This window comes from Pelecanus crispus, chromosome 11, assembly GCF_030463565.1.
Source record: "Pelecanus crispus isolate bPelCri1 chromosome 11, bPelCri1.pri, whole genome shotgun sequence".
Lineage (NCBI taxonomy): Eukaryota > Metazoa > Chordata > Aves > Pelecaniformes > Pelecanidae > Pelecanus > Pelecanus crispus.
In genome coordinates, this window is record NC_134653.1 from 5,691,602 (window position 1) to 5,832,788 (window position 141,187).

General features: G+C 45.1%; 4 protein-coding genes across 8 annotated transcripts in view; 2 read left to right on the forward strand and 2 right to left on the reverse strand.

The window, feature by feature from the left end:
* Positions 1 to 920: 920 nt before the first annotated feature.
* BRAT1 (BRCA1 associated ATM activator 1) lies at positions 921 to 10,193 on the reverse strand. Its single transcript, XM_075718640.1, has 13 exons — positions 10,049 to 10,193; positions 9,568 to 9,722; positions 8,639 to 8,786; positions 7,337 to 7,709; positions 7,124 to 7,243; positions 5,888 to 5,979; positions 5,512 to 5,630; positions 4,822 to 5,008; positions 4,366 to 4,439; positions 3,674 to 3,776; positions 3,293 to 3,391; positions 2,083 to 2,261; positions 921 to 1,864 (listed from the first exon to the last, which is right to left on the reverse strand). The coding sequence occupies exons 1-13, from the start codon at positions 10,173 to 10,175 to the stop codon at positions 1,133 to 1,135; spliced, it is 2,508 nt and encodes an 835-aa protein (XP_075574755.1). The 5' UTR covers positions 10,176 to 10,193; the 3' UTR covers positions 921 to 1,132.
* A 1,652-nt stretch (positions 10,194 to 11,845) lies between these two features.
* Positions 11,846 to 38,937, forward strand: IQCE (IQ motif containing E). Of its 5 annotated transcripts, none has more exons than XM_075718758.1 (22): positions 11,846 to 11,887; positions 13,253 to 13,300; positions 13,955 to 13,997; positions 15,401 to 15,541; positions 15,837 to 15,968; positions 16,957 to 17,027; positions 17,766 to 17,879; positions 18,550 to 18,600; positions 19,141 to 19,211; positions 19,435 to 19,507; positions 19,918 to 19,967; positions 22,639 to 22,796; positions 23,303 to 23,358; positions 23,636 to 23,844; positions 24,644 to 24,748; positions 25,527 to 25,629; positions 27,950 to 28,045; positions 28,770 to 28,793; positions 29,873 to 29,968; positions 31,016 to 31,146; positions 31,860 to 31,993; positions 36,354 to 38,937. In XM_075718758.1, the coding sequence occupies exons 1-22, from the start codon at positions 11,846 to 11,848 to the stop codon at positions 36,482 to 36,484; spliced, it is 2,079 nt and encodes a 692-aa protein (XP_075574873.1). In that variant the 3' UTR covers positions 36,485 to 38,937. The 5 variants fall into 5 exon arrangements, with proteins under 5 accessions (XP_075574873.1, XP_075574874.1, XP_075574869.1 ...); XM_075718759.1 differs by having other exon boundaries at positions 31,875 to 31,993; XM_075718754.1 differs by lacking the exon at positions 11,846 to 11,887 and having other exon boundaries at positions 13,188 to 13,300; positions 23,285 to 23,358.
* Positions 38,938 to 48,132: 9,195 nt separating this feature from the next.
* Positions 48,133 to 121,563, forward strand: TTYH3 (tweety family member 3). The gene is made up of 14 exons (XM_075718782.1): positions 48,133 to 48,255; positions 87,989 to 88,158; positions 95,611 to 95,722; positions 96,339 to 96,559; positions 97,314 to 97,409; positions 99,965 to 100,037; positions 100,378 to 100,453; positions 107,961 to 108,016; positions 109,298 to 109,390; positions 109,511 to 109,603; positions 110,375 to 110,511; positions 112,558 to 112,734; positions 113,663 to 113,738; positions 121,474 to 121,563. Exons 1-14 carry the CDS (start codon positions 48,133 to 48,135, stop codon positions 121,543 to 121,545), a joined length of 1,575 nt encoding a protein of 524 aa, XP_075574897.1. The 3' UTR covers positions 121,546 to 121,563.
* A 14,760-nt stretch (positions 121,564 to 136,323) lies between these two features.
* LFNG (LFNG O-fucosylpeptide 3-beta-N-acetylglucosaminyltransferase) overlaps positions 136,324 to 141,187 on the reverse strand; it is a 10,211-nt gene continuing 5,347 nt past the window's right edge. The window contains exons 2-8 of the mRNA XM_075718734.1: positions 138,784 to 138,832; positions 137,806 to 137,905; positions 137,501 to 137,654; positions 137,313 to 137,398; positions 136,852 to 137,017; positions 136,479 to 136,564; positions 136,324 to 136,390 (exon numbers count right to left, since the gene is read on the reverse strand). Of these exons, the coding sequence (XP_075574849.1) occupies positions 136,324 to 136,390; positions 136,479 to 136,564; positions 136,852 to 137,017; positions 137,313 to 137,398; positions 137,501 to 137,654; positions 137,806 to 137,905; positions 138,784 to 138,832 (708 nt within the window). The remainder of the gene's footprint in view (positions 136,391 to 136,478; positions 136,565 to 136,851; positions 137,018 to 137,312; positions 137,399 to 137,500; positions 137,655 to 137,805; positions 137,906 to 138,783; positions 138,833 to 141,187) is intronic.

A 141,187-nucleotide genomic window follows, 5' to 3' on the forward strand; every position in this document is an offset into this window, starting at 1 on the left:
AGCAAGAAATTCAAACTGCATCTCACCCCATTGTACTGCTGCAGGGATAATATTGTAGAGGTTCTTCCGCTGTGTTAGATGCTATAGCCTCCATTAGCCTAAAACAAGTGTTGTGTTCCTGCCTCTACACAGGCTGCAGGAGGATAAAGGATGCCAAGTTAACACCTCAGTGCCAAAAAGGAATACAGTGTGGTTTGACCTACTAGTAAAGGTGGTACACTTTTTTTTTTCCCTAGGTTTCAGAAAGCTCCTTAGCACATGGCAAGACATTGGAGTAGGTTGCAAACTACAGTCTTCCCTGAGTTTTTAAAAAAATTGGCAATTTTTTCTCAGAAAACAGTGTTGCCATTCACACCAGAGCTGCCGCTTTCTAATTGTTTACCAAAGCTAAGCACAGATCTATTTTATCATGAAAAAGCTGCAGGTGTCAGTGTCTCCTACTAGTTAGAAGCTATCCTAGTTCTTTAGGAATGGAGAATAGGAACGCTTGAAAAATTCAGAAAAACGGACTTGCTTCTGGTTTTAATTAAAACCACCAGCTTTTTAGTCTCACTGCTGAGATCAAACAAGCATATTAGCTATGGAAGAAAGTTTGTAACATTAAGGATTATCAGCTTTTGACTCCTTAAATGCCACCTTCTGCTCTAGACCTCAAAATGCAACGGGGAACTTGAGAACTCTGGTTTTAGGATGGAGATATGGACAAGGTCAAAACAAGCGTCCCTTAAAACCAGTCTTCATCAGTTTTAGCTACTCTGACTCTAAAAGGAGCATGAAACAACTTGTTTTCAGTCACTGTTCTGTTCTTTAAAAACGTTTCCTTATGTAGGCATGGTCTGGTGCTTTCTTAAAAGACATGGGACTTCAAAAAAGAACAAATGCATTTCTTAATGTGTTTATTTTGAAAAACAGATCACAGTTTATTGGAGACTACCCTTGTTAACAAAAAATTCATCAGTATTAAAGCAAAGATTTTCTAACCCATTTAACAGCTAACAAAACCACCCTTTTCTCTGTTCAGTGTAACACTTCTTTTTATCGTGTTTCAAGAAAGACTTCATGACTGGTAGCAAAAAATTCTCCTCCAGAAGAAAACTGCTTTAGCACTGCTCCCTCAGAGCAAAAGATGTCTTCAGTAACAGTCAGCTTCATTCTCCTCTAAGGTCCCCACAGTAGCGAGGATGTCCTGTAAGAGGGACTGAGGGCTTTTCTCCACATGGTCACTACTTTTATTTAGCTCATCACGTAGTTCTTCTAAGTCTATTGTACCCAAAGCTAGCATCATGCTCTCTGGATCTTGAAAATCCACCCCATTACCACCATCTGCAGGGAAGTTCTGGGCCAGAGAACCCTGCCTTAGTGTCCTTTGTAACCAGGCAACGCCTTGTGCTGCAGGTGAATCTCCAGTCCCTTGTGAATCCTTCAGGGTACTACCTGGATAGAAATTACCTCTTAAGTCAAGCAGTATATCGCAGGCTCTCTGACCTACTGGTTTGTCACAGTCACACAAAGACTGAAACAAAAAGCTGAATACTTTTGCTCGGCAAAATATCTGCAGCAACTCATTCTGATGAATGGAACTAGTGACTGCAGATGAGATGGGAGCATATGGGCATTTAGGAAGGCCAAGTTGGCAAATTGTCTGACTACAGAAAACTTCAGCCAGTTCCAAACCACCAAGTCTGACTTCCCAGTCTAAGTCATGCTCCACAGTTTGGATCACTCTAGAGACAAAACGCTCCGTGTCTTCCAGCTGACCTGTGCAGCCTTGTCTCAGCCACTTGGTGAAGATGCTGATCACAGCCCTCCTAGGAAAGCCTTCGGCATCTGTCGACAAGATTTCTTGAAGCTTTGCTACAGTGTTCTAAATGTAAAAAGACAAAGAGAAAGCACAATGAGGGGAAGAACATGCAAAGAAACAAGAACGGTGGAAGTAAAAAAATCTAGTCTCTTCATTACTGGTTGTGAAATCTGCCTGCGTGAGACTGCAGATAACTTGTGAAGAAAGTTTCAAGTAGTACAGCAGTACACTGACGTGTAGTTCTGCTTAATTCTGCAGTGGGCTACACAAAGTCATCATACCTCTTTATTGTACTGATTGCCTATGACAGGTGACTCGGGAGCAAAGTAAGTAATGAAGGCCAAGTGTCCCACAGCAGTCACGGCACTCGCTCGCACATAGCTTTCTGGATCCTCAAGAAGATTTTCTGTAAGCCTCGGCACCTCCGAAGACAGGAGACACTGCCTGAACTCATCCTGGTCTGTAAACAAAACAGCAATCCAAAGAAGCGAGGCTTTATTCTCTCGGAGCATGAAGCTGTTTCCAATGCAAACAGTTCTTTGCGTCATACAAGGATGCCCACTGACTGCAGGAACAGCTGCCAGAGAGCTGAGCCACTGCAGAGACCAGGCAGCTGCTCACAAGAGCACAGACGCTCTGTGTCAGGCTCCCCATTTTCCAGCAGCTTGGTGACTTTCAGTCAAGCCCTGCTAGACACTGGAACTTGGAAAAAATCTATTCAGAGTTGTTCTAGCAACAAGAAAACTTTCTTCGGGCAAGCAGGGACATAGTTTCAGCCTCATCAAACTTATGCCTTTCCTTAAAGGAGGAAAAAATAGTCTTCCTTTCTCATTGTCAAGGCATATGGCAAAGAAAAAGAATGCAACTGCAGCACTGAGAGGGGCTGCAGGGTAAACTGCTAACACAGCTGAGCATGCTGAATACTTCCTTTGTGACCTGGGGACAACAGTAGTCGACAACATCCCCCATTCTCCCAACATCGCAGGGCTACTGTAGGAGAATCAACATTGCCTTAGTGCTACCTACCGGAAAGCCTGACCTACCAGTAAAGTGCAAAATCAGTAATTAATCCAAAGCATGCAAAGCAGGTCTAGGCTTTTAGCCTCCTAAATCCCAGCCCCCAGCCTGCTGAGTGAAACCAAACAGACTCCACTGCAAACTGAAAAAAGGGAAAGTATTATCTGCCGTTAAGCATTGTCACCCACCTTGACATACATGTCTCAACGTATATGACTGTCTCAACACCCCTCAGTTTAACTCAACAAAAATGCCATTAAGGGGGGCACAGAAATCTGAGTTCAACAGAAAAGTAGGATAAGTTTATTAATCTTTTTTTGTCAGATTTTGATCATGATCTAAAAGTAAAAATCTTGCCAATTCTTTCTTTTCTTCTCCAGTTACAGGTCAGAGGATGCTTCACAAGCCTGACTGACTTTCATAACATTAAAAGAAATACTACTCCAATCTGAACTGTTAAGTCTCTGTACCTACCTCTCAAGCATTTAATCAGGACCGTGAGGAACTCCAGAGAAGAATCTCTCACTTCCCAGCAAGGACTGCACAAACGCTTCTGCAGCACCAGAAACACATCTGCAAAAGCCAAGTGACAAGCTTGACTGGACATGAAAGGCAACAAGCCTTACTGAAGCAATCACTGTACAACCTCTGTATCATTTTAACTGATGCAATCCCTTTTGCTGCTGCTGTGTGCTTCTCCAGAGTTCTTCAAAGCACTATTTGGGCAGCTAAACCTAAATTCAACATAACTGTGAACAAATGAATCCTGAATGCTTTGAGCAGGAAAGGTAGGCAAGAGCAGATTTCATATATGCCACTAGCTGCTGTTTGTCTCAACCTGAATAGCTTCATTACCTTCCAAAATCTTCTCAGTTTGCTGCCACTGACCGTTGGAGCAGGACAGTTCCTGCAAGCGCACCAACCACTTGGATGTAGCTTGAAATGTTTTCTTTAGAACCTGAAGCAACATAAAGCAGATTTCAGGTTTACTTTACTACAGGAGGAGGCACTGTTGCCTTTATGCTGGATAAAGTTCATTTTACCGTCAAACTTACAGAGAAATTCTCAGAGTAAACAAGTACGTATGCTTCCTTACTAAGAAGTAAGCTACAAATAAATGGTGCGTATATAACATTTCTAACAAACACCTAGAAAATGCCTGTTCTCAGCTTAGTATTACAAGGTTCTAGTACATCCAGCTTTTGATTTGCAGTTGTCGTCAGAGTCATTCGAATAAAACAAAGCAAGAAAACAAAACCCCTTAGTGAAAAGAATTCGATACTTAAGGGCCATGTCAAGTTGAGCATGTTGGAGCTACTCTTAGGTGTGATGGCTGCTGTCTTTTCAAGAACACTCAATGTATTGGTCAGTTACTTGCTCATTAGTATTTTAGCTATTTCCTGCAAGCCACCCAGAACCAAGACAAGTCTCCTACATGTTCTAATACAAACTCTGCTAAGAAACAACTACTGTCAGACAATTTCTCACAACTACATCCCACTGGGGCAAGCTAATAGACTTGGATCTCTCCTTAGTTCTGTACTCACAGTAGGGCTGGTGTTTGGACTCTCCAGGTATGCCAGAAGGACATCAAATAGACTTCCTATGAGCATGTCACAGCCTGAAACATAGAAAACAAAACTAAAGGACCAATACTGAGAGAAGGAGCAGTTGAATCGCAGTTCAACTGCTGAAATACAGAAAGACACAGGACTGTAAAACTGTTTTGGAGAAGAAAGCAAGTACATTCCTCGGAGTAAAGGAGAAACATCCAATTTCTCACAAACACTGAAAGTTTTTTTAATTACAGCGTTACCTGCCCTAGCTCAACAGAAAGTAAGGTTAGGCAAGACAGTAGGAAGAATTGGAAAAAATTCACAAGTTTCAGAAATGGAAGCAGTAGTCTTCATTCAGAAAGATCAGTGAAGGGGAATGGACTAGTTACAGAACTTTTAAGTATTTCCAAAATTAAAAAAAAAAATTAAGTGCAAAGATTAACTCACCTTTTCGCTCTGAGAGTGCTGCTAGGACATCAAGAGCTGACATCTGTACTCTGAAGCAATTGATCAAGATTCGGCTTATTGTGCTTCCCAGAGGAGAAGCTGGACTCAGGAAGCCATTACAGAATTGTAATATTGTCATGAGAGAGCGTAGCAAAGATGTATAAGGTAAATCCACTGGCAAATGAATCTAATGGGAGGGGAGAAAAAAAAAAAGTTTCCAGCAAAAGCTGCAAACATGCACAAAGAGCAGGAGTTTTTGGTCAGGGGGCAGCAAAAATTGCAATTTCTATTGTGTTCTTAAGGCACCACAATGCTAATAACTACAAACAAATTATCTTCCTCTCTCCCAAGAACTATTGCACAGATGGAAGGAGATTCTTCTCACTGCTTGGGAAAGCAGTTCAATTTATGTTTTTTTCACTGGATCGATAATTGCAGTAGAAGGTATGGTAACAAGGCTCGTGCAGATGGAGTTAAAACTAAGCGTAGTACCTCTTTACAAGCCTCAGTATTCCTCTGTTTTTCTATTTAGAGTCTACTGTGCTAGATTGCTTTAACATATGGAAGCCCTCACTGTCAACTCCTCTCCACATTCTGTTAAGCTCTACTGCAAAAGTTTGCAACCAATCTTAACGCTGTCTTTCAAGGACCAATTTGATCCCCAGGCTTTTTTCCTTCTCTGAATGTTACCAGAGAGAGCAGCTCCTCCAGATGAGCGAGGGTCTGACACAGGAGACTAGCACAAGATGACTTGGAGGACAGAAGACTTTCAACAGTGATGGGATCACTAACAGACTCATCCAGCAAACCTAGAGGACCAAAGGAGGGAAGAGCTCGGGTTGTTAATGAATACAAAGGACTGTGATTTTTAAAGTTAATCAAGATATTCAGGTGATGTAGTATGAATATCCCTTCAAATGCAACTGTCAGTAGGATGCTGCACTTCACCAGAAACACTGCTACTGTCCTCGAGTTCTTCTACTCTTCCTCTTCCAGTTTTGTCTGCACCAGACACTTAAAACACTGGCAAGCAGACTAGCCTCTAACTTTTCTATTCCAACTGTACCTGCGTATTCCAGAGGCTGGGAGGCTGCTCTCAAAATACAGTCCATTGGCTGAAGTAGAACAGTCAGTGCCTGAATCCTCACATCTTGTGGGCTTCAAGGAGGAAACAGCAGTTACAAAAACAAGAACACGTCAATTCCCTCCCAAACATCTGCCCCCAAATACTGAGCAGAATAATGTTTTTCATGCAGGCTTTTCAACAAGCCAGCAATGACAGTATTGTCATAATTCAAGCCTTCTTCCAAGCTTCCCTGGCTAACTGAGAGCAGAGGACAAATGGCTCTGGAATTTAGAAGCAGCCTTATCAAGCTACGCAAATAGAGACTAGGATTATGTGTAAGAAGAGGGTTTAGAGAGAGGCATTTCTTGTCAACAAAATGGTGTCCTTAAATATATTAAGTCTTAGCCTGTAAACCAGTATCCACATGTGCTGTATTCATCTGATGATTTCTTGATGCTTCTTCACTACCTAAATGGGATTTATGAAGAAGATGCAGGCAGACTTCTCAGAGGTACACAAGAAGACAAGAATCTTAAATTGCAACAGGGTAGATTCCAACTGGATATACAGAAAATACTTTTCATAGTGAACTGAAAGTGGTTAAGCACTGGAACAGGTTGCCCAGAGAAGCTCTGGAATCCTCATCCTTGTGGATATTTGAAACTTGAATGGTGAAGGCCCTGAACAACCTGATCTACCTTTAGTTAGATAAGTTAGCTCTGCAGTGAGTAAGAGGTTGAATTAGATCACTTCTACAGGTCCATTCTAGCCTAAGTTATTCGACAACTGTCAACAGAGTCTCCAGATGCACACTTCTGCTGGACAGCAGTGAAAGCTCTTATGCTAGTCAGTGTTTTTGTGAAAGACAAAACTGAACAGACACTACTGGGTTTGACAGGCAGTCAAATTGCGTCCATCTTAATCAACCTTGGCAGTATAAAGTTAAAGGAGTTTCCTATTTCTTCCTGAAACTGGCTGGCTGTAGGTAAGATGCAAGGGTATACACATAAACATGATGTGGGCTCCTTTCATTTCTCTCTTTGAAACTGTATTATTCTTACTATCAGTGTCTGAAGTTTGTTAGCTACTGGCTTGGCTCTTGCCAACTGGTCTTACGTATTAAGGAATGTAGTGGAAAAGGCAGTGAGGAAAAAAAAACAGGTTTTGGAAAGACACCAGAGATATTAGTACAGAAACATTTACGGAGTGCAAAAAAATCATTGCAGTAAGTCCTACCATTTGTAGAGCCTCAGAATTCCCACTGTCAAAGGACCCGCTTGTACTGGGGTTAAGTGTTCCAGAGCAGAAGTCACTATTGCCCAAAACCTGCCTTCAGTGTCACAAAACACAGGGGACCTGAGAAGAAAGAAGTGTAAGTAATATGTCCGATTAGACAGTGGAAAACACATGTATTTCATCACTGGACCCAAGGTCCCAGAAGGTCTTTACCATGCCATGTTAAGCAAAAGATTCGCCAGCAAGTGCTGTGCTTGAACAGTCTCTTCCGTCAAAAAGGATTCTATTTGCTTTGCTATGCCTAACCAAAGTACTTCAGTCCACGTAGCACGACAACTGCCAAACAAACTAGTTAACAGTTTTAATGACTGCTCGATGTGAGAGGCAGAGTTGGACTGAAGGGAATCTTCTATGTGCTTTATAATCATTTGGGCACACACTGGCCACTCACAGTCCTTTGTACTGAGAGGTTTAGTCGTTTCAGACTCTACAGAGAGGGTGAGCATGTGCACCAGAAGCTGACTGGCAGCTGACGCCACAAACAGGCTGGGATCCCCTTGAAGAGTGAAGATCACATCTATGCCTCCTGTGTGAAAACAAAACAAGTCACTGGAGGAAAAAACAACAGCCTTCCTATTGTGATGTGGAGCCTTGTTGCACTCCAACCATATATTATTCTAATTCAAGTACCACACAGCTTTAAATGGTGTTGGTGGGGGTTTTTTTATACTTTATTTTGTAGTCTCTATGGCATTTCAAAGTCAGCCAGTCCTTAATGACAAAGAAACAAAAAGCAAACAAAAGAAGAAAGTAAAATTGTTTTCGGATCATCAGGTATTTTAATAACTTAGGAACAGAAGAGGACTTCAATATAACATTAGTAGTATTAGGAGAATTGACTCCACACTCACTGTGTATTTACAGAAGGAGCCTGTACCATCTCTGGACACTACCAGTAGAAACAACATGAACAGCAGCAACAGCACCACTTTTCCATCACATGGACAGCAGCGCATGCCACACATTAATAACAATCCAGTTTTTTAGGCCCCTCTGTACATGGGATCTAAAGTTGGTGTTAACAGCAGAATTTACATATCTATGTAACAACAATGGGACTGCAAGTGTGTGCAAGTATTAACAGATAAATGAGCCCCTGGTTAGTTTTTCTGCACTAAAATCATACTGAAATGTACCTTTTAGTAAGAGTTACAAATAAGAATACAGAAGGCTTTTAATAAGCTATTTTTATCAAGTGTTTCATAAGACATGTCTCTTTCCCCTCTAAAAAGGGCACCATCTTCAGTGCTTGGGGGGGAAAAGAAAATTAAATGCATAACTAATTTAACAAAAACCCCACCATCTTTCAATGAATTCAGTGTTTTTGACAAATGGCTTATTTTTATCTTAAATAAATGAAAACTTCTGTCTCTCATTTGACGTCTGAGCAAGAGACTGGAGTGGAAGAGACACACAGGATTTGGGGAGTTACCTACCAGTCCTGCAAGTACTCACCACCATTGCAGAGGAAGTGGAGGGCAGGCCAGTGATGCATCATGCTGTGCACACCCTCCACCCAGCCACTCCGCACAGATGCATCTTCCCACACTGCGCTGTTCAGAGGCCCATCCCCGCCAAAGAGCCTGACCAACAGCTTCTCCTGCTGAGGCCAGAGAACACACAGAGTAAACGGTAAGCAAAGGGGCTCAAGGGGAGCGGAGAGGCTGCTCTGTCATCCAAGTCAAGAGTATCAATACTATAGTGAGACCTTCTCTGGCCAGAAGTATCACTAAAATAGAAAATTTTCAGAATCCCACACTTAAACTCAACATCTGTCTCTTTCATGGACTAAGCAACAGAGGTGTTCAAAACCAAAATCACTTGTTTTTAAGATGCTAGGAACAACTGATGTATATATCAGTTCCATTAGACTGCTTTATGCAGTTGTATGCATCTCTTCCCTGAAGAAGGCCTTTTGATTTTTGAGTTTTGTGCTGTAAATACATTCTACTGTAGAAAGCAGCACTTTAAAAAGCTCCCTTATTTTTGCAAGGAAACAGATTTCCTGTCAACCTACTATGGAAGGAAAACTACATTGGTTAGTGCAGTTTAAGTTTACAGGATCTGTCCAGGGATACAATATTTTGCAATGACTGCTGTGAGATAATGTTATCCCATGTACTGTTTTGAACTGCAAATGAGAAGCGCTACGTATTAACATTCATAGTACTACTGTGGCAAGACAGAAGTAAGAAGACAGTAGCTTTACATGAGAACTGAAAAGGAACGGTATGATTGTAGGTCTTCATTGTCATATCGCTGTTTGCCGAGTTGTTTGATGTGTGCCAGAAATTTTATAAGCAGAATACATACGTTTTCAGGTGTCCTCCATATAGAAGGAGTAAGCAGACATGTGGCAGCAGGTACCTGGGTAGCCCACTCACCTGCAAGCACTGGAAGCGGTTTTCAGAAGCAGCAAGTATCCCAGCCAAGCGCAGAGTGAAGGAGAGGATGCTCGGACTGGGCTCTGGCAGCGCCAGCACGGAGGCGATGAACTCTGTCAGACAGGGGTTGTCCTGCAGCAGCTTCACGGTGGGATCTAGCGACCGGGTGTTGCCCGACAAGAGCCCAGAAAACAGAGGGTCACTGCCAGGACTTCTGTCCTCTCTCGTACCTCTGAGGTGCTTGCCTGAGCGGAGCGTAACCCCTCACAAGGGTTCGAGACGAACCGGGGTTCATCTGAAGCCCAGGTACAGGCCTCAAGTACTAAACCGCTTCCAGGCGTCACCCAGGGAACAGCACCTCTGAGGGAGGCTTGCCCCAGGCTCCCGGCCTGCCGGCCTCCCTCCCCCTCGGACAAGCCGCCGCCGCTCCCCGGCGGCCGGGGCTGAGGCAGGGGGGCCCGTGCAAGCGGCGGGCACTCACCGAGCTCCGCCAGCTCCCGGAACCAGTCGAGCAGCTTCTCCAGGCAGGTGTCGTCGGAGCCGGGCTGCCGCGGGTCAGCCAGGGCGGCGCAGACGCGCGGCAGCAGGAGGGAGCACTCGCGGGTCATGGCGCGGCGGCGGCGGCTGCGGGCCGGACATGGAGGGGACCCCCGCCCCGAGCCGGCAGCGCCCCGCCCCACCGGCCGCGGCCGCAAAGCGACTGTCGCAAAGGTGGGGGCGTGGCCGCGGGGCTGCCGTGCGGGTGCGGGAGGGGGTCCCGCCGGTGCTGCGTTGGGTTTGCGTGGCAAGGTTTTGGGAGCAGGGCGGCTGCAGGGGTGGCTTCTGTGAGAAGGTGCTGGAAGCTTCCCCCATGTCCGACAGAGCCAGTGCCAGCCGGCTCCAGGATGGACCCGCCGCTGGCCAGGGCCGAGCCCATCAGCGATGGTGGGAGCTCCTCTGGGATAACGTAGTTAAGAAGGGGGTAAAATGAAAACCAAACTGCACAACTGCAGCTGGAGTGAGGAGTGGGAACACGTGAGAGGAACGACTCTGCAGACACCAAGGTCGTGCAGAAGGAGGGCAGGAGGTGCTCCGGGCGCCGGAGCAGATTCCCCTGCAGCCCTGGTGCAGCCCCTGGCGAGGCAGCTGTGCCCCTGCACCCATGGAGGCCCACGGGGAGCAGAGATCCACCCGCACCCGGGGAGAGCCCACGCCGGAGCAGGGGGATGTCCCCGGAGGAGGCTGTGACCCCGTGGGAAGCCCACGCTGGAGCAGGCTCCGGGCAGGAGCTGTGCACCCGTGGGGAGAGGAGCCCAGGCTGGAGCAGGTTTGCTGGCAGGGCTGGGGACCCCGCGGGGGACCCAGGCTGGAGCAGGCTGCTCCTGAGGGGCTGCACCCCGGGGGAGGGACCCACGCTGGAGCAGGGGAAGAGTGTGAGGAGTCCTTCTCCTCCTGAGGAGGAAGCAGCGGCAGAGACGACATGCGATGGACTGACCGCAAACTCCATTCCCCTTCCCCCCGCGCCGCTCGGGGGGGAGGAGGGAGAATTCGGGAGTGAAGTTCAGTCCGGGAAGAAGGAAGGAGTGGGGGGAAGGCGTTTTAAGATTTGGTTTTATTTCTCATTACCCTACACATGTTCTCAGTCCTCTCTCCTCCTCAGTTTTGATGGGTAATAAATTAAACGGATTCTCCCCAAGTCACGCCTGTTTTGCCCGTGACGGTAATTGCTGGGTGATCTCCCTGTCCCCATCTCGACCCACGAGCTTTTCGCTGTTGCCTCTCCCCGGCCCAGCGGCGGAGGGCAGTGACAGAGCGGCTGTGGCGGGCCCCTGGCACCCAGCCGGGGCCAACCCACCACCCGTGCCCGTGAGGGGCCGCTCTCAGGGCCGCGCTCCGCCTGGGGCTGTCCGTGCGCCGCCGGGCAGAAGCCGCTGGCGGGGTGGCGGAGCGCAGCCGGCCCTCGCACAGGCTGCTCCCCAGCCCGCCGGGCTTTCCCGCCTTTCGGGGCCGCGTGGTGGCACCGGCGCTCCGCAGCAAGGCCCTGCCCCCCCCGGCTGTGCCCGGCGGCCATGGCGGAGCCGCAGCCAGCGCCCGCTCTGCGCAGGCGTCGCCGCTCCCGCCCCGCCCTCCGCCGCGCGGCTGGTTGCCATGGCTACCGCAACCCGGAAGTGCCGTGAGGGGGAGGTCGGCGCTCAGCTCAGGCCGCCGCGGCCGCCCCCTGCCCCGAGCCGGGCGCCGAGGCCTGAGGCGGCCCCCGCCGCCCTGTCGCCCCCTAAGGCCTCCCCGCCTCTCTCCCGCCATGGCCCGGGGGGCCGGCGAGGCGGCCGCGGAGGGGGAGCTGGTAAGGAGCGGGCGGCGGGGAGGTGGCAGAGGAGGAGGCCCCGGGCCTGCCTCAGCCCGGGCCCGGCCCGGGAAACGCTCCCGCCTGCCCGCGGGGCCGGGGCAAAGCCTGCAGCTCCCTCAGGCTCCGCCAGGCTCGTGAGGCGGTGGCTAGGAGGGGGAGGAGGACGGCTTCGCTCCGTCCCCAGCCCGCGGGGTTCTGGTTGTGCCTGTGTCTCCTTGGCCGGCCGGGAGCACGGCGGGGGGCTGTTAGCGTTCGTTTCCCTCGCCCTCGGCAACCAGATGGAGGTTTTGAGGCCCTTTGCTGGGAGCCACCATGTTCTCTTGTTGTCTGTCGTAGGTGGCTTTTCTTGGGCCTGTTTTGCAAGAGCAAAGGGACTGTGAAGATTTCCAAGGACCGGGGTGTTTTTGCTATTGCGTGTTTATATCTTGGTGAATGTTTTGTTGTTTACTGTCTCCTATCAAGGCTGGGCGCCTTCCACATTCTCCGATTCATAATGTGATAGCTGCAGTTGTGTAGAGAGATCTCCCAGAGTGATAAAAAGGCCTTAACAAAAATAATCAGTGTGCTGCAAGGAACATTGCCTCAGGAAATTAAAAACTATATGGCATGGTGTGCGAGATGTATGCCTGCTTGCTCTTGGCCAGCACAAAAAGCTGTTTTGCCTGCTCTGTCATTGTCAATCCCAGCTCCTGTTCTGTCAACCAGGGTTCTCAAAAATACTTCACCCTGCCTCTTACAGAGATTGATCAGCATCTGTCCAAAGAATGGTGCTGCAGCTGTGAGCACCATGGAATCAGCAGCAAGTGAAAATGTTCTTTCTGTGAGGGCAGCGTACATTCAGATAATTTGAAAGCAAAGTGGAAATTTTCCTTCTGCTGTGGATATGCTTACATTTGAGAAGCAGGGGAGCTTGTCAGCTCAGTCTGAGGAAAAATTAACCACTTTTTTGATTCCCTGGTTTGGGTTTTTTTCTGATCACTTCTCCATTTGAGTTTACTGAACATTCCGATAGCAAGGGTAGGGGCAAGTGAGTGAGGCAGGGGACAGGCGGATGAGTTGCTGCTGAACTCTTGCTGGTGGAGAAATTAATGCAGAACTGGCACCTGAAGGTTCAGCTGTTGTGATACACTGAAGTGTGTAAGTCTCAGTGGGTCGAATCTGAAGTGACTTGCACTATATCCAACAGAACGTTTGTGTTAGAGCAAGGGATGCTGGGTTTTGCAACAGTGGTGACACATTTACCATTTGAATGCATTGCCCTCAAACTTTATGATGATAGTAACAGGATATGAAGTTTTCTGGATGTATGTTATAACCAATTACTCAGTAGGAAATGTCACAGTTAATGTCTCTATTTCCCAGGGGGATGACGGCCTGTCTGTGATAACCTGTGAATCAGATACAGAAACGGTGAGATTTATTAATGGCGCGCTGTGAATGAATGCCTTAAAAGGCCTCTCAGCATGTTCTTGCATACCTTTCATCCGCATGATTCTCCTGGTTGATAAGACCCTTCAGAGAGGAGAGCTAACAATGTTATTGCAGCATAGTTTGATTCAAAAACCTCCTCTAATTCCAGATGTAATTCTGGCTTCTAAATTCTCGGCATTGGGGGCTGCAAATGGTGTTTGGCTTCATTTCGCTGTTCTATCAAGTTACGGGCCTAAGTAATCCTTTTACAGAGTTTTAATGGAATTGAACAAGCCTTTCCTTTAGCTAAATGGTTCTACAGATAAGTCTCTACTCTGTGATCATCTTGCGTTTGCTGCTACTTGTATTTAATACTGATGGGGAAGGTCTCAGTGTTCTCAGCATGAATAGACTACTTTTTATCTGTAGCATAAAACTCCAGTAGGTACCACCTTAATTCTGGTGTCTGTTGCTGTGGCCAAATCTGTATGTACTTAATGTTACTCTTTTTCTTTTCTACACAGAAGATTTTGTGTTATTAGAACAAATGATCTTCATACAAAATGGAGATTGAAGCCAATTTTGAGATTATATGCTGAAATCTTTGAAGAGTGGAATATTTTAAATACGTAAAAGATTCTTTTTCTCTTCCAGGAGTTAAAGAAGAAAATATTTCACAAGCCTCCAAAGTCACCAAGTAAGTGTTCCAAAATTTTTTCTTCTGCTTCTGTTATTGCAGAACAAGATAGATTTGTGGGACACAGGAACTGAAAGATTAACTTGAAACAGCATCTTATTATTCTCTTTAGAATTATTCACTGGTGTGTGCAGAGCGCACCTATCTGAGATTTGTTCTGTAACTTGTGAAGTTAGACTTTTACAGGCTAAATATTGAAGTTTATGGGTTAGTTGTAATTCTTGATTCTCCAGCATAAACTACTTTCTTCTCATGTTATCCCTTCTAATGGCAAGCATTCTGAATTTCTTTTTCTCTTTGTCTTTTTGGACAAATGCTGATACTTGCTGTGTAGAAGGAATCTAGAATTACTGGAGCTACCTACCATCCACTAGATATCTATGTTTGTACGTTACACAGTTCTCCGTTTCTTTGTTGGGTTTTTTCCTACATGACCTTAGAAGTACAATGTTATTATTAGATCTGCAGTTTTAATGTGCATTTTTTGTCCTTTTTTTCTGTGGTTTATGTTTTTTACTATACTTTTCCATTTTCCTTCCTTCAGTGAATGTTTCAAAGACGACTTTACCTCAAAGTGTTGCTGATTGTTGTTACTTTGGTTTGTTTCTAATAAATTAAATAATGTTGTACTTATAAATTTTGCTTTAGGTTGAGGAAGAGGCATGCTCTTCTGGTAGATGTACATCTATCTACTTTCTTTTCCTGAAATCTCTTTGCTTGCCTAAATGATGGAATTTGAAGTAGCTGTTTAATTTCAGCTGACATTGCTTCCTATTGTATGTACTTCTCTTGGTAATTTGAAGACTGCTAGTTAGCCCATATAGTGCACATCTATACTAATAATTTGAAGTGGAATTAGTGTCAGTGTTTGAACCTGACTGCCATACCTGAAGTAGCAATGTGAGGGGCTCCTCAGCAGTTGCATCAGACCAGTTCTGTTCTTTGATTACTGCAAGAAAATTGCTAGTGGGTTAGTAGCTGTAGAGTTGCTTTTGTCTGTTTAGCCATACATATTTTTCTCATTGATAGGACATTTGTGTGTACATTCACTGAAAGGTCCATTTAATGTATTAATTTAGACATGCAGGTATCTTAAGGATGCCTATCCAAACTGTACATGTAAATATTTCAACATGCATTGGGTCATATTACTGTCGCTATGCCTCTTTCTAAGCCTCTTCGTTTTTTGGAATTGGATTTTTTCTGTATCGTGGTGGTTTGTTTTTTTTTTTTTTTAGGTGAACATCCCATTGCTCTGTATAAGCCAGCACGTAGTATGCTGTTAAATGCTATTGTTATGAGTAATAAGACTTGTGTCCAGGAACTTTGAAGCACAAGACAGAAAGAATTTTTGTGACCTTGAGCTTTTTAAGGCAATGCTGAGATATTTTCTTTTGTTATAGAGTCTCCATACAGCTCTAGCACACAACTGTATCCTAAAAAAGCTGCAGTTCGGCAGTCACTGCAGGGAACATGCAGTGCATGTTCTGAGAGTGCATCTGCAAAAAACCCGAGGCAGATGTGGCTGGGATCACTGAAACAAGGTATTAGTATAGAAACTTTATCTGCATGTATGGATAAAATTCAGTGTTGTGGACAGCTTAATATATAAACTCTTTAAAAACAGATTTGTATTTGATTATAGACTACATAGGAAGTAATTTCACTATTATTTAGTGGTGCGTGGTTGGAATTACCTGATCTTGAGCATTGGAATTTATAGAGGGAATAATTAGCAGCATCTGGAGCTTTCTATGTTGCATTTGGTCAGAATAAATCCACAAACTTAATTCCCAATTATCTCTGATTTTTGCATTTTTATTCCATTTTTGTTGGCAGGAACGAGCCATCGTCTGAGATCAGATGTTGACATGGGGCATATGCGAACTAACATTTCTAGTAGCACTCCAGAATATTTGAAGGAAGCTCTAGGAATGAAGAAGCCAAAACATTCTCGTTCTTCTAGTAATGGTAAACTATGTAATGGTGTGGTAGATAAAAGTTAATGATCTTTTTTCCATGTAAGAACACACATTGCTTAAGATCTTAGCTTTAGTAAATCAAGAGCCATTTCCGTTTAGCCTGTATTAAAATACGTGTCAAAATATGGTCCATGAGATACTTTTTGAGATTTCAAAATTGGATAAGACAGGGGTTTCCAAATTTTTTTTGAGCAATGAATCACTATTAGCTTTCAGAACTTTTTGCAAATTGCCATGCATTTGCAGCTGAAAACATTGCAAATATAATAAGGTTCAATGGGCCAGCTGTAGACAATTTGTTGTGACTTTGCAAAACATAGTTTAGGAACCATTGATAGAAACCATCTGCTTGCCTGAAATTCTATGTAATTGACTCCTTTTACTTCTTCTCTAGAAAGTGTTTTATCATGTGGTTGTGGTATTAAAACCAATTGAGTTTTATGAGAAGAGCAAAATTTAAAACTTCCATCCCACTTTTCTTAAAGGAGAACCGTAAACTTAAAAATCCTACCTCCATTTAAAATGACACCTATACTATTACTGGTAATACACAGTTTCTGGCAACTATAAAAGTTGATAGACTTTTACATATTAGGCATAAACAGAAAAATGTATTCTGGACATCTTTTACAAATCTTTTGTAAATAATTGATTTGTTGGGATGAGAAGATTACAGTCTTCTCTGAAGTGTATATCTTTCTTCAGATGGATATTTTAATCTAGCACCAGAGAGAAGAGGAGTAATTAGGAGAAATTTGCTGCAAAACTTGGCAGAAGTTTAATACAGTAACATCTCCATCTCACTTCCATTTCTAAAATTAATTTCATTGCAGATTTTTCTTCTTCTTAAAAAAAAAAAAAAAAAGTCTCATTTCCAGTTTGGTGCTGTTCTAGATATTTTCCTTTATCTGTAAGGTTTCTGGTTAGTTAAAAATACCTCTTTCAGATCTGCTTATTTTACGTACCTTTTTCTGTAGGCTATATTCCTGGAACTCCTGACTACAAAGAAAAAGAAGATATGTATGATGAAATTATACAACTGAAAAAGGTACGGTCTCTCTGATACTTACACAGAAATCATAGGGTTGCTCCATACACCTGTAGATGTCCAGGCCTTGTTGGTTCAGAATACTTTGGTTTCTACAACTGGGACATCCACCAGATTTTTTTGCATTTGTAATGTAAGGCTAAACTAAACTTGTGTCTGTTTAAGGCAATTTCATTGTTCTTATGGTGTGATAGATACTTCTGAGTACTGGATGTGGAAGCCTTGAAGTATACCCAGTCCTGAACCCCAGCCATGGCCCTAGCTGGACGCTGAAAAGGTTCATTGTATTTGGTTTCTTTGTCCCTCCACCTCGGTTTTTTTTTTTTTTGGGTTTTTTTTTTTTTTCCTTGGTGTGTTGGGGTTTTTTTTCCCCCTCCCCTCCTGGCTGTTACCCATCACATTTTAACAATTTGTCAGTTGAGTTTAGTGCAGTGTATAAAAGATGAGGACTGGGCATGTTGAACACTAGGGATACCTATAGACAAATATCTTGATTGTTGTAGGTCATTTGTGTGAGGTTGCCTTTCTGTTAAACTTTTTCCTTTTATCTTTGTCCTCTCACCTCCCTTTGTCAGCCCTGGTCCAGTGTGATGGTTTCTTCCCCCCGTCCTCCCTCCTTTTTGCTTCATCCTGACCATCGTAATTGGATTGTTACTGCCATCAAAACGTGTTTCCATGTGAAAACTTGGTGTGTTTCTATTTCTGAAATGTGCTTACAATTTTTCTCCCTTCTTCTAGACAATACAGGCTCAGAAAAATGAGGGAGATCAAGTGAAAACTAAGCTCCGTCGACTAGAAGAAGAGAACAGCAGAAAGGATAGACAGATTGAGCAACTGTTGGATCCTTATAGGGTGAGTATTTCTTTGCGGCATAGAAGTGGGGCAAGAGAGTGCTGAGCAGTGTGATCCTCTTCGCCTTGTCTCTCTAGATTTCAGGACTCTGTAGTGTGTTGGCTCCTAGGAATGATGAGCTTCAATGAGAGGTGGTTGGTTAGTGTGAAGGGGTTTCTGTTTTGAGTATCTCAGCTCACCGTTCCAGCTCAGTTCAAAGGAAGATCATGCCGTGCTGTGCAGATGAGTTTATTTAGCAAAGGTACTTTTAATTTCTAAAGGTAAAATTAAAATGCTGTCTCTTTAGAGGCCCACTTCCTGAATATTTTGCCTGAGAGTAGAAGGGAGTTAACCTCTTGCATGGTGACTGATGCATGCAGCCCTGAGACCTGAACCAGCAAGGAAAAGCTGAGCCTTATTGTCAGACCCAGGAGGCTGAGAAGCATTTAGGGTCATAGTTAGAAGATCTGAATTTCACCGGATTCCTTGTGGCTGTCATTTTCTGTGTGCAGATCTACATCTTGGGAGAAGTGTGCTAATACAAAGCAATGATCATAGGGACTTCAGAATTTAAGCTGTTGGACTGTGAAATGCCTGTGGAGATGAGTAGGTTAGAAAATTCTGTGGAAAGAGCTGGCAGTAGAATAAAGTAGCAAGGTTGGTCACTTGCTTTATCTGTCTTCTCTTGCAGGGCTCGAAGCTGGCACGAGCTTTGTCAGAAAAGAAGACTGATAATGGATGGGTAATGGTGTCTTCATTACCTTTTGCTTTCATTTTTCATTTTTTTCCCTCTCGCCAAGCTGAAACACTACTGATTAAAAAAAATAAAATGAAGTAAGAAAGAGCAAGCAATTAGGGAATCATGTAACCATTACTTCTATAGTCAGATAAGAAACCAGTAACAAAGATCTGGAATTAACGTTATTTTAGGGAGCCTTCTTTGTCACTGTCTTGAGTCTGTTTAGGGAGTAGTCTCCCTATTATTTGCTGCTTTGAATTTAGCAGGGTAATGGGCAGAGTTGTTTTTATTTAATGATTGTGTACAAATATTATTAAGCTGGTTATGTTACAACAGATATAAGTTAGGGATCCGATTTCATTAGTATTCTCTTTGTCACAGGGTAGCGGACATGCGTATGATTTACTGAGTAGTGAAGTATGTAGGAATAAGCATATCTGCTTAGGTACAATTTATAAAGACAGGGCAAGATTATGGAGAAATGGAACTTCTGTGAAGAGACGGATTATTCTAGGACTCATGAGCTCTTTGTTCTTTCTGTAGGTGGTTAGTGGATTAAAGCAGAAGATTCTCAAGCTAGAACAACAGTGCAAGGAGAAAGACAACACTATTAAGTATGACTTGTGGGGATAGAGGCTTGTATTCAATGAGATAATAAAGGGAATTTGAAATCCATATTATTTTTCATCTGTATTCTTCTGTTCCTTAAGATGCTTTAATGAACTCTGACAACATATTAGCAATTATAAACCACCCACCCAGAAACTGTAAACCAACAGGTATCACAGCATCTTTGCTGGTCTGACTGAATTATTTTTTGTATTATTCCTTTTTCAGCAAACTCCAGGCAGACATGAAGACCACTAATTTGGAAGAAATGAGGATAGCTATGGAAACCTACTATGAAGAGGTACGTCTGGCAGGTCCTTCAATGTGCAAACAGGAGAGGAAGTTATTCAGTTGTTGAGTCGAAGTATAAATGGAATGTTTTAGATAGGTTTCTTACAGCTTAGCTGCACCTGCCGTTGGAATCAGATTTTCATAGATATTCTCATAGCTCCAAATATATGTACTGAAAAACCTTTTTTCTTCAATAAGTTGAGTGTGTTAACCAAAAAGCAGAAATAAAGAAACTAAGGTACATCCATAAGTGTCTAGATGAAAGCCAGTATAACAGTAGCCAGATTTTCAGTGATGACATCATTGCCTCTGTTACTACCAGAACAAGAGTCTTGTTCTGATTTTCACCTAACGGACAAATGTGTAATGTTAGCTTTCACAGCTAGCTCCTTAATGGAATCTGTATTTCGTATTTCACAGGTTCATCGTCTCCAGCTCCTCCTGGCAAAATCTGAGGCTATGAGGAAAAAGTATGTTTAATTCTTTTGAAGCAAATGTTTGCGTATATGTGCTTGATAATATCACTCATATACTATAACTGATGGAAAACAGCTACATGGGAACACTTTATTTTGTCATTTAGATTGCTAGATTTGCTTTTTGGTACTGCTTTGGTTGGCTTCACAGCCTTGGCATATGTCTAGTCAAGTTTTTTTTTTTCTTGTAGATAGATCATTTTGTGGATGTGGAAAAAATATTAGAGCTATTTAAGAAGTACATGAAAGCTCTGAAAACTTATCCTTGTTAACTAAAATCCATCTTCGCCCATAATCGCACCTATTCTGACATCACTGGTGATTGAATCAAACTCACTAGATGTTTGGCATTTTACTCTTGAGTCAGTTCTGCATCTTGTTCTAGGGCGTATGCTGCAAAGAAGGTATTTTGAAGTAAACATTATTTTTCTGTGGTACAGAGACACAGATCCGCAGGTCAGGGTAGCTTTTGTGAGATATCCATCAGTGGCACTAGTAAGACGCTGTCAGAGAAGCTTGTACTAGTGCCTGTCACTAGTGGGCCAGTGCATACGTGGTGATGAGGGTAAATGGAAATAAAAATCAAAGGCAAAAGACAAAACTCCAGTAAGAGAGAAAAGTAAAAGCCTCTTTGCAAGTGAGTGTTAATTGAGCTGAGAAGAGGGTAATAGTCTTGTGGGACAGGAAAATTTGTTACCACACCAAAATATGCTTGCTCTCCTAGTGTTAAGTACAGGCAACTATCTTAATTTAGGATGTAATTATTTAGATTGATAGAAACATATGAGAACTCTTTATGGGTCATTATGTGTACTACTTGTGTTTCCCTAATTCACTGTCTCTTGTGGATTGAAAACTGCAATTTTTTTTGTCACCATTTAAAAAAAAATTCCATCTCTTTTGGCTCAGGCATGCAGTGACTAGCCTCTTGAGGCTGTAAGCCATCACACCCAATTTATTTACAGGTGAAAATGAGTGATCAGGTCTCTTCCTTGTCCTCATTTATTCATAGTTTCAAAAAACAGTGGTCAGGGCAATCTCTCTCCATTACGTGACTGTCAGTCTCTATTTGAGAGGCTGAGCACTGGAATAATAAATGATGTTGAAGGTCATGACTCTGGCACATAGAAAGGCTTGTAGGAGAGTCTTTCCTTGATACTTGTCTACATTATTTCTGGCTGAAGTGAATGGCATTTAGCTCCTCTTTTTCAGTGTTAATGCTGAAATATGATTATTTATGTGAATCTGTAGTATCCAATTGTAGCTAGAAACTAGGCAACATTTCAAGTCCTCAAAATGGTCTGCAATTCTTTCATTTACATTTTGATGAGCTTCAAATAATGGCACTCAGTGATATGGTTATGATTTCTATAATTTCTGTCGCTTCCCATTTTTGGTGTTGTGTTGTGTTTTGTTTTTTACTTCACCCCCTGCCCCCCCCACCCTTGTCTGGGACAGCTGTATGAATAGTCATCCATGACATCTGGGCAGCCTTATTTGTTTGTTTTTATGGCTTCACTTCTTTTTAATTTCCAAAAGGGAGATGACATTCAGCTTTTCACTCCGATATGCTAATTGTAGACTGTCTCCCCCTTTACCTTGTAATTATTCCAGTGGATGGGATGTAAGATTCCTCCACAAACTGTTCTGTGATTGTCATTGGCTGTGGCATTTGTCCAAAAGTAGATCTATCGGTTACTTCAGACCTTTGTTTCCAGAAGTAAGTTTTTAAGAATTTTCTCATAGCAATAAAGAACAAGTATTTCATATCACTAGAAATCTGTTTCCCAAACAAACTTTACAACTTTGTGCATCTAGAAGCTGAGATTTCTCTCCCCTTTTATCAGAAAAATTAAAAAGGCAAAGTCACTGTAATATATTTAAAACAGTTTTAACACGTAGCATGCTTTCCCTTTTCCAATGCCTTTTATTCCCATCACATCTATGTTAGCTGTGTTCTTCAAATCTGTTTCAAATCTCTTATTGATTGAAATGTATCTTAAATGAAGAAAGAAATTTCTCTGGGGTGTACTTTCACAGGAATAGTTTCTTTTATATTAGAGCAGCATTCACAGTTATCTGAAAATACACTTGTGTGTTGGATTTGTTTGAGAGTTATACCATCTATGTATAGCCCTCCCTCTCCCTCAATCAAAAGAAGGCAATTCAGAGCACACACGTTAGCTTTCTGTGCTGAACAGTTTTTTGGAGGAGTCTCCTAATTGGCTGAAGATAAGCATTTTTAAATCAGTGGTCCATAGCGCGCTGGCAAAGCATTATAAGGTTAGTTAACAAAACAAATAGAAAACCAAGTAAGTAAAACACAAAAGCACCCTTGTTTATGTGTTAATGAAACGGAGGTGATGGGAGGAATCAGGATGGGAGGAATGAACTTTCAAAGTTTCAAAGTATCTTCTTTCTTTGGTGCAACTCAGAACAACTGTGAAAGTGTTGAGCAAGGTGGTCTTTGCATGTTTGGCATGTTTTTTCCTAAAAGAATAGGTAACTCCTCAAGTAAAAAATGTTGAGAAATGCTATTGGAGGGGAGCTGAGACAGTTAACTTAGCCAGCTGACTTGAATAGTGAGGCTATTCCATTGTTTTTAATGCTGCTTCTTTGTTCTCTGCTTTTAAGTTAACTTTCTGGTTTTGACCCCGTTTCCAAGTACAGAGGGCAGAGATACCCAAAAACGACTAAAGGCCCTGAATGCTGCTGTCCTGAGATTATCCAGGAACGTGAAGGAGTTGCAGAATGAGAATCAGAGGCTGAAAGAAGATCTAGATCATGTACTGAGCAGTTCTCCTCCTTCCAATGAAACAAAAAGTACGTGCTGAAAAGTTGGTGAATATGGGGCAAGGGATTTGGGTACATCTGAAAGATGTGTTTGAGAGCAGGACCCTACAATGGCAGAAATAAAGGAGTTATTACAAAGGTGAAGATTCAGGAGCGGCAAAGGTTGGAAGGAGAAGTTTCTTACAGGAGTCTCTCTCTGACTTCTGGATATGCTGCTTCAGTCAGACCTGGATTTCCTTTATTGTTATCCCTGAGAATTCTGGATTGGAATCACTTGAAGATTTAACATTTCACTGGAAAACTGTTTTTCAGTTGTTGAAAACTGATGAATGTGAATGGTTTATATTGATTTCTGAGCTAATTAGTGTAGAAGTCAGATACTTTAAGACCGTTCTCACTTTTTCATTGCTGCATATTTAAAGTTGGGCTTCAGAGGTCTTTAGGTAGTCTTCTATATGGACAGAAGTTTCAAAAAGTGAGAACAATGTTGACTCACTGATAAAATTTCATGTTTAAAGCTTTGTTATTGTATTTAGATTATAGTGAGTGGAGCAGACAGAGGCTGGTGAGGAGGATTTCGGAACTAGAAAAAGTAAGTGATCATAATCATCTGGCCATCTTACCTGTCTTTGAGCAGAAAATGCAGAACCACTGGCATGTAGTCCTTCAATGTACCAGCCTTGTGCATTCTGGCTCATACATGTAGACTGGTGTCTGTACCATGTGCTCTTGCTCCCTTTTTTCTTTTCTCATACTTGTTACATATAGATGCACATTTTAAGTAAAGTGCCTAAGTAAAATTATTTTATGCTAAATTTAATTTTCTTCTTTTTTCTTTTGTATTTTTTGTGTCAATTTATCCTGTTTAGAAACTATGTGCCACGGAGAACACCAGCGTGTCATCAGCAGATAGTGAGTCACCGCGGTTAGTTGCTGTGTCATCTTCACCTTCTGTAGACCTGGATCATCCAGCCTCTCAACCGGTAGACCATGCTGAGGAATGTCGTCGCCTCCAAGGGCTAGTGAAGAAACTGAAGAGTGATAGGAAGGCACTTCAAAATCTTCTACTCAATAAAGAGTAAGCGGACTCTTGTCTGAGATGTTCTTTTGTAGGTGTGAATTATTTAATTATATCCTATCACGTTATGAAATGATGTAATAAGTCCTTCACATTTTCAGCAAGAAAATGAATTTTGAGGGTCCCTTCAGCTTTTATTTCAAAAGCTTCTTCTAGTCCTCCTAGTGTCGTAAAATTACATTGCAGAAAAAAGAGTCAGTAAGAGGATGGAAAATGAGAATTTCTGCTTGTTTCTAACACGTTTTTCGAGGCACATTTTTGTGCCAACCACACTGAAAAGCCTTTGAAGGGTTATACATCACTTTACGCAACACTTCTTGCAAGTATTTTGCTGTAAAAAATTTGTTTTGTTTTTTCAACACATTTTGTCCTGATCTACCACTTTCTCTGTTTAAGCCTGCCTTCTGCCATATGATGCACTGTGACCTCTTTTCTCCCCAGTAAGCAATTGATTTGCAACTTGTATTGCTTGGACTCGTTTGGTGTGTCAGTGCACAAGGGCCCGCAGGTTAATCTGATCACGAGCAGAGATGTGCACACAACTATGTACTGTTGATAAGACACTCTGCCTCCTGCGTCAGCTCGCCTCTGAGCAAAAATGCATAGTGAGAGCACATAAAGAGGCCTTTTGCTTCTGAACAATGTACGCTTGCTTTTTTTGTTGTTTAAAAGGAGAAAGTAAACATTTAGTTACAAGTTTGAGAACCTATTTTATTTAGAAGTTTAAACAAAAAAAATAACTACTTTGTTGAAGTATGAATGTCTTAAGTATTGCTTAGATTTCCTTATACCTTTGTAGATTGGATATCAAGCAGTTACTGCAGGCTAAGGCTGAAGTGGAGCTGGAGCTGCAGAAGTGGCAGAATAAGATGGAAGAAAAGAATACAGAAGAGCAGACTTTAAGGTATCACATTTTGTATTCGTAGATCCTTTCAGAAACAAAAAAATATCTGTTAAATTGTCTTTTGAAGTGGCTCAGAATCCATAGGAGTTCATCTGAACTGCAAGAAGCTGGCAATTCGTTTAAGCAGAACTGTTTTAGAGAAATGGAGTAAGTTATTAGGGGAAGAATTCTACAGAGTGGTTTTAAAGGAAGTGGAAGACTAAATAGTATAGTAAAAATAAGAATTAAATTGCAATAAAAATTAATAAGATAAATGGAAAAAGAAGGTTGGCATGTTGGGCTCAGAGACGTGTTTTCCTTTCTAAGAAAAAACGGTAGTATCTTTACCTTACCTTAGCCTATGCTTCTAGACCATTGCCATTATGTCAGTCCATTTATTTCATGTATTCTGTGTAACTGTTGATAATAATCCCAGGCAAGGGTGGCATAAAAAAGTGATTTCATTATTGCTTTGTAAGAAAGGACTTTGCTACAGTTTCCTATTTGTCAGTCATCAGATCTAGATGCATTATTAATAGTATCAAGGGTATCATTGTAACCTTGGGAGCGTTTTGTGGGCTTTTTTTAATTGTAATGCAAGACTGTGCTATCACAACTTGAGAATTGATGTTACATGTCTGTTACTATAAGAATATATATCACGTTATCCTGAGCAGTTTCCCGCTTTGGCCTTTAGGAAAACCAAAGCAACCAAATCTTATGAAATAGGCTTAGTATTTTCAAAGCAGGAACAACAGAAAATTTCTAGCTATAAATATCTCTACTTCTCCAACCATAGTGAGGAAATCCAGAACCTGGCACAGAAAGTAGGGAAATTGGAGTCAAAATTGGAGGAAGAGAAGAAACAAACGGCAGAAGATACAATGGAAAAGCTTAACAAGGTACGGACACGTTTGTTTTTGTGGTTTGGTTTGGTTCCACCACCCCACCCCCCACACCCCCCCTGCATCTAACTATTATATTGCAAATTGAGCTGATAGTCTAAATAGCTGCTAGTTGTGGCTTTTCAGAGAGGCATTAAATCTTGTCATAGAGATTCTGAATGATGGTTAATTCCCAGCATTTGTTGATAAGTCGTTTCAATAATTACCACTGCAACTGGTGGGTTTTTTGGAGCCGTTCTCTCAGTGATTATCTGCCCCACCACTGCTTTTTCCTTATTCAGTGGAATGTTGCAAAAAGCTTATACTTTTAAGTGTTTGGGGTTTTTGCCATGCTTTCTAAGAAAAAAAAGACATTTGTGGTTTTGCTTATATCTTCTTATAACATCTGAACCCGTTAGTTAATTTCAGTCCAATTTTGTAGACAGAGGGAGGTCTTGTAGGAGTTGACAGTGAGATAAAGAATACAGATGTAGGCAAGTATGCTCACTGGCAGACTGGCAAAAGACAAAAAAATCCTTTTCAGTGATTTTTTTTATGCTGGTCAGGGGATCAGTTAGGGCACATGTGCTGTCCAGTCAGAAAATATTCATTAGCCTTTCTGTTTGGATGGAAGCGGGGTACTTTTTCTTGAGTAGTTTTACAGGATGCAGAGCACTAATCATCATGAAAATTGAGTTTTTTAATTCCACTGCTGATGGGACACCATATTTGAGTAAAGAATTAGGGAAGATGTCGATACAATAAAATAAACCCTTATCCCCTTTGAATTGAAGTTTGTCTAGAGTTGAGGTATTCATAACCTCTTATTTCTGGATTTTCCAGTATCTAATAAATATAATTGTGCATCTGTTAACTCTGGACAGTCTTAAATGGGGCTCTGTAGGCAGTTGGGTTGGGGTTTTTTTTTCATGAAATATGACTGAACTTGATATCTTTGCAATCTTCTGTCCCTCTGTCAAACGTTGTTGTAACTGGCCAGTAGAGATGAATGGGCACTGACAGACATGCTTTCAGATGCAGCGTGGTCATGTTAATCTCATTTCACTAACAACTAGTTGAAAATTATTACTGGGGATTTTGATCGTTTGTGCTTAAAATAAATAGACCCTGAAGTACGGGTAGTAAAAATATGAATAAAAATGTCCACTAGCTTAAGAGGGTGCTGGTTTTTGATACACTGTGCAATTCTTGAGATTCTTTTTTTGTGTGTTATAGGCTGATGGATGTTAGGTGATGTTTTGAATACCAAATAACTTGAGTCTTTAAAAACAGCCAGTAAACAGCTCCTTTTTTCCTCTGCAGACTATATATATTCTTGGCTGGTAACCATCCACTTATTGAAATGTTCCCATTATTTGTAATTATCACTAAGTTCCTACCAATTTTTCATTTTAATAGTAGGCTGTCATTTTTAATATAACATGATCCATTTGCTAAACTTAAGCCTGTAACTCAGCATTTTTAAGTTATAAATAAATCCTTTTCACATAGTCAAGAGGGTTTTTTCAGAGTCTATAAAACCTCTTGTTCTTCTACTTAGAATTTTACACCAACAAATTAAATTAGTCTTTTAAAATTGCAGTTAACTTTTGTTTGGCAAGTGAGGTATGACAATTAGTATGGGATAATTAGGGATCAAAAGGATCAGATGGTGAGAGGTGGAATATGCAACCACACCTCAGAAGAAGTAACTGGAACAAAATCTTGCTTTGTTCTTGGTTTCTTTTTCCTCTAATTAATTTGTTCAAGATAGAAGAGTAGAGTTATGCCAATTTACATAAGCTGTCCGTCTTGTCGGTGTCATATGATGGCAAACTCATCAGTAAGCTTAAACAGATGATTATGGGGCCACAGTTTCCAGGATGAGACATTAGAGAGCTCCCTCGTTAATTAATACTAGTCTTTCCTGGAGAAGAATTGCAAAATTAGGTATCCTGATATTTGTTCTCAGTCTGTCGATAACATACAAACCATTTCTGATCAACCAAGCAGTGGGTTCCACTGTTGGAGCTTTTACTGCTTTAGCAATGCGTAGAAAAATAGGAGTATGTGTAAATGAAAACCTTTCCATCCCCATTGAGCTAACAGCTCAAATGTTGACAGGAATGTGTTTCACTGTAACAGGCATCTAGATGATGAGTTTGAACATGAGCAGTATTCAGAACTAAGAGTTTCCGCCTTAATTTCCTTCCACCCTGCAGGCAGGATGAATGTTTAACAACTCTGGTGTTGGTTTTTCTGCGTCATTTCTAACCTGTTTCCCTCAGAATTCCAACTTGTGTCTTTAGTCTACTAAGTTAAAGGTTTTCCTTTGCAGTCTTCACCAGTCTGCATGGTTAAAGTCAAAGAAGATCACAGGAAGGAAGAAGCAGCCAAAATCATACAGAGGCAGTGGAAGAGGTACAGAAATAAGGTGAGATTCTCCTATCAGGGAGCAGTGAGGACATCCTCCTCTGAATCTTACTCTTGTTTTAGCATCTACAGTAACCTGCTGCTGGGCTCCAGGAACTGCAGCAGTGCTTCCCAGTATGTATCTTCTCTTCCACTGCTTTTTTCAAGTCCTCCCTGCTGCTTCTTTTGCCTTTGCTCCCTAGTACCCTGTTATTTCTGCTGCAAGATAGCCAGTTTCTGAACGGGGGATTCTGGGTGAGCAGAGAAACTAAGGAAGCAGAGTAGTGCTTGAAGCAATACTGCTGCTGTTGCCTCCCTGGAGTATGACTGAGAAGTTAAAGTTCCCCTTGCAGAAATCCTCCAAACAATACAGGAAGTTTGGTGTATTGAGTTACACTCAACTAGGACAAAATGATGTAGAAAAAAAGCATTAACCTTAAATTTTGTTCTATGGGCAACAACAAAATGCTGCTTTTTCCATGTATAGGACATGTGGTGTGAGGTGGGTCTTGTACTTGCTTCTTAGGAAACTAAGACAAAAGAACTATCCACACATCTTTCAAAGATGAAAAGCGCTGCTTTTTTTTTTTTTGTTTCCCCCCCGTTAAGTTTGTTGCTTGAGTTTTGAGGGGAAGGTGGGTCAGATATTTTCTGTCTGTTTTAACTGTTGGAGAAAACATGGAAAATCTTTATTAGATAAAACTTGTATATATTTGTGGCATTAACTTAAGCATTTTTCATTTCAGAAAGAAGAAATTGCTCTGGATGAGGTGAGTGTGTTTTATGACACCCAATGAAGTAGTAAAACAGACTTAATTTGTATCAAAGCACAAGCAAATAACTTTTTTTTTATTTTTAAAGAGGTTTTATTGTAATATGAACTGTTATACCAAGATCATGTTTGTTCTTCAGGCTGGCTCATGATCTTCCTTCTGACATCCTGGTTTTGTTTGATATATCTTGTCAAAGTGTTCCCCTTTTGGTTTCAAACTTTCTGTACTTGGTACCTTTTGCAAGATGAACACTTCTGTAAATTTTGAACAAAATTTAATACAAACTAATAATGTTTTCATTTTCACTATGATAAGTCTTCAGAAATATTTGGAGTAGGAATTTGAAGCCTTTGCTAAGAAGAAACATCTCTGAGTATTATGAAGAAATTTACTTTGACAAACTTGTCACTTTTTGATAAATGTTTTGCACAAAGATTTTGATTAAACTGTTTTTCAAATAGCGCAACATAGCATCTTACATTTGTTTCTTCCAGAACATTAAAAATCCTACTTTCAGAAATTAGAACAAATTCTAACCATGTGATGCAAACATGCTGTTTTACATCTAGATGCTTTTTGTTGATTAGAATCCAGTAAAATCTCTGAGTAAAGAGGAAAGAATTCAGCGTAATCACCACAATGGTCTGCCAGACTTGGCTTGATTTCTGATTGTACCAGAGCATCACAGAGCGTGCTGGGTAGCCAGAATCTAATATGGGAATGGGAGCGTGTTACTCTATTTGTGAAATATAAGTTAGTGTTGGCAGCTGGAACTTAACTGCATTTGATAGGATCAATTGTGAACACCTCCCAGACTGAATTTAAACCATGGAGGTGTATGTGTATGGGTTATAACAGGCTGGGGATTCTCTGGATTGCAGCAGAGTACCTGTGAAGTAATGGTGGGGCGGGGGGGGTATCCCTTAAGCGTAAGAAAACGTCAAGACATCAAAGAGTTTCCGTTGCACAGGGAAAAGTTATTTTCTCCCTGTGCCTCTTCCTTCTGGAATCTTGTTTTAACTTATAACTGCCATGTTTCAAAGGAGCTAACATCTACTTATTTCTTTCCATGCTAGGCAGTTGTTATGCTGCAGGCAGCTTTCAGAGGACATTTAGCTCGAGAGAAACTGTTACTGAATAACAGGATGCATGATGCGAAATCTCACAACAAGGTAATTGTTGGGGCAAATGGGTATCCAGGCTTCCCATTATGTTTAGTTTACTGTGTAAAGTACTGTGCCTCCAGACTTAATTCTCTGAATCACCTGGTGATGTTGTTTCAATGCACTGGTTGGCAGCACGACTGTAATTCCAGAAAGATATCGAGCTCATTCCCTAGCCTCCCTTTCCATCTTCTTTAGTTCACAGTTTTTCTTAGAAGTAAAGCTATAACTTCTCTGCATTATGGACTGTAACTAGGTCTCCTCTTTTTTTTTTTTTCTTTTGTTCTCCCATCTGCTAATAATGTACCCTTTAACTCTTTAATTAGGAGTGCTATTGAAAGCTGTGCTTGCTCTCAAGTGTTCACTGGGTCATTGTAGTAATAGACAAACATGTCACTGAAGTTCAGAAATAAGAATTTGTAAAGCATCTTTGATTGGATTGGAAAGTAAAGGAGTCTTGCATGTGGCATGCTCAACCAAAGACTTGTAGTGTCCTCTGTCACGTCAAATTTGCTCCAAATTGCTTGGTTCTGAATATGAAAAAATTTCCTTACCAATTAAACATTTAGTTTCTGTAAATCATTTGCCAACTTATGTGAACATCCTTTGGACCTTTAGCAGGCTAAAGTTAATTTGTAAATCTCCATCCAGATTGTCCATCTGGTTGCACTTTACATGCACTTTTATTTCAGTAAACTGGCCAAATGTAGTAGGACTGAATACTTTTGCTTGATACAAGCAGGAGGTACATCCATCATAAAGGCTGCCTTACCTCCTTTGACTTTGAAAGGTTTCCTTCCTGCAAAATAAATTAACTTTCCTTGCAGGTGTCTGCTCTTTCATTAATTGAATACAGATGCTTCAAAGCTTGTGTGATGATCAGATTTGCATTTCCTACTGATTTAGTCTTATAGAACCTTAAAGATGGCAGACCAAAAGATGGGAATATTTGCTCTACTACCACTTTCACAATCAGGAGTAAAATTTTGAAAGCTTCTGTCAAGCTTCTGTGCAATCTATAAAAGGTCAGTTTTCTTTAATCTGATTGCTTTGCAGATCTCCTGCATGTCTCCTGTGTCAAACTCCTTGAGCTTGTCTTCTGATTGTGAGGAGAAAGATGAGATTGTGACATTCATCCAGTCCATTTTCAGGGCTCACTTAGCGCGTACAGTACTGCTTGAGGAGAGGTAAGTGAAAAATAGGTATTTCTTTAACATGCAGTAGCAAAATTGTTTTTATTACAGGAGAGGGGTCATATTTTGTAGAATTTTAGTGTGTGTTCCTTGTCAAAGAAGGAGAACTAGGCCATTGTTCCAACAAAGAGAAGGGAGAGCTTGCTCGTGAGAAAACGCAAAGGATGTGCAACCAAAAGGGTTTCTTGTTGCAGCAGTAGTCTTCGTATATCCTGTTGCATGTTCTCTTCTGTAGCAATGAGGAAAAGTAAAGTAATTTAAAAAAATATTACAGTTGCTATCAAACTGATTGCTAGTACGCTCACTTAATATAAATGAATCTGAAGCCCTGACATGTAAAAGTTAGGGGTTATGTGGAAGAATTACAGGGAAGAGCTAGAATACCATCTTGCATACAGTGTAGTGACTTAGCTTGGGAAGAACACAGTGATTTGTTTACTGCTTATGTTTATGGTGACTCGGTCTTGAAAAAATACTTCCTTTCTCTCTTCCTTCTCTCCTCTTCTTGGTTTACTGCTCCAAAAGTCTTTAATATTGGCTGCCATGGTTACAAGGAGAGTTACATAGTTGTCACCTCACTTTAGTGTCTGAGTTCACTGCTGCAGGTGACAAGCTTTTACCTCTTGGAGGCTAGCAACACAAGAACCTTTCCTGCATACCCTCTGAAGACAGACTGCAATTCCTGTTCTGTGCCTCATGCTGTGCAGTATGTCTTTTTGCAGGCCCTCTGTGTCCAGTGCAGCAAGTGAGAAAGCAGATTCTGCAGTTTACATTACAGAGAAGAAACGGGTCTCAGCAGCACTCCAGAGACCTCCTTCAATCTTCATGTCACCTCTTCCTGGTAATCTCATTTCCCTCTGTGTTCAAAAGTATTCAGTTTTGTGTGGGTGCACACACAGTTTTATAAGAGAACATCTACACATGCACACACAAGTACAAATGCATACTTGTACTCTGTGTGTGTGTGTGTCTTTTAATTTGATGGCGTCTTGCTTATACTGGCAAGTGCAGTCCCTTAAATAAAAAATAAAAGCTTTGACACTACCAGTACCAGCTTCCCCACAGTACTTTGCCTATCTGCCACAACTGTAGTTTGGAATGTCTCTCGCTGGTGTGAGTGGTAATTATTCAAGGAACATAGTGTTCCCCTGTGTTGCCTCTGCTTCCTTTTCAGTCCCCCCAGCCCTGTAGCTGTGTAGTATGGTACTTCCCACTATGGTTTGGGCCCAAAGCCATAGACAAGCTGAGAGCATTTTCACTGTCCTGACGTAGTTTCTGAAGGGGACAGACATCTGGTAAAAACAACCATCCTAGTCAGCCATGTGTATTCAGTCACGTTTTTTCAGCAGCCTTTGGTTGTTGCAGTAAGGGGAAAAATGAAGTCCTGGATAGCCTTGCCAATTAGTACTACTATAATACAAACTGGAAAGATGTCTGTCTTTTTTTTTATGGCTCTTATGACATTTGGTTTCCTTCTTGAATTCTTCGTTCCTGCTTGTGGGGAGTTAAAACCAAAGAGGCTTTTAAGAGGGTGCTACAAGTACTGAGTAGGAAGGGCAAAACAATGATGCAGAGAAGACAGCCTTATATATGCAGCTTCAAAGGAGTAAAAAAAAAAAAAAAAAAAAAAAAAAACCCAAACTGAAAAAGGTTGGTTCTGTCCAGAGTGGGATATTTTAGGCTTTTATGGACCAGCTGGAGAAAAAAGAGCAACTTTGAGGGTGACCTGAGAAACATTGACTTGTTTTTTGTCAGTGAAGAGCTGACAGTCTCTGCAGACTTGCTCAGAAACAGAGCATGCTGTAAGCTGCTGTGGCTGTTTCTCTAAGATATGAGATGGGGAATAAGCCAGATTTGCAAGGGTTGTGAATACAGAAGTTACCCTTCGGTGAAGGAAAATGTGTTTAACAAACTTTACTGTATTCCATATTCAGGAGTGTATTCTATTTTGTGAAGGAGTAGGTAGTCCTTGCTTCTGAAGATGTTACAGTTTTGAGTGATTTTAGTTATGTCTAGCGACAGTATCCAGAAAAAAAATGCCACAGCATCCTGTTTTGCCTGGGCTCTACTGCAGTAGTCATTATTGGCATGCTCAGTCTAAACCCAGAGTAAATCAGTTGTGAAATTCTACCCAAAGTGAAAGAATTACTTAAAAACCCCATGCTTTGTGCTTCTGAAGAAGTGCTTTAAGACCCAAAGAAGGATCTAAGATGAAGCTAGTCTGGTAAATGCAATAGTATGAATACTAATAGAGCACAGTCACTGTCTATGAAGTCTCCAAAGCTAACTTTTATTGCGTATTATGATGACAAAGTGATGCGTGAAGAAGTTCTGGAAGAATTTATATCAGAAGGGATAGAGAGGAGACCATAAGCATTCAAGCTTTCTTTCTTGCAGTCCTTTTCTGGTGAATATCAAAAAGGAGAGATTGGGAGCAAAGCAGGTTATATTTGCTGCTGATCTTACGAATATGGGAGGTGTTTTCAAAATCTGGGGTGAGGATAAGATGTATCTAGGTAGCTTGTGAAGAGGCATACTGGGTATGTGATTCTGTAACTGCACAACTGCTAGAAAAAGACTGCCCTGCACGAAGTAGCTCTGTGAAGTATTAGCTCTTGGTGCATTGGAGGGTTTAACCAAACTCTCCCAAATGACAAGTCAGGAAAAACCTACTAAAAGAAGCAGAGCATTCTGGTGTAAATGCCACCTCTATGAAGAAATGTGACCCCTTGGCAATCTGTTTGGTTATAGCAGGGTTTTTTGCCATTTGAATTCATGTAGCTTAAACAGGTTAAAGGTAACGAAAAGTCCAACATCTGTCATTCCTAGCTCATGACTGATGTAAAAATCCACTAGCAAAATTGGGTTTTGATGTAATGTATTTCATTGGTCATCCTGCAGCTTGGAAAGCACATGAGACAAGGAGATTGTTTAACAGCTGAGTGATTTAAAGCAATGAAATTCCTTTAGCTTTAAATCATGCAGCTGTTGAACAAGCTCTTGCTTCATTTGTCCCAAGTCCAAACTTGCATTTCATGACCTCTAGATCTTGCAATGATCTTAAACTTTCAGTGAAAGAATATATTGCAATAAGACGTTTAATTTCACTAGCCTTTCAGCATTATTTTGAGAGGAATGGGAAAGATGAAAATGTGTGTTAAAGAACCTTATATATCTGCTAGAATAAACTTATATAATCCTGGTCTAGCATTGTGGACTTTTAATTCATTGTTTGCATCAGGTTGGATGTCTCCATTTTCTTTTAAAAAAAAAAAAAAAGTAGCAAAAGTGGTGTAGCATTCAATGCTGCTTTGCTTGTCTTCAGAATGTGGACAGTACTTGGGAGATTTGTAAAGCCATTTCTGCTGCTTCCCATGAAATGGAACAGATCATAACAGTTCAGTCTGTGAAACTTAGCATTTTGTTTCTTTCTGTCAGGGGAGTGGCAGGAAGGAAGAATATGTTCTGTACATGCACAGCAACCTTGAATAAGGGGAGCATTTCACTCTGCATATCACTAGCCTCTCTGGATACAACTGTTAACTTAATTTGAAGCTTTTTTGAAATCATAATGAATTTACATACAACCCTTAATTAATCAGCGCTTACCCCTTCACAAGCACAAAGATAAAGTTGTCAGTCTGAAGTATATTAAACTGAAGATGAGGATAAGAAAAATCTCAGACATCAAGAGCAGGATATAATCTAGAGTGATTTGGACGATATTAAGCTATTTCATATATAATATCTGTTTATTGCTGGAGTTGCATCTTTTAGTTATCATGCCTGCTTCTGGAAGTTCTCTTTGCTCATCCTTATCACCAGTATTACTGGCTCATAAATCTTCCTGAAAAACTCTTACATTATTTGTTGACCAATACAGAGAAGAATTTCACTTAATGAGAAAGTTGTATGTTTCTTTGCTTCTGTAGGTTGAGGTCAATGTAGTGGCCTCCTGCATTCCTCCTTCCCATTCACAGGCTCTCTATCTGTCACTCTTTTTCTATTTTTGGGCTGGTGTGGTCCCCTTTCTTTATTCCACATTCCAGTTGCTGTGTATGCCAACTCCTCCATAGCAGGAGGTCTTTTTCTGTGTCAGGAACCCCTTATTTCACTATGAGACCCATGGCATGTCTGTTCTTCTCCCCAAGTAATGTTCTCTGTGTGCCCTCCATTTTCCCTTCCATTTCAGTGTCAAAATCTCAGCGTATGGCTTCTTACTTGTCCATTTCTTCTTTCTACCACAGGTCTTCTTGATTTGTTTTCTTCTCTGGGAGATAGTCTTTTCAGAGAATTGATATTTGAAACTGAAAAATAAGTGGAGCTGAGGGGAGAATATTGTTCTAGGAGGTATTAATAGCTGAGGGGAGGATATTGTGCTAGAAGGTATTAATAGCTGTCATCCTCTAGTTCATAGATCTCTTGCAGAGGGGATACAAGCTGCTGGTTCTGCTCATCAGATCTTAGGGGTCTTGTATGTATCCATTTTATCCCTCTGATTTTCCCATATTTACTGGAATCATTAGGGTTCTATCTGTTCATGCCCTGAACATTTCTTCAAATGTTGGAATCAATGAGATGGTAGAACCATGCAGCCAGAAAAACAGCAAAGAAACAAAAGAAAAAAAAAAAAAAACCACCAACAGAACAAAACCATGGTGTGTGTGGTCACCATTTTTATTGTCATTAAGGTAGTACAGCGTGTGAATAATATTTTTGGTATTTTACAGATATAAGGATGAAAGACAGTCACTGAGAGCTTCCATTTCCCCCCCCCCCCCCCCCCCCCCTCACTGTTTTCCCTTTATCTATATCTGACTGAAGTTCTCATTATGACCTTTCTGCTTAGCTTAAGCTTGCTTGGGTCAATTTTTCCTTTTCTGGCCATCTAATAAATATTTATCTTTATGACCTGAGATGGCTTCAGTATCGAATTGCTTTACTTTGTGGTGTGTAACCACTTGCAAAGATTTAAAGACAGTAAGACAAATCATGCGTGGTCAGTATGTCAACGCTTGCCATGCATGCTCTTTCATTAAAGAGGAACGGGAATAGTTATATGCAGAAAAAGATAGATCAGAGTTATTCATAACTGTAGGTAATTCTGGAAACTTAATGGCTCAGAGAATATTACACTTCCCACAAGGGCTTGTTTTTGTCAATGTTTATTGATGACCTTGTTTCCTTTGTAATTATTTCAGCCAGGACCTCTGAGAAGCAATCACAGCCTACTGTCCCTCTGTCTGTGGATGAAGCTCACTCAGACGATTCAGATGATATCGTCGTTGTCTCTCCATTGTTGCAGATGAAGAAAAACTACACCCGCTTTTAAGTTTTGGTAACAGGCTCTGGTGATATTGAATTATTCAATTCACAAAACTATTTCTACCAAGATAAAGCATATCAAAGATGAAAAAAGGGGGAATATCCGCCCCTGTTTAATGACAGTTGTCATTATTTCAGCCATAAATGAGTAATTGTTTGATAATGTCATCTCTGTGGACTTTATGTCTAAAAGCCACTGACTGACTGTTAACCTTATCCTCCTGGTATGCAAAGAGAGTTTGGATTTAAAAACTGAAGCAAAACGCTTCAATATTTTGTCTCACAACGAGGATTATAAGTTCAATTGCCAAATTTAAATGCAAGGAATAGCCTTAAGTTTTGTTTCAGGTCGACTAAAATGATTTGTTTAATTGGAAAGTGGTTAATGACATGGGTCCAATTTTCAGCCTGTGTACGTGAAGGGGAGCAGCTTGTATTTGTTACCAGCCCCTCTCTATTTAAAAATTTTAGTGTCATATTTTAATATATTTTTTTTATTTTTATACTGAACATTTACAGTCTGTGCAGACCTTGTAAAGGCTTTTAGAAAGCCATTTCTTTGTCATAGGGCTATTCTAGGCCTACTGTATCAGCAGGGTTTTCTTATTTATTGCTTTTTCCAGGTGTGCTTGTTATGATATGTATAGTACCATTTTGTATTTGAAATATCCAATCACATAATCAATTTTTTGTAAATATTAAGAGGAGTGTAATAGCAGGAGTGTTCTATGAAGGATGCCCTTGTGACTGCTTTTTCTGCTTACTTATCACAACTATGAGTGGATTATGCAAGGTCATCTCAAATATGTGAAAATATTTGACGTAGGAGATATGTTGCTTTATGTCCTGTTTTAGCTTATGTCACTTGACTATCTGAAACTTTCACCTAACTAGATTGCTCGTACACTGAGCATTAAGGGGTTTTAAGTCTGATGTTGCTTTGCTGTTGTCGATCTCTCTTCTCAGTATTACTTTGCATGTGCACACACACATATATATAATGTATATATGTGTGTGTGTCTGTGCACAGTGCGAGTGCACAGTAAATTCTGTCACAGGCTGGGAGAGGGATCGCAATATACAGCCATCTTCTGTCACCAGGTGAAGCTACGAGGCTGACTGCTGGAAAGCATGGGCACTCCCGGCTCTGTTCTGAGGGATATGGATTGGGAGGAGCATAATACACAAAACCTAACCCATGCAGTTTGGTTTAGGAACCGAAGTGCTAGGTTGGATCATAATAGAAATTAAGACTACATCCAGAAATAATACTGTTTGACAATACTGTTGTCCATGGAAGGACCAAAGACGTAATGGGCTGTGGAGAGTATGGTCAGTGGGGTCTTCCCAGATCTTTTACGCAGACTGTACCCCTCCTTGACTGGAAGGAGGACCTTATAGTTCCTACTGTCGTGCCAACATCCTTCATAGGCATTACAATGCATGTGGTGGGGTTTTGGTTTTGTTTTTTAAGGTGAACTGGATAAATTATGTGATATTTACTGGAAGGAGAATTTAATTTTACAAACGCACAATGAAGCTTTTGTGGGGACCTTAATGGTTTCTTTGTCATCAAGGAGTAATAAAGACTCCGGTAAACAGAAAGCACACTTTTAAATATAAGATTTTTATCACCTTTTCCCTCTTCTTTTTTAAATTAAAAATCAGTTGCCACTGTTTCACAGAATACTAATAAGTCAGAGCTGTCTCGGTTCTTTGATTTCAATGAAGCGCTATCTGAGGCTTATCACAGTTCATGCCAGTACTTGCAGCCAAAGAGGAAACTGGATGGCTGCAGCACAATGCAGCTGATTTCATTTAATCCCATCAGTGGAAATGCTGCCTGTGCTATTTCCAAAGGCAGTTTTGGGAGCTCTCCATACCCAAAGCAGTCTGAAGAATGTCATTTACACTCCCGTTGGGTAAATTTTTCCTGCTGGTACTTTGGTCACATGACTGTCATCTGCAGAAAGGATAAAAAAAAAAAATACGTAAAATAAGAGAATAAAAGGGATAGAATACTCTTGGCAGAAGCTGAGACCTGTTTCCCTCTTTTTCTGGAAGTCCTGTTATGAAAAAGAGTCATTTTGCTAAATAGAAGCAGAGCTATCTTGAGTTGCTTATGTCTAGTATTTCAGGTCTGTGACTGTGACTGTCATGGATACCTCCAGAGAGTAACTGGAGCTGAGGAGTCTGGCACATTAAGGGGAGAGTATGTAGTGTGTCAGGACCACGAATGATATAAAATACCTACCTAGCTGTTATCCTACAGGGAAATACTTGGACAGCAAATATAATGAAGATGAAATTCTTTTACTTTACTGTGCTGTAATAACCGATATGAAACTGTTGGGAAGTAGGAACAGAGCAGAAAGACTCACGTTTTAACTGAGCCTATGACTAGCCATAGTGCTGTCAATAGACAAGTTCTGGGATAAAGGGCGGATAGTATCTTGGTATGACCCATACTTCTTCCCAGATTCACGGGTGCTGGCATTCGGATAGATAACCACAGAATGAAACCTAGTATCAGTTACTACTCCTTTCAACACATTCCCTTACAGTATATAATGAAACAACATTAAAGGCTACTTATACTGTGGAGGTTTCTCTTTCTAGTGAGCCGCACCAAACCTTTGATGTGCAGTGAGCATACAGTTGTCTTCCAAACTAAGATGTGAGTTTGAAGTCCAGCTCAAGTTAAGAATCAGATTTTTGATGGCTATGAGATAGCAGACTCAAATTTCCTAAGCTCTAGACACATTTTCATTCATCCTAGAAAATGTTTGCTCCTTTTCACCCCGATTTCTGTCTGTGCCTTCGGAACAACGAAGGAAGAAAAAGTTAATTTTTGAATAAATGGTGGTTTTCCTGAACAGGTAGCTGAGGACAGTAAAAATCAGTGTGGCCCAATACAAGCATACTCAGTTTCTGAAAAATAATGTCTTCTGTAGAAAGCACTGTCAACCTTGTGGGGGCGTCAAGGTCTTGAATTAAAATTAAACTCCGCTGTAACCTACGTGATCTAACAGCACACTTTCCGTTCTGCTGATACTGGATAACGTTGCCTACTTAAAACCTTTTGCAATTTACAGTAGTGTTTAGTTAGAGATTGTACGTGAATGTAGAGATCTGACTTCCATGGGGTGTTATCTCTCTTTTTGCCCTGAAGTGCCTATGCCTGTAAATCATTACTGAGGCATCAAGACCTGAAAACTGTGTTGTTTTCTGCATAGCTGTAACAGTAATCCCTGCACAGGCAACTTTTAATATAGTCAAAATGGAAAAGAATTAATCTTGGCATATGAGGGTGCCATAAATTTTTATAATCTTTTTAATATTTAGAACTGTGCAAGTCTTATGTAATTTATTTTGGGATCTTTTAAAAGCTAAAACAACTGCAATGTATTTTCTCCTAATTGTTGAACTTTCTAATAAAGTTAATGTTTGTGTATTAATTGTTCGTGCGTTTCTGCTGTAGTTTCTGTATTTGCATTGCTCCTCCGGCCTCTGCCGCATGGTCGTGTTGTTTTCACTTTGCACCTAGGTTGACCTTTTGCCTCTGACTGTTTTCCTGAGCCCATAGTAACAAGGTAACTCTTAAACACCGAGGGTGTGAAACTTCTCCTTTAGTAGGCATTCAGGATTGTCCCATCGGGAGGGAATGGTGTTCTTGACCAAAGCCTAGTGGAACTGAAAGAGGTGATGGGCTTTCACTTGCAGTCTTGGCTTGTGGTGTTTTATTCAAAAAAGAAATCCTGTCCAGTGGTTCTATAACTGAAAGCCGTGCCATTGCCTCAAAGGTATCTGGCTTTGTGCGGAGTACAGCAAGTTTCATTTATGCCTTTGCATCTGTTGTTGTGCTGTGCTTGTTGGTTACGACAGTCATGCTGACCAGTTACCAAACCAGTGAAATTCAGATAAAAGATTCAAAAGAAGTCACTGTAGTGACTGTTCATGCCTAAATACGTTATTGATGGATACTTCTCAGAAACCTTTTGTAGGAGGGATGCAGAATGGAAAACCAGGATTTGAACTCGCTAGGGCCACAGAGCAGTGTCTGTGCTGGGGTTTGATGGTGCTGCAGACGTGCAGAGGACTGGGTGAAACTGGTCTGCTGTCAGCTGGGGGGAGAACTGGAGTCTACTGAGTCCCAGAGACTGCCCAGTTTACTTACACTTACCTCGGTTATTGTTGCTGTTTATGAAGTTCTGGTGGAAGGAACTAGGATGTCTGCATTCCTTTCCAGATCCACTGAAAAAGCCTTTAGGGACTCCCAGGAAAAACAAGCCTTATGCTGCTTTATGAAGATAGAAGTCCCTGCTAACTGCTGTGAAGACGTGGGAATCCTGTAGTCATCCTTCTATCAAGCAGAGTCCTTGTCGTAGGACTAAAACAGCTATAACAGTATGAGACTCAAACAAACAATCTGTGTTTGATGAATATATTACCGAAATTTCACTTTTTTGTTCTTTCCTCTCTGCTCCACTGACATATGCTCTGGATTTCTTAGCAGAAACTTCAGTTTTAAATTTTAAACGCCGGAGGTAAGCCATGTGGCGTGAATGGAAAAGTTTTGATACGATTTCTTGGAGCAGACGAGTCTTGCATTCAGTCAAAAGCAATTAAGCGTTCACACTAGTTATATTAAATGATACTTTGGCTTCATCTGAAGTCAAAGTGCCCTTGACTCTTGCAAGCTTTTCAGCATCTGTTTATGGTAGGTTTGTCAGCTAACTAATTGCTTTCCCCACATGAACTTCTAAGGGGGGGGGGGGAAATTCTGTGGATATCATCAAGACCTGCAAAAGAGCGAAATATCCATGTTAGACTCTAGGTTGTTAGGGGAGGATTTTCAGGCACGGTTGGTGGTTTTGGTGTCATCAGTTCCTCTGACGTTTCCTTCTAACTTTTGCTGATGTGGTTCTTTGCCTGGCAGAGACAGCACTGGCACCATTTTCTGAACGTTTGCCCTATTTTCAGATGTGTGTAAGGCACATTGGCTCTTGCTTATAAGTGGCCTTTAACACTCACTCTCGCATCCTCCTAGCACTCTCAGTCCTCGCTGTGCTCAAAGGAACAGCCTTGAACAGCGAGTGTTGCTATGTTCTTATTAACCATACTCTGTTGAAGTCCACTGATTAAGTTGTACCCTGCCCCTCTTGCCCCTTCCCCTGTCTGGCTGTCCCAGTTACGCTCTCAGGTGTGACAAAAGGTATGTATTCATACATCTTTTCTGGTCTCCGGGAAAGTGTTCATGTTGTTCCCCTCACCAGAGCTGTGTATAAACAAAACTTCCCCTCTCAAGATCTTGCTCAGACTGTAACAGCTCCCTTCTATTTGGTAGGATTTTGCCAGCATGCCTCAAAGACACTTTGCACTGCGTACCGCACAAGCCCCTTTAGGGCTTCTATTTTTGATAGTGTGAACAGATGTGTCATAAAATCTTGATGCTCAAAATGGCCTGGGAAGAACCAGGAGGGACATCGTGGCTGTTGTGAAGGGCTGCCTTGCCTCCCTCGCTGTCAGCCAGATAGTATCACACCTGGAGCTCGCTCCTCTGCCCCTCCGCAGTCCGTCAGCTCTGCGGAGATGAGGGTCTGCTTCAGGAATGTAACGGAGCTTGAAAGTCTTTCCTCTAACACGAATTTAGAACTGAAATACTGTAAAAATCTGTCATTTGATTACAGTGCTGCTGTAAAAAAAAGGCTATGTTTAAATGGCCTCTAGTTATATGCATGGAAAATTAGAATAGCTTTTAATAAACAGGGGATTGGCCAGGAATGCCTGTAGTACAAGTTACAACGTTCTGCGCAAACATTACTTAGCATTGTCATTATCTAGCAATAATCCTTATTTGTATCTTACACAAATTGTGGCAGAACCTTCTATTTATCTAACCTGGAATTTTTTCCTGAACAGGCTCCCTATAATTTACACACAGAATCGGCAGTTTTCTTCCCTCTCTCAGCAGATATTTAATAGCCACGTATTGCATTTCTATGCTAGTAAACCTTCATTATTTTACAAAAGGCGCTAGAATGTTATGAAGAACTATCTTAAATAATTAAACAGAAACTATGAGTGACAAAACAAACGAACAAAGTGCAATTTGAGCTGTGTTGTTCTTTCCTTTTTATATTCACTTATTTGCTAATTTGCTGCTCTTACTGAACTGCAATGGGTCTTGCTGTGATTAGAGAGAATTTGCCGAGTTCCTTTGTAATTGTTTCTTTGCAATTAACTAAATAATAGAATGTTCTGTGTGTTGCTCTCTGGGGAAAGGAAAGGAGCGGGCAGGTGCTTTTGCAATAGGATTTCCACATCTTCCACCCATTTCCCTGTAACTTACCGAGTATAAAAAGACCAGTAGAATACAAGGGAGAGAGACAGAGAGTATTGCCTCAGGACTGGAAATGACAGCATTAACCTTTTCATATGATTTCTTTGAGTTTGCTTAAAGCTTTTTATGCTGGCCCTGGTTGTGGCTATTCTTTGTTTAAACCCAAAAAGTTCCTAGGAGGACTTCAGAGGAAAGCAATGAAGACCCACATGTGTGTTCCCTTCGGCAGCCACCTCCACTCAGGGGAAATCCTTTAAGCTGGGAGGAGAAGTCAACTGGGAAGATCCCTGGCAACGCGGCTTTGCTGGGAAGAGCAGAGGCAGGGGACTGAGCTGCCGTGGAGGGGGCAGCGAAATCTGGGGGAGGCTGGAGAGCAGCCCTGGCTTTGTTATTTCCTTTGACCTTCAGGAGAAAAGTACAGAGGAAGCCCTGGGAGGAGAGGAAGGGTAATCTTAATAGAGGCCCAGCCCAGCTCAGTGGGAAGGAGGCACGGCTCGATGTAAGGGCAGAGTTTATGGAGCAGCAGAGGCGAGCGGAGCGGAGGTGTTGCCTAACAGTAGCAGCTGAGTGCTCAGACACAGGTGTCTCGCTGACCTCCCTCTGACTGTCCATAATGTGGTCCCTAGTCTCAAGAGGGTAACTCATCCATCTGCTGGCATTTGGAGTTCAATCTTGCCTTTTTATTACATTTTTTTTTAAATGTGTATTGTTGGCTAAAACCTTTCAGAATGCATATTAGGTCTGACAGTCAGGGGCAGACTCCTCGCTTCACAGTATATTAAAAGTTGAATTATTTCATTTCATAGTGAATAAAAAGAGCCAGGGGTATGGGATTGCTGGTCTAAAAGGTGCTCTCATTGCAAGTATCACATCAGCAGTAGGGATGTCGAGCCAGAGAGAAGCTCGTGAAGAGTGAGAAATGGTACACTTCCTAGGAGTGCTTTTGCAGACTATCTGATGGTCTCAGAGGGACAGGGGACAGCCCTGGTTGCCTTATTTTGGAGGTTCAAACTAGTCTTTTTATCTCAGTTGTCTTTAATTCGGTACATTTCTCATTTGCCTATTTTGTCCAGTGATTTTTTAGCAAAGCCACTGTCAAAGCAAGTTAGCGAACACTAATACACCTCTTAGAGTTACTTTTCAGCAGGATTACCAGCAAACAAGCTGACATTTGCAGTTTGCTTTGGTTGATTGTAGAACTGCTTTCCGTGCAAGGGTGATTTACTGTTAGTTTTTATTCCTGGGATGTCACAGCAGTGGCTTGTTTGTTCATTTTGCTTTGGCAAAACAGAGAGTACCTACTTGTGTGTGAAGGAAAAAAGGCTGCTATAATCTAAACATGAGAGCCTTGATAACTGTCTTGGTGTCACGTAATCAACAATTACCTGAATAGGATCAAATGAGATATGGTAGACATCTAAGAAATGCAAACACTGCTTCCTGACATGGTACAACAGGCTGAAGTGCCCTACCACGGAAATTATGGCCAGTGCTCGATCCTGCGGTTTGCCTCTTATTCCTAGTTTGCTGAATTCATTTTACTCTTCATTTTCATATTTCCCCATATCATTATAAGTAATTGTGGGGGAGAAATTAAAACTGTTGATGCCTCTGTTTCCCTGTAATCCCACATCCTCATTCTACTGTAATTTAATCCAGTTGTCTCCGCAGCAAATGGCTGAGAGGCATGCACACCAGCGCTGCCGAGCCTGCTCCCTTTCCCGCTTACCCCCCGCACCCCGCACGGTGCCTCAAACTGCCGCGCTGGTGCTCCGGTGCTTACACCCCCATTTAATAGCATCCAGCTTTTTCTGTCATTTGTTCCAAAACGTTTTGTTGGGTTTGATTTACATCAGCGCTGTCAAACAAGATCTCAGTGCGGAGTGCTCGCTGCATCTGCTTCTACTCCATGTCCATCATTTTGCTGACAAAGGTACTTGGACTTGCAGCCTGGTGGGGTTTTTCTGTCTACCCAGAGGCTCGTGGCAGCAGTAACATCTGCAGGGCAGATTCCAGCCTTGAGTGTTTTAGTGCTGAATTGCATAAATTCTGTGGCGTAAGTGGCTTACACGGAGAGATCTCTTGCCCCCAGCGAGGTCTCTCCACTCCTTGTCTTCGGGTTGTTTGAACTGGAGGTGAAATACATTAGATCACTGGGCTTTAAAATAATTCCTTCCTCATCCTTGCTGGCACTGTGAAAAAAAAGAAAAGAGAAAAGAAGAAAAAAACCCTAGCTGTAGTTCAGCTGTCCTCCTGCAGAAAAATAAACTTTTCTTGGAGAAGGCTGGAGTTGAGGTCTTATATCTTGAACCCCTGTATATCTTGTGTTTGTGCACATGCTGCGCGGCTGTGAACTCTCTGACGTGTGTCTTAATGCTATTTGTGAATGATAAGATTTCTTTTTAGCTATGTTTATAATACTCATATGGCAAGCCTGTCCTAGTCAAAAGCTATTATAGCTGATGTTATATTTCAGAATATCAGTACAAATATGTTTATTTGGTCCTAGTGTGTTAAATAGCCCATTTTAGCATTTTTGCTCTCCTTATTTATAAAATGCATCAGTGAGGACAGCGTAAAATATAACGTCCTGGCTGCATTTGGGAAAAGCCATAAAATCATACTTGCATAAGAGATGTCTCTATAATATCTACTGACCTGCCACCATTTAGAAGAAAAAAGCAGTTGGTGTTACCCCCTTTTTTTTTTTTTCCAATGGGATACACAGCACTCCAATACTTCTGAGCTTTCATGGGCTGTAACAGTTTCTAATTCTAAACAGCGCTAATTAGATGAGGGTTTCTCAAGCCTGTAAGACCTGTGCGACATTTGTTTGAAAGCTGTTGGAAGCCTGGATGGTCCTTTTTCCCCTTCCAACTCCACGTTGCGTTGAGTGATATTTAAAACACATTGCTCCCAGCTTGTCGACTCAGCAGTGGGTGAGGTGTGCTGCTGCAGAGCGGGGATGGGGAGGCTTTGGTTCGCGTGATGGTGTGGGGAGAGCGAAGGCCCAGGAGATGGTCTGAACAGACCGGCCAAGTTTAGGAACTCCTGCATTAATGCTGGACCACGCTACCTAGAGCAAGAATGAAATGATTTGATTTATTCATTTTAAAAGAAAACAGCAAATATTTGCGTACATTTCAGTTGTAATAGGAGCAGCGCAATCTCTGTAATGAAGTGAATGAGTTTGGGATTGCTGCTGCTTACTGTTATCTCTTCTATTTTACCATGCTATCCTAACATTTTCCAGAGTATTCATGTACTTACTTGTTTCTGACACGTCCCCTGAGAGGGTATGCTCTTATTTTTTACCTTTAAGACTAAAAATAGTTTGGTTATGTTCTGTTTAGCAAGAAATGAAAAGCCTTTCCCATCAGCTCACAGTATAATCCTTGGGAAAGTTGTGTCTGAGTGGTTCTGTGGGGAGCGCAACGCAGGATCTGTTACGTTCTGCACAGCTCTTGTGTCACGCAGCGGTGCCGTCACTGCTTAAATACTTCGGTGTTTAATTCGCGGCTCTGATTTACGTAGCCATCAGAACAAGCTGACAATTCCAAGTCCGTTGAAGTTAATGAAGCGATGTCGTTGGCTTTGGGTCAGGGTCTGGAAGAAGCCAAACCTTTACAGGCCGAGAGAATGGTGGAAGCTAAACCAAAGCACTTGATGTCTCCACGAAACAGGCGAAGGTTGGGCACGCTTGAAAATCACACGAGGGGCCCGTCTGCATCGTTAGACACCGCGGTACTTCTAGAAATTTCCCCCTGGCTTTTGGAAAAGCCAAGGCAGGCCGGGGAAGCGAAGAGGGAGCCAGCGCCATGGGACGAAGCGTGTCGCACGGAGCGCCTCAGCTCGAGCCAACGCGTTGGCGCCCGCGGCCGGGGAACGGCGCTTTGCGCGGCGGCACCGAGGGCAGCGAGGCGCCAAGCGGTTGGGCCGGTTTTGGGGTTACTCCGGAGGGAAAGGTGCTGGTGTGAGGGAAGGGGACGTCGTTTGACGCCGGGTGCGGGGCGCCCACCCTCCGCAGCATGCGGCCCGGCGCCATGTTACAGCACGAGTCGCGCCGGCGGCGCAGCACGGCGGGGGACCCCGGGGGGCTGGGGCGGCACGAAGGGACCCCGGGGGGCTGGGGCGGCACGATGGGACCCCGGGGCGGCACGAAGGGACCCCGGGGGGCTGGGGCGGCACGAAGGGACCCCGGGGGGCTGGGGCGGCACGAAGGGGCCCCGGGGCGGCACGAAGGGACCCTGGGGGGCTGGGGCGGCACGAAGGGACCCCGGGGGGCTGGGGCCGCACGAAGGGGCCCCGGGGCGGCACGAAGGGACCCCGGGGGGCTGGGGCGGCACGAAGGGGCCCCGGGGGGCTGGGGCGGCACGAAGGGGCCCCGGGGCGGCACGATGGGACCCCGGGGGGCTGGGGTGGCACGAAGGGGCCCTGGGGCGGCACGAAGGGACCCTGGGGGGCTGGGGCGGCAGGAAGGGGCCCCGGGGGGCTGGGGCGGCACGAAGGGACCCCGGGGGGCTGGGGCCGCACGAAGGGGCCCCGGGGGGCTGGGGCGGCACGAAGGGGCCCCGGGGGGCTGGGGCGGCACGATGGGACCCCGGGGGGCTGGGGCGGCACGAAGGGACCCTGGGGGGCTGGGGCGGCACGAAGGGGCCCCGGGGCGGCACGAAGGGACCCTGGGGGGCTGGGGCGGCACGAAGGGACCCCGGGGGGCTGGGGCGGCACGAAGGGGCCCCGGGGCGGCACGAAGGGACCCCGGGGGGCTGGGGCGGCACGAAGGGGCCCCGGGGGGCTGGGGCGGCACGATGGGACCCCGGGGCGGCACGAAGGGACCCCGGGGGGCTGGGGCGGCAGGAAGGGGCCCCGGGGGGCTGGGGTGGCACGAAGGGGCCCCGGGGGGCTGGGGTGGCACGAAGGGGCCCCGGGGCGGCACGAAGGGGCCCCGGGGGGCTGGGGCGGCACGAAGGGGCCCCGGGGAGACCCGGCAGCAGCCGCCGTCCCGCTGCGGGGGCAGCCCTGAGGGGCCGGGGCAGCCCTGAGGGGCCGGGGCGGGCGGGGCGGGGCGGGGCGCCCGGCGCCAATGGGAGCGGGCGGGCGGCGCCGGGCGCGGAGGCGGTGGAGCCTCTCGGCGAACAAAGAGGGAGCGAGCGGCGCGGCGGGAGGGAGGAGCGGGGGGTGCCGGCCATGCGGGGCGGCCTGCCGCGGCGCGGCTGAAGAGCGAGGGGAGGCGGGAGGGAGGCGCAGGAGCAGCGCTCCATGGCCGGCGGGTCGGGGTGAGGCGAGGCGAGGCGCGGCGCGGCGCGGCGGGCATGGCGGGCGTCAGCTACTCGCCGCCCTGGTGGGTGAGCCTGCTGCACCGCCTGCCGCACCTCAGCCTGCGCTGGGAGCTCACCGCCGCCGACTTCCGACCGCACGACGCCGAGTACCAGCAGGTGGGTGCCCGCGCGGGGCCGGTGTGCGTGCCTGGGGGGGCTGCGTCCCGCGTGGGGGTGGCTGTACCCCCGGGGGCTGTGCGGGGCGCCTGGGGGGGCGTGGAGGAGGGGGGGCCCGGTCCCGACTGCGGCTCCGCGGGTGGGTGTCTGCGGGTGCCCTGTCTCCCCTGCTCCGGGTGGCGTCCGCCCGGCGGGGGGGCGGGGGGAGCTGCCGCCCCGCGGGGTCGCGGCGGGCCGGGATGCGGTGGTCTCGGCGGGCTGGGCCGGGGGCGGGAGGCCGTCACCCCGCGGTGCGGGGGGAGCAGGAGCCCCGAGCCGCTTCCAGCTTGCGGGAAGCCCAAGTTCTTCCCGGGAGAAGGCGACGCGATCCCCTGGAAGAGGAGGCGGCCCTGGCCGAGTGCCCTCGCCGGGTGCCCGGCCGCCGCAAGCCGCGCTCTGCGGGCGCAGGCACCGGCCCGGCGCCCGTGGCCGGATCACGACGCTCGCCGGCGGGACCCGCGCTGCCCGGTGCCGGCCGCTCCGCATCCATCCCGCCGGGACCTGCGGGCAGGCCGGCAGCGCCTCTCCAGCACCGACCGCCTGCCTGCTGGAAAACAGATGACTTAATGCTTGTGAGAGCGGGGAGAGCATCAAGTGCACGGGAAGATGCTCGCCGAATACTTGGGTGCCGCTTCTTTTTTTTTTAATGCTGCTTAGCCTGTATCCCGTGCTTGGTTGGCTAGGCATGTAATTAAAATGATTGTGGGGTGAATCTGTGTGCTCTAACATCTGTGTTCTCTGCTGTCATCTTGGAACAGAGCTGCAGTGACTCTGCTGCCTCGTTTTGCCACGGTCTCTGGTTTTGAAAACACCATTTTGCTTTTCTGAACATACTTGCGGCGTCCTATATACGCAGCCTCCTAGCATGCACACAGGCAGAAAGGCGAGGGCATCTAAAAGGTTCTCGTTTATCTTAGAAGTAAAAGGTATTAGAAATGCTCTAGGAAGTAGTATGTTTGGGCTTTTTGTTTTAAACAGATGGACGGATCTGTGGGCTTCAGCTAGAGCAAAATGTGAGAGATGTATTTAAAAAGCAATGAGTAGATACAAAGAAATATCTTTAAACCAGTAAACAAAACAGACTTTTCACCTAACTTTTGTATTTGGGGGCTTCAGTTTGTTAATTTGTTCTAGTTCCCTTGGCTTAGCAGAGTTCAAGATGGCCACACGCAGATGTTATGCTGCACAGCAGCTTAACTGTATTTCCATGACCTCAGAGGGTAGCTGCCTTTGAAACAAGGGATATGAGATGCTGAAGATCGGAAGTTAAGAGTTCATGGAAAGATGTTCTTGGGAGTGTGTTATCATGAAACAAGCACTCGTTGACCTTTGAATAGGCAGCAGATGTACTGTTTTTCACTTAAATTGTTTAAGAGCATTTCTTACAACAATCTGGGGTTGTGTTCATTTGTCAGATAATTTTTCTACAGTAATCATATTCTGACTTAAAGCCTTCTGCTGTTCTCCCATGTAGCTGCCTCCCCTCTCTTGATGATATTAAGGACTTCTTGCACAGCAGTAGATGGCCTTTTAAGTCTTAACTTCAGCTCGCAAGAAAACATCTTATCAAATCCAAACCCGAATGTCTGGATTACTGAAGCATCTGTCGTTGAGAGAATGATTTGAGTAGCAGCAGCTCTGCTGGTTTCGGCGCCGGTGCGGGGTAGCAAGCGGGCTCCTGTAACGCAGCCCGTGCTGTCGGTCTCGCCGGTTATGTAACGGAGCTGCTGTGGCTCTGCAAGTTGACTCTGGAGTTCGTAGCCACGTCGATTAATTCTAATGCAGTGAAACAGGGAAACTTAATCCAGGAGCGGGGATGGTAATGCTAAGTGCTCTCTCATGCTTTAAATTGCTCTGAAGGCCTTTTGGTTTGAATTCCAGCTCTTTTTATTAGCTTTGTTATGAATTTGCATCTCTTGCTCCGTTTGCAGCCTGTGCTGGCATAGTCTCCCCTTTTCTTTAGCAACCTTTCGTATTTAGTGGGCAAGATCGTATATGTCCTGAAAATAAGAAAGTCTGGGTTTTCATTTAAATTTTGCATATTTTTCTTTTCTTTGTAGGTCTCATTGGCATAAATTGTGTGTATTTTTGTTTTCTGTTCAATCAGTGGTTGATACCCTGATTCTTAAGTATAAACTGTTAAACTGCATGCTGCATTTGAGTTCTCCAGGGGCTGAAGAGAGGTCAGTGAGGTATGCTAGTTGGGAGTTTATGGGGATGGGAAAGGGCAGAGTGTCCCTAGCTGTAGTAAGGAAGGATTACCTTTACTAAACTGAAAATACCTTTAAGTTTCCATGACTTCATGTCATCGGGTAGCTAGACTGTTGTCATAAATAGGCATACAGCAGGGCTCAGTGTCCATTCTCATTCTGACTTGTTATGAGGAATGAAGCAACGTATCCTTTCTGATTCTTCAAAGATTTCCCAACCCATGACCAAGGGAAAACATTGCTTTCCTTATAAAACTGTTTTCTTTAGTAACCTCTTAGTAAAGGCCTGCCTTTTTTTGTACTCATGTTTTGATGATAGGCTTTGAAGATGTGCATCAACTGAACATCCCACTTCAACCAGAAGTGAAATGCAGTGGCTTGATTTGAATGTTGCTGTCATGTCACTTGTTGCAGTGCCACGTGCTCCTGCAGGTGAGGAGGCTGCTGATTTAACAGGCTTTCCACCTCTGCCTAGCAAGGATTACTGTAATGCACAAGCCACTATTCCACTGAAGCAGCAGGCAAGCTATTGTCCCCTGCAACCTCTCTGAAGCGCGTGTAGCTCGTAGATAAGCACATACTGACAGTCTTTGAAGTCTAGGTCTTTGTTGTGTATTCTGGGACCCTGGATGATGGGGAATATCTAGAAGGGCGTAGATCTAATGGCTAGTTAGGCTGTTCTGTCCCCCATCCATCAGAGCAGGAGGGACACCCACTGTGCACCGGCCTGTCTCAAAGGCGGCTGCGTCCATTGTGTACCAACCTACAGGGGCTTCCTCCTTTTGTCTGAAACCATGAGAAATGCTTCTGGCAATGTTGTTGCCAAGGGCTGAGATCAATGCAGCTGCAGGTTTTGGCTGCCTACCTTCTTCACCTGAGTTGGTCTCTAAAACTCTCTCCTGGTATTACTTCTTATCTTCTCCCACAGTGTATCTTGCTGCATCAGGTTAGAACAGTGTGTGTGAGTGTGGAGGAGCAGAACAGATCCTTCCCCTCTGGACTAAATTGTTTAAAAATGTATGCGTATACATATGTCCTTCAGATGCTTCACTTCCGTCATGACAAGCTGTGGACAGCAGTACAACTAGTTGTTTCCTTTTTCTGGGGGAATGGAGGTGAGCTTCAATGTAGAATGAGCTGGGGTTGTGATCCTTCTTCTCCAGGGGGTTTGGCATGCTGGTGAGTCCTGTCAGAGCTGCCTTCATGTGCGGCTTGCAGGTCATCCCTATAGAGGATCTTACCAGACCAGTTCTGATCCTCCCATGAATCATTGGGGTTGAAGATATCTTGATATGAACAGTTTTGTTCTGGCTGTATTCTCATCTGAGTCATACTGCAGTGCTCTGCAAAGCCTTTTCATTGTGTAGTGAGTCACAAACTCTGGAGTGAAGCGAATGTAAAAATGGAGCAAAGCTCGTGTTCCTTCTGACAGCATCATGCTAATAGCAGTGCTGGTCTCCATGCCTTTTGCTGCTGAACAAATGATGATGATCTGACCAGTGCTGTCCACTTACTTTCCAATTCAGTTAATCAGACCAGTAACATGATCCTGAGACTGCTGCTGTCACTAGTTTAATCTATTTAGTAATGTAAGTAATTCTACTTGTGACTTGCTTAGTTACATGGCATTGAACTCACTTTATTTCTCAGGGTAGAGTTGGTTAAGAGCCTTGAGGTAGTGTGGAGGTTACGTGCTGGAAGGAAGTAGAAAAGCTCAATGGCTTTTTAATACAGCACAACAGGTAATGGGATATCTGCTTGAGACAGGGTGTCTTTGGTACCAACAGAGAAGGAGCCTACAACTCTTTATTGGAGCTCTTAAGTCTCACTGTGTGCCGAGAAGCATACTATAAACAGTGAAGAAGAAAAGAGGCTGTAAAAGCTAAGCTACAGAGCACCTTGACTTGAATTTCTGCTTTTTCTTAATTGCTGGAAAATGGCAATGTTGACCTGAATCTGTGTAAACACACTGGTTATGCGTGAATCAGGCTAGAATAAAGAAAAATTCTCCAGCATCTTTGAAACTCTTTCCTTGCACCACTCTTGTGTTTTTTCTGCCAGAGTCAGAACTGCACATACACGGATAGTAGGTGTAATGGCAACTGTATGTGCTTTGGAAAAAGACTGGATGATTGATTCACACCAATTAAGATGCAGAACCATGCTAAAGGAATCATTGATAAGAACAGGGGTATGCTCTAGTCCTTGGTTTTGACATTGCCTCTTTAGTGTTCTCACCCAGGAGCTTCCTATCATACATTTCAGTGCTTTTGTGTTGTAACATTCTTTTTCTACTACTGTACATGTATTGAGAGGGTATCCAGCAATGAAAGGTGCTGTGTAAGCCCAATGATGCTTCCCTTTTTTTGCCTCGCAGACCATAATCCAAGGCCTGTGTGTTTGAACCTGTAGGCAAAGGTTCAGCAAGGAATTAATTCTGTCAGGTACGTTCTGGCTCTGTGAGGCTGTTTCCCTACACATAACAGCTAATGTCGTCTTTGGAAGTATTTCTTGGCTGGAGAAACATGATGGAGCCTAAACTGCCAAAAAACTTGGATTAGAGAGATTGTTTTAGAACTTCCTCTACTGTACTGGCGTCTTATTTCAATTCTGAAACCCAGAGTCTTTCTGTAAATTGGAAACATGTGTATTAGTCAAGTTGGATGACGTGTTTTTGTCTAGTTGGCTCAAAGTCAGAGGGTAACGTGACTTTCTTAAAGGGGTTAGACTGAAGGTTTCTTTCAAGAATAGATGGACCACTTCCAAGGTCTGATCAGCTATCCTGCTGTAGCACTAGTTTGCTACAGAAAGGTTAGGTGACCCTGGTTAGTAGAATCCAATGTTTTCTAATTAAATTGAAGTTGCTTTTAGGTTTTTAAGAACTGATGGTAAATCCCCTCTTCCCTTTACTCATCAGTCTCAGTTGCATGAGTAACCATGCAGTAATACCTATTATCAGCAAATTGGTGCTGTAGTCTGACTCCTCTGTTCTGTGTTTGATCTGGGAGAGCCTTTACTAGGGTACTGCAGAATAATGAATAACTGAAAATGTAGAATCAACACTATTTTGGTGACTGATTTTTACCAAAGGTAGATACACAATGCTTTCTGTTGACCATACATCCAGTCATGCAGCAGCATATGGTATACAGACAGGAAACAAAGTCAACCTTTGCCAGCTTTCTGTCTGCAGCCTTACTTTTTTGCTGACCCATGCTGTGCTGCTGCATTTTCAGATGATCTCCTGAGAACTGATGGTTTCTGGAAACCCTGACTGTAGGTTACCTTACTCGAGTCAAAAAAAGTAACTGTTCTGAATGTATGGTTTTAGCAGACCAAAGTACACACAGAGGGGTAAAAGGTGACTCTGAGAAATGTGAAACATGTTGTGGGGGGAGGAGGGAAGGAGATGCAAGTGAGTGTGCAAAGATGTAAACCATGCTTGCTTTAGCTGGGTAGAATCTTAAAAGTATTAATCCTGCACAGAGAAGATGCTTTTGCCAGGCCTGGTGAGCTTCCCAGTCTTAGGAGACCTCTGTGCAGTGTGTGGTGCTCTGAAGGTATCACGCTGGTCTTAGCTGGAAGAGTAGAACCAGAGTTAAAAGCATTAGTCTGGTCAGGTGGTGGCCAGCCACTGGCACCTAGGCACTTCTGCACCAAGACATTTGTCCTCTTGAAAATCCTCTATTTTTTTTCTACGTGAGTGTAACGGCTTATGTCTCCTGGTCAGGATTTAAGTACTTACAAAGTAAATCTTGTGTAATGCATCCACTTCCTCTGAGCACTGCCTATATATTGCACTTACCTGTATGCACACAAGAGTTTATCGGTTTGGAGGAGCTGACATTCAAGAATCTTTATTTTGCATTTGCTTTGGAAAAAGGGAGTCTAAACAGGAACTGAAAATGCAGATGAGGGTCTCTAACCTTCAGTTTGCCACCAAAATGATACAGCTACTTAGGAGGCTTATCTTGGTGTCCAGCTGCAAAGCCTGATCACTAGCATTCTGGAGAAAGGACTAATCAAAATCAGTGCAGTCTTACCATCTCTTTCCTTTTTTCCTTTTTTTTGTTTTGTTTTCTTCCCCTCGATTCTTAATGCCTTTTTGAGCAGAAGAAAATCCATGCTCTTCAGGTTAACAAAAAGCCTTTGTTTAAATGTTGATCCAATAAAATAAGCAGTGATTCAAGCAGATGTTGGTGTGGATTTTTAGTGCTGCTTATTTTTCATTATTAGGGAAAGTGAGAAATTCTCACCCAGAAGATCATACCCCATTAGGCATGACTCCAGAGATTAAGGGTGGGAAGTCAGGTGCTTTCCTCTGACTTAATCCCAAGGTTTTGAATGTGGATTAAGGATCTGTGTCACAAGTCGTCTTGATCTCTTACTTGTATTTTGGGATTAGATTTATTTTTTGAACCTGTAAACAAAAATCTGTCTATTGAGAATGAAATAGACAAAAGTTATGGGCCTTTGTCGCATCAGGTTTCTTGACATATGTGTCTTCAGAACAGACTGTTGGAGGGACAAGCACCCTCCAATCCATCAGCATCTTCCCCCCCCTTTTTTCTTTTCTTTTTCTTCTTTTCTCCTCTTCTTCCAGGACAAGGCGAATTTTACACCTCTCTTCTCCCCCACCTCTTCCCCACACCAGCATACTTAACTGATGGAAAGGGTGAAGTCCAGAATCAATGGTTCATGCTATTTGTGTTGGTGTGGTAAGACTGTGTGACTCCTTTCTGGGGATGCTTCTGTACCTGTAAGGATCAGTATGCTGAAGACTAAGCAGCGGTAGTTAATGCTTCCCCTGAAGTCATTCTTTTATGTTCTTTGATGTCAAGTGAATACGCTTGGGTGGCTGCAAGCAAGCACTGAGTAAGATGGTGCTCACTCTTAATTTTCTTGAGATGGAGGGAAGTCAGCATCTCATTTGCCACTAACTTCTTGATGACTGTCAATTCTTCTCTTGTTCCTGTTTTATCTTTTAGTAGTAAACTTTCCACCAGTTATGTTGAGATTTCCCATTCCACTTGAGTGGGTAGGAGAACTTGGCTTGTTTTCAGCTGAATGTAATTCCTATAGCTGGGGGAAGGGATGTGATGTCTGGGAATTTATTTGCTCTAAGATTCAGACGAGACTCAAGTAACTTTTGGAATATATCAGGATTACCTTCTGTACTGAACTTTAATTCTCACCTTTAAGAAAAGGATAAGATTCAATACTCAGGGACATACTAATATATGTTGGAGACTTGTCTCTAATAATAATAATAAAAACAAACTGCAGTAACCCGGTTCCCCTCTCAACATGGCTGTCTGGGTATGTCATCCTACCAGTTCTTTGTTTTAGCTGACGATGATGATTAACAAGGCAGGTGAGCTAAAATCAAGGAGGATCAAGTTCATGCAAGATTTTTAGTCCTGGGGATGCACTTGGATGACAGTCTAAGAAAAGAAAAAAGCCATCACTGTTAGAAATCTTCCCCTTTCCTCCACTTCAAGGAGTGGCTGAGACTCTTAGTTGTAGTGCAGTGTTGAAAAACTAGGAATTGGTTATGTTTATCCCCAAACCAGAAATAACTTTTGCTGCATGGTGAAAGGGTCCACAGGTTTCTAGTGGATATAGTCACTGTAGGGCAGTGCCATGCTGATGCTAGGGGTTTTTTTTTTTTTTTTGTGTTATGTTAGATGAACTAGGAAAGAGCGAAACACAGCACACTTTCATGCTGCAAAGGCTTTAATTTCAATCTTTTTTTTTAAGGTTTCTGGGTAATGAACCAGTTGTAATTTTTGAGTCTGATCGTAGAATTGTGAGCTTTAGGGTTTGGTAAGCCACAAATGTGCATGTTCTTGCAAAGTAGTCATTTGTGTGCTTAAGCCTGTAAGGCTATTTTTCAAAGAAAAAAAAAGTAGGTTAGTGTGCAATACATGGACACAGCAGTTGGTGTAACTCGGTCATGATACTTGCACCGATTCCCTTCTCTAAGCACTTGGATATGAGGGTAACATTTATAATAATGTGTGCTTTCGCATGGCTATCAGGTTGCTTGCTTCAGCAGATGTAATGTGTGCCAGATTTCTTTGAAGTTATTATTTTAACAAATGAGCATTTTTTGGTCAATAGTAAGAGCAGCATTGAAACCAGCCAGAGGAAAGAGCTGACGCTCCCATTCGCCCTCACTTAAACTGGAGCTGCACCCTCAGATTGTGATTTCCTCGGTCAGTGCTAAATGCTTTTTCTGGCTGATACATCTCAGAATGATGCCACACGTGCATATGCATGAAAGTCCTTTGTAGTGTGAAATTAGGGATGAACGATACTGCTAAGCAGTCCTAACAATGCCGGACTTATTCCTGGACAAGGGGAAACGGGAATGCGGGGAATGGATGTTTCACAAATGTATAACACATTCAGCCGCGTTGTTATGCCAGTGTTGGTGTCTGTGCACGGACACTCTTTTCAGTCTGTAAAATGCCGCTGTTCACGCAGAGAATTTAAACAAGCCTTCTATTCAACACTGAAATTCAAAATAACGCCAAAACCCAACTGGAGGCACTTCAGTTGCATAATAGCGACTGTTACAAGGAGGACTCGCAGTAGATGATGTAATGCTCCTTAAGATAAGGCCCAGCCTGGGGGGGAGAGAGGGAAGAGGGTGTCAGTGAAGGAACCATCAAGAGTATTGGTAATGGTATAAAGCTATCCATAGGGTGTTAATTAGCAAACCTGAATAATCCCAAAGTTGACTGGGTTACAACTGTACACGTGGAAAAAATGACCCATTGCTTGGTGCTGCTGTTTTTTTTTCTGATGATTCTAATTGCTTTAGTATTGAATAGTAGATTTCTGAATAACATGGTGGGCAGAGTATGACCTCGCCGTACCTTGCGCTCTTTTCTTGGGGTAAGCTTTCTTGCAGCTTAAGTGTGCTGAAGTTCCTGTAGCTGATATCAGCTTGTAATGTTGATACTTGCTATAGTAGCTAAGACTTCTTCAGTCTACCAGAGATGTTTTCTGTTGCATTGCTGAAATTGTAATGCTTTGCATCTGGGCTGTGCCTGTAGCCTTGCTATTTAAGTGCTAGTAGTAATGGATGATGTTACTGTTCTGAGCCCTCTGGCAGTTTGTTACTTTCCTTCCTTCCTAAACTTACATTTAGCATATACTTATTTTCTTCAGCTTGGGCATAGTCCTTCTTTATGTCGCTTCCTCGCTGCAGGTGCCTCTGTAGTCTCTTCTCGGACTGGCATGGTCAGAGGGGTGGCGTACGATTGCTGCCTCGCATACGGCCCCCTGCCCCCTTCCTCCCTTGTTTTACAGTATTCACTCCAGGAAATGCTGAGAAAGTCGAGAGTAATGGAATTCATGAAATTCAAGCTGTGCTTCAATGAAAACGTGTTTTCAATTTCTGCCTCCTTGGGAGCCTGAGACTGAACTGTAATTGTTGGCGCTGGGTGGGGGCTGGGGCTGTGGATGAATGAAAGCGGTGGAGTCAGCGCTCTGTGGAGCCTCTCGCCCGGCTTTCGGCATTCAAAGGCTGGTGTGTGCTTTGTGGCAGCTTCAGGAAGCGTTTTTGTATTTGGCTGTCCAAAAGGCCCAGGCATTTTCCTGCTGGGTTTGATCTGGCTGTCGGGGTCTGAATGACAGCGATATGTTGGAGAAGAACGTGGTGGGGAAAGCATCAGCTGGGGGTGGTTTATTCCCCGACTCTGCTCTTGGTCCTGCTCATGCTGTCCTTTGAGTGTCCTGCTGCCGATTAAGGGTGAGAATTATAATGGTGACTCAAAAGCCTTTGGTGAAACTCATTAATTCATTCTTCCTTTAATTAGACACCCAGCCATGGGCTTATAATTATCAGAGCCTAGGAACGTTTGCAGCTGTAATAAGCTGTGCTGCATTAATTGCAGAAATCATGGATTCTTGGCAAATGCAGATGTGGTGAGCTCTTAGTTGGTTTGGTTTTTGGTGAGGAACATGGAAGGTCATAGAAATGAAGGAAGTAGCTGAGAGTGTGTAGTGGCTGACCTCTGGCTCAATCTTGCCTTGTGGTGTTGAGCTAAGAGGAAAGGGTGGAGTTGTCCTGCTTATAAATATTTTTTTTCCTTGGGAGGTGTAATAATGTAACTTTCAAGGAGAGAAAAGAAGGGGAATCTAATGAAAAGTTACGCAAACATCTTTTCTTAAAACTTTAGCACGTGAGGGAATTTTACTTTTGGAAGAAGAGTGTAATAGGAGCAGTTGCAGGCTTTGCAAACAGTGCCTGTTTTGCTGTTTGAAAGTTAGGGAATGGCTGAGTGTCTTAAAACAAAAAGTACCAGGTACTTTTTTTTTTTTTGAGTCTTCTGGGGTGGAAAAAATCAATAGAGAACTTCCAAACAATCTCTTCTTGTTTCTGAAATATGAAGGAAGGTAATTTTCAGAACTAATCTGTGTGGGTGACCCTCAGCAATAGATGACTAGGGTCTTCTGAGAGAAGTTTGTGCTACTTCTGGTATCTTTGAAATACTTGCGGGGTTTTTTTGGTTTTGTGTTGTGGTGGGTTTTTTTTTTCTTTCTGCAGAAGGAGAACTAGAGGGGAGTCTGAAAGGACTTCAGGGAAGGACTTGTTATTGCTACCCTCTTGCAACTCTACTTGTAGTTAGGATCACTGTGAATGCAATGGTGGACCCTGAAAGCATGATCTCCATTTTGCATTGGACTGACAGGCTGTCAAGTGCAAGCAATACCAAAAGGCACAGACCGATGAAAAGGCTAGGGACAGAGATAGTGGCTGTCACTGGGCTTGGACAGATATAATTAAAAAGATAGGTTTGCTTTCCTTTTTTTCTTAGGATTTGAACTTCAGTAAAGTTAGACTGAATGCCTTGGACTTGAGTAAATGGGAGCTATTGTACAAGACTAGATTAGAGGTACTTCTAGTCAATGGCAAGTATTAATGTTCATGCTCCCTTAAGAGGGAAACCGCTTCAGTTGTAGTAGGTGGCAGGAAAAAATGGATCAGCTGTGTTTTGGGTCTTTTTCTGTCTGGATTTAGTGGAAAGCACAGATAGCACATCCAGTGAGGATGGAATGATATGCTTGACACTTCTCCTGTAGCTAAACAGAAGTCTTTACTTTGGATGAGAGTGCTATTTTAAAAGCACTGTACAGTGCTTCCTGTGTGCCTTTTAGTATTTCAAAATGTGACCGATGTCTTCTGTTTGTCCTTCTCATCCTCTCCCCATGCAGTCTGAGTTATTGTTGGCTTCCAGAACTGAGTAGTGTATAGAGCTTGGGCAGGACATGGTTTCATCCCTGGTCTCTGAGGTCAAATATGCTGGACCACTGGCTGTTCCTTATACATGTATATATCCAAAATTCTTGTAGGTTAAACAACAGGTGTTGAAATGACCCAAGTAGACAAATTAGTGGGAGCAACAAATTTACAAGGTTAAAATAGCCTTTCATTCTCATAAGTACAACCAGGTAAAGATCCTGGTAAAGTTCTTGGCTGGTCTCGGAGACCATGTTCTGGGGCAGGTTGAGTGCTCTAACAGTAAACCTCTTGATCACCGCAGGGGTTGTTTTTCAAGCATTTTTCAGCTTGACCTGCTGCAAGTTAAAATCTCTTCAAACACAAGCTCTTCAAAAGCATTTAAAATGCTTTAATATTAAAGGGTAGAGTAGAGGTGATGAATATAAAATATGTCCAAGTGCTGTTGACAAAATTCTCTGTGTGGACAAGCAGTACTCTGGGACGTGTGTCCAATGCCTGTGTGTTAGTAGGCGGCTCTTGGAGAAGCCGTGTGAATGATAGTAGATGCTGGGAGTGTTCTGCTGAGGTGTAAATAACAAGGTTGGACAGTTTATGCTAGCTCTGCTGTTTTTATTAGTGCAGCTTAGCTTTCGCCTCGGGCAATGTGGAGGTTATGGGAGAAGGAGGAAGGGACAAGCTGTGAACTTGCCTCCTCCCCCAGCAGAAGATGATGAGGAAGTATGGGGATCTTGTTACCCTAATCCCCCCTTGGCGTGTTAATTCTTCTTGTTCGTGTACTTGTATCTTAAGTCTGAAATTCTTACTGAGGCAACTGCTTGCTGGGTAACATGTGAGTCTCACTCCAGTGCCCTTTCAACCTTTTTGGTGTTTATGTGGATTTTGTTGCAGCTATTAAAATTCAGTTGGCTGCTATAGTATTTCATTGCTGTTGATTTTATTCTCAAGAAAATGTTGCGCTGAGAGACTGCTGCTTGTCTTATTACTGCTCCTAAATATATTTAATAGCTATTTGCTAGCTATTACGTCTTCTGCCTGTGTTCCCAGTGCTGAAGAGGACCGCAGATCCAGGTGTGTTTGGTGGGCAGATCTGAATCATCTTCTGCTGATGTCAGCTATACTTTGGTCTGGGAGCAGATACGCTTCCTGTACCACAGCAGTGGCATATCCAACAGGTGAAATGTAGTTCTGCAGGTATAACCTATGGGCAGGACTTTCAGCACTAACTTAATTATTAGGTTTGGTTTACTTGTGCTAGCTTCAGTAACAGTGATCTTGATTATTTGATGCAATAAATGAAATATAAGGTTCCTAAGAAAGAACCAGTTTCAAGGATAGGCCTTGAATGTTCATCAAGGTTTGAGTTCAAACCAGGCATGTCTGTATTTCTTTTCCCTTCGAAAGTGAAATTTGCCGCTTGATGTCTGATGTAGTGAATGCTGAGCTTGCTTTCTAACACCTGTGCCTTCAGATGGGATCCACCGGCAATTTAGTTCTTTACTTCCTACTCACAAACACATACACCACCACTTCTTTGATACTAAAACTAGTCCTACAAGACTTTCATCCTTGGGGATGTACTCAACTAGCCTTTGACATGCTGTTGCCTTCTGACAAGTCACTGGTCACTTCTCCTGGGAAAAGAGAGATCCTGAGTATTTTCTGTGTAGCTGCGCTCACACCTTGGTCAGTGCACAGTCTCTCCCCTGTGCTATGAACATAGGCTAACTGTAAACAGGGCTGAGAGCTTCTGGAAACTCAGAAGCTCAGTAGTGTAGTCCTCAGCTTTATTCTCAGTGAGGGATATTTTTTCTGTTAGAACAGGGCACACGTGAAACGGAACTGCAGCGTTGTTCTAATGCTGCAGTAAGGAGGTATTGCACAGTGCAAAGTTTGATGTCAACTGCAAGCTATATAGTCGTCTTGTAGTCAAAACATTAACTATACTGGGATAAGAATCTTGTTCTTGGTGTGGCTGTAGTTTGGATTGTGCAATGGCTCTTTGGGTTCTCCTACAGTATTTCTGTATCGCCTGATCTAGATAAGTGTTGTGATGGCTGAAAATGTGCTGTAGGCCAGGAAGAGTTCAGTGATGCATGCATACATACCATCAGTTGGGGGAGTGGTGCTAGCCACTGCATGTGAGCATCAATGCTGTACTTAGGGTGCTGTCTCCTTGTACAATCCCGGCTTTAAAGATCTAAAGCTCCTCCAGTGCTGCTGAGTGTGGTCTCAGTAGGTAAGAAAGTGTCTTGTTTGATTCCCAGCTGCTTGCAAGGAATGGGGTCTTTAGACTACTTACGCTGCACTCTTAGCTGTCATGTATTTAACTTCCCGGCAGCACCCAGATAACCCCCTACGTTGTGCCCCTGGTAAACAGGCTGCCAAGTGGGGTTACGCATTCCAGGCACGTATGCTGTCCTGCCCTGCTAGCTCAAGCTGGGTTAGTCATGCGTCTCACCGAGCGTGTCAGATCTGAGACGGTCTGTCTCTCTTGCTTCTGCTCTCTGAATCCTTGCTCTATAAAAGACGGTAATCAACAAAAGGGCAGTTAGAGTTGTGGAGCTTGGTTGTATGATCTTGTCACTTGTTTCACCCTGATCTTTGGACTAAGGAGATAGTGTTTTGAGCACAGAAAAATTTTCAGTGTTCTGGGAAAGTGGCTGGGACTGTACTGTTCAGCTGTAGGGCACTGTCTAAAATTAAATACTGGGAGCCAGTGACAGGAAAATGAAACATCTGATTTTTTGGAGAAAACCAAATGAAAACTTGATGCTATGCTGTTCCTTGTGGTCAGATTCTGCCTCCAGAAGCTGCTGTTAAAGCTCCTAGTCATTACGTGGGGATTGCACTATCGTGTCTTTAAATGCATGCAAAAACCTGCTCATGTTCCTTCACTCACACGTTTTCCACCTGAAGGTATAATCCAGTGACCATATAATCACTTCCATAGCAACCAGTATGTCGTAAACAGGATTATGGTGCCTAGTAAGGATGGAGGGCACAAAGAATTTAGGAAGGAAGTATCCCTTCATGTAAATGCCCTTATTAACATGGAGCAAAGAAGGGTAAATGCAGTGACATTTGTGCAGAGAGCAGCATCTTGCTTCGCATGCTGCGTGGCACCTAGGGGTGTGTCACCGGGAGAACAAGGGAGGAGAAAGGGCACCCATGCACGTGTGTAGCATGAGGTGTGTCCTTAAACTAATGCAACAAGGCCTTAAGAAGGTGAATCTATGTTGTTAGCAAACCAAGGTAAACCCTACAGAGACCCTGTTACTGATCTCAAGGCGCGAGTGCGGCAGGTTGCCTTGTCTCAGCTAATGTGATTAAAACCCTGAAGGCACCAGGGACATACTGTAGCCATCTCTCTTCCCACCTTCCTCCTTTCCACTCCCCCATCAAGGACACCCTTACCCCCAAGTCTGGAGAGGGTAAAGTTTGTATGCTACAAAGTACTGCATTTTTTCTACTAGTACTGTCTGTAGAGTTAAATTAAAATGCTTTCTCAATACACATTCAAGCTTGCTTTCTCTTTTTAGTAAAAACTTGAGCTGTTTTATTGTTAAAGATGATGGGAAGAACTAGCAAAATCAAAAGCTTCTCTCTTTAGCTTCTTCTGCAGTGAAGACTAACGGTGTCTTGTGATGTTCTTCTGCAGACCCATAAAGGAAAGAGAGCGACTTTACTTGCACACGGTTACTGCCAGAGGTGTCATGGTGGGTTTTATGCTGCGTAGAGTTAAGTGAGAACAGTTATTGAATGCTTTGTAAGAGTGTGTGAGCAGATGCCCTGCTCTACTTTGTTCTGCGGTTTGTGCACCACTTGCTTTCATTCAATAAAAAGCCACATGAAGACACGAGAGTTATTGCAGATATTTGCTCTGTGGCTTCAGGGTATCTTATCTTGGGGCTGCTCAAAACTTTTTTCTAGTGGATTGCTCTCACTTTTTGCAGTGTTTGGGTGATGCAACGAATGGTTTGATTGCTTCAGTGAGTCAAAAGTACTGCTTGGCTCTTTCCCAGAGGCTTTAACACCTGCTAAAAGGGTGAAGAATTCCAGGCAACTGCTGCCAGCCTGTAAGTGCTGTGAAAAGTCTCTTGTCAAAGATCCAGTTTTCTGTATAGGTTGGGAGTCAGATAATGTTCCTCGCTAATCTAATGTGGTTGATTGGAGTGGATCTAGTTCTGTATTGCTGCCCAAACTACTTTTCTTGTTGATGGTGTTTTTAGTGAGCTGAGTTGAGTTTGTAGCAAGGGATCGTGATGACTAGTGGTGATACAAAAGAGGTGATAGAGCTAAGAAGGGCATGGCTCTCGTCTTTCTAGCTTCAGAGAATCTGCAATGAATGTATTTATACTGCTGGTCCTGTACTTAGTGAGCTCTGCCAGCCTCACTTGATTAGAGAATAAGCTTCAGTAAGAGATGATAGGAATCCTATACTGGAGCTTATAGTTTTCACTTCTCTTTGCTCCTGATTAGGATACTCTCTGAAAATAAGTTCACAAATGTGGCTTAAAATACCTGTCTATAAAGAGTAGAAAGAAGAATTGGGAGATTTCAAGTGCAAATTGAAATGTCTGGTGCAACCTGGCTAAAAATGTGTATAAAACTACTCAAATGCAAAAAGATCCACCTGGCTCCCTTCTGTGGCATTTTTTTATAGGAGAGTTCATATAACAGCCTGGGGGGATTTCTGCTTATGAATTGGTGAATCCCACTTTGTGATAAAGTTCCAAATAGGCAAATTGCTGATGTGCACAGCTAACAAGATACTTGGTGCTTCAGAAGAGTTATTTTGAAATGCAAAGTTAACGATGAAGATAAATGTAGGTATTAACACTGAAGGTTATTATAAAGCTAAGGAACGTGATTCACCAGTTGAGGTAGCTGGCTGAAAGTCCATCCAGTCGCGGTAGTGAACTGAAAGACACTGAATTAAAAGTAAACAAGCAGGAGATGGTTGGCAAATAGCAAATAAGTAACTAAGCACCAGTTCCTGGTGTGGATCTGAAAATGTGTTTCAGGAACCACAACAGCCAGAAAAGGTGAGATCATGTATTTCTGCATTCAGCACTGGGGAACTTCGAACTTGAGAATGCTGATCTGGTGGCAGTCCTAACAGCTGTTTTTAAATAGCCCATTTTTTTTTTTTAAGTTTCTGTAAGCACTCCCTGGAGGACTGGTAAATGCTTTTTTGTTGTTGAGGTTTAGTGGAAGTGGCCAACCTTGGTGACGTTGCAAACATACTGAAGTCATTGTAAAGCACCACAAGGTGCGTGTTGGATGGCTTGCCAGGCAGAAGGTCAGAGGACCCACAAGGATGGTTCATAGCAGGAATGGCTCACTGCTTGGCTGTCAATGGCCGTGGCCTGAATGCTGTACGGGAGGCTGGGTTAAATAGTCCTTTCCAAGAGTTGTCAGGCCAGGAATCTATCCTGACTCCGTATTGCTTCAAAGTGCTGCAGTATACGAGTGCATAATAGTAAGTGGACGAGGCAGCTGGCTGTTGTCCATTGGATTTCTTCTTCCTTTGCTGGATCCCTCCTCGTACTTCCAGTTTGAACGTCAGGGGGTTGTGTTTCTAACCTCAGATGTGAGGTGAAAAACAAAACAGCACAGTGAAGAGTCTGTGCTCCTGGGTTTTCTTTCTGGAAGACACTGTAATTCAAAATCTGCCATTCTTCTGCCAGTCAGTAGTTCTGAAGATGTTGGAGAAGAGCCTGGTTTGTGGTTAGAAGTTAAAAGTCCCTTGCATGATCACATGAGGACCTGGTGAGCAGGAAGCACTGCAGCCTGGCTCTTCAGCTGGTGCTGGTGTGACGGCTTGTTGAGTCCTGCTCAGCGGCTGCTCTTACTCATGTGCCAGATGCAGATGCTGTGATGGGGGTGTGTTCACAGCAGCTGTTTTGAGTGCAGAAGCCTTTCCCTTGAGGTTTATCGGGTGGCTGTGCAACACCTTGGACTTGACCTGTTAAGCTCTTCAGCTGTAGTGCTTCTGGCTTGTGATTCTCCATGGATAGAAAGGGTTCATCTCAAGCATTAGTTATTAATCTAAAGTTACCATTGAGAAGATATGGAAATATACAGTAAATACAGTAATTATGGTATATGTAGCTAGAGACAAAAGAAAAAGCAGTCAGTGAGAGGCATGGCTCAGGGTTACACTGTGAGGGGGGAACTATCAGCCAATTTAGGATGTGAAAGAAAATGTACTTCCTTCTTCCACTTCTTTACAATTTTGTCCTTAGTGAGTAGTATTGCCGCTGCTATCTGGAAGAAGGCTTCGGTGTCTTCAAGGTTTTCAAGATCAAAGGCACAGAGCTGCTAACTGGTGAGACTGTCTGTTGATGGGAGGATGCAATGCTTTCAAAATGCAGACGTGCGGTGGTGAGATGAGTGGTGAGCCTTTTAGTGGGTAAAGAAATGGCGAAAGTCTCTGTATCAACAGCAAGTGGCCAAAGTAGCTTAAATTTCCCAATGAAATACGAAGTGAAAGATTGCAAAGGGTAAGTTGGTCACAAGTGGGGAAACCAATCCACAGTCAGTGCCTTTATAAAAGGCACAAATTTTGCTTTTAGCTTGTGGGGATCACTTGTTTTCCTAGACAAAAGTTGGCATTTAGTGCACCTCTGCATCAGTAACAGTATGTAAATCATGCATTGAATGGTCCTAAAAGAACAGCGTTGCCAGATGAAGGCATGTTGGGATGATGGCTTGCCTCTCTGCGGTTATCAGCAGGTGGCTGAGGTGTGACAATAGCAACAGGGGACCTGTTTGCTGTTATCTCGGTGCTGACACTGGTACTCCAGGCCCAGCTTCGGAGCAGCAGTCCCAAGTAATAAAGCATGCTCAGTGGCTGCGTCTGAGTGACACACACGGTTCCGTTAGCACAGAGGGCTGGGGTAGGGTGGCACATACTGACAAGGCATGGATCTAGGAAGCTCTAAGCAGCTAAAGCTTCAACAGAGCATATGGTGTTTGCATTTCTGCCTCTAAAACTGATCCAAGTAGGGCTCTGCTGAGAGGTAGATGCTTTGCAGTAATTTCTTCCCCAGATGTAGCTGCTACAAAAACAAATGCCGAAGGACTTATTTTTTGACAATGGCCCTCTCTATCAAGGGCGCTTTAGTGTTCGCAAGTTACTGGATTAGCATAACAGGGGTGACTTGAAGCAGTGCTGATAAGAGCAGGGTGTTTCCTGCTAAAATTATGACCGAGTGACTTACAATTCTGCTGTCTTGCACATTTTTCAATCCTGGACTTAATAGGAAAGCTTTGGCTGCCTGAAGTGTCACCGCTTCCTCTTTTGCATCTGTAAATTGCAGAAGTATTTGATGGTGCCCAAGCATGCAGCACACAGACTGCAGTTAGTGCTAGAAGAGGTCACTCGTTGTTCTGGGAACTGTGAAGCATTACAAAATGCTTCCTCCCTTGTGCTGTGTTTGGAAGGACTGTTCTTTCTAATAACCCAGAAAAACAGGGTATTCTCAAGTCCTGCGTGGGTGTGTTTTTGTCTTTTGTTAAAATCTTTTTTGCAACGTGCAGGTGCTTAGATATGCTCAAAGGATCCAAGAGAAAACTTACTATTGTCACTTCCCTTGCAAGTTGGACAGAAGTTTTGAAGTTGGTTAAAAACAACAAAAAAAAGCCACCTTTATATTGTAAAAGTCCATGGAAATCCAAACTTTGCGTGGCTTGTAGTTGCTATCTGAATGTTTGAAGAATGAGTCCATTTCCCTACAGGGTGGCAGACCTTTTTTAAACATCCACAAATCGATTCTGCTAGGCAGGCCGTGACTGATTTTGAAATGCATGCTGGCGATCGCTCTTGCATAATGCACAGGAGAAAGTGATAATGCGCTGTGCACAGGTAACCCCTGCTCGTGGCTGAGCTGGATGTCTAGGTTCTGCAACTGCGTGCTCGGTTTGAATGCACTGGAAGGCAGCTGTGCTGCAAACAGGAAGGGTGGAGCGTGCCATTGCTGGCAAGTCCTAAACCACCTAGAAGCCTGAAGTAGTACGTACTCAATTATTTGCCAGTGAAAGTAAAGCAAAAAGTAAATAAAAGTTAGTGCAGATCTCCAAAGAAGGTTGTGGTAAATGCTGTGCAGGAGTGCGCAAGCTGCAATGCTAAGCTGTGTTTAGAGGGAGGGGTGGTTTATGGGGGGCAAGGTTCTGACCAGTGCTTTCTAGCGTTATCAGTAGCTGTGTGCTCAAAGTCTCCTTATTAGCTTTTTCTTCTGTAGAAGTCTTGCACAAAACTTGGCCCTGAGCTGCAGCCTTGGAAAGCCAGATTATTTTTTTTTAATGGTGTCAAAGACTTTTTTTGCTCCTGAACTCCTGTGGAATGGCACTGCTGTATCACTGCAGTGCTAAGACCTGTGTGCGTTGGTGAAACTGCTTCCAGCACACATTTGGAATAAATATATGTGATTTCCTTGCTGGACAATATTTCTGTAAAAGATAAAAAGAATTGATAGTACTGTATTCTAACATACTAAGCATGATTCAAAATTAGATTTGGCCTGTGAACATGGATGTTTGTCTGCGCTAGACCTCTTCAGGCAAGGCCTGGAGTGCAGAAATAGTGCAAAAATGTGGTTTCAACATTGTGCCTTTGTGTAAATGGAACCTACACCCAAGGGCCTGCGTGGGGAATCCTAAAATTGATGCGATTCTTCCGTCCCTAATAAAGTTTGCAGCTTCAGACCCTTTAATCATACCTGTCTGAAGTGGAAGTTTGTGGCTCCTGAGGTCCTGGTCCAGGAAGGTGACTGGAACACTGTACCCTCGGGCTGCTCAGTGATGAAATCAAGGAACTGACCTGGCTGAAAACAGGTTTCAACACCAGCACACAGGTATGTCTGACTCAAGTTATAGTGTAACTAGCCCTGGTGCGAAAAGAGGCAGGCCTGCTAACTAGAGGCCAGGGTATTTGAACGGCTGCCCAGTGAACCAGACTAAGTGCCCGAGCCAGGCGTAAAACACTGTTTCTTCTTGTCAGATGAGTTGTTGTAACCTTGGTCTGGCATTAAACTGGGGCAGGACCAAAGTACCTATGCTTCAGCACTAAGAGAGTTGGGTGGAAAAGTTCAGGACGCACAGGCTTTGTGTTGAATATCCCTTTTGGAATATTTTCGGGTATTGAATCAATAAGCAGAATTCAGGAGCCAAATAAAAGGTTCCTGGCTGACTTCTTTCTTCATGTGACCCCATAGGTTTTTCTAAACCATGGCCTTTTTTTTTTTTTTTTTTTTTTTAAAAAAAAAAACAACCCATCATGGAAAAAACACACTTCTGGGTTTGGCTCATAGATTAGCTGTTTCCTGCCCTTTATGGCTTCTTTCTGGTTTGGAGTCGGAAACAATGCTGAAAGCGATAGAACAAACCACTGTACCACTAGTGAAAGGGGTCTGTAATCACATTTCATTTCTGGTTACTTTGTGACCTGCAGAATTGTAGCTGAGCAGGGAATATTTCTGTTAAAGGAACCCATCCTTTTCAGAGCTTATTCTCTCTTTGTTTCTCTCTGCCCTTAAGACCATACTCTCTATCACTTGAACTGTCTTGAGCTGTTCTTGTTGCCACGTGAGTGGTTGATCAATTTTTCACTTCTACAGCAGTAGATTATTGTGTGCGTTGATGCTCTCATTGGGTGGTACATGTGCATCTCCTCCTCACCAAAGTGCATTAAAGCTTCGGACATAACCTGTGAAATCACACAGAGCCATATTACGTTGACGTTGGGTGTCTAAGGTGGTGGTATAATGCCACTTTACAACTGGGCAAGCAGTAAGACAAATGACTGTCTTCACTAGACTCCTGCAGTTCAGCTGCGTAGGTACAGTCCCCACCTTCCCTGCAAGCTCCTGTGTTGCAAGTCTATCTGCATTTTGAAGCCTTTTGCAGAGCTGTACCTCTTTAAAAGAGTAATGAGCTTGAAAGCAAGATACAGGGCTGTGTGACTAGTTCAGGCCCATCCATTTATCAGGGAAATTGTTTTCTAGTGCTGCATACCGATAGAAAGTGTCAAGCCTGATAAATATGCTTGAGCTTCTTCACTTCTTCATTCTCCCTAGAGCTTAGTTTCTAGAAAGAAGTATTGATATGTAAAATATTGGAGATACTCCAGGTTGGTCCCTGGTGAGTGGAGACAGGGCAGGAATATTTTAATTTTGAAGCTGGCTGGATAAACAGTCAAATGAACAAACACTTTCTTTTGTTTTATAAAGACTTTATTTAACAAAAAAAAAAGGAAAGGAACTGAACTTCATACATTGAAGTGTCTGGGAGGGAACATCCTTTCAGATGTTTGGTGTGTTGGAGATAACAGCACCCTTCCTTTAATCAGTAGCCTTTTTTCCAAGTGCTTTTTTAATGCAGTGCAGAGTCAGTGAGTCTGGGCTTCTGGGCATCTTATTTCTGTGCTGTGGTTGAAATAGCTCTTCCTGCTGGAATCGAAATCGGAAATGACCTGAGCTACACATGCTGAACAAGAGGAAGATGGGAGTGGCTTGCTGGCTGGAAACTTGTTAGTTCTGTTTATCTGTTCAGTAGCTTAGAAATAATTACTTTGGAAATGTTAGGAATTTGGCTATTGGGAGCATTCGCTGTCTTGTTATCTATGGAGGTATGATGCTGGGAAACAGTGGTATTATTCTTGTAAGATTTGAGTTACAGTAAAATTCGTGACTAATATGGTTATAAAACTTCCCCTCCCACCCCCCTTCCATAGAAAGAGTTACCTCGAATCTGCATCAGAACTGTTAGTCTGAATAAAGACTTCTACATGCTTGGTGAACAGGAGAACAGCAGTCAGATAATCACCACGCATGGGATATGGCTGGACATGCTTTAACACTAGTCTAATTGGTTTGCAATGTCACATTGGTCATGTATGGTACTTAAATGTTAATGTTGTTATTCCTTGGCTCCCTGGGTGAAACTTTAAGTTTAGAACCGAGAACCTCATAAATAGTTTTTGTTACAATATCAGCATACAGGTCAATATTCAAAAGAATTGCTTTATTTTTAAAGATCATAAGCTATGTTGATACTTTTGAATGCTTTAGTCGGAAGCGCATAAATATAAAAGGGCCTCTTCTCTTGTTGGATTGTTGTGGGAGTAAATTTTTCCTAATGCCTGTTTGCTAGGGAGTAGCCAAAGAACCTGGGTCTTGGCTATGGCTTAAAGCTTGTCTTTTCAGTTGGGGGGGAGAAGAAAAGAAAAAGCGTGTCTGTCTCTGAAGGACAGACTGAAGTGACCAACATGTCTTAAATGTGAATGATGAGGTCTTCCTAAATGTAAATGCTTTGCCCTGGCAATCTGTAGGTGCTTTTATATTTGCTTTAGAATGGTCGCTATCTTCAGACTAGCAGTAGTTCTCAGGGATGGTCGTATTTTCCAGAGGGACAAACTTAAGTTGAGGAACGATTATAGTAATGGAGTTCTGTGAATAGCAGGTCTTTCCTATATCTAGGAGAGCCATTTTTGTGCCTGGAGAAATCACTAAGGATATGAGCAAAAAGGACACAAGCCTGAACCTAGCTTGTCTAGAGATCAAATGCTACACTAGACTATTAAAAATAGTTTGGGGAGTTAAGATGATTTTTGGTGCCTACAGCAATGAACTACATGAAATAAGCCTGCTCGAGTCCTGGGACGTCAGAGGCTTATTTTGAGCTGACCTCCCGTTAAAGGACTTGAAAAGACAGCCCTTGCAATTCAGCTTGTCCAACTTGATTAGATTTTATCTGGAGTTTGATTGAATTTGTGGACAAGATTATGAAAAGCAACATGACTGTCAATGAAGTGAGCAGTCTTTGAGGGGAAATTCGCTAGTATCCCAGAGGGTAGTGCTTTTAAGTTCAGTTATGAATATTAGAATTCCTTGATTTAGTTACAGGTTTTTAATAGAACATTCTTGCTGGTTTGCCATCAATGATGCTAGTTTAACACATAGCTTGCGTGGTGCTTGTTACCCTGAACTTGGTGTTTGCTTAAGTATCCTGAAAGTAGAGCATTTTCCTTCCATCTTAGCTGTTACCAAAGTGGTCTTAGCCCCTGGGATCATAGCTTTTTAGGGAAAAGCTTTGATCCTCAAGCGCAGCAGCAAAAATAGCCTTGCTCATTAGGGTGGAGTTGTCTGCTGCGCTTCATTGCTCTAGCGGGTCAGGTTGGATAGATGATGACCTCTGGATAGCTTACTTAAACAACACATCTTAATATTTGTGTAGTGGATGTCAAAGACAGACTCTCAGTTCAGGACACAGGGACAGCCTTTTTGTAAGATGAGAGGAAAACAGAGGAAAATCTTGATATCTTCCCCCTGCGGATGGGGTAAATAACAAGCTTTAGAAGCAGCTGTGCTGCCTGCTTTTTCCTTCTTTTGCTGGCTCTGTTTTAGTAAAAGTCTGGCATTGCCTATAGCTTGGAGACCATACCAGTGGCATGTTGGGTGATTGCTTGAGCCCAGTGAGAGCCAGCCTACCATGCAGTGCTGAATTGTCACAACCTTTTCATGTCGGTGTTCTTGTTTTTCTTCTGTTGCTAAACATACAGAAGTGATGCTGGAGAAGGGGGGGGGAATCTCTGACATGTTCATATATAGTGGCAGCTGTTAATGGGGAAAGTAGTACTTTGTCAATACTGGGGAGGTCTCACTTGTTAAAACTATGCTTTCTACATCTTTTTTTTGTTGTTGTTGTTGAGGTAAAAGCAAGTTGATGCAGAAATAACAGTAATTTATAAGCTTGAGAACTATGCCCATATAAATGATTACGAACCTTTTTGGCTACTGCTGAGTAATGAAGAAATCTAATCTTTAGCTGTCTGCTTGTCAAATGTCTCCACAACTAGTTTTGCTGTATATAACTCAAGGGAACTAAAAAAAGACGTGACAGATTTTTCAAATGAATTTGTGCTCTTAGTCCCTAAAAACTTTAAAAAAATTTTTTACTGGGTATGCTGGCAGAATCAACCACTTCTCTCTGTCAAGAAAGTGTATGGGGAAGGTGCTGTATTTCTTGGAGATTTTTCCCTATTTGAGATGACCATAGCAGAAATGTGTGTGTGTATGTGTGCATGCAGGGAATCTGTGGGTTTTGTCTTTAAGATATTAAATCTGTTCTTTGCTCTGTCCCCAACAGAGCTGGCAGCACGGATTGCTTCAGGGCCTCCCATTCAGTGCAGAGTTTGGTCATCAGGAGCCAAGCTTATCTATTTGACTTCATGCTAGTGCCTCTCATCTGCTTCAGTGCAGTTTGATCAGCTGAGGGGCAGGCAATTTAGGAGAGGCAGTGACATAAAACACAGTTGTTTCTGCAGTGGTTTGACTTTTGGCTTAGAAACAGTGTGAAGCAGGTAACTGTTACAGGCTGCATAAACAATTGCTGTAATTACAGTTGTGTGATGGCAAAAGGGAGAGATGCTAAAGCTTCTGTACCCTCTAACACACTTTGCCAGTGAAGAGGTGAAGGTGACAGTGTTGTATGTGATGGACTCCTGAGATTTGTAGCAGCTGGACCATTGAAAATGCTAGAGGAGTTGTATGTGTGTATGTTCTAAAATACCTTCTCCCTGTCCCAAAATTCTGTCATCTTCCCCCTCCACACACTTGTAGCTTACTTGGGATCTTGTATGGGCCTCAGTAGTAGCCAGCATTAACTTGTCATGCTCTCTGTGTGTTCACTGTGCTGCCCTAAGACCTTGCCATGGTCTTTGGTTTTGTTTTCAGTGGCCAATTCGGGACTGTAACAACAGAGAACTTTGATTTGCTTTCTTTGAAAAATGATAGAAGTTAGGCTGTTTTGCTGTTTGTTTTGTTTTCAGTTTTCAGCCTTCTTCATTCTGTTAATTCTGCTTTTCCAAGCTGAGAGTCAGCACTGTGTGACCAGGTGCTGTCTGTGAAGATGCACCTGATTGGTAATGACTGCTCAGAAGATGAGCTTCTCCTGCGCATACTGGGAAGTGGGGCAGAGGAGTTCAGAGTGTCCTTTGCTTAGCTCTAAGTACTTCTGGGAGATAATGATTTTGGGTCTGGGCAGAAAAAATTCCAGACCTTTCTTGTGCTAGAGCCTGCAAACCATTGCATTTGAGTTCTTTGTCCAATTGCAACCTTTTTTTTTGTGTCTGTTGGGGATTAATTTTTACTCACATCTAATGTTGTTTTGGTTTAGGTGGTTGTGCTAGAGGAAAGCTGTAACAATCTCTCCTGCTGTGAGCTGTCGTGCTCAGGCACTAGAACTAGTTTTCCTCCTCCACATCCATAGCACACTTCATGATTTGTTTTGTGGCTGCGGTGATGGTAAGCCCAACAGCTGCATCGGTTGCTTTTCCACATTATGCCATACTCTCTCCTGCTTTTCCTTCTGCAAGAAGCTCTGATCTCCTTTTGTAAATGTCGATGTTGTCTAGGGCACTGGGATTGGAACCCCTTTTATAGGGAAGCTGAGGCTGGGTAGCTTTCTCTGTTGTGACCATTTCCTCTCTCCCTTTCCTAAATTAATGGAGTGAAACACCTACAAGAGCAGCACTCATGCTGTGCAGTGCTGCCTTTGAGGAGTATTAATACCTTTTGGGTGTCAGCACTTCTCTGACCTGTCAGACATGAGCACAACTGCACATCTTACCCCTTCCCCTCCACCCCACCCTTATTTCTGCAGTACGTCTTCCTGCTGGCTAAGGAAAACCTGAGCTGTGGACTGAGGTAGAACATGGGATTGTCCTACCCTGCTTTTGTTGAAATAACCTGGTGTGGCTGCTCTGTATCGACCCTGTCATTTGTTTAACTGAGGTCCTGCCTGCTCTGGCTGTCTCTCCCTGATTGACCTCTGGTGGGGGAAGAGCCATCAATACTGCGATTAGCTGGAGAGCTGGAGCAGGATCAGTGCTTGTCAGGCTGGGCTGTGGGGATGCGGAGGAGGGGTTGAGCAGGGAGCTCTCATGCGTGCTGGCAGCCTCCCACCTCCCAGGCTCGTTGCTGTGCAGCTCTGGAAGGCGGCAGCCAATGGGAAGCACGAGCATCCATGCAGTTGGGCTCACCGAATAACTCCCGAGGTACCCTGTTTTCAGTCTGAAGCATGTAACTTCTCTATTGCTGCTTTTTTTTCCTTCCTTACCTCTCCTTTCCTACCCCCTCAGCTGTCTCATTTTGTTGTTTTGAGGAATAACATCCATGCTGTTGAGTCTCTCACTCGGTCTCAAATGGTACTTGCTGCATTTCTCACGCCCACAGAGCGACTGTCCGTGCTGTTCAGCGTCGCGGAGATCTGTCACCTTTTGGTTCTTCGTAATTGTATCAGGTGGGGTAGGTCGTGCAGCTGGAGGCAAACTGGAGCTCTGAAGGTTTGTGCTTTGCCTAGCCCTCTAAGCAAGCTGAAAATAGCCCTAAAATGGGGTCATCGGCCATTTCACGTGCATAGGCTCTCCTCCAGTTCTGCATGCCAGCTTAAATGCTGTAGAACTGCATAATGATTTGGGGCCCTCAGTGCAGGAGAGATGTGTTGACTAGCTGGAGCGTGCCTAGAGGAAGGCCACTGAGATGGTTAGAGCCCGACCTGTAAAGAGAGGCTGGGAGGCTTGGGACCCTGCAGCCTGGAGAAGAGAAGGCAAAAGGACAGATCCGTGAGCAGCCTTCACATACCTGAAGGAGGGACCCGGAGAAGACAGCACCGAGCTCTTTTCAGAGCGACAAGCGACAACAACCACAAGATGCAAGGGGAAATGGCACTTTGGTGCAATCACTCATGAACTTTTTTCTTTGTAGTGCTGGAGCAGGGGCTGAGGGAAGCTTGGGAAACTCTAGCCTTAGACACTTGAAACTTGCCTGGGCAAGGCTCTTAGCAACCTCATCTATTAAATTAGCCCTACTTCTAGCAGCAGGTTGGACTACAGTGACCTCCAGAGGTCTGTTCCAGCCTATTGTTTTCTGTTATTTTATGGGATCTGTGAAATTGAGGTTTGTGTCTGAAATCTCGTTGCAGTAACATGTTGACTTAGTGGAGTGAATGCTATAAAACTGGAACTTTTAAATGTGCACATTTAACATTTATGGAAATAAATCTTTCAGGACTCTGTGGTGCCTGTTTTCAAGTTACTGGGAAAGGAGACCAGATGACTGAATGCTGCTTTCCCTCATCTCTGTGGGATGTTGACTTAAGGCTGAATGATGCTCTGTTTTCCCAGCTACCCCCATCCCAATTAGTGTGATCTTTATTTAAAAAGCATGCCTCATATTCACATATTCCCCATGTCGTCCTTTCAAAATGTATTGACTCCAGGTCAACAGTAACATGTAAAGAAACAGTCATTTTATCTTTAGCCAATAAAGTCAAGGGGTGTGCAAGCGTGTTACAATCTAACTGTAATGAAAAGCTAATCACCAGCCTTCTCTACCCTCTGGGATCCCAGGAGGCTACTGGCGCAGCACACTACCCCAGTTTCTCTTCCTCGTGTGCGTGATGATTGAATTTTTTTGGTTTGTTTGGTGTTTTAAGTGTGACTCTTGATAAGCTAGTTTGATGGTTGGCTGCTGTATGTAGGGCCAGCATTTGACAGATGACTAGAGGGGGGGGAAAACAACTAAAGTAGCTTAATAGGATTTAGCTCTGTCTACGCTGTCCTGCCAGAGCGTGTTATAAACCATTTTAGTGGAATTCCTTCTTTAAATATAGCCATGACATCAGTGTAGGCAGAACCCATAAGAGACCTCTGGGAACTTTCCTGTAAAATCAATCTCAAGATGCAGTTCAGAAGAATTGATGAATGAATGAATGAATGCCTGCACAGGAGCTTGAGGAATCCTACCAGCACGGATCTTGCGAGCAGGTTAGAAGGATCTCTGAAGGAGGGCTGTGTGTCTATTAGTTTACCTATAAAGTGCATTGATTTCTAGTGGAAATGATGCATTTGTCTTGGGAAAGCAGAGCAGTGAATAAAAAATCCTGTTAGGACACAGTGGGGCAAGCATCTGCTTCTTTTAACTGACATAACTGCTATTACAGCGACATAGCCCCATGTCCTACATATTCCCAAAACTTGGTGGTAAAGGAAGCTAAAAGTGAGGCATATTTGTCTCTAAATAGCTGATATAAACCCAGTACTTCAAAATTTTTTTTTAGGCCAGTGGTCCATGACAACTTTCAGCTTTGCAGGCAGACAAACCCTAAGAGAGTTGAATAGCTTTGCTTGGTTGAAATGAGACAGTTTGCCCTCTTCCCCCAAGCCCGTGGGGAAACGGAGAAACTGTGAGAAGAAATGCTCAGACCTGAAGCTGCAAGGCAGGATGCCCTCTGTAAATACATGTTGTGGCACTGTATTTGACTTGTAACTGCAAGGGGTTTTTTTTTTAATCTATGCGCACATCTACTGTTAGCTGTTTCCCTAGTCTCACGAATGGCATTCAGGAGGCGAATTTAAAAAGCGTGTGCTCCCCTTTTTTATCAGCATGACGACTGGGCAGCAGAAGTGGAGGGGTAAGGCTGTGACTGCTTGCCAGAATGCTGCTCTTGAGAGGGCAGCGGCTGACTTTACCCCGGTTGCCGAGAGGGCCATCTGCAGCTCTGCACTGCTTAATGGGGAAAGCTGTAAAGAAAGCTTCTCTTCAAATTGTATTTCCCTTCAGTATAGCTGCCGGAGGCCCTAATCCCTTCTCGGCGTTTGGCGAGGAGCCTGCATGAGGCCTTTCTTAGCTCTGTAGCTTCCCTTGCGTGGGCCGCAGTGCTGAGCGGAGAAGTGGTTAATGACGCTCCCAGTCTTGTCAGTGGTGCAGAAACACAGGCTCCAGCTGTGACTGTGGTGGGTCTTGGCTAGGTTGGATAGTTTTTTGATCTGCTTCCTCTGTTAGTCTCTCTATGGTATGTTTTTTTCCCTGGGTTTGAAGGTTCTCAATAGTGAATATTGGTTGTCTTTGTCCCTGGTTTTTTTTTTTTACAGCTTTTTTATTCTTCTTTAATGAAAGAAAAAGTGGGGGGGGAGGGGGGCAGCAAAGAGCAAACCAGCTCAAAAAACCTCAAAATAAAGCCAAGGAAGACTTGATATAGAAATGTTTCCTGCACTTAAATGAGCCTCTTTTGGGGGAGGGAAATGCACAGCTTTAAGTTGAAGGAAGAGATTTCCTCCTTTTTTTTTTTTTTTTTGCTTTAACCCCAACTGTAGTAGTCTTCAAAGAGGAAGTTTGGAGTGAATTTATGGTGATAAGCGTGGTACTTGTTTGTCTCTGACAGTTAAATGGCATGTTTGCATTGTTTGTGCAAGGAGGTCACTTCAGGTCCACAGTCAATAGACGGGTCAGAGGTCTGTGTTCCTTCTTCCCCAAATTACAGAAGGTATCCCTATGGGATATTGCCCCTTTCCAGTTCTTCACAGCTTCTCTGCATGACTGACATACTGCATTAAAGCTGACTTAAAATATAAATTATTTTAAGGAAGATGTCATGGACTTCTAGCTGTAGTACAATGGGCTGTGACTTTTTAAAGATGTAGGGCAGTTTGGCTTTGATTTTCCTCTTTATCCCCTCCCAGAGGTCAGCCATCAGGGCAGCTAGACCAGTGTAATTGCTAATGTAATCAAGAGTGCTATTTCTCTCACCTTGTAGTAGGCTTAATATGTATTATAAACTACACTAAGTTTTTTCTGTGTAAACAGCCATTTGGCCTGCTTCAGTTGTGTAGCAAATGCCAGTGAAGCTGAACGGGGTAAATATCAATGGAAATGCAGTGCCCCATTTTTATTTTTGTTGGTTTTTTTCTTGTTGTTCCAAACTTCTCACTTTTGATTCTGAAGATTGACTTCAGGTTGCAAACTGAGCACAAACTGGACATGGATTTCCATGTTAAAGACACCTGAATAGCACCAATCCAGCCCGTTCCCATCACTGAGGTATAAATGCAGAAGCCCAATTATAGCAGCTTACTTCCTGTCCATTCAGTGCTAATAGAAGCAGTTTATGAAGCCATTTGCAGTGGATTTGTTATCTTGGCCAGAAAGTATCTCTCTTCCTCCTAATTATTTTTTCTTTAAACTCTGGTGCCTCCAAATGCCACAGTGTATGCTAGAGCTTCTTACTGTGGCTTAAACATTTTCTAATAGCTGCTGTTTAGAAAAAGACTTCTTCATGGTGCTAATGATATGAAACAAGTTGTATAAATGTTAGCAGGCACCTTAAGTTGCCTTTCAAGTCTAACATTAGTAACAATTTGATGTCAGAGATTCCATTCTGATTTGGACTCTCTCTCAAATTGTTCTGCATCACTTTTGTGGTTCAGTGCAGCAAATTTGAGTTTATAGTGTGCAGCAGTAGATGCATGGTATAAAAACTCCCAAGACATAAATGGAATTAAAATGGTATCTGCAGAGATGTTGCCATTGGGAATTTTCTGGGCAAGACATCATTCTGCAAATGATTCAAGGACATAACCCCATCGATCATCGATTGCCCAGTGATGATCATGTTTTCTACATTGTCTTAAATTTCTTCATCTCTCTTGGGTTTCTTCATACTTTCTGTCTTCCTGTGGTACAGTCAGGACACTTTCATAATCCTTCTGTCTGAAAGAAGTACTAATTCCTTGTTTCTAGCTATAGCTGATTAAAAAAAAGAGGGGGGGTGTTTAATCTTCTTTGCAGATCAGTTATGATTTATTGCCATAAATCATTGCTCTACCCTGAATAGTCTCATTAAAAATGAGCTTGGTAGGTCTGAGTAGACACTGGACTGTGTTATTTGCACACAGTGCTTGGGAACCAAGGTCAAGTTGCTGTGTCTGTTAGTCCTGTTGTTGCACTTCTCCCCAAATTGAACGAGCTCCCCTACCTGTTTGAGCCTGATCAAATCCTGGTTACAGTCCCACCAAAATTACTTGGCAGTGGAAGGCTGCAGCAATGTCGTAAAGGGAATGAGGCCCCATGCTCAGTCCCATAGCGGAAACCTGTGAAAGGCAGCCTGCCCTGGCTTTCCAGAATCACTTCAGTCCAAGCGTGCTGGTTAAAAATACCTTCTCTTAAAATGAACTTCTTTCATGTGGAAATTTTGGAGACAAATTTGGAAACTCCATGTGAGTTTTTTATCACTTGGGGTAGATGGGAAGTGGCCATACTCGAACTGTTTTCCTCTCAGCTGCTTTGATATGTCTGCAAGTCACGAGCTGCATAGAGAGGATGCCAGAAAAGTATAGCGAGAGGAAGAGTGCTTGTGCTGGATGTCTGTGCTTGTGTCCTATGCAACTGAACGCATACGCTGCTAAGAAATTCAAACAAACCTTCTTTGCTCAGCAAAACTTAACTAACACAGGTGAAGTGGTACTGTATCACTGAAAACAAACCAGCAAGTCCAAACTAATGAAAAATAATGGCAGAAGTGAGCAGAACCACATTATCTACAGCAGTCATGCTTATGGAAACACTGCCATTCGTGATGATGGGATGGGCTAACTCTGTTGATGTTCCTTTAGGGAAACCTTCCGCAACTGGGACAAATTTTTGTTTTCTGTTCCACTTAGGGGTGGCTCTGCTCGTTTCCGCTCTCCTTCCCCTCCCTCCCAATACCTTGTTTATCCTCTTCCAAATGGAAATGGTGTGCGCAAGCCTCTCGAAGCAGACTGGCTGCCTGCTAAGGGAGTACTGCATGGTGTTTGCAGCTTGCAGTGACCTCTCTGCCAGGCCTTTTCTGCTCTGGACATCAGAGCTGAGGGTTGACTCACTGTCTTCAAACTCTGTAGTGGCTGATTTCTTCTGATTTGGTTGGCTGTTTTAAGAGGAGATGATTAAGAACATCAAGAAGCTGCTGTGAGCCTCAATATGGCATTTAATCTCAACTGGTGCCATGTCATTACCTATCCAGTCCTGGAAAGGACAGGGTTTAGGTCCTACAGAGGAACAGGAGGCTCGTAGATGATGCATGTAATCATTTGTACTGAAAGACCCTATCTTTGTGGAGAACTTTCGAAATTCACAGCAGCAGTGTGAATACTTGGGTTTCAAACCATATCTAATAAGAAACAGCAACAGCTAAAGAGCAGCTAGCTGGCAGAAAAACACAGACTCCTTTACAGCTGGAGTCTTGAAAGAAGATCCTGGAGGTTAGTGTCCACTCCAGAGCATGCATGGTCAGCATAGCTAGATTAAAAAAAAAAAAATGCGGTGTCCCAGTGCTTTGCTTAATAGTGTGTAAGGATAGGCACATAGGAGAGATACTTCCCCCCCCCCCGCCCCCCATGAAGTGTGTTGTCTCCGAGAGCCCACGTTGTAGGAGGGGGAAGGGGAAAAAGGATGGAAATTGGATTAAGTCACTGGGCTTCAGGCCTGAGCATTTCCTGCTTTTTTTTTTTTTTTTTTTCTTTAATAAACCAGTGCTGCCTAGCTCACGTGCTGGGCTGTGCAAGTGTGCCCTGGTCCCTGCCTGCATGCAACAGGCAGCTTGGCAGTGCCACGTCTTGCCTTCAGGGAGTTGAGGCCAGCAGCAGCATAGCTGAGCTCCCGCTGCAGAGCTGGGGATGGGGAATTGTCTTGGCATGGGAATTTATACAGCACTTGGGCTTGAGCCAGGTAGTGCAGGCAGTGCTTGCTTATCCCTGAGTTGTAGGAGCATTAAATTCCTACTTCCTTTATAGCACGGGGTTTCTTTCCATTATCCAGTTTGCTGGAAAATTACCTTGTGAGGAGATTGTGTTTTAAGACTTTAATGGATGATACAGCTTTCTAACCAAGGAAATAAAGCTGCTTCTAAAAGACCTCGAGTAGAGGAGCCGCTGTCGGGCAGGAATGTGTGAGCTAATCTGTTGTGGGAAAGGAATGTCTGGTGAAATTGTGCAGATCTGCCATGGGTGAGCTGGGCAAGCTGAGCATGGATGCAAAGCAGTGCAGGAGACCCACTGAATTCTTCCAGCTATGCTTTTGGTGCCCTTCAGCTCAATATTCCAAACATTTATCTGACTGTTGCCTTTAAATGAAGTTAACTAATGGTTTTAACTTTAGAATTTTGCTCCTTCCTAGTATTCCCAGTTGGATAAAGGTGAAGGCCTGTTCCCAAGAGGATTCCTTATGCCTTTTGCTGGCCTGGGATTTGGGGCAAAGACCTGCATGAACACTGATGCATCTGTGGTGGTTTTTTTAGAGCCCTGCAAGGGAATTTGCAGAATCCCCAGAAAGGAAATCCGCCTTTTCAGTGAGAATGCTCATTTGACAAGCTGCCAGTTCTGAGCTAAGCCTCATTTAATAAAGATTTAGTCTGTGGGGACCTGTCAGTGGAAACTGAATTTGGTGAGAGTGTCTCATTCTTTTCATCGCTGTAGTGCATAGAGTCTTTCAGCCAGCATTATGGAGAAACTAGAGATAAGAACATCCAATTTAGAGGACCCCCTTACCTCTGGGAATGTTTCCTTGCTGTGTAAGATGGAGATTGCTGAGTTGGTAACAGCTAAGGGAATAAATGGATTGTTATTTGACTTCAACCCAATAGGACTCCAGTGTTCACTGCTGATTAGCACGGCTTAGATCTGCATTTGTGGGCAGAAAAAAAAAATCCAACCCGATTGTTAAGCAAATCCTTTCTACTCAGTGCCTGCCATCTCTCTTTGGTTTGTGATATGAGATGCTCTGATGAATTCTAGCACCTGCCCCTCCATGTAACCTGTGGAAGTTGAGGTGTGTAGATGTACCTGTGCTATATATTGCCTAACTACAGCTCTCAGAACCCTGGTGATGATTGTATTGTGTTTTGGTTACTGCAATAAACCAAGTATCAGCAACGTTGTGTGTCTTCGGCCTCTGCATCGGTGGCTTCTGTGAATGGGACCAAATATAAAGGCAGCGTTGAAAGTCTCTAATTATGAAATAAGGGGTCAGAATGTTAGTATGGAGGAAATGATGATGAATCTTTAATCAACCTAGCCTTGTTCTCAGTCATTGCCTGTACAAGGGCACTTGAGAAATTAATCTGAATTAACTGGAGGAATAAATTCAAAGCAGATTAGTTAAACCACTTTAAATGCACTAAAGTGAATTAAACTACACTGAATTAAGGTCATTTTAGTTAAACTACATCAAAAACCTGTGTGAACACTCATTTGTAATTAAAGTGGCTTTAGTTCACAGCTCTAATACCAATTAACTGTGGTATGCCCTTGCCTGTGTAGATAGCTTCTTGGTGTTGAGGAAGCTAGCCTGTTGACCTATATTGCTTGCTCCAGTGTGGACTTGCCCTAAATATACATATAAAAAAATATATATATACTGCACTCCCTTAACAGCATGCTTTGTCTGGGAGATGTCTGTATGAGGAGATGAGACAGTGGAACCTATCCTCTGTTTCCATGGTGCTCTTCCATGCTGCTGAGGGATCCCTCGCAAAGGAGAATGCATCTCGGTACCGTGGGAAAAGCCTCTTCCACAGCAGCTTCCTGCCCAGCCTTGCTCCTCTACTGTTGAGTTGTAGTGTTGAGTACAGTAATTGGCCTGAGGAGGCCTGTCCCCCGGGCAGAGGAGATATGGATGGTTTAGTGCTGAGATCAGCAGTGGTTTCCACATCCTCCCCCCGCATTACATTTGCCAATACGCAGTTGGCTGCGTTCCCTACCAAAGCCTGCATCCTTCTGTAGAGGCTGTGGGATGAATGACATCCTGAGACACTTAAGTATCTCAACAAACACCACGTACAGCACTTTTCAGAAATGAAAATTGAGTCTCTGAACACACAGCTTGTTCAGAACAAGTTGATGAGGGGGTCAGAGTGTGTTCCTCATGTTGCCAGCGTTACAAAAAAAATAATCAGTGTGGTAGGATGTAGTTACTTTTCATCCATGAGTACGTAAGCTTCTTAGAGATGTCATGAAGTCTGCAAAAAAACAGTGTAGGAAGAGTGTAGGCATGACACTGTCCCACAGCAGTTTCTTTTCTTGCTAAGACGACTTCCGTCCTTCATGGAATAAATAGAGATGAGTGCTCCTTTGGCAGCAGCCCAGTTTGCTTCATTTGTTCTTCTGGGTGAACGTTTTTCTCTTCCCACACTCCTTTAACCTCTTCTCTCTGTTTTATTATCACAATCTCAAGTCGCTGCATGGAAATCCAGAAGGAACATTAGTTGCAGATTCAGTGGAAAGCTTTCTTTCGCCACAAGCTAACTTTAAGGTAAAACTATAAATGGTTCTCAATCTGGCAACAATTAAGACAGCTGTGTTGTTGAGATGCTCTAAAGCTGTAGCTATTTTGTCCTGTGGGTTGAAATTATGAAGTTTTAAGATGAAATAACTTTAAAATTATTGATGGAAGATTAAAAGCGAAACCGCACGCTTTTCGGGAACCACCTGAAGGCTTCAGCTTTGCTTTCAAGTTTCTTAATGAGGTTTTAGTGGACTTTCTAACTAGTAGTAAAATAGCAGTGCTATCCAGAAATAGCTATCATCTATTCCATGTGAAGAGCTGCTCATTACTCCATGCTGCTGTTAGTGCAGTTAAGGTCTAAAGAATGTGGTAATTGGAAGTTGGATAGGTTGAGATTGGTAAAATTTGTACTTAATAAACACATGGATTATTTTGAACCCATGTGTATTCAGAATTAACTTGCTAAACCTGTTCTGCTGCCAGGTCTTCTTGTGCCAAGTAACCTTCATGGCAGAGGGGAGGTGGTGGTGTGAGGAGGTGTCCCTAGGCCAACGCTCCTCTGTACAGTCGAGTGACGAACAAACAGCACTTAAGGCACCGCTAAACCTTGACACTTAGGTGAATGCAACCCAATGTTTACCTCCTGTATTACAATGCTTTGTGGCTTCATTTAGGCTTTCCCTTCTAAGGAAACCTACTCAATTGTATCTCGTATATCCTTTTCTCGTGTTATGTAGATCACTTCACTTCGTGGCTGCCTATGTAGGATGGGATGGAGTATACATCACCTTAAGTGCAGTTTCAGCAGCTAAAATTAGCCTTCTAGGACCACAGTGGTCAGAGACATGTTCAGGTAACTAATGCTGTCATTCGCAGTTTGGAACTTGCAGTCTGAGAGATGAAAACAGCTGTCTTGTCTACTGGATGAAAAATTTCCATACAAGTATATTGGTTGAATTGATCCACAGTAACATAAGACACAGTCTTGGAGTAACTGAAGGCTGATCTACATATATGTCCTTGGGTATAATATCAGCACCTATGGGTACCTTTATACCATGTGGAAGAACTAATGAGCCCCAGGCATTTTTGCAGGACCTGTTTTTGCCATGCCCTGTGTTTCTTACTGTGATGGTGCCCCCCTCTCTCTGCATGGGGACCTAGGTATTTTCTGCCCTTTTTTTGGCTTCTTACTCCCATTGAGAGAGTAAATACCATGAATCCTGGCAACCATGCTGGAGCTGAGAAAGGCTGTTAACACTGCAGCAGGTTGTCAAGCACCATCCCTGCACAAGGCTGAGCGTATTGAGGCTTCATGGTGCCTTTCCAAGCTAGCCATGCTGTTCATGGTTACTTCCCTGTGTACTGCTGTTAACTTTTATTTTGGAGGCGCTTCCTGATGCTGTAGCTTTGCTTCGTGCCAGTCTGGCTGATACCGCTTGGATTTACACTCATTTTCAGGGACTGCTCCATCTCCACTTCTGCCATTAGTGTCAGCACAGTGGTAAAATGTTGCTCCTCCAAGTTGTCCCCATTTTCCTGTAAGGGCGGTTCATGCATCATTTGCTATAAAGGTTCTGATAGCTCAGCAAATGTTGGAAGACGAATTGATGCTTTTTTGTGGCAAAAGGCTCAGTGCATAATTTTACATTTACTCGGGATAATGTGGCCTTGGATAACCGAGTCCCAGATTTACTGTTGCAGGATAGAGTATCTGAGGGTTTATCCAGCCTCAACCTCCCTTTTTTTAAATACTGTCATTTAATCCTGAGAAGCAGACACAGGCATATCTTTGGTTGCGACCAGGCTTTCGCTGCCAGCCAGTCTCTGGGTCCTAAACTGACTCATCAGTCAGAAAGATTAATAACTGCTCTGCTGTATGATTTCACTTGTTGTCATGGCACTTGTCCATTAATGGAAAACAAATATTCTCTGGAAAATGAAACACAGATCGTGGTGTAGTGGCCAGCCAAGTCCTTTTGGCCAAATGCATAAATTAAAGCATATATTAAGTGTAGAGAACTTTGGGTTGCTTGCTGCAAGGCAGTCTTTAATTTTTTTTTTTCTCTTTTCAGTATTTCTTTTTTTTCCTTTTAATGGGGGCTGTTCCCCTACATCTGGAGCTGCAGTGTGAATTTTTTGCTGATAAAGAGTCGCTGGGAGGGTGTTTTCAGCTGGGTTCATCTTTCCAGCAGTAATGCCTTTTAACATGCACAGGAAGGTTGAGGGTGTGAAGAAAGAAGTGCAGGCAAGCAGTGCAGGAAAGCTTTGCATTACAGCAGCCTGACGTGTTTAAAAAATACAGAAAATCCCCGAGGAGCTTTGGTACGCCGAATGTGTTAGTTAAATTAGCATTGAGTGCTCGTACATGGCAGACCTTCAGAAGTGGGAGAACGTGGGGCTCCAAATGCAGCTTCCCTCTCGAAGGCCCCTTTCTGCTCAGGAACTCAAACAGCGCGCACACCATCTGGCGTAATCATGGGAAAGGGGGATAGGGCTTTTTCCCTTCCACCCCCACTCTTCTCCATTACAGATCCCGAAGTTCACTTTCTACAACGGGACTGGGTTTCTGCTGTTTAGTTTGGGAAAGCAGCACCTGTAAGCTTCCCCCCGCCCCCCCCCCCCTCCCCATCCTAATGTGCTTGATGGGCTTTGGATGGGTTTCTTCAGGCTGGGAAAGCAAACAGCACATGGCGACGTGGAGTATCTGTGATGCAGCAGAGTTAGGTTTAACTAGCATGAATCTCGTTATATACGGCTGATGGGCCCTACAGTCTGTACACACTGACGTTTGCTTGGCTGAAAAGTACGTTGTGTGGCTTGTATAGTTTCCCAGGATAATAACTCAGCAGGGAGTACCTATGGAGTGGACTGGGGGGAAAGAAGGGGAAGAAAGCCTACGAAGAGCAAGTTCCTACCAGACCCTGTTAGAAATGGTTATCAGTTTTGTTGATAATCTTACTTTAACTGCAGCATTCTTTGTTTTATTTCTTTGACCAGGAGGAAGTTATTGTTTCAGTCAGGAGGAAGTGTATAAATGTCCTTTAAGGAATTTGTGCATGGGGAGGAAAAGAGATACCAATTTAAAAACCCCAAACCTTTGTTTTAGGTTTGATACAGATCCACGTCTGTCTTCCTGATACTGGGGCAGCAGTATACGACTTAGGCCCTTTCCAGATATTTAAGTCACTTCTAATAAGCTGGCATTTCTTACCACTACCAAGGGTTTATCCAAAAAAGCTTATGGATAAGATAACATCCTTTTAGTTGATTCATTCACGTGGGAAAGTGTGGCTGGATTTGGTGTTAGAATGGATTTAATTTTTTTTAATTTTATTTAACAAAATTGTTTTGCATTTTTGGGTTTCACCCAGGATTTTCCAAATAAAAAGAAATTCGAATGGAGTTAAATGAAATTGGAAGGGAATTAAACACTTATTGCTTCCCTTTCCTCCCAGGAACCTCTGACTAGAAATAGGTATAACACAATAAAATCAGCTTGTGATGGCTTCAAGCCAATGTGTCTGTAGCATCGACGTTTGTTGTACCTATATATGTGGATGGTATGTGGAGGGGTTTAGCATTTATTCTAGGTCTACCTTGAACAGAAGCATTGGATGGGGATTCATTTTTTTTTTTAAATCAATCTCACGCATGTATAATAAATTCCACCCCCTTTCAAACCCACTCATGCACATGCACTTGGATTTCTAATGAATAAGCCTGCATATTTATTCATGAAGATTAAAGAACTGTACAGATAGAGGCAGCTGGCTGAACTTTTTTTTTTTTTAATTTAAATCTGCTGACCTCTGATCAGGAGTAAAGAGGAAACCCTCTCTGATTCACTTAGGCTGTTTGCAGACTGGGACAGAGAAAATGGCTCAGCTATTTACTGCTTAGGTACAAAATGTGGTTTCATCAAGTGGGATGCAGACAGGGGAGAAAGTGGGGCTAAAAATCTCCGGTTTATTTTTTAAAAATATACAAAAACGACAAACCACCTTGTTTTCAGGGTATGCCTTCAGCGCTGTCTTATTGCAGAGCCCTCAGACGTTTGGGCCCTGATTCACATCCCCTGCTATGGCTGTGCCGTGGTCAGACGTGACGCCCGTCTCTGTTTTCCGCAGGCCCTGTTGCTGTTGGGTGGCATCGCTCTTTCCTGCCTTGCTCTGGACCTGCTCTTTCTCTTGTTCTACTCGTTTTGGCTGTGTTGCCGCCATCGGAAGAGCGAAGAACATCTAAATGCTGACTGCTGCTGTACGGCATGGTGTGTCATCATCGCAACCCTGGTGTGCAGGTACGGTCGATGCCTGAAAGGGATCTGTGCTGTTATTTGGGGTGGTGTATCCTGTGCATACTTGGTACGCTGCGTCTGTAGTGAACGTTGGCAGTAATCCCTCTTTCTGCTTGGTGTATATATATGTTTTAAATCTGTAATGTATTTTCTTCCTTTCTACCACTTGCTGAACTGCCTAATGGCTTGAGCAATGTGAAAAGGAATAGCTAATGTCCTGCTCTTTGATACTTTCCAAGCAGTAAATCAAGGACACTGCATCCTTGGGAGCTTATTGCTTAAATAGGATAGATACAGTTGAAATATTTATCAGGTCTAGATGGAGATTTCTTAGAATCTGGTGTCCAAAAAGAATGACTACGTGGGAGAGTAGATTAGGAAGAAAGAGGCACAGATGATTCTTTTGGGTTTGGAAGTATTGGTATTTGACTGGAATGGACGTTCAGATTTTGCAGCCACTGTAAGACACTGCTGCATTTCATTATCTGTACTAATGTGCCATCTCCAAGGGTTGCTAGTAATGGTGCTAGTGTCAGCAACATTTCATGTTATGACTGAGCAACAGAAGTTTTTGGAGTGAGGTGAAAAGAAGGGTTTCTGAAAAACAAGAAAAATTAAGTAATGGAAAACATGTGCAGACGAAGTTAAAAGGCGAGAATTCACGCTTTGTTTGTTTTCTGGGTTGTTTGGGGTTTTCTTAGTCAACAAAGATGAGGATCCCATTTCCTAGAAAGTTAATGATGGGGCATCTGAAAGCAGGGACATGCTTGCAAACTTCTGGAAGGAGCCTTGTGCTTAGTTTGTTTTGACTTGGGTAGAATGAATACGCTGAGCTCTATGCACATGAGCCCTGAGATTGAGCATTGTGTTTCTTGCCAATTCCAAACATCATCTACTCTTGCCCAAGACTCCAGGCGGTCTTAGTTGACCCTCCACAGGGCTGGCAGGTCTGGGAGCAGTCCCCTATTCAGAAAGGAGATAACAATGAGATGGTTGTATTTTTGCAGTGTCTTGTGGTTCACTTTTTGTATTAACCTGCTGATAGGTGGTTGGATCTGGTACGTGATCTTTTTTGGAGGCAGAAATGTTCCTTGAAGGCCAGGCTTAGCTGTTCAAGGGCTAGATTGTGCTACTAATGCATTTGTGTATTTGCTCTTTTGAGGCACATACTTAAGAGAATAGAAAACCCCTGAAGCACTGGAACAAACAGTGCAGAGCAGACATTATGTTGTGAGTTTAGCAGCTGGGGATGGATTTGCCTGTAGAGGCAGGGGCTCAGTGTTGAGGAGGAGAGCTAGTTCACTAGCCAATATTGCCATCTTTGCAGGGAGCTCTTCCATGCTTTGCTGACTGCAAATAGGTGCCTGGAATAGAAAGGCAAACCAAATAACAACTTGCAAAGAAGAAATCTCAGCCTCGTTCACCTTTCTTTTAGTGATCTCAGGAGCTTCAGCTGCATCCATTCCAATCCACTGAAAGTGCTGTGGTCCTAACCCTTTCTTACAGAAGCTCTAGTTGATGCTATTTATAGTTGTGCTGCTGCTACAGGCTCTTGTTAGCTATTGTCATGCAGCATGTGTGTCCAAGACAGCTGCTGCAGAGTGTGATAGTTGCATTTGTTTTCAGTTGTAGAAAGGGTGACAAGGAGATACTCTGCGCATCTCCCGGAGCGTGTGTGAGACAATTTAAAGTTGGAAGTTCATCATATAAATTCTGCTAAACTTGATGTGACTCCGAGTCAAGTCCACAAGCTGGAAAACTGCTTAGACTTCCTCAAAATCTGAACCATTGGTTCTCATCCTTGGTGTACTGTTCGTCTTTGCAAGTATTAAATGCAGGAGTACCCTTAAAACTAAGATTCTACCTGAATCTACAGTGATATTGGATGAATATTTATCTTGACTTTTTCTAATTAAGTTTAAATTCCCACTCTGAAGTTGGTGCGCTTGAGCGATAGCAGGTTGGTACCATCTGTGGTGAGTTGAAGGTGCTGTCCAAGTGCTGCCGCTCTCCTGCAAAGCCGAGATTGGTTTTCTGCCCCTCTTAGAGCAGCTGGACAGGACAGTGCACTCGAACCGGGGCTTCTTGGTGCTCTCCGCTCAGCGCCTGGCTGGGAAGGCAGATACAGATACAGCTTCTGACAAGCACGGAATCAAGTCTGTGCTAGCAGGAAGTCCCAGTTAGATACCAACAGTTAAAGATTAGTCCACTGGATATATCCTATCCTAGCTGTGCGTTACAGATAACAGAAGTGCCAGACTGGCAGATGCTGTTGTGTTTCCGAGTGATGGGGAATAAGGCTATTCTGAATGTCTGTCTGACAGTAGGCTGACCTGGGAGGCAGCTTGCAGCATGGTATGCAAGGGGAAAGAAGTAGCTTGGATGCTGAAGCAGCGAAAGGTTCCAAACAGCAGCTGGTCTGGTCTGTCTGAGTACCATGAAGTGGACTATTGTCTTCCTAGCTGAGAACTAGTTAACTCTGGCTAAGTCCAGCCGTGACTAGTAGATGCTTGTCTAGGTAGTACTTAATCCCAGAGGGCTGTTTGTACTGTGAATCCTGCTGAGTACTATGGATAACTGTTTCCTAATGACTCGATATTTCCTGCTGAGCAAAAGGGAGAATGCTGAGCCAGCAGGAATGAATAACTGGTTAACAGGAGCTCTCCAGCAAAATGTCTCTCTAATGAGTCTTTCCAGTTGCTCTAGCCACAAAACTGCAGGAATGATTTGCCTAGATTGTTCCTTGAATACATAATTTATTTCTAGTCCTTACCAATTTTCATCGGTTCCTGTGCATGGGGAGTTGTCTTATAAATCATCTCATCCACCAGTTAGGTGACCCTAACTCTCCCAGAAGGGAGCTCAGGTCCACAGGTGGGTAGGAAGCTTCACGGAGAGGATACCTGAAAGAAATGGGTACAAATAGATGGTGAAAACTTGCTTTCTCAAGTGCGGGTAATAGAGCTTTCCCTTGGTGCCAAAGTGCAAGGTGGTAATTAGACAGACAAATTCACATTCCTCCTGAGAACATGAAGTCTAAAAAGGGCTCTCTTTATGAAGTTCCTGTAATTAAAGATGACTTGGTGTAGTTAGATTATTCATTTCGAAGGATGTGATGTGAATGGCTAGTGTTCATCTTTTCAGACTGGTGACTGGATACCCAGAGGGGTTTTCACGGTGTGTGCGTGGGTATTACAATGGGAGGATCTTTCTGCCGGAAGGCATGTATATGCTCTCTGTATCAGATTAACGCTCTGCTGTTCATGTATACCTCGTGTAATCCAGAAAACTTTTTTTTGCATGTCGTGTTGCAAGCTAATCTGGAATTACACTTGATTTTTCTTTTCTGGTCCTTTATCAGGGGATGTCCTAAGCCCACGTAACTCTTGCATACAAACATCAGGAAAGCTCTTGTCCAGACTTGAATTTCTTGAGTCTTGCTGATAAGTGATACTAAAGTGTGTGTACGCAACCTGCAGTACTCTTACATCATACTGTTGTGTCTGTAGGAATACACAGAAATCGTGACATGCTACTCTCCTGTCTCGCATCATATAACTCTGAAGAGCTGGTATAGCATAATGTGTGTAGTGTGTTTCTGTTCATGTGCACTGGTGATGATAATGTTAACCTCAGGAGCACAGTGTTTTCTTGATTTAACATAAGTGGGTTTCCTAAAACTTGCCAAAATGACTGAGTAGCCAAGTGGCTTTTTAAATACAGTATTGAACAGCAGGAGCAACTTTTTTAAATGGCCCGGAAGACCATGGTAGATTTATTTATTTATTTGAAAAGATTTTTATTCAAAAATAGGAGTGAGAAGGAAGCAAGGGTGAGGTGGATGTGGTGGAAGCAACAGGAGACTGACGAAGGTAGGTTTGGGAGGAAGAACTAAGGATGGGACGGTGCAGATTCAGGAGGAGAGAGGGGTGTGTGTGCTAGGGAGGGGAGTGTGACAAACAAGAATAACAGAAGTGGAGATGACTTTCCTATAGAAGCGTTGAAAATGCGTTGGAGTCTCTTCCAGAGGGTGCTAGGGTGGAAAAAAGCTGTGTCATTCAGGAATGCTGTTCTTGTATCCACGCTGCGTGACAGAAATGCAGACTTCCCCATTGGGCAATGATTTTGTCATCCTGTACCGGGAGATGGATCTGCTGTATCTTAGGCTACTGAGCCTGCCAGGGTTTGTGCAAGAAGCCATGGGATTTGTCCTGACCTCAAGGACTTCGCTGTTGGGTTAAGATGAGTTGGTCTATTTTTACTTTAAAAGAATGCGCTTAAATAGAAGGAGCCCCTTTGCTTCCCTTGAATCAAATAAAAGGTAGTTAAAAACTAGTGCAAATCCTTAAATCTGCTTTAAACAATAGCAACTTATACCAGGGTGTGTAGGCAGGGATTTGAAACAACTGTTGGATTTAGATGAAGCCAAATGCAAACAGAAAACTAAACAGCAGTGGTTCTCTCCCGCCACGGGCAGCTCCCCCGCTGCCTGCCCTTCAGCTCTGCCCCCTCCTCAGCCACAGCGCGGCTCCAGGCAGCTGCCCCCAGCCTGGGCTTCGGGGGTGGTTTCCTTCCCCCTCTAGCATGATAGAAAGGGGAACTGCCGCAAAGCTGTACAGCTTGCTCCTCGGAGAAGGAATGGCTGTGTAAGTGGCTCTTGCTAGCACAGGGTGTGAATGCAGAGCTGGCTTTTGCTGGGCAGTAATGGAATAATTAATGCTTTCTTATGTGTAGTTTCCAGTGAATGTGTGATACGCACGTCTAGAGGAATTGTTACTTGAATTAAATGGCTTTTATCCCAGTTCCTGTCGGTCCAGTGTTTTTCAGGAGTAGTGACTGTGCCTAGAGGGTTAAGGGCAGCTGAAGCTGTGGCTCATGCAGGGCTGCATAGGAAGCCTATGAGGACGGCTGCTGGGGTGGTTCTGCTTTGAATAGGGTAAGGAGTTTCAAGTCAATTGCCTGTAGTTGCTAGCACTTCATAAATGGCACCTTTGAGTAAACTGGCTAATATACCTAGCTGTGCTGCATCGTTAAGGACAAGAGGACTGCTGCTACTTCAGAGTGCTGTTTCTGAGTTTCTTCCACCAAAACAGTGCTACTGTGCTGGGAATAGGGAGAGGCAAGCAGCAGGTTTGGGGCACTTACCAAGCCTTTGCTGAAAGAATAGGCTTCTAGTAGCTGTAACAGGCTGAATAAAAATCACTCACCCATTAAAGGGGTCAGATATGCATATTCAATGTCAAGAATGTTCTGGAATTTATTTGGTGTCTGTAGTAGAACAACTGTTAAAGTTTTCTGCTGCTCAAGGGAGTGAAAGGGTCTATCTTAATTTGTTTGCTCTGATAAGACAAGGGGAAATTCAAGCCAGAGGTTTGGAACTGCTGCAGTGGGATGCTGAGTTGCCTTATCCTGGGCCTAGCTCCGGATCTGTAATCTCTCTAGTTCAGGGGAAGGCGGGGGGTGGGGAGGGTGTTGTCTTTTTTATCCCCTCCACCCCCATGCATCCTAGGCATGCATTATCAGGCTCTGATAATAGCTGCAACCAGGGGGGAATGCAGAGGGCTTTTCTCTCTTTAATTATCAGCATCATTTGCATTAGGAAAATGTTTGAGGAATAGTGTTCATGAAGAGAGAGGCTGATTTACTGTATTAAAACTAAATGTTAAGAGTTACATACCTGCTGCCTCTCTTTCTGTGTATGACTTAGGCTGGCTACTGTTCCTGGAAGACTCTTCAGCTGAGGCTTTTATGGGCCAAGCTCTCTACAATTTGTGGAGATTCAGTTGTTGGGAAAAAGCATGAGGCTGACACAGATTTTCATAGTGGATCCGCTTCCAGTGTGTGATCTTTGCTTCCATTTCTTGTATGTATGAGGAGAAAGTAGAAATGCAACCAGGTGAACTGTATTGTTCTGCTCGCTCTTTCTGAAGTGGATGAGCCCAGGAAAGGAGGGAGGGATGCTGTCTTCCTACAGGAGAAGAGCAAGGCCAGAAAGAGTTGTTTGGACTGCGGGTTGATGTATGTGCCAGAGCAAATCTGTGCAAGGGTCTGTTACCTAGACAAAGCCCGCTCTGGCCTGCCTGCTTGGGTTCATTTCTGAGCCGGGTGGTGATGGTGGTAAAGAATGCCTCACGTCCTTTAGTGGCCCTTCCTGATAAACAAAGGCACTACACTTACTGGTTCTGAAAGCTCTTGTTTGGCTTGTTTCCTTCCTCTTTTATTCTTCCTTCAAACCAGCTCTGTGCTATAACCCAAGCACAAAATTGTTGTGAAGAAACTAGATGTTTCATCCAAAATAACTTCAGGTTTACACCAAAACCACCACCACCACCACCTTCCTTTCCACTACTACAAACACAACCTTGGTGTCTTGGGAACCTTCCCAGAAGAGATCTTGGGTGCTCTGAAGCTAAATATGACGTGAGAATATGAAATTTGTACCTTGGTAATGTTTGTTTGCCCTGAGTTTAGTTGTGTGACCCCTTCAGAAGTTCTTTCCTCCTCTGTTATTAGGAAAAATGGGCTTGGGAAGAGGAGCTGTGAGTTTCTGCAGCAATGTCTTAATAGAACAGGTATTGGTGACTTCCAGGAGATTATCTCCTGGTTGCAACTCATTTACGGGATCTTCCTCCTTTAAGTGAGGCTTAAGCTAATATGGTTTACTTCATAATTGGGGCAGACTGATATGTGTGGACAGTTATGGCAAGTCAGCTGATAGGTGGTAATTTGCTAAGCAGCTGGAGTTGAATTGTGTCTGCAAGCTTGAAATTCGCTTGCTTTAAAAATAAATAAGCCTTTTGTTCCAGTAAGTTATTAAGCCTTCCTTCCCAGTACTCTAAATCAGCACAACACAAATGCTTCTAATGGGAAGATAAATGAAGATAGATATTTCACAGTGTAGAGAAGAGGGCATGGATAATGTGTCTAGAGGAACCACCACTGTGGGCAGGTAATCAATGCAAGCTCCTTGTGTCCTGCTTTTAAAAAAAAAAAGTAATGAAACAATCTGTATTTCATGTCCAGAGAAGGTATTCATCTCCTGACATAGCAGTGGCAGCTCTTGCAGGAGTCACTGGAGAGCTGCTTGGCTGGATGGATTTCTGGTTGCGCGTGGCTAGATCTGAACTCTCTAACAGTTCTCTAACAGATTTTCATTATTGTACCGTAAATGAAACGTAGATATTGAGAAGGTATGGTGTTCTGCTGTTCATCATATGGATGCTATACAGAGAATTGGTGGCTGTATGGAAAACACAGGTGAATGTTTACAGGTGAATTGTTCTAGTGTTTGCTGAGGAGCATGACTACCTCAGCTACCCTTTGCAGAGGCACACGGCTTCCCTTTCTGTGGAAAGTGCTGATGTGACTATGAAGGGCAGTGTAGCAGTAAGCTGTGCATTATATAGCTTGCCTTTTAGCTTTAAGTCTACCCTTTTTTGCTTTCTTTCTCTGCAGTGCTGGAATTGCTGTTGGCTTCTATGGGAATGGGGAGACCAGTGATGGCATTCACCGGCTGACGTACTCGCTGCGCCATGCAAACCGCACTGTGGCAGGTGTCCAAGACCGGGTAAGCACTAGGGGAGACACTAGCAAATGGGGAGTGTGGGAATGAGTAGACTTGCTCAGCACCTCTTCTCTTGAATCTGGTTGTGCCTGTATCTCTTCCTATTTTTTTGTTAGTCTCTGGGCTTAGAGATGTGCTAAAAGTTCCATTAATGGAGCGGTGCTTTCTTCAGCTCTTCTAAAAATAACAAAGCAAACACAGCTTGTTAAATGAAGTCTTCTCTTTGCTAGGTTTAAAAACAGCTTCTGATCAGCTCTCTTCCACACCCGGAAGAGGAGGCAGGCCAAAGCAGACAAGTCTCTTAGCAAAATGTATTTTAGTACAATCAGTTGTTGCTGTGCTACCTCTAATTTCATGGCATCATTCTGCAACCCTGATGGCCGCAAAATGTGTACATGTGTTAAAGGCTCAGCTGAGATGCCATCATTGGACTACTTGCAAACAATCTACTTTATAGATGCTTTTGAAGGGTAAGCAGTCTGAGCCTCTTAAGGCAGAGGACTGGTAATCTGGAAGCTGTTCATAACTTGCTAGTAAGGATGAATCCTCTTACTTCCTTGACTTCCTGTCTGTCTTTTTTTTTTTTTTTTTTTTTTTTTTTTTTTTTGCCATACTGTAGGTACTAGATACCGCAGTGGCCCTGAACCAAACAGCGGAACCAAACTTGCTCATCCTGGAGGAGATGTTTACGAAGCAGACAGACTACCTGCATGTTATCCAGAAACTGCAAGGCCTCTTGGATGACCTGGTCAGGCAAACAACTGAGATCCCCTTTTGGAAGAATGAAGAGCTGTCTCTGGAGGAGCTGGCAATTCAGATTGACCTCTATGACTGGTACAGGTGTGTAGCATCCATTTTGGCCTGTTTTGCAACAGTGATGTGCATGCTCTAGGGGGCTGAGCCAAAGGCTATATATATGACTGCAGGTGTTCATGGCCCACCCAGCTGATTTGTTTCTCACAGCAAAATTGCATTCAGTTTAAATCAAAATGCATGGCAACAACTTTTTTCTTAACTGTGTTTACCACCAGCTGAAGGGAAACTTACTCTCAATGTACGAAATCTGTAGCTTGTGTTCTAACAGGGAGGGGAAAAAAACAGCCACAGATATAGCTACTCTTGTGTCCTAATAGGTGCATTGTAGTTGTATGATACATTAACTAAATAGAGTGGAAAACTGAACTAGTTTCATATGTCAACACCATACCCTAACATTCCTTTTTATTAAAGTTCTTTGATAAAAGGTTGCATCCAATGTATTCCACAAAAGAAAACCTCTATCCACACATGTGGAATAACTGAAGTGTTTTCGAACAAATGTCTAGGAAGTTCAAGAAGCTGCAATGCCTGATGGTGTCCAGTTGTGTTCTCAACAATTGTGTATGCTGGGCGTGTTGTGTAAATGCTTTTACCTGCCTTGGCTCCAGATCCAGCAAATATCCAGAGCTCTCTGGAGATTAATCATTAGTGGTGGCTTTTACTTGAAGAACAGAAGGGCGCCGTTTTCCCACGAGTCACACTAGGTTCTTGATCTGTGCCTTTTATAGACCAGTTTTCCTTTGCAGACTATGTGTTGGGGTTTTTTTTGCTGCAGGTGGCTGGGATACCTGGGTCTGCTCCTGTTCCATGTCCTGATTTGTTTGCTGGTGCTCTTTGGGCTCATAAGGAACTCCAGGGCCATTCTTGTGGGGTAAGTCCTGACCCAGGCTCAGTGCATAAAGGAAGGCCAGCTGAATGCAAGTGCCTGCTAGTTTAAACCTCTAGACTTGTCAGTTGATTTCAAGGACTTCTGAGACTGAACAGCTTAAATTTGCCACTCAGTATAGAGAGACTTTGTAGAGCCTAGCTCTGTGGATAGGATTAGGGCTACATGAGAGATGTTCACAGGAAGGTTCTTGAGCTATAAAATGTAATGGTACTGGTGTCCATTGCTTTTGCATCAAAGACAAGCAACTCATCTGGGTGGTCTGCCTTTTGCTGGGTAGCATTGGTAGCCTCTATATGCTGGGAGATAGCAATGTGAACATCCTCCCTTAAATTTACAGGCCTTAAAAATCTCTTTAATTCTCTACAGCTGTGAAGGCATTTGTTAATTGATGATAAGCATTGCATGTGTCTTCACAGCCTGGTAGTGTGCCTTTTGTGTCACGATCTGCTCTTGTTTACCTTTGGCTGTCACACCTGAAGAAGTGTTAAACTGAGAACAAGCAATGGTTTGTACAGTTATGAGGAGGAGTCTTGTTGCCATGGTACTGCAATATTAATGCATGCCTATTTCTAAAAAGCACTGCAAATGCTGCCATGCTCAGGCCCCATTACAAGAAAAAAAATATTCCTCTCCCTATCTTATAGCTTGGTTTAGTTTGGCATATTTGGCAAAGATACTGTTATCGTAAATATAGTGACAGTTCGACAACTGACATGGCCAAGAGTTTATCCTGGTACATGGTGATGCCATTAATAATTGGAATGCATATTCAGTTTGATTATTTGCCAGATGACTTCATACCTGGCAGGTTATACAGACAAAGGTCCAAGTGTATGCACAGATGGTAAACCCAGGGTTTAAATTAGAATCTCATTCCCTGTTAGCCAGAAGTTCATATTAAGGCATTCCCCAAAGGGAGCACATGGCATAAAGAAGCATATCACAGCTAAGCAAGATGGTGAAATGCCAGTTTTAGATCTTTTAGCCAAGCAATCAGTTACTGACCCAGTTGTCTTCATTTAAAGTAAAACAACAAATGTGTCTTATTGAACTGATTACCACGCTCAGCTGGAGGCACCAAGCCGTGTTGTCCTTATGTCATAAAACCACAGAACCTTGCTGATCCATGGCTGATAACTTTTGCATCCATTTGGAAAAAGTGTAATAAATTTTTCAGCCATCTTATTTCAGAGTGCTGCACAGAGGTCAGTCTGGTGAAGCTCCATTACTTCTGCAAGATGAGCCACAGATCCATTCAGAGAATGGGGATTACTCTGAAAATAAGTTGGCAAACTGAGGGATGGATCTCTTTTGTTTGTTTTTGTTTTGCAATGTAGGCCCACAGACTGGTTTTTTTTTTTTTTTTTAAAGCTCCAGTCTTCAATGAGACAAATGTAGTAGGAAAGAGATATGTCCTTTCCTCAGAGATGCTTGCACTAGGTTTGAATAAAGAATATCTTGGTTATGGACAGGTTTTTGGTTTGTATTCTTCAAGGGGTGGGCAGGAGAAACCTAGTTGTGTTCAAAGCCTGAAGGAAAAAGCATCCCTGAGAGAGCAAGCTAGTGTCCCTTTACTTTGAAGACAGGGATACATAAAATGAAACTGCTTATTAGTCTGCATCCCCATACCTGAGGGAGTTCAGGAGCACTTATGCCTGCATATCTCTAGTACTCATACTGACAGCAAAGGTGAAGAGCTAATGTGCTAGTTGGGGAAGTGCAAAAGCCTTTTCCACCGGTGTGTGCTAGCTGAATGTCACTGAGACCACTGCTCTGTCATCCCTCTGCCTTGTGTCTGCTTGATAGCAGATGCTTCCCACTATTTCTGTTGGTAATGAGGTCCAGCTATCAGAACAAAACTCTTAAATCTGTGCAGAGATGGACTCACATGGCAGTGGTGTGCACCTAAACTGTTGCTCTGAACTGTTTGCTTGCAGGTGACTATCTCTCTTCTGGGGCTATGTGGGATGCTTAGGTGCCATTCAGATGCACACAGCTTGGAACCAAAGTCAGGTGTCCACCCACCTGTAGCCATGCAGTGCTTACACCTGACAACCTCACTTATTCTAGAAACAAGAGGGATTTGTCTAATTTTGGATCAGAATATTTTTGTGGGGTTTTTGATATGGCATATTTTTCTCTGAGTATCTTTGGACTGGGAAGGTAGAATCCAGAATGGGAACAGGGGAAGTGATGGGACTGTAGTTATCCCTCTCTCAATCTGCCTTCCCTACAGCCACCCCTTTGTCTTTGTGCCTTTGGCTTCCCCGCTAGAAGCAGGGTAAGACTTTGCTACCACCCTCTTCTTCCTTCCCCTGCAGCCCCAGGGCCAGGTAACATGTCAACCAACTACTGGACATAAACTTCGCTGGCTGCTGCTATCCACGATACATAAAAAGGGTTGGTTTATCTGAAGATACAGTGGTTGATAATTTCTTGTGTTTGGTAATTGCTTTGGACTCAAAATAATACATTTTTGTGAAAGGATCTGCTTGAAATTGGAGCTTCTACATCTGCCATCTGTCTGTCTCCCACAGGGTGTGCTTGCTTGGGGTGTTTGCCCTGATTGTCAGCTGGGGATCCTTGGGTCTGGAGTTGGCTGTCGCTGTGGTAAGTGGCTCTGATCCAGGTCCCATTCACCCTCTGCAGGTTTATCAGACGAGATTAATGTTACGCTGTTGCCTGTTTTATAGCGCATCTTGTTCTAAGTAGCTGTCCTAGCAGTTTGCATCTATGAAAAGTACAGAGCTCCTCCTTCCTCCGTGGTGTGGTGTGCTAGCTAGTGCTGCTGCGGTTCTGTAAAGCAGCGCTAGTGGGGATGACGATGAGAGACTTCAGCATCTGAAACACCCTAATAGTAGAGGGTTCCCTGATGTTAACCTGGCTCAACTGCTCTTTGATACTGCTGTTCTTTGATATTCTTTTTCCCTTTTGTCTTTTATCTATCTAGGGCTCCAGTGACTTCTGTATTAACCCCGATGCTTATGTCTCCAAAGTGGTTGAAGAGAATGCAGTGCTTAGTGCTGGTAAGTGCTGGGACTGGCTTTGGCATGGGGTACTGCGGATCCAGCTGTCTCACAGGAGCATGGCAGTGACTGAGAATTTAAGGCTGTGTTTGGAACAGAGGAGCTTGCATACAGTAGGAAAAGCATATGTGCATGGAGCTCTGGAAAACCCTTGTTCTTCCCAAAGAAGCATTTATACTCTGGTCAGAAGTGCACATGTATGGTTTTCTTTGTCAGAATAGCCTTCAGAACCTTTCTTCTGTCTTGGGCCTTAGGTGGAAGTAACTGATAAGATGGAACAACTGAAGTCCCTGGATTATTTTGCTTTAAATGTAGCACTCTTGAATCTTGTTCTCCTCTCTAAGTGACAGAACAGTGGCAATGGCAGTGTGCAGTTTGAGTTGTAATTCTTAAAACTTGCTCTTGGGTCTGTATTCCTGAATCTACAATATTCTTTTTGTATCTGCTATCAACAAAGACACATTTTTTTTTCTCTTAATGGTGGCTATAAGTTAGGAGTCTCTTTAAAGCTAATTTAAAGGGTAAATGAATGGGAACAGCCACAAAGAGAAGTATGAATTTCCCTTTCCATTATAAATGCAGTATTTTGACTGCTTTGTTTATCCTGTTCCATTTAAAGCAATATGCCTGTGTCACAGTGGCATCCAGCTGGAGCACTGATGAATTTTGGGTTTGTTGCTCCTAATTTAGGGTGAAGTGGTTGGTGAGATGAGGGGTGCCTTCAATTTGGACCTCCAGGGGGCAAAAGTAGTTCAGAACTGTGGCTTAACAAAAAAGTGGTTGGGCGCCTGCCAGCAGAGATACTGTAAGTGCTAAAAAGGAAAAGTATTTTTCAGGACTGAGCTTGCTTCTTAGATAACAAAGTTAACTTTTCTTTTCTCCTACCTTCTCTCCCCTGATAGTTCCTCTATATAGTTCTATGTATGATAAAACACAAACAAGCAATGACACCAATCTACAAAAAGAGCCACTTGTGGTTTTCCTGGTTTTTATTTAGCAGAACCAGAGAATCTTTGCCTTGTGTACCGAAGGTCTAGTGTATGGCCATGCGCTTAGCCAAATGCTGCCTCTTGCTGTGCAACCGGTAGGGAATTAGGTATGTAGCTATGGCTGAGGATGCAGGGATTGGAAGCAATAAGAAATGTTTATGTCTGGAGGCAGAATGTAGTATAAAAGAGTATGTACAGGTTGATATTACCACCCTACAGCTTATTTTTGGAATGCCTTATTTATTGATTTCTTGGGAAGGAGAGGATAGAGCCAGGCAGCTCAATACAGAAGGGTCTTTGTAACAAAGAAATGCAATAAGGGAAGAGAATGAGTGTTTAACACTGCACAAGATGAAAATCCTCTCTTGGCTGTGAAGGTGACAAAGATGTGGCTTCAGGTACCAATCTAGTCTCCTAGTTGTTCAAGGAGACAAATGGGTCAGTGAGGCCAAGGGGAAATATCTATGCTAATAGATGCTAATGCCAGCTGTGCTTGTAATAATTTGGTAACCCAAATCAGCTCTGGAGCATGTTTGGTAACAATTAGATTGACCCTGGGAAACCGAAGAAATGCCCCTTTGTGCTACTTCTCCATTTCAGTCGTCCTTGTCTGCTTGGCTCCTGCAGTTTTTCGTTAATCAGTATCATTCATTTGGACGCTAATGGTGAGTGCAGGACTGACATTCCTGTCCCTCCTCCTGCTTCCCCCGGCAGGGACAGTCGACTCCCCCGGGTGAAATCAGGCTCTGTTCTGGCAGCACTGTCAGTTACAACAACTGTTAAGGCTTCATAAATAACAGTGAATGGATCTAAGCGAAACGCTGAAGAGGAGGAAGAGCAGGTGTTGTCACAGGCTTGAGTTGGAAGGGTGGCCCTTTCCGTGGGTTGCTGGTGTGTCAGCTCCCTGCTGTTAGGCAGCCGTTGAGCATTCGTGAGCGCCTTTTCCTTTTTTCAGAAGGAAATCAGTCTAACATCTGAGCCTGCCATCGCACTAGGCAGCTGGTTGGGAGATGATCGAATGTTCTACCTTCCCATGTGGATTTTCACTGCTGTGTCATAGTTTATGATCAGGAAGCTACATAAATAGCTCTTGGTCCCCAATGACCGTCCTGTGCAGCTGAGCAGGAAGGAAAATCACAACACGAGGACTGCAGTGTGGCACTGCTCAATGACACTTTAATCCCAATAATAGCTCCTTAGAAACATCTTTAAAAGTCTGAAGTAAGTGTTGGTATCCCTTAATATGCTTGGCTGTAAATTGTAGCAGCTACTTTGTGGTCAGTTGAGCCATTTATACAACAAGAGTGACGAGCTCAAGGAGACAGGGCAGGCAGCTGGGAGCCAGCATGGATGCTGTCCTCTCGGAGGAAGCTGCCCTGTTTGAAGGCTCCCAGTGCACGGACTCTTCACACTCTCTGGTTTGTGGCCTCTGCTTTGTGGGTGGTGCTTTCCAACTCATGTTTTCAGTCTTGCCTAGGTGTCTGCTTTTGGCTGGTGCTGGGCTAGGTGCTGCCATCTAATTTTAAGGGTATAAGAACCAACAAGTAATCTTAAGCTTTAGTGCTGGGTCAATTTTTTCCCTTTAATCACTCCTTTCAGTTGTTCTTAAATATAATGCGTTGTGATATTCCGAGCCCTGTGCTCTGGCATTCAGACTAGGACTGAGTCATCTAGGTTTGCATATTTGTAATGCTTTTTTGTTCATGGTGGTTATAGTAGTTTGCACAGAAAAATAACTGTGTTGGATACTGGGCAACTAGTATGTTAATATTCCTGTTTGTGTATTAATTGCTGTTTGCAAATCTAAATAGAATTAATGGAGCTGAGAATAATCTGATTAAGTGCGTTATTATTGTTGTCATGTTTTTAGCTGGAGACATGTCCTTGTTTTGTAGATAAAATGCGCTGCATTAAAAAAAGGAGGGGGAATGGGGGGCAAAGAGCCTTAATGCAGGTTTCCTGGAGAAGGAGAGACTTAAATCATTTTGCAGAAGGGGCTGATATATGTGCCTAACTCGCTCAGTATTCATTAATTGAGATAAAGCCAATGGAGTTGAACAGTGGCTGTATAATCAGCTCCTGCTGCTAGTAAAAAGACTCAGTGCAGCCAAGATGTTTATTTTCAATGCAGGAGGCCATCTTCTAGTCTCTTCTTTTTCATTGATATTATGTTATTACGAGATGACTTACTGCATGAAATTAAATAAAAAGGCACAATCTGTCTAAACAACAGGAAAAGGTTTCTCCAGGTTCTCTTACTAGAAATCTGCATGGCGAACAGCCACTGCCTTCGTCTGAAGGAACTGTAAACCTCAGGGGATGGATAATGGAGCCTTTTAGCTCTGGTCCAGCCAAGCTGGTCAGGCTGGATGCTGAAACTTAGCTGCTCAGATATAAGCAGCAAGCGTTCTTGTCACGGGCGGCCTCCTAATTGGCCTCTCACTGATTCACTCTCATCTTAGAAGCTCAGAGCTGAATTAACCAGAGGACTGACACCACCACCACCTCCCTTTCCTCTCTAGAAGTAAGGTCAGGACAAAACCTCATGTGGGGCATGTGGTGGTTGCACAGTTATTACATGGGCTCAGTGGGCCCTGCAGAAAAGAGTTTGCCCAAAGAAATGCTCTCAGGAATCTTGCTGAGCTGATGTCGGTGTTGAGAAGCTGTGTTTTGCTGTGTGGTTTTGTCGGACTCCTGATAGCAGAAAGCTTTGAGTGTAGGGTGTGTGGGATGGCTACGAGCTCTTTGCTGAAGGCATGCAATGACTGATTTCACCAGTATGAGTGGCATATGTGAGAGTAATATAAATGTTATGCAGATACTTCCCTTTGCTGTCAGACTGTTGCCTTAGGGAAACAAAACTCCTGGTGGAGAACATGTTACCTGGGCAAGAAAATCTGTCCAGAAGAGTCGTCTTTTTTCGACATCGCAGGCTATATACTTCAACTTTTTCTGATGATTGAACCCCCAGAGACAGTCTCATCTGGGTGTATACGTAAAATGCAAGCTGCTTAGAGAATGCTCAAGTAGAGATGAAGGAGGACTGGGAAAAGCTGTTCTAGGTGTGAGGATTTTTTAACTAGGTTCTCTTTTCTTCTGATTGCTCTTTACCCTACAGACCTTCTCATTGCCTTTTGGCGGGTGCATAATGCCTTTTTTTGCATTTCGGCTGGGCTTTGAAGTGAATAGTAAATCTCCATGGTTGCAGAAGCACTAAGTAGTTCTAGCAGCTGAAGCTGTCTTTAGTAGGCAGTTCTACTTTCCTTTCTAGGAAAAACAGACTCTGCAAAAATAAAGCATTTTGGGTAGTTCCCCTCCTTGCCTTCTGCTCCCACACTGCCTGTGCACCAAGAGAGCGCGTCGGGAGGATTGCTGCTAGCAACAGCAGGCAGAGGCAGCTGCAGTTGTGGCCCTGCCTAACCCTTCTCCTATAAACTAGATTGCCTAAAGGCCAGCTTCAAAAATCAGATCCAACCTTCAGGAATTCTCCTTGAGAGGAAAATGCATCGGAAAGATAATTATAGAAAGAAATTGCCTGGAGCTGTTAGCAGAGTGCAAGTGATGGCTTAGTATAGCTGTTTTCTGGACAGAAATTTGAGATTTGGTGTTGTACAGGATAGCCTTCACCGGATTTAAAACTGGTGAAGGTGCCTCCTGCTCTTTCGTCTTTCCCAGCCTGGTGGTATAGAGGCAGGGGTCATGCTCCTCTTAACTTCCAGGCTTTGCAGCACAGGATCACTTTAAAGCAACTTCACTGCCTATTGTAGCTTTAGCTTTAAAGCACCACAGCTATTGGCACACTGGGTTCAGTGCAAGGGAAGGCTGCTCCCGCTGGCTTTGCCATTTTGGAAAGCACGTTTTATATACAGAGTGTCACACTTGTCAGCTGCAAAGCCAGCACTACCACAGTGAAGCCTTGTTGATCCTGCCTTCCAGGGTGAAGCAAGGGAAGCACTTATTTCACTGTACTGCTTTTTGCTTCACTTGTAAACAGCAATCTTTATCCTGGGCTTACAAGCTGCAAACTATGATGATATCAGGAACTCTCATCTGTCATCTGCCCACCAGGGATGATCCAGAAGGCCCTGAAGAAACATTTCTGGAGCTGTGTATTAGTGGTATGTCATGCAACTTAATGCACCTACAAAAGCGATGCAAACTTGATACCACTGTGGGAGTCTAAGAGAAACTTTTAGTCATTTGTTGGTTTAAAATAAACAGGTGACAAGATCACAGCTCCTTTAGGTCACTGTGTGTGATGCTGTGGATTGCAGTTGCTATGCTGTTCTCTCAGCGCATGTGCGTTTTCATCCATTTTTCTGTAGCCACTGAGTGATTTATGAGCCTGGGAGGAGCAGTCCTTTCCTCGGCTCAGTAGTTGTGGACAGTTGTTTTTGTGGTCTGCCCAAAGTAAGGCACACAAAGCACTTCTTGCTGCCCTCCTATCTGCCCAGATTTTGCTAATTGCTGTTTAGAGGCTTGGCTGGGGAGATGTAAGTCATCCCAGAGAAAGAGTTGGGGGGGGGGGCAGATGGAGCAGCTGGCAGAAGCTGCCCCAAAGTAGGCTAATGAATTATAAATAACAGCTGTCAGGTTGCATTGCCGGTGTGCGGGAGTTGACAGTCTGTGTTGTACCACTTGGTCTCCAGAGCATTGGCTTGCCAAAAGGTGCATTCAATATTTATGGGAAGCGCGGCAGAGTCAGGATACAGTCAGGTCTGCTTCCTTCACAGCTCCGCTCGCTTGTGGTTGTGCGTTTTATCGATTTCTGCGTTGGGACTGATTAGAATACCTTTGCAGTCTGGAATATGCGTTACTGAAAATCACAGACAGAAGATTAAAAGGAATGGAGGAAAGGATGCTAGTGGGGAGGGAAATGCAGAGTGTATGTGTGTTTTGGGGCTTTTGTTGTCTTTACCGAGCCAACTTCACCCTTGATTATGCTGAGCTGACGCACTCCCATTCATCTGAAGAGGAACTGTAAATGTTTGAGAAATAATCTAAAGGTATTTGGATGATTGAGTCTTTCAGAGCTCCCTCCCTCGACAGCATTATTGAGAATGGCAGGGGAAAGCCCGACATTTGTAACTTGCGCGTGCTGGCAGTTGGTGTAGCATTATGGAGGGCTTGTGAGGGCACCAGGCTGGTTTCATACACATCTGAATAAGGAGAAATAAAACTGTGTCTTCAAGCCCGGAAATGGGTGATGCTGCTAGCAGAGCACTGTAACAGTCTTATCTGGAAGTTTCCGAGTACATCTTCACTGTACTGTGATCACTGATAGAGCTGCTCGGTATTAAGACTAACTTTTGGGATGTTATCAGCAAATGATCTGAGGTCCCTTGAACAGATAACGTGTTGCTGGTGTCCTAATACATGGTAAGAGCTTTCTTTCCTGATCAAGTCTGTAGTATTGACTCAATGCCAAAACCAACTTTTTTTGCATAAGTCGAAAGAAGGATGCAAAACAAATGACATACACTCTTTTAGTTAAAGTCTAATTAAAGCATCTTATTAAAATCTAATTGTGTGCAAGTGACAGCCATCAGAAAACATACTATTTACTTGTTCATCTCCAGTACATGTCAGAAAGACAAGAACTTGTTGTTTTCCATCCATTTCCTCACTTGTTTTCAAAGTGATACCATTTTTAGGAAATATTACTGAAAGTTAGGATTTTCTTGAATGAAGAGGGCTTTCTTATCTTCTACAGAACACTGCCTACAACCAGTCTCTCCTTGAATAGAAGAAACCCCAGTTGTGAAGAGGTCTTTTTTTCCTCTTTTTTTTTTTTTTTTTTAACACTTGAACTTGTGCGCTTAGGAAGTGGTACATTCAGCTTTGTGTAGTAGCATAGGGATGTTTATTTGCACTGTCTTTGGCCCAGTGGTGTGGTTCCACAGGTATTTCTGATAGTAGCCTGTATCTAGTCACCACTATTACCTCTCCTGCGCTAATGTTTTGTGGCTGATGAACTGAATTGTCTGAAAGTTAAGTTGTCTCTGCTGTGTGCCCTAGGCAGCAGTCTGTACCTCTGGTTGCTTCCAGTGACCGTAGAATGGTATTGTGACACTTGGAAGCTGCAGAAATTAAACATCCAGCTGGATGACTTGTAGGCTAAGGTCTTGTCTTATGGTTATCCTATGGATAGTGCTGACTTCTGAATAAAACTTTTTTGATGGTTCACCTAACTATAGAAGTGCGGCAGCCCCATGGCTTTTGCTGTTCAAAAAAAAAAAACCACACAAAACCCCCAAAACCCCCCAAAACCAAAAAAACAACCCCCACCAAAACAACCAAATCTTTCTTTTCTCCCCAAAGGCAGGTTACATCCCTTTCTCTAGTGCCATCCATGCACTGTAATCCTACAAGGAGACAGGGAAATATTTCCATTTACATTGCATTTTCATTTTGTGTATTGTTTTTCAGAACTTAACACCTCCCTTGTGGCAGTTGTAAAATACTCCAAAGCTGGAACAGTGTATCTAGCATGACTTTATTTTCTTTTGTCGTTGTAGATACTCTCCGATATTACATTACCTGTAGTGCTGGATACCCCAACCCTTTCCAGCAGGTGAGTGTAAGCATCCTAGCTCCCTTCACCCCTTCTCAGCATCCTGCAGGGTATAAGTTAAAGGCTTTTGATGCCAGCATGCAGCACGTTGCAAGGTGCTAGCTTTAGAGCACTCCACCTGTTGGTAAAGCTTTGGTAGCTACTTTCCAGCTGTGCAAGAGGTGGCAATGTGATTTAGTGCGCAGCTTTTTCCACCTTCGTCACTACTGCATAGCTTCAGGTCCAGGATGCCCTCTTAGAGGGGCCCATGCGTGATGTGGTGAGGACCATGGCTTTGTTCACGGTACCTCTGTTTACACAGCACTCTTCTAAAGGCAGCAACACGGAGACAGAGCACCCACAATTAATGCCAGGGTGGGAAACTACATACTTACTGCTTTGAATCTCTTCTTGCAGGATATTTTGGGTTAAACAGTGGCAACACTCCACTCCCAAAATGCAGCCATTTCTGTGGGTGAGGGAGTGATTCTCACATACGCCTCTTAATTCCCTTAGATGTTGAAGGGTTTGTATCCTGAACTATAAATGTGAGTCACTATTCTTTTGTGTGGGGGCTGAGGAACAGCACCTGGGCCCATCCCAAACTTTGTCTTATGTATCAGAGGCCAGAATGAACCCACACCACCCACCATTTGGCAGACACCAGCTGCTTCACCATTTATATTTAGGATTTTTTAAGTCTTGTCTTCCTCTGTTTTAAAGGGTGGGGTAAGAACTCTTCAAGCTGTGGTATGATGCACCGTTGCCATCTGTTGCGTTTCTGGTTGCTCAGTATACTCTCTGACATGCTATTGCATGTGAAATCCCCATGGATGCTTTAATGGGATGCGAAAGCTGCCCCCCAATACAAACAACTTCTAGTGTTAACATAAGTCTTTCTCAGCCATCTGATTTAGTAGGAAAAATCCAGCTGTGGTCTGTGGTAAGAACATGAGTGCTTTGTGTCTTTTCTTTCTCTTTCCCCTCTGTCCTGGAGCCCGCCCCAGCTGTGTGTATGGTTTTTGTGTGTGTGTATGTGTTTTGGTTGGTTTGGGGTGGGGTTTGCTTTTTTCTTCTTCTTCCTGTCCCCTCTTCTTTCTATCTGTGCTTCTTCAAGGTTGGTAAAAGTCAAACTTGACCCTATCACAGCTGCACTCATGTCAGTTGAGACATCCTTAACTTGTACCATTCATACAGATGATGGTTCAGTATCTGGGAACAGGATTTAAGTCTTATTTCTCAGGAGTTCTGTTGGTTCATGTGGCTTGAATTGCTGACCATTGCATGTTTTGTGTTGAGCAGAAGCTGTCAGGAAGTCACAAGGCTCTGGTGGAAATGCAGGATGATGTTACAGAACTCATGAGGTCAGCAAGCAGAGAGCACCCCACCTCCAAGGTAACTGTCCTCAAGTTTGCTCTCCCTGTGCTTTCTGGCTTCCCTTACCCCTATACAAAGCCCAAGATCAGCTTCTGCTAAGAAATTTCCTTGCTGTAATCACTAGCTTGTTGCTTACAGGAGTATCTTGCTCGGATCCAGGAGGTTTTAAATTCAACAGAGATCAACTTGCAGCAACTGACAGCTTTAGTAGACTGTCGGAGTCTGCATTTGGTGAGTACTTGGTAACTGGGCTTGAGCTAAGAAAGAACAAAGAGGGTGTAGAGCCCCTAGCGTACTGATTATTTTGGAGTTTCAGATCTGTGGTGTGCCAAAACAGTTTACAACAGCTTTTACTGATTGACTCCAGCAGAAAGGAGAATGGGAATTTGGATCAAGTTAGCTTTCTGTTTAAAGATCAACATAGGAAACTAGATAACACGCCTCTATACATCTACAAGCTGCAGCCCTAAGGTTTCAGGGGCCTTCAGGTTTTTTTGTTTTTTTCTATAGCACGTAGCTTGTTGCCTTTCCCATGGAGTGGAATGCCTTACAGCTGTGGTGCAGCATGGCCTAACTGTTGCCCTAGCTGCATCTCTGAAGGCACAGAAACAGATAGTCCATGCTTGTGTTCTTGGGCAATGGGACACAGTGAGGGAGCTGAGAGGCTTAATGAAAAATGTGGTATCTTAAATTGGGTGGATAAGTTTGTCTTGACTTTTTTCTTTTTTTTTTTTTTTTTTTTCCCCCCTTTTAAACTCTTACTGTGTGGGGTTGAAAATATTCCCACATCTGTCTGAGTTAGGCTTTATGAGGAGAAATAAGGGTTAAGATCAGTTATGAAAAACACTTGAGGTCCCCAGAATTAAAATAAAAGTATGATCTGGAAAAGGGACTACAATCTTGTAAGTTGTTTCAGGGAATGTAGTCCAGGGGAAGGGCTTTTGAAGTAGAGCTGAATGTTAACTCTCTAGTGACCAGAAAACTCTGCTCATTTCTCTCCAGGATTACGTCCAGGCTTTGACGGGCTTTTGCTATGATGGAGTGGAAGGCCTCATCTACCTGGTTCTCTTCTCCTTCGTCACAGCCCTCATGTTCAGTTCTATTGTGTGCAGCGTCCCACACACTTGGCAGCAAAAGAGGTATAGAGAGGGTTTAGATCCTGTAGAGTTCTTTCCTAATGAAGACTGGCTATTGGATTTGTGCCTGTGAGCATATGGAGCTCTTTCCCATATAATCTCAGGAGCGTGAGGGATGAGGCTTTATAAGCACAGGTCCAACAGAAAAAAAAAAAATACTGGCTTTTGCTCTGGCTGTGGTTAATACTTACGTCTGAACCTTATTGCACTGAGATACTACGTGTGCAGAGTATTCAGTACACTGTAGGACTATCAGTCAAGTCAGAGATGAATGATTATAGCTGTAGAGAGAGGTAATGCCTGAACTATGTGCTATCTCTAAAGTACCTATTCTCTTGCATTGCTTTGAGGCATTTGTTCTAGTATGGGGAAGAGAATTGGAATGAGAAGCAGTTCATACTTGCCTTTCTTGGCTTTGCTCATGCTGGGGCGACTGACTTGCATAGCTAATAGAAACCGGGAACCATCTTGCTGGCCGTAGCATGGGCAGATGAGGTACTTGCAAACTGGTGGCAATCATCTAACAGCAGAGTTGTTTCACACTAGTGTAACCAGGCTGACCAGTAAGTCTTGAGCAAACCTTTGCTCCTCTGTCTGGCTGCTTCACCACATGTACCTATTAAAATGGCTTTGAGTTTCTGTTCTTGCAGAAGAGCAGTATACTCTGCAGCAAATTCTCTTCTGTGGTCCTGAAAGGTGATTTTTGTGGTCTAAGCCCAGGCTCAAGGTTCAAATTAAAATGGAACATCCGGAACAATAGCAGGATGCCAGAGCCCGCCAGGCCTGCAGTGCCCACAGAGAAAGCTTGGCAAATGCGTGAGAATAGCACTTAAGAAAATGTCTGGTTTCCTTACCTCTTCCACATGCAGCTGCAGAGGCGTAATCAAGAGAAGGGTAGTCTGTCCATTTGAAAGAGAAAGGTTTACACAGTGTAATCTCTTGTGCTGCCTTCCATGTGGGCTGCTGCCTGCTCCGCCAACCCCAGCAGGCTCAGGCTGCTGCTGTGAACTGAAGGATTCCCTCAAGGATTCCCTCTTGCATTCCCTGGAGCACCGTTTCTTCCTCTGCCTCCCTCCGGGAGGTGAAGGATGTCATACTTACTGCCTGTAAGAGACTGTGCAGGCTGCAATTCCCTGAAAAAATCTTCAGTGCCACCTTGTGGTACAGAAGCTGCAGGTGATGATTGGGGTGTTCTAGCGATGTCTGTGCTGTCTTCCCCAGCAACAGAGTGCTTCCTGTAGAACCTCTTACTAGCTTTGTCAAGCGTCACTAAAATACATTTAAAACCTTGGTGCTTCATCCCATAATTAGGGAGATAAGATAGCAGTGTATATCATATAGGAGGGACAAGAGAATACTATGGGAAGGGGGGAAGGAACCGGCTGGCAAACAGCTCTGTTCTGCATTAAAACTGATGTAAAACCCTAGCATTTTTGAGAGAATAAAGCCTTTAGACACAAATATTGCAACTTAGTCTCTGTAAAGACTTCTGAGATTTTGCTAGAAGCTGAAGCAGACCCTTTGTAACCAGAATGAGAGTTCAGAGAAGTCTACAGAGACTTATCCTTAAAAGTTCTTTGGACATGGTTACAAGAAATGGAAGGACATGGCTACAAGAAATGGAAGGACACAGGTTGCAGTTTTGAAGGATGCTTTCTGTGGGGTGCATGGCACTACATCCCCACTGCCTGCCTTTTTTTTTTTTTTTTTTTTGTGTGTGTGTGTTGTGTATTTCAGGATGTGTGTCCATCCTTCGGTTGTATGACTGGGCAGTTGCAGAACTGTGCTGTCTGCCAGGCCCTGAGAGAAGACCGTAGGGAGACTGTAGGGGATCACGCAGTGTAAAAGTCCAGATGGTATCTGTGGGAGGTCTGAGTCACTGTGGTGTAGGCTGTGTTTGACACTGCCACCCTGAGGCATCCCAAATGGGTATAAATGTGGAGGCGTGGAAGATGGTTGGGAGGTTCCTAGGATTACCATGGTTTCCTGCAAACCCCACATGTGGGGTAATTGTAGGGTTCTAGGAGGAACTTTTTCTCCTTCTTGCAGAAGCTCAGATGATGATGGGGAAGAAGAATCAGCTGCTCAAGGGAGTAGACAAACACACGATAATCTTTACAGAGTGCACATGCCCAGCCTCTATAGCTGTGGGAGTAGTTATGGCAGTGAGACCAGCATTCCAGCAGCAGCACACACAGTCAGCAATGCTCCCGTCACAGAGTACATGTGAGTATCCTGACAAGAAGGCTGTATTGTGGCTTGTCCAAATTGCTTCACTCCGATTTCTGTCGTCACTAAGTGCTGCAAGGCTGGCGCTTTTGACCAAGCAGTAGGAAGTGATGAAGGATTTTGTCTGAAGTGTCAAAAGGCATGTTTTCTGATTGGCATCTACTGGGAGAAGGGAACAGCTTAAAAGTGCTGCAGTAGGAAGAGTTGTATTAGACAGCATGCTCCAAAATGTGAACAGCTTTGCCCTGCAGGATTTGAAATCTGTCTAGAGAAAAGAAGTAGGAAAGTATTGTCTGGGCTCCTTATTACGCAATGGTTCTGATCACCAGAAGACTTAATTCTTCAGACAGAGCAGTCTTGCCAGAAGACTTTAAGCCTCCTGAGAGCCAAGACAAAACCTGCAGGCTCTGTCCTTCCACAGTATTTGCAGTCAGGTCTGACATCTGTTGTATTCCAGAGCTACCTAGTTCAGGTGGGATCTTCAGAGCTTTCTCCAGAAGTGCCTAACCCTGATCAAACTTGGACTACCTTCAGGGCCCATCTTTTTTTAGGCTAGTACATCATTTTGTTCTTCCCCTTAGACTTTGTCCTCATTTTATCTCTATTTCTGCAGCTTGGCAGTTCTCATGCTGCAGAGAGGCAGATTTTCACACGAACCTATTTTTAAATCACTTGACATGATTCAGTGTGGGCCCTTCTGAGTAAGAGTGTAAAGATAGTGCTTAATCTGAGGAAAAGAATGCTAGTTTTGTGCCTGTGTCTGAAAAAGGGGATCCACCTGGCCTGTAAGAAAAGCTTTGAGGGAGACTGACCTGATACTGTAGTTCTGGGGGTGCGTGTGCTCTGTCCCATGTCACCATCAGAGACCTTCCCCAGAGAAGCATGGCACATACCCCCTGTTACCATGTGTGTCTTCCTTTCCTAGGAGCCAGAATGCAAATTTCCAGAACCCCCGTTGCGAGAATACCCCGCTCATTGGCCGGGAGTCCCCACCTCCCTCAGTAAGTCTCTCTTTACTGCTCCTCTCTGCTTCAGCAACTTTGGGGAATACACGTTTACCACTCCTGTATACTCTCAAGGGAGCTGATTGTGCAGCCAAACACAGGATCTGGCCCATAAATGGCAGCAATTTGAATAGACAAGCCATGTCTCACCTGCCATGGAGAATAAAACCCTGCTATACTACTTTGGACATTGCACATAAAAAGAGTAAAACTAAATTTATTAACACTATGGGCCCAGTCCTGCCACCACGGAAGTGCATGAGTATCTTGGTGGGTGACTTCAGCAGGATGATTCACTTGCATGCAGCATACTTGCTATCTGTGGCATTGGTTCCTCAAGTTTAAAAAGAAACTTGTTAAAGTAGTAAATTCAGAGTTATTGCTGAATCTCTCTCCTTAATCTGCCCTAAAAAGATGGTAGGATGAAACCTGTATTATTTTTTGTTGAGATTTTTTTTTTATAATCTTTCTTTCACAACTGTTTTACTTTCTTTAGAATCTATTTTTGTATTTAATTTCCTATGGAGGAAAAAGAAAAACACTTTCATGGAAGGTTTTGGTATTTGGAGTGGCCTGATAGCCATTTCTGTATGCTGGATAAAACATGGGCTTGCCTTCATGTCTGTGTAAGAACTAGATGAATCTTGCCCTCCTTCACTGGATCCTGTAAACCTTACACCAGAACTTGGAGAACGTGACATCGCAGTGCACACTAACTTGGTGGTGTGATTACAGAGGATGAGTAGTAGCATGCTTAATAATCAACCAGTCTTCAGGTATAGGTAAAGAAAATACACTCTGCGGTGCATGGTTCAAATTCATGGGAAGGGGAGGAAGAGGAGGTTGGAGGATGAAGGAGTAGGAATTGTGGTGGAAAAGTGGACATCACATTCATGTTTTCACTTCAAAAGGACCAATTCATCTTGCTGTAGAGAAAGCGGAGAAGCGGGGAGTTGATCCTTGTCTCTGTACTTGGCCAGGCCTCTTTCAACCTTCACAAAGAGTTTTTCCTGATCCCTGGTGGTACTGTGATCACAAGTTCTGGTAGCATGATCTGCTCTCGGCAACAAGATGGTCCTTAAAGAAGAGCTGATGTGCTGCACACAGTAAAGTGTGGCAAATGCTTTACCCCTGGCGTTTCCTCTTGTAGGAAGAGCACAATCCCTCTGGTACTGCCAAGGCGTGTGTTCGTTCAATGTCTGTAGACTGAGGTCCTGCTTCCCCTTCCCCTACAGCTCTTCTGCTTCAGAGAAAGCACGCTTCTTTCCGCAGGGGCTTTAGTTATGCAAAAAATTCCCTGGTTCTTCAGTAGCTGTTTGCATTAATACCCTGAGGGGGAATCTGAGTCCTGGTGCCTTAGGCTGGTTTCTGAGAGGAGATAAAGATGAGAATTTTTTTTTTTTTTTTTTTTCAGAATAACTTGACTTGGCAGCCATCAATATGGGCTATAGGGAAGCGCGGGAGCTGGGGGAGGAGGAGAGTACAGCATTGCACCTATAGACATGGGGAGCTTTTCCCTAGACAAGGCAAGGAACAGGCTGTAGGATAAATGTGTTTTCTGGAGGGACATAGTAGGCAGTGAAGAAAAAGAGTCTACTCTCATACTGGCAGGCAGCAGGGAAGGGGGCTTTTCTGGGATTTTTGTATTCTCAGCTCTCCATAGCAGGTGGCTGAGACCATACTGAGGCAGAGGAAATTGCAACTTTTTGTAGCAAATCATCTGTGGGAGGAGACAGATGAAAAGGGGATACCAATGCACATGTCCCTGCCTCTTTTTGGGAGGGAGGAGAGGGGGATAACCATCCAAATAGGTTATGTCCACTGGGTAGACAGAGCTGATATATTCCATTTAGCTTTCTGTGAACAGATGGTGAAAACTAAGATGTGATGATCCTGCTGCATTGTTTGTCCGTTACTTTTCCTGGCTTTTTGTTTGTTTGTTTGTTTTTTTCCCTTCTCTCATTCCTTCTGTTTTCTCCTTCTTGCCACAGGGCTATTCCCTTAGGGTTGTAGAGCCCACCTTGTCGCTGACACACACCACAGCGTTTCACTTGCTTGCACTGTGTTTTTCATGCACGTTGAGGCTGCACTCTCTTTTTCTCTCTCTTTCTTGCGTCATCACAGTTGTATTTGGCTGCCATGGACAGTAGCAGCCATATGAGCTGGCAGCTTAAGCCCTCGGACAGTGCACGGACATACTGGTAACAGCGCCCGCAAATGGAACAGGTACTGGAAAAAAGGTCCTTCTTGCTCAACCCCTTCTCCACTCCCAACCACTCCCTTCATCCCTGCACTGTTTATCCCAGGCCAGTGCCTTTTATTTCTTCACATTCCTTCCCTCTGCACCTCCCACCCCATTCCCTCCTGCCAAGGGTTAAAATTAAAAGCAGTTTTGCTCTGGTGCAGACTCAAGGAGCAGTACCAACCTTGCAAAGGCTTCTGGTGCACATTGTGAAGGTTATAGGCACCCGTGCCTCACAAAGGTTAACGCACAGCAGCTTCAACTCAGAGTCCACACTTGAGAACAGCTTGAACACTTAGTACTGAGTGCTGCTTGAATATAGACCTGACCTTCCCTTCCAAATGCAGAATACAAGTTCTCCCATGACAAGAAGCCATTTTCTAGAAGTAAAGAGAACCAATCTAGCAGCTTTTCAGTCGGGACTGGTTGTCTTAATTCAGCTTTTAGCTTCCCTTGAGCCCTACTGCTGTTCTGTTTGTCTTGACTGGTCATAACACTATGTGCCCGACAACACCGATACTTACCTGCCACAAGCTTTAAGCGCTTCAGTAGGATTTTTAATTTCTTGAAGGATCCTAGCTGGTAATGGTGGCCTGTCCTGAAGAGTTACTTCATTGCCTGTTAGATCTGTGTGCAGCTTCTCCTTTTATCCTTGCATTTAAAGTCAGAAAGGAGCAAGATTAAAAAAAACTTCCCTAAGGGTCCAGACATAAGCACTAAGATCTGTTTCATTCTTTCAAAACCTTTTACTGTTTTGTTTGTTCTGTGTCTGTCCAAATCATCCCATCCATGTCCCACAGGCTCCGTGAACAGGGCCCTCCTAGTACCATTTCACTGTCGGAATTCCTAATGGGCTGTAGTTGCTGATGTTCTCCAAGATAGCCAGTTTTAAGTCCCTCACAGTAGCTCATGACAAAGCCACGTGCCTACGGAAAGAGTAGGTGGTCTGCATTAAGCCTTGTATTTTTTTTAGCTTGGTTGAATATAGGGTATAATTAGAGGTACCAGACAACTCACCTGGAATGAAGGACAGTGCTCCTTCAAGGGAACTACAGTCACACAGTTACTGGAAGGTGTTGGTTCCGGTGGGAACAGAAGGCCCGTTGCTTTTGGCTTGTGCAATCAATGACCCGTATCTTACATTTTGTTCACAGAGATACATGTCCATAAAGCTGCTGTTCCTTTTTTACTGCCGTTCTTGTTGGGACTTCCGTCAGCCTTGCATTGGATTCCTTTCTGTCATGTTGCTGCTTGGTCTGCATTCTTGCTGCCTCTTGCCATTTGTCTGCCTGCCTTGTGACATGCTGCAAAGGGTGCTGTCTGAATCGGGTGTCTTGATGCCCTCTGCCATGGTGCATGAATGCAAACAAACTTGTCTTGAAGCATGGTGCTAGCACCCTTTTAAAGGTCACAACTTTCTTCTGTCTTAAGTCTTGCAAAGACTGCTCTGGGGTGTCAGCTTATGGTGGTTTTTCTGCTTTTTGGTTCCTGCAGGTGGTATTGTAGTGGTGTTAGATGGGTCCATTCCATAAAATAAAATATTGCTGGGGCAGTGGGGTGGGGGGGAAATTCTAGTGTCTTCGTTCTGGACTTGAAATCTCCTCTGGGCTGAAACATGACCTCATCTCAGGCTGCACTGTCTTCTGTTTACCTAAGGTCACACCCAGAGTTTAATGTGGCTGTCTGCAAGGCTAAGAAAAAGGCATTGCATTCTTTCCAAGACTTTTTAAAAACAAACAAAACACACAGTAGCTCTGTTCTTTTGACTTGGAAAACTTAAGTCCCTTTGAATTCAGAACCCACTAGCTAGAATTGCCTGTTTCCCTGCATCTTGTACCTCCCATATGTAATGATACCAAACCCTGTGTGTTTACTGTGCTCTAGCTATTTGAGAGGTGGATCAACCTTTAAGTGCTTGAATCCAGAAGCTTTGGTCTTTACTGGATTACCTGAATAACTCTGGCAGGAAATCAAAGTCAGGGTAGCTGAAGAGAGATGCGTGTGGGTTTTTTTAACCACAAATAGTAAATGGTTTCTACTCGGAGTCATGGTTTCATATGGTAAGTGATCTTCCAGCATGGTGCAGTTAGCTGTGAAGTACTCATGGTTGGCACAGTTCACAGGAGTTGGTAGAATTTATGGTCTCCAAAATTAACTGATTATTCCCTTTTTTTTTTTTGCAACCAATGATTACTTTGTACACGGGCTATACATGTTAAGCACCTAACTAGTATGTGCTGGCAAACCATACCTATGAAAGTTTATACGTTCAACAAGGCTGAATGTGAAGGAGAGACTTTTTTTTTCTTTAGAGAAATACAAAAATAAACTTGTGTGCAATCAGCTGTGTTTGTCCTAGATGACAGGTAAGTGACTGAGGTGTGCTGTGTTGAATAGCACAAGCCACCAGGAGAAACGGTAACAAGAAGTCTTTTAGGTACTTTTTTTTTTTTTAGGGTAGCTGACAGTGAAGGTATGGGTTGAAACTTGTCCTCCGTGCTGTTTTTGAAAGAATAAATGAGGGTGTATAGGCACATGGGTGCTTCCAGTAAGAGTACTGGAAGAATGACTGCATTGTGCATGTTCTTTAACCTTCTATGAAAGCTCCTCTTTAAAGGAAACTAAATGCAACTGTATACCTTATAGCTGTGTCAGGCACTGCATCCAGGTTACCTCAGAGTAGAGTCCAAGACCTCCTTAGCTCTGAATTGTGCTCAGGCTTTAAGTCTTTAGAATTACTTTATAAAGGAGCTAAAGACTTATTTATTTTAACTATGGATAATATAGTTTGGTTTCATATCTATGTGACTGGCAAGTGTCTGCTGATACGTCTTCGCTGGCCTGTCAGATGTTGGGATCTGTGTATTCCACGGCATCTTTCCTCTGCTTCTCAGCAGAAGTGCACTAAAGGACTTGGATGAGGGACTACTGTCAACAGCACGTGGAGCAAAGCATTCGTACATGGAGTTAATGCAGTGACTGAAGATCCAGTGTACGCTGATAGAGCTGTGCTGGTTATGAGAGGTGTGCAGTGAAGTGTTAGTACTCTCCTTCCAGGTTTCAATCACACTTATTATGGTCATTAAAAGTACACTTTAACAGAAGGAGTAAGTGGTTCAAACTAATGGGGGAAAAAGGTACAAAGGCACAAAAATCCTGAGTTAAGGAGAGAACATCAGCCCTAACTCTGACTACTCTGAGTTGATTTATTCCTTGTGGTGGATTGCAGGTAGGTTTGAATGTAAAATGCCCTCTGCTTGAGTGTCCAAATCTTGTGTTCCTGATTACTTTGTTTCAGTGACAATTAAACAACTGTGGGGTGTTTTCTTGGTGGAGGAAGGAGTGAATTCTTTTCGACTTCTCCCTCCATGGTGGGTGTACTTTGTACATCCTTGATATGCAGTTCATCAAGCGGCCCTTCTTGATTTTAATGCTCTAAAGAAAGTTGATGTTGCATGTTGTGTGCTGAACCTGTATGACTTGTCCAGGAAGATGCACAATAACCTTCCAGGATCTGAGATTTTTTTTTTTCTAAATACTTCTTACAAAACCTTAGCACCTGGAAGTTCTCTGTTCATACTCGGCTCCTATCACATGTCACCATACAGAATACAAATAGAAAATGAGCAATCAAATGCAGTTTTCCTTCTAAGAGCCTCTTCTTAGCATGATGTTTGGCTGGTAATTTCAGCATTGCACTACCTGAAATGTGCTCTGCGTACTCTGTGAGAAAGTTCTTTGACTTCTAAGCCTTTCTGAGCCTGTTGGGTTAGTCTCATATATCTTAATAATGCCCTAAACTTCATTTCTGAAACAATAATTGCATTTAACAAACCCTATAGAATCATTTAACAAACTCTATAGAATCATTTAACAAACTCTATAGAATATAGTCCTTAAACTGGCTCAGCTTGGTATTTTCTACCTTTTTCCTTCTCACTGACAAAAAATACATCTTAAAAGGAGAAAGAACGGATGTACCCTTTGTCTTCTAAATATAGATGCCATTTCTAGGCCAGAGTTTTATATCAAGATCCATGTTCTGCAGAAAGCTTTCCAATTATGGAAGACACTAAAAGATGAGTGTGCAAATAAGCCACAGGTGTCTTTATCTTGTGCCGAAGGGGTCAGCTCTGCCAAAGGAGCAGATTCTCTCTTCTATTGTGCAGAGGTTCAGCCTGGGTCAGTCTTTGAAGAAAAACTGATAAAATACTGTTAATTCTCTGAAAACCCCTTTGGACAGCTGAGCTTTTGAGAGCCTAAAGATGCCTCATAATGTTCTTTCCCAGTGGGCAAGATAAATCATACCTCCTGGTGTGGAACTGCCTTTCAGTCGTCTCTCTGCCAGCTTAACTGGCTATTTTATGTGGTTCAGTTTTAAAGGTGATAAAAAGTCAGTATGCTGAACAGCACTCTTGGGAAGTAAGGTGTGGGTATTATAGAATTATTCAAGCTCCAGCTGGTATAAAAAGAGGAATAAAATGTCAGTCCTCATTGCTTCGTTGTTAGTATCATGGTAGCAGAATCCCAGAAGCACTAATGTGGTCATGATGGAGGCATTGAACACATTGGCATAAAGAGGCAAAGTCTTTTGTTCTTACTGCTGGGTGTTATTTACATGCTTTTTGGCTCGTTATTCAAAGCTGAATGGCATATGTTAACCTCAGTAGCTTCTGGGAGCTGTTTTGGATTACCTTGCTTAGAATAAAAAAGAAAATAAGACAAACCCCCCAAACCAAAACAACCTCTCATCTTTCTAACTTACTCTTCTCACCCCCAAGCTGGAGTCTTGTCTGCTGCTGCATGGTACACAGGTTGGATCCCAAGCCACAGTGGATTATTACCCATCTGATAACTGCTAGCTAATATCATCTTGTTTGATGGCAGCCTGTTTCCAGCCTGACAGGGTCTGTTCTTTCTTGGGCATAAATTGTTCAGAGATTCACTCTTCCACACTTTTCTTTCAAACTGCCCATCTGTGGTGCATGCAGTCTTCTGATGCCCTCACTGCCATAAAATGCAATATAAAAAATGCAGTGTACACCCATTTTCTTTTCAACCTCCTTTTCTGGCATGGTTGAAAGCAACAACATGACTAAGAGAGGATGAAGGTGTAAGGTGGGTTTTTACATCTGCATCATTTCCATTTCCCTCTCTTCTCCCAAGCAAAGTACAGCATATTTCGGCTCAATGACTATTGGATTTCCCTCTCTGTAGAGAGCTTGGATAAATCATTAGCCCATCTGCACTGACCTGGCCAGCATCCTTGCAGCAGGTTGACAGTATGTTACTCAGACCTAGACTATGCAGTGGCTTGTGAAACTTTCCTTGTCAAACCAAGCCAGCAGCAGCTCCTTGATATGCTTGCTGTAAATACAGACCATTTTATGCTGGGAGGTGGTCGTAATCTGTGGTTCCGTGTTTACATTAGTCATTCTGACTTACTTTTCCGTTCTGTTTGTTTTGTTTTTTTGTCTTGTCTTCCTCCAGTACACCTCCAGCATGAGAGCCAAATACCTCGCCACCAACCAACCTCGTCCAGATGCTGGCAGTGTGCATTAAAATGAAAAAGCAAAAAAAAAAAAACCCACAAAAGCCCACACATGCAGTCAGACTAAACAATGTGCCAACTGCTGTGCCCCTGTGCTGTCCTTGTAGAACAATCCTGCTGTTCTGCCCAAAATCCAGTGCAGCTCCTTCTGTTTCTCCAGTCCAGACTACCCCTCCAACCTGGCACCTGCCCCACTGGAGTGGAAGCCCCTTTTGAATTTAAGCCTTCACCTTGTTGTACCTGATGTGCGAGAGAGAGCAAGCACGTGCAGGCAAGCAACTGAGAGCACCCAGGCAAGAAACTGGGTCTGCCTGCCTGGGGCCAACTTTGTCAGATTAGCCTATCAGAAAAAGTTGGTGAATATCTTCTGCCCCCTTTTTTCCCCTTCTGTTTCCCAGAGGGATTTGGTGAAAGATGGTGGTAGATCTTCTTCACTTCTGCAGTGGGATCAGCAGTCTGTCAAACACTGAAGAAGCAGAGGCTTGGTGTCTGTGACTAGCGTACAACGAGGGAAAGCTGAGTCAATGCATGATAGAGCATTTTGGGAGTCCTCTGGTCCAGTGCCCTGTGTGAGGGAGGAGGGAAACCCCTGCCTCATGGTGTCACTGTATATCCACTGTAATTTGGGAGCCTGCGGCTCTTCTAGAGCAAACCATTCCACTACCCTGGTTAACTTTTTTTTTTTAAAATCCATTAAGAAAATGCCTTTTTCTTTCCCACTATATCTAGCATGTGAATTCTCGAGGAGGAACGGGGGGGGTCCCAGCACCAGTCAACTACCCTGTCCATTGCTCTGAACCTGACCTCTCTGCTCCATCAGGGAAGCCCAGGTACTTGCAGATGGCATTCTGGGTGCTGCCTTTACAAGGCTGACACACAGGTCAAACAGGAGCCAGCCACCCACTTGGTGCCAAATTTTTCCAGGAAAAGACTTGTAAGACTTTATGGGGGGTATTTTTGCACTAAAGAGTTTCAGCTCTCTGATGCTAGATCTTACGGGACAGTCAGCTTGCAAAAGCAAGAGAGACTGGAAGCACCAATGGACTTATAGCGAATGCAAGCTATCCCTGCAGGAGTGACCCGTGAACTCTGCTGGACCTTTTATTTTCTTTCTTTTTTTTTTAAATCATAATTTACAGCACAGGGTTGCTGAACTGGCATTGAAGGAAGTTTTTGGAACCTCAGTCCTAAGAAACTCACAAGATCGTCACTATGTCGTCTTCTGTGTTCCAAAATCAAAAACCCAAATGACATCTGGAGAACATTGTGACTGTCAGAACAGGTTTTTATTTTTTTTCTATTTTATTTCATTTTGTTTTTCAAGGCACGTTGCTAACCACTATCTGACCATATTAAGGCACGTGTAAGGCATTTTTCTAGGCATGAGGCAGAACAAGGCTTGCGGAGGGGCTGCGTGCCTGCAGAGGGCAACATCCTCCATGGTGCTGTACTTCCCACTGAAGAGCAGTGCTCGGAAGGGCGCTGACAGCTTCCTACTGGAAGAGGAGACTGCCTCTTGAGAGGTACTGTCGAGTACTGCCCTTTCAGTAGGGTAACTATGATGTTCCTTTTTGTCTTTTTACCTCTGAGCAGGGGCATCTTAGTGTAGCTGCTGAGCATTGTATTAAATAACTGGCAGAGTCAATAAAGTGGGAAATGTCTCTCAAACTGGAGTTGAGCCATTGGCAGAGGCAGTTAGTCTTCACCTCAGTGATGTTCAGGCTCGATGTCTGTTTACCCCACGTTTGCTGTACGGGGCACAGAATCTACCAATCTGCCTTTACTCAAGTCAGTTGCCTTCTTGCAGTGAGGTAGGAATTGCTCCTAGCAGGTAGCTAACTAGGATGATGGTATCTGCTGTAAAATGGTACCAGCTCTGTGGAAGAGCAAGCTTTGAGACTCCTCTGAAGATAGAAACCACTAATAGAGTGCAAAAGCTGTAGGCCAGCTATTACCGTTCAAAGGAGTAAGGGAGACAGGGAGGAGGCACCACTGTGCAGACAGGACGAGAAGGTTTTGGAGGAAACTTCACACTTCACCATAAATCTCTGGAAGCAGGATTTTCTTGCTCAGGACTGAGTATGCCCTTTCAGACACATTTGATGGGCTTCACACCTTAACATACCTCTGTGTTATCAAATAACAAGGGCAGGGAAATGTAGTCACAGGTGGTATGGAGGGACACTGTGGCTCATGAGCACCAGGTTTTCCACCCTGTCTTAAAGCCTACCAGGAGACCCGGCTGTGCAAGCATGTGGCATGATTCGCTTGCAGGGCCCAAAGCATGCAACTGCTATCTGGGGGGAACTGAACCTTCCCCTCGCTTTGAAGAAAGAAGCAAGAGCCATATAATCCTTATTAAGACTGAGTTGTTCTGCCATCATTTCTCCTTGCAAGGATGTGCTTGGATTGCTACTTAGACTTTTAGGGGAGCTGCCCTAAAATCTGTGGCCCGGTCCTACTCATTGAAGGCAAGTGTTTTGGAGGCTGGAGGTTGTGGGGAACCCTGTGAAAACAAGTGCTTCTGTATATTGTTTTTTCTGTATACAGAATGCATCCTGAACATGCACATGACTGCACTTTGGGTTGGATCTAAATTGTCACAGTGGTATTGTCTGTGCCAGCAGGGATAATGGGGGAGCGAGCCTATGCCTTTTTGTTTGCAGCATCTAACAGAGCAGCCACCTTGACCTGCTTCCTTCCAAGGTATGGCATAACCACTCGTAACATCCAGAACAACTTCTGACAATGTTTGGGGCTTGCAGCAAGGCACGGATGTGGATATATGTGCTCTGTGACTTCAAAATATAACTGGAAAGAATGTTATGGAGATAACACTTTGTTCTCTGGAGGCCAGCATAACGTGACTGCAGTGTGAGCTGTGTACCTTTGTCCAGCCAGCACTTCCTTTACTTGACATGGATATTGCACTTTTGTAAAGCATCCTGGAACTCTGCTGCCCCGCTGCATGCTGTGCAGAGTGCTGGATAGGAAACACAGACAAATGGGTTTCTTTTGGTTTATTATTACTTTGGGTTTTTTTGGTTTGGTGGTTTTTTTGTTTTTTTTTTTACTGGAACCTTGAGCAACAGTGTGGCATTTCTGCAGGCTGGTCTGAACAGATCTGCTGAAGAACAGATGGCCTTTGCCTATTCTTATGGCTGCGACATAATCAGCCTCATCCATATGGTCACATTTTGTCTGAGGAGTGGACTTTCAAAAGCCAAGATCTCCCAGACTCTGTGCCTCCCTCTCGGGTGAACAGCAGGTGCTATCTGGCAAAGACTCATCTGTTCTAGATGGCATTCATGGTTGAGGGAGTCCAAACGCTTCAAGCTGTAGGAGGTAAAGCTGTAGAGACTTCTCTCTCTTCCCTTGTGTCTCTCTGTTTTTAATGTGACAAAATGCCAAGGCCATATCACTTGGTGTGTCCCAGCTGACCTTATTGGAACATTACTCGTGTTACTGGTTGCTAGCAAAAGGGTCCAGAATTCAGGGGAGATGAGATTGGCCTCTGGACACCTCGCTGACTGCAAAATGGAAGGCAGCTTGTCCGGTTGAGGGTGACTGCATCGGTGAAGACACTTCATGTTACTTTTTCAAAAGCACAAATGTGGTCATTGGCTTGTCTGGTTGGCTTGGTTTATTTCCACTGCATCATCGTGTGTGAATGACACTTTCTTTTGGAACTGAGAACTCTTCCAAGCACACAAACATCTCCACAATGTGAAATGTAAATAGCATGTTGGACTCTTGTGTCCAGTGTTCAAGACTGCATTGTAATTGTAAAGGAAATCGAATCAAGACTTGGCTGTGAATTTCTTGTGCTGTCTTGGGAATATAACTGTAGTGTTTGTATTCTGTATGTATTATTAAACTGAGTTCATTTTATGTGCTGATAAAAGGGTTCAAGCTAAGATTTTTAGCGTGCATCCACGTATCCAAATGTGAAGGATGGAGTGCTCCCTTCCCCTCCTGTCCTTTTTAAGTTTTCTCCATTTGATAGGTGTTAATTTTCCGTGTACAGTCATCTCAGCCAAGATGCAAGAATGTTCATTTGAGTGCTTTGAGGGGGACACAGTGCATGGGGTTTTAAGTGATCCTAAGTTAGGATTTCCATAGCAGTTCCCTGAAAATACATGAAAAGTTTGGCCTTTCTGAGAGTAAACCATTTCTCAGGGGGCTGCTTAGCCATTGCTCGTGAGAGCTTTGGGTGCTGCAGGGTGATAGCAGACAGGAGTAGGTGGATACCCGTAAGAGCAAGGTACAGGTACCTGTGTGGATAAACCCATGCTTCACTTCTGGTCCCGCCTTCTCTTCCTTCTAGCAGCAACTGAAATACCATGCTGAGCCCTTTGAAGAGGAGGGAAGTGTCTTGGCTTGTTGATTCTAGCCACCCCACCTGATTCAGGAGTAGGTGAGGTGGGTGGGTTTTCCTTTAGCTAGGGAGAGGAGCTGTCTTTGAAGTACTTTCTACCTGGGGACCAAGGAGAAGCCAGGGTCTTCCCCAACTCAGCAAGTCTGTTGTTTAACTCAGTGAACATCTCGGGGTGGGGGTGGGTGGGGGGAAGCCCTCCAGGGAGATACCAAGGAGTAGATCTAATGCCTTGAGAGAAGAGACCTGACAAGACTTAATCTGTACCTTTAACCAGGTGGCTTCTTTCATCACAGCCTACTCCCTTTTTCTAGAAATTATTTGTGTGCATGCTATGGATGGCTTCCCTAGTCATTCCAGGAGGCCCAGCAGAAGCGTGGGATGTTTTGGTAGCAGTTCCTAGGTGGTTAGCAAGTGATCTGTGCTTTTCGGGGGGAGTGGGATCTCCTGCCGAGCTGTGATGGTGAGTGTGTTGCCCAGCTGGGAGAGAGAAGGGATGGGTTACTGGTGGCCTGGAGCTCCCAGGTGCTCACCCAGCCCCTGTGGCTGCATGCATGAACAAAGTGGAACATAAATTGATGTACAACCAGAAAGTTCAAAAAATTCCTTTCCTAAAGAGGATAACTGTAGCATGAAGCTCTTAGGTGCTCTGCATATTTGATACCACATTGCTCCTCACTATGCAATTCCCAGCTCCTTCCTTCCTGTTCCTTTAATCTCACACCAAGACTTCTCCAGTGGCCTCTGCCCAGGAGGCCGCTGAAGTCCCAGAAAAGCTTCATTTCTTTCATTGTCCTCTGCATTGGGTCCAGCTGCCCAGCTGTCACATCGCGTGCCTCAGGTCCCTTGTTAACGGGAGGCCCCATGAGTTTTATTCACATCATTCAGAGGGAAGTTTATTTTCTTGGACACTGTGCACAGAAACCTAATGGTAAACATGTACCTGGCCTTTTTGTAACTTTTCTGTTTTTTCTTCTTAACCATAATGGTTGTATATCATACCACTTTATATACATATATAATATATAAATATATATAATTTTTTTTAAAACTTTGGACCTGCTAGTTTCTTTCAAGTGTTCCTGCACTTACCCAAAATGTTTTTAAATTGTGAGGGTTAAAGAGGATTGAGCCCGTTTTTGTATCTTTACTTTTAATTCTGTAGTTCTATCGATTGTAATGTAGCTATTTTTTACTGTAACTTTTTGGTTTGCAAATACTAAACAAAAAACCTAAATGTAATTTCTGTGGTTTCTATTCAGCTTGGGTTTCATGTTTTAAAAATAAACGATTTAAAACCACTGTTCCTATTTATTGATTCTTATTTTCTCTCTTTTTTTCTTTTTCCTTGTTCATAAACCTGCCTGAATTTTTGTTACCTTTCATATATCGTGGTAGATCCATGAAGTGAGGATGGGTAATAGAGCCGTAAAGTCTAATAGCTAGTAGAGGGTGGATGGAATAGGAACGTGAGTGCCATGTACTACAGAAATCAAGCTGTTAGTGTCAGTCCTGCTATGTGAGGTGAAGCATGTGCACAGGTATTGGCGGGGCTGCTTTCTTCCTTCGCTTATAGGTCTCAGCCTCATCTGGTCGCTGCTCGAAAGCATGGACTTTGGGATTTCTAATCCAATTTGAAGACTGGACTGTTAAAATTGAATTGGGACAGCTTCAAAAGAACCTCTGATGAAAAATGATCGATGCGGACATTTCCTCCAGGGGAAGCCATGCTAATCCTGCTTTAGAAACGCTGTGGCTCGTACCCCTCCTGAGCGGTCTGCAGCCGGCGCTGGGGAGGGCGAGCTTTGGCAGGGGGCAGCCCGGAGGGGGGCATGGAGCTGGGCTGGTGCCTGCTGCAGGGCTGTCCTTGTACCGGGGACCTGCTGCAGGGCTGTCCTTGTACCGGGGACCTGCTGCGGGGCTGTCCTTGTGCCGGGGACCTGCTGTGGGGCTGCTCTTGTACCAGGGACCTGCTGCGGGGCTGTCCTCGTACCGGGGACCTGCTGCGGGGCTGTCCTCGTACCGGGGACCTGCAGTGGGGCTGTCCTCGTACCGGGGACCTGCAGTGGGGCTGTCCTTGTACCGGGGACCTGCAGTGGGGCTGTCCTCGTACCGGGGACCTGCAGTGGGGCTGCTCTTGTACCGGGGACCTGCTGCGGGGCTGTCCTTGTACCGGGGACCTGCAGTGGGGCTGTCCTTGTACCGGGGACCTGCTGTGGGGCTGCTCTTGTACCGGGGACCTGCTGCGGGGCTGTCCTCGTACCGGGGACCTGCAGTGGGGCTGTCCTCGTACCGGGGACCTGCTGCGGGGCTGTCCTTGTACCGGGGACCTGCAGTGGGGCTGTCCTTGTACCGGGGACCTGCTGCGGGGCTGTCCTCGTACCGGGGACCTGCTGCAGGGCTGTCCTTGTACCAGGGACCTCCGGGGGTACAGGCACTGCTGCAGGAGATGCTGGAGCAGCTGGGGGACGTGTACATCAGCCTGTGGAGATGTTCACCCTGCGCACGGTGCCATGGCGTGGGATAGCCCCCCCAAACCCTTCTGCTGCTGTGCTGATGCTGGAGCAGCAGTGAACACGAGCGGTTCATTTTCACCAGCAGAAGTGTGGAAAAACGGTATGGGGTGGGGGTACACCACCAGCGCAGCCGCTGCAAAGGCGTCCCTCTTCAGAAGACAGTGAAGTGTACATACGTGCTTTCGGCAGCGTCACGGGGAGTCGAGAGAGCTGGTGCGGCTCAGTGTGGGCTCGTCTTTCTCAGCTCTGCCCCGGGCTATCGTGGGTTTCTTTTTAGTTCTTCGTTTGTACTGTTCTCTGATCGCAGGCCCATTCTGCCACATCTCTATCAAGTGGTGAACTAAAACCTTTACCGCCCTGTAATTCTCTTGATCTGTTTTCTGCCTAATGCTGCCAGTCAAATCGAGGGGTGGTTCTGCTGCCTCCATCCTGCACTGTTCTTGCCCCTGACCTCAGGCCATCGCTTACCGGCTGTGGGTCTTTGGGAAACTCCCCACCACGGAGCCGCGGTCAAGCTAAACAGCATCTCCTGCTGCCGGATGCCCCCGCGCCTGAACTTGACCCCTAGGATCAGTGCTGGGGGAGCGGAGCAGCTCCTCATGCAGGAGCATGGGCCTTTTTGGGGAAGAAGAAACAACTGTGGGGTGGGAAGGGGCATGGAAAAGCCCCTTGGCAGGGTTTGGTGACAGCAGATAGCTCCAGCAGTGCTGACTGCTCTTGATCCGACTGCAGGTTAAAGCAGAAAGCTCCCGAACTACCCAGTGATGCTGCAAGGACCAGGTGACAGTCCCGGCTGGCACTGCGCAGTGGCAGAGCCGGTTTGAAGGCCACTGAGGGGGGACCGCATCCTGCAGCCCTGTGCACCGCCCTCCTCCTCGGTGCCGCTGGTCCTGCCCCGCTCCCCATGGGATCGTGCGTGCACAGGTATGTCCTGTTTCCTTGGAAAGCCGGACTGGTCTAAGCAATAATTTAACTCTGTCTTTGGTAATGCTGTATTTTTTTTAAGTGCTGTGTGTGTTTGTGTGGCTGAAACCCACATCCTTACTCTCGAGTCATGCCCATCGGTACAGTGCAGAACCACAGAGGGCTTTTTGCTGCCTTTCACCTTCATGGCTGTGAATCTCAGCAAACACCGGGTTTCCTCCCTTCACTAATAATTGATAGATTTGCCTCCCCTCTTTCCCCCCCTGCAAAGGAGGAACCCACATTTTCCATCTTCATCCCTGATCTGAGATGATTAAACCTGCTCTCTGGTGCAAAGGGCTTAGAGCAGTCAAGGGAATCTGATGGTGTGAAGGAAAATAAAGCCCCCATCAGTGTCGGCATGTAAATATTTGACCAGGTTTATGGACTCCCACCAGGGATGGGAACGTGCGAAGGCCACCTGCCCGGCGACCTTTCCCAGTGTTTTCCAGCCAGCTGTCCCCGGCAGCCGCAGGCTTTGCTCACCCTGCCGCACCGCTCCCTGTCCCAGCCAGAGCAGGGCAGGGCTCTCTCCTGCGCAACGTGGAGCTGGGAGAAAACAGAGGGGAGGGTGAAGTACGCGTTTGAATAAACCTTGCCTTCTGATCAGCCTTCAGTAGTGGTCTGTTAGATCTCTGTCCTCGAAGATAAGGCAGGGAGGGATGCCCTGGGGAGATGCTTTCAAATACATTTGTTCCTGTGGTGTGCTGAGCTGTGCTAACAGGAGCGTTGCCTCTGGGAGCTGTCGGTGGGTTGGCGGCTGGAAAACCGGCAGGCAGAGCGGGTGGCTGTGGTGTGCTTGCTGGGACACAGTTACAGACCAAATGCCCTTATCTTCTGTCACCTCTTGGGGTGGGAAGTGGCCTGTGCTACCGGTAATGCTTTCTGCTGAATGTGGTGCTGTGCATACAGCGTCTGCTGCTGATGCTGAAGCCTGGATCTGCCCAGCTTCTTCCATCGGATGCACTCGAGAGCTGGAGTCACAGCTCTCCTTTGGTAGGGTCTCGTCAGGATTCTGCCTCCCCATGTGTCCGGGGAAGGCAGCAGGCAGCTGAAATTGCATCTCATCTCCTCTAACCCCTTCTGAAGCACCCCTGTCGCCAAGGAATGACCCCATCTCCCTGTCCCATTCTGCTGGACCACGTCTGCTTTTGGGGGGTCATGGCCTCTCCTTGCTGAATGCCCGCCGGCCCCTCGGCTTGAAAGAAAAGCCTAAACGGAGACTCCGATCTGTCTGACCGCATGGGGATGCTGAAGCCCTGCTCTTGGCAGTTGGAAGGGTTTGCAAGCAGAGGCAGCCGCAGAAGGGGCGAGGGGAGAGATGCTGCTGCTGGCCCGGAGCCCGTCCATCCGCGCTGCAGCGCCAGGCCTCAGCAGGGCTCCCCGCACCCCGCGTTTGCAGCCCGGCCTGGGCCAGCTCTGTGGGTCACAGCACCGCTGCGCAGAGGGACGTGACCACCCGGCACGTTTGCCGGCAGCCTTCGCCCGCTCAGGTGGCTGGGCAGGGAAGGAGGGTGGCCTGGCTGCGGCCGCCTAGGGTCACGGGTCCAGCCACCGCGACGGAGCAACTGGTCACGCTGCCGTGCCCTCGTGCCATTGCGTTCAGTGTGATGGAGACAGGCCGGGTGGTGGCAGGAGCAAAAGGGCTTTTCCTTCTGCGGCTGATGTCTATTGCTGCACGCAGCACCACAGGGCAGTTTGCCTTGGCCGCAGGCAGGAAGGTCTTTGCCTGAGGCAGGCGGTGTTTCTCACCATGACCTCAGCAAAAATCCCTGCCCAGGGATTTTTAATTCCTCCCCAGTCCGTGGAGGAGAGTGGGAGGAAGCACGGCTCCCTTCTCACTGCGAGGTGTTGCAGATGCTGGTGCTAGAGCCCGTCTCCCACCCGCTTCCTCTTCCCACCAGCTGAGCACCACGGGACCTGGTGCTTGCACCCCATAAATCACTTGGTCACTCATGATCCGCTCCAAATGCTGCTGCTCCAGGGCCGGTGGAGGGCTGCTTGGGCAGGGAGCCAGCGTGGTCCCCTGCTCCCCAAGGGGTGTCCTAACACAACAGCCTCTCCCGTGTCCCCCTAAATAAGGGGGCTCCTTGGGCTGATGTGGTCAGAACATCACCTGACACTGCCACGCCACCGCTTTGCGCTGTGGTGTCACTGCTGCTTTCAGTCTCCTGCCCTCAGTGGGGAACAGGCACAAAACTGGCACCGTCCCCCCGGTGAAGCCACCCCGGTTTAGGGGGAGATGGAGGGGGACACATCTGCTGAGGAGGAGGAAGGAGGGGCTGGGAGCGGGGCCGTAGAGCGGTGCCGCAGCTTCACGGATCTCATCCGGCAGTGCCGTGGGAAGTGTTTCCAGCTGCTTTTAAGATGCTCAATTCATCTCCTCCTCTGCTCTTGGCTTGCCAAATGGCTACAGGAGCAGAGCTGGCCCCGCTGGGTGGCTGAGGCAGACCAGAAGCAGCGGGTGCTGGGAGCCCTGGGGCGGGCCGGCGGAAGGGAATTGGTTTTGATCAATTCAAGGCTGGTCTTAAAAGTCAGAAAGAGAAAAATAAACTTTGGAGGGCTGGGGGGTATTTTTTTTTAACCACCTACAAGTGATGCAGGGGTGGGAAATAGGAGAAAGGTGACAAAATAAAGGGGATGTGGGCGATGGCCGGGAGCTGCTTGTGTGGGGGCTGCCCTGCACACCCCAGTGCTGCCTCTCGGCGCTCCTGCAGCCATCACTGTCTGCCACAGGGCTTTGCAGCCCCTTGCTCTGACACAGACAGCGCTCGGGGGGGATTTAATGGCCTCCAGCTGCGCAGAGGTGGTGGGGTGCAGCTCATGCCCCCATGGGGACCCAGCACTCTCCTCTCTCAGCATTGGGACGGGCGACTCCCAAAGCCGCAGCTGGAGCTTTGTGTGCATTGCTCAGGCCCTGCAATTCGGCCTCTTTTATGTTCATTTCCCACAAATATTCCAGTTTGCTGGGCCAGAGCGGCTGGAAGTGGTGTTTGGAGCCGATTCACACACGTTTCATCGTCTCCCAACACCCCCTCCCAGCCCAAGTCTCAAATATTTCTCGCTGACATCGGTGCCAGGATGGGTGCTCGTCCCATCCCGCGCAGACACAGCTGCGCAGTGAGAAGTCCCCGCGCCACAAAGCTCCCATGCTGCAGCCGGGCTGGGAACACGGCGATTCACGCAAAGTCCAGAATAGCAAGTCACCCAAACGCAAATTAAAACAAAAAAAGAAGGAGGTGGGGGAGCAACAGAAAGGCCTAAGCCAGCACGTTACTCTCTGCTCTCGATGCTGCAACCACCCAGGGACCAGGAAAGCCTTTGGGCATGGGGCTGGAGCAGCCCTTGGGCACGACGGTGTCAAGAGCAGTGGTCCCCACGTACTGGCAGTGTCCCCATCAAGCCGGGCTTTGCCCCCCTGGGACTCCAGCTCTCTCCAAAAGGTACGGCCGCCTTATCAGCTGCCACAAGCTGACGAGAGTAAACAGGACACAGGACGTCCCACAACAGCGCCAGGGCGCAGATGAAAGCAGGCTGGCCTGATGAGCCCGCCAAGTATGCGAGAGCAGCAGGCTTTGCTTTTGTTTTCCTTTTGTTTATTAATGCATGTATTTATTTACTTTTCGGCCCACGAGTAGGGAGGGAGAAGCTGGGACCCTGGTGTGGGACAAGCCGGAGGGCTGATGTGCTGCCTGCACCCGCTCCCGAAGCCTCAGTGGGATGATTTTTATTTTATTTTATTTTATTTTATTTTATTTTATTTTATTTTATTATTTTATTTTATTTTATTTTATTATTTTATTTTTTAAGCCCCCTCCAGGTGTTGCACCATACCAAGCACCACCACCCCCCCCAGCCTTTATGCCTGCCAAGGGGCTCCTGCTCCTTGCAGCAACATCCCAGCCCCATGCCACAGCGCCTGGCTCCCCAGTGCCTCGGTGGATGCTTAACACAAGATTTGGGGTGTTTCTGCAGTAAACAGGGCCCCTGCACCCAGCCCTGCCTGGGGCCAGACGGGTGCTGCCCTGTCCTGGCTGCATCGCCCCATCCCAGCCGGGGGGGGCCAAGGGAGGGCCAGCCTGCAGAAAGGGTGACGGCACCGCTGCCGGGAAGCGCCCGCGCTGCTGAAACCGCGGCCCCATGAGCAATAGGAAAATACGCGGGCGAGCGGCGGGTGGCATGGCTTCCTGCGCCTGACGCAGTTCCCCTTCGCTGACCCTGCGCCGGGGGGGCCAAGGGGCACCAAATCCTGCACCCCCCCCCCACAGTCCCTGGCCCCAGTCAGCGCGTGCTGGGGAAGGCAGCATTGCTGTCCACCCTCCCCTTTCTCCAGGGAGCTTTTTGGGTACCAGTGGGGTTTTTTTTTGGGGGGGGGGCAGGTCAGGGCAGTGCTCAGTTCCCTGGGGCAGGAGCCAGAGCCGCCCCCCCGCCGCCTCACTGCAGCAGCATTTGGGCTGCAGAGTTTGGGGGACTTTTGATTTTTGGGGCTTTCTGAAGGGTGTGCGGGTGTTGGGGGGTGGGGGGTGTTGCTTTAGCACACACCAACTTCCTGCTAGGCTGTATTTTTAGCAAGGCCAACCCCTGATAACCAAGCGATTCAAGCGAAACTGTGAAGTAAGTGTGCCTCGAAAAGGAAAAAAAAAAAAAGATGCTGGGTACAGAGGAAGGTGGGGGGAGGAGAGGATGGCGCAGGCGAAAGCTGGTACCGGTGCGGCGCAAACGGGGCTGGTTTTAGGAGCGGGGGGCGAGGGGGGCCAGATCTTATGCTTTTGCCACAGCCCATGAAAGCTGGGGCTTCTTGCTGGCAGGTGGGCGCTTGGTGTCGGCTAGAACAGTGGCGGAGAGGGCAAAGGGAGGGCTGGGAGGGCTGGGGCTCGGCCCCCCGCAGCCCCCAACCTTCCCACGCACACGCCTGCCCGCTGGCTGTTAACAGCACCCTGCTAACAACCGGCTCTCGCCTCGCCCCGCCACCTCCGCTCCCACCCCAGAGCCTGGGAAAAACCAGCCCCGAGGTGCCAAGCCCCGCTGGAGCCTTTTGGGGATGGGAAGGAGAAAAGGACCCTCATGCCTTGGGATGCAAATGGCCGGCGGATCCCGGTACCCGTGGGAAAAGAGAGGGACGCAGGTGCGATCCGTCCTCGGTGCATCCCCAAGAGCTTTGTCAGAGGCGATAACGTCCATGGGGGAACGAGGGGTGTTCAGCACAGCCCCTCCACAAAGAGACGCCGGAGCCCAGGACCAGGTGACTGTGGTCAGCAAAAAAGCTGCTTTATTGGTGATGGCTCCCACGGGAACCCCGTGGCAGCAATCGGGTTCAAGTCCCTGAGAACACACTGTCCATGCTGGTTCCCCATCCCACATCTATTGCTTTAAACACATCCTAGTTACAAAAAGCAGAGAGTGACGTTCCAGATACTGGAACATATAAATTAAGGTAAGTGATAGTTACAAGGCATCGCAAATTTTTTTTCTTTTCTTTCTTAAACAGATTATCAGAAGGTTGGGGTTTTTTTTCTGATCCACAGAAAACGTATAAAAAGCATTTTAAAATCTACATATTTCTCAATGTGTTTTTGTTTTTTTGTTTTTTTTTTTTTAAAAAAAAGGCACAGTAAAAAAAATACTGGCGCAATAACATATTTACAACGCACCCATTATGGGCTATTTTCACTCAGCTTTGGGTTGGAAACATTCAGCTCCGGCTCAGCCTGCTTACCCCAGGGGCGTAGGGCTGGCGGCGGCAGGCAGGGTGGCCATGGGGGGATGTGGGGTCCCTCTCCCTCCCCAGCTAAATCCCTCCCTGGCTCCCCGGCAGGGAGAGAGCAATGGCTGGGCTGGGAAATGCTGCCTGCCCACGGCGGGTGCCCGTCCGGCCGGGCGTCTCTCGGGTGCTCCAGCCACCCCAGCAGCACCCGCAGCCAGGCCAGGGCTGGAGGATGCTCCGGCCCCACGGTGCGGGGGGACATCCGTGCAGCTCCCGGCCAAACCGTGAAGTGCTCCTTTGCAAAGGCGCGAGGCTGCCCGTGCTCAGCCTGCCTGCACCCGCTGCCTGCGGCCAGCCCGCGAGCAGGCAGGGAGGCGGCACTGGAGGGAGACCCTGTACAAACACAGCGCCCACGCCACGCCGGCAGCTCCGGAAAAGCCCTCCTCCCACCCCTCGTATTTATAGAAAGTCTTTACATTAGTCTCTATAAATAGTGCATAGATCGATGCTGCCGGCAACGGTTCAGCCAGGTGGGGGGGAGCTCTGTGAAACGGAGCTAACGCCAACGCCGGCTCCCAGCCCACCCCAGCGTCTCCCTCCAGTGTGGCCGTCGAGCGCCCAGCAGCTTTGCAGTACCCTGGAGCAGTGTTTGCCACGGCCGGGAGGCTTCCCCTGCCCGCCGAGCTGGGGAGCAAAACTCGCCCGTGACCCTTCATCTGAATCGGGAGCCGGAGCTTCGCTGCTGAGATTTTGGGGCTGGGAGAGAGGATTGGGCGGGTGCGGGGTTACGGGAGCGGAGTGGGGGAGGCACACACCAAAAAACTTAACATTTGAAAGGGGAAAAAAAAAAAAAAAAAAAAAAAAAAAAAAAGGAGAAGCAAGCCTGGGGGAGGCAGAGCCGCGCAGCACCTGCGGTCGCTCCCCACGCATGGCGTGGGGCCCGCCAGCGCCGTGGGGGTGCCCAGCGGTTAAGTGCTCAGGACCCGTCCCTCCCCGCCGTCCCGGACGGAGCGGGCAGCGGGCACGGGCAGCCGGGCAGGCAGGGCAGGCAGGGCAGGGGACAAGGGGCCGCACAGCAGCCTTCAGTACACACACACTGTGCAATACCACAGCAACGACGTCCGTCCGTCCGCCTCGCGGCAAGGCTGGACTGACACACCCGCACGCAGGTCCCGCACGCCCGTCGGATACCGGGGAAATTCGGGACGAGGTTGGAGGGGACACACGTCTCCTAGTAAACCACGTTGGCGGGGCACCACGGCGTGTCGGGGTACAGCAGGCAGTGCACGGAGCGAAACCTGCGGAGGAGAGGAGCGATGCTGAGCATGGGGCGGCGGCGGCCCTGCGGCACCCCGGCCTGGGGGGGACAGAGTCCCCCCATCTCACCTGGATGGGTCCTCCTCGACAGAGAAGGCTCCCTTCATGTGGATGGAGTTGCGCTTGTTTTCGAACATGCCGTAGCTTAGTGTCACCTGGGGGGAGGAAACACAGCGGGGTCAAGCAGCTGACACGGCCACGAGGATCAAGCAGGGGCATGGTGGGGGCTGCAAAATTCACCCCTTTTCCTACAGCCTCCGGTCACGCTCTGCATCACCCCACAGGGATGGGCTGATGCTTTCCACCTCCGCTGACATTTTGGAAGTAGGTCAATCAATATCTTAGCTGTGATGCCCAATTTTTAGGGGGCAACATGAAACCAGATGATGGTACCGTCCACCCCAACACCTCCATCCAGCCAAGGGCATCAGGACAGGGATACCTGTTTGTGGATCTCCGTCTTGGGCACCTGGTGGAGGTTCTCCAGGTGCGAGTGGAAGAGGTTGCTCCGGATGAGCTTCACCCCCAGCACAGACTCAATGATGTAGCCGATGGTGCAGTCGTCGGGCAGGCGGATCTTCTCCGCTGTGCTCATGAAGTGGCCCCCGCTGCGGGGAGACAGAGAGGAGCTGCAGAGGAGCAAAGCCTGGGGCGGATGTGGGCACCCCATGGGGTCTGGGCTTGGCCAGTGGGTGCCCAGCTCTAATTAAAAGTCAATTAGACTTGGGGCAACTGAGGTCCTTCCCAGCTTGTTTCCAAGCCCCCTGCAGAAACCCCCAGCAATGCAAAGAGAGCAAGCTGGTAGGACAGGGTCCAGCGTCCATCCCCAAAGAGGTTGTCGCCGCTCTGTGCCCCGCTGGGACCATGACGAGCCCCACGGGAGAGCAACGCCAACACCCTTACCTGGCCCACGGGCTCATCTTCAGCGCCAGCCCCCGGCTGATGCAAAACCCTGCTCCGCCCGTGGCAAACCAGAAATGCACAGGGTGCTGCAAGAGACGGGAAGCAACAGCAGTGAGACCTCCTCCCACCGACTGGGGAGCAAACCCCAGCCCAAATTAAGCCAGTCCCAACCTCTCACCCCGCCTCACCATCTTGTTCTCGCTGATCCTCTCCGTAGCCTGGATGGGCCGGTCCAGGCTGGGCTTCCCGATGTAGATGTCCTGCGTGTGGGGGTAGCTGGAGAGCAGCTTCACCAGCGTCCGCACGTTCACGTAGTTGTCGTCATCCACATGGCAGAACCACCTGTGGTGGCAGCAGTGTCATGGCCGGGCCGGGGCAGCTCCCCAGACCCCATGCTGAGATACGGCCCCAAAAATGCAAACAGCCTCTGCCTACACCGCTCCGCCCCCTTGCAGCCCCACTGTCCCCCACGGCAGCCCTGGGTGCTCCTTACTTTCTGCCGGACTCGATGAACTTGTCGTACTCCACGGCCATCTTGCAGGACAGGGCCTGGCGGCTGTGGGCAGCCGAGCAGTTGGTGTTGATGACGTTTCCTGCGGGAAGAGATGGGGGTCAAAGCTTGGTGCCGGGGTGTCCCACACCTCCCTGCTTGCTCGAACAGCGATGCTTCACCACGCACATTCCAGGGGCACCAGGGGATGGAAATCCCACGGACCTCCCTGATGCTCTGTGGCCTCCATGCCACCCATCATTTTGGGCAAAGAATGAATTTTTGGGGAGTGGCTTTTAGGTCCCCGTGAGACAAGGGAAGGGATGAGCAAGGGATGCAGCAGATGCACGGGGGTTGAGCTGTATCCCACATGCTATGCACGACGCCACCCTACATCGCCTTGCCCATCCCGGGGCCGTGCAGCAGCCACCCCAGGAGTGAGGGGGTGTCTGTGCGCCAGCTTCTCCACCCAGGACACGACAGCTCAAATCCTGCCCTATTCCCACTGCCTTTTCCCGGCCTGAAAAGGAGTCATTTGCATGGGGAGAATAGACTGAGCTGACCCTGGCCCTGGGGAGCAGCTGCCAGGGAAATGCTCCCATCGAACGCTGGCTGTGTTGCCCCTCAATCCCAGCTCACCCCAGGGACAAAGGCAAGGTGCAAAGGCACCCCACGCCATTAGCGCGCTCCCCAGCAGCATCATGCAGGAGACGGGCTGGGCTGACTGGGAAGGAAACCCGTCCCCAGGTGGGGGTGCCAGGCAGAGGGTGTTTTAGGCACCATCAGTGAAACAAATTGCCTTGTTCTCAGCCCAGGTCCCTGTGGCAAGGGCCCCTGAAATTAGTGTCTAACTGGTGGCATTTTGCCCATTTTTTTTGAGTTCCTGGAGCAGGCTCCACGCCGGCCGTGCTCCCCAGGTGGGGGCTCCTCAGGGAACCTGGCCAGGTCACACATGCAAAGGGACAAGGCCCACAGACTCACGTGCTTGCTTCTTCAGCTCCTCATCCTCCCCGTCTGTGAAGATGAAGGTCTGAAAGAGAAGATGAGGCACCTTTGAGGACTGAGGAGTCAAAGCCACACAGCTATGGACACCACCCAGCACAGCTGGGCAGCACTGGGGACTGGTCCTGCTGGGGTGCTGGTGGTCCCTTCTTCCTCCTCACTAAAACCCAAAGCAGCACCGGAGAGCCAGGCAAACCTACGACACGCTCAGCCTCAGACCAAGAAGGGTGCCAAGCCATTCTGGCAGGACACGGCACACGACGCCATGCCTCACCGGGGTGCAAACCCCAGCCCCCTCCAGCACCTGCGCTGAGCATCCCCACCCTCTTGCCTTTTCCACGGGGCAGCAGCAAGCAGGATGAGTTTGGATGACACGAAAGCCATCCCCAGCACGAGGTGGGTGCGCAGAGAGGAGCAGGTGCCGAGGAGCGGGTGCCGAGCGCGGCTCAATCTGAGCAGACACTTCAGACTTTAGCCGGCGTGGCCGGCATGTGCGGCCGGGGATGCCAAAGCAGCCGCCCGGCAGCCCTCCCTGCCCAGGCAGGTGTGTTTGCCCGTGGCGCTGGCTGCCAACCGCGTCCCCACCTGTGTCAACAGCACGTGGCCATCCCCAGCCACTTGCACAACACCCTCACGGCTCCGCTCCCTGTCCCCTCCCAGGGTGGCTGAGCCCGTGCCAGCGGGTGCCTCTTGCCAGCCCCGAGGAGGGGACGGTCCCTCGCTGCCCACCCCGGCACGGTCCCCGCGGTGCCAGGCAGCAACCTACCTCCTCCCCAGGCGCCCAAGCTGCCTGCCCGGCTGCACTCCTCTATTTACACAACTAATTCCTGGCATATGCCGCCCGGGAAGGAGGATTGGTGGGGGCTGCTGTCGGCTTGGGATTTGGGGAAGGGCAAGAAGCAAGAGGAGAGAGCAGGGGGGTGGGAAAGGCATCGCCATCAATCAGCGGGCAGCAAACAAAGCTGGAGGAGAGAAACCACAACCAGCTGCCAAGCGCTATTAAAAACCAGACGTGCACAAAAGGGCAAAGGAAGAAAGACAAAAGGGCTGGGGGGGGGGGGGGAGGCAGGAGGCGGCAGAGGGGGACGATGGAGCCCAAGCCCTGGGGATGATGAATTACAAGTGAGCTGGAAATTGGGTGCCACCCCGCAGCCGGCCGGCCCCAGAAACGCGCTGGGGTTTTGTGGTTTGAGGAGGTGGGTACAATAGCTGGGTTGACTTTACTCAGCAGAGGAGAGTTAAGCGGGCAGCGGCTGTCATTAGCATACAGCTGCGCTGGTTAACCCGGCCGCGGCGTTCGCTCAGGTCCCGAGCGGGGAGGCTGGTGTGGAGAGCCCAGATCTGCAGGAAGGCTGAAGGGGAGGGGAGGAGGGTGCATTCCTGGGGACGGGGCCGCAAGTGACCTTTTGGGCTTGAAAAGGAGAAAAGAAAAAGGAGAAGAGGGAAAAAAAAAAAAAAAAAAGGATGGAGGAGGTGGGAAGGCAAATTCTCAGAAATGCACAGCCCGCCACGCAGCCCTCCTTTTGGGACAGAGGTCAGCCCCCCACGGGTCGGAAGGCTGTGAGCAAAGGGTTAGGGGATGGGGGACCCTCTGATGAGGAGGGGACAGCTGGGGGACAGGGACCTCAGCCCATCAGCTGCAGGGCCAAGCATGCCCATGGTCATCGTGGCCCTGGGACACGCGTCACTGCTGGGGTGGGACAGGGTCAGCGCTGCGCGTGGAGGAGGACATCACCCCCACCCAACGCACGGTCCAGCCAGCACCTTGCTGCTGGTCCCCTTTTTCCCCCAGGTGCTCAGGGAGGGGTCAGGTGGCTGCTGGGGGTACGAGCTGACCCAGGGCAGGGGAGACCATCCAAGGATGCTCACGATGAACCCTTCACAAGCCCTTTCTCATCCCGGCCAAGACACGTGGGGCCCCGGCACACCCCCCCCAGGCTCCAGCCCTGCCGGAGGGGGACAGGGGAAGCGGGGGGACACACAGCCTCCGCACAGGCGAGACAGAAAATGTTTGCTTGATTAGCTCAGAAACGCCGTCCAGCAACTGTGCCTTCAGCTGCTCCAAAAATAACCCCGCAACTAATCCTCCGGCTCAGCCGCTATAAATAGACCACAGGGACAATTGTTTATTATTCGCCCACACCGAAAGGCTTCATCCTAACGAGGCATCTTCCCTCTGGCCTCTCCCCACATACATCCCCCTAATTTTCCTGGAGTGGGTGGGCCAGGTGGCACCTTGGGTACCGGGACAGGGGCACACAGCCCTGCAAGTCACCTCGCAGGGGCTAACGGGGCCTCGCAGGTTCCCCACCTCCCTCCCAGCCCCACCACAAAAATACAATTAAAACTAAAAAAATTAAAGCCTCTGTTTTTTAATCAATTT

Coding starts and splice junctions, on each gene's coding strand:
- BRAT1 (XM_075718640.1), bottom strand. CDS start 10,175: ATGACCCGCGAGTGCTCCCTCCTGCTGCCGCGCGTCTGCGCCGCCCTG. Junction 5,009..5,511: donor TGGAGGAGCTGCTCTCTCTG/GTAACATTCAGA, acceptor CCCTCCCATTAG/ATTCATTTGCCAGTGGATTT. Junction 2,262..3,292: donor CCTGATTAAATGCTTGAGAG/GTAGGTACAGAG, acceptor TTTTGTTTACAG/ACCAGGATGAGTTCAGGCAG.
- IQCE (XM_075718754.1), top strand. CDS start 13,193: ATGTATGTTATAACCAATTACTCAGTAGGAAATGTCACAGTTAATGTC. Junction 15,542..15,836: donor GCTGGGATCACTGAAACAAG/GTATTAGTATAG, acceptor TTTTGTTGGCAG/GAACGAGCCATCGTCTGAGA. Junction 18,601..19,140: donor AGAAGACTGATAATGGATGG/GTAATGGTGTCT, acceptor TTCTTTCTGTAG/GTGGTTAGTGGATTAAAGCA.
- TTYH3 (XM_075718782.1), top strand. CDS start 48,133: ATGGCGGGCGTCAGCTACTCGCCGCCCTGGTGGGTGAGCCTGCTGCAC. Junction 96,560..97,313: donor GACCTCTATGACTGGTACAG/GTGTGTAGCATC, acceptor TTTTTGCTGCAG/GTGGCTGGGATACCTGGGTC. Junction 109,604..110,374: donor ACTGTCGGAGTCTGCATTTG/GTGAGTACTTGG, acceptor ATTTCTCTCCAG/GATTACGTCCAGGCTTTGAC.